We start from the raw sequence: 144179 nt of genomic DNA on the forward strand, positions 1-144179 counted from the left end.
GAGTCTTCCCCAGCCCCGTTCTCTGCACCCAACTCCAGCAAGGCCAAGGTGCTCCCGAGGAGGTCAGAAATGCAGGTGAGGCAGAGAGGGCCCTCCTCCAGCAGGCCTTCATGCTTGTGCTCTCCTAGCTCCAGAAATCACCCAAACAGGGTTTCAGTGCCGAGGTGCCAGGGAACCGCCAGGACTGTCCTCCACCGAAGTCTGGATTGGACCAACTGACCGAGAAGGACATCCAGTTGGGTGTGTGAGGACTGTCTGTCCCTGCTTGGGATCTGGACTCCCTCGTCTGTCAGGATCCAAGCTGCTGGTGGCTAAGCCTCCTTGATCTCGGGGGTCATCCCCATGCAACTGAAGGCCGGGACTAGTCGGGGAGCGCCAGCTGGGCTTCTCCACCACGCCATCTTGCCTGGCCCCACCAAGCAGTACATGCAGCAGAGGCCATGGGCAGAGACACTGTGCACTGTCAGACAATACAGGCTTCATGTGCATTTCTGAGCCCTTCGACAACCCCATGGGAAAATGGACTGAAAGATCACTTGATGTGGGCACAGATATTATGTTTTTAAAGCCACACATACTTCCTTCCATAATACATATTCCATGTACATGTATGAATTTCAGAAGATTTTGCCCTAAACTACAGCTTGTAACCTAATTTTTCTGCAAACTTCACTTTTCTTTTGAGGGTCAGAGAGACAAGGAGACAACTCCCACTCCCTCACTGGCCGACTCCCCAGATGCCCAGAGCAGCTGAGACGGTACCAGGCCAATTCCTGGAGCTGGGACTGCAACCCAGGTCTCCCAGGAGCTCAGTGCTGCCGGTGTCTGTGTCAGCAGCAATGTAGAGGCAGGAGTTGGAGCCTGGGAACTTGAACGTCTCACCCAGGGTCTTTATTGCTTAGGCCATATCCCCCTCCACCCCTTCACTTAACAGCACTTTCTCTACAGCTCCTAACAACACACAGGTGACCGGAATGCCTGAGGCCCAGGAGCCTGTTTTTGCAACTGAGACCTGCAGCAGCCATCTAACCTGCATCTAGGGCTGGAAATGTCCTGTTTTGGGGAGAAAGCAAGCCCAGTGAAGCTTTTCAGTAGAAGGTTCCAACAGGTAGCTCCCCCAGCCAAACCACGCAGCCCCGGGGGAAGTTGGAGGGCACAGAGAAACGCCAGGTAGCAAACACACTGAAAGTGACACAGCAGCGCTGCAGTTGCGAGATGACTAACCCCGGGGCTGGTGGCGAAACCTCTTGCCTGTGGCCTTGGCAGTCGCGTCAAGGGGCTTTCTGCCGTGCTTGCACTGCCACCTAGTGGTTAAAAGTTCCAGGTTCAATTCGGGAAGAGTTCTAGAAGCCCTTAACAGAAACTGCCACCAAGATTGTTCCACCTGAAAACTTTGCAAGGAGTGGCATGTCAATTTCATCATTGAATTTCCTATCCCCTCAAAACACTGAAAAGTCTCTAATAATCAAGATACGGGCTACCAGCCTAGGGAACTAAAGGTGCTTCGGGGACATTAACTCAGAATGGAGTTTGGTGAAACAGTTTCTGTTCTCTCTCCAAAAAGTGTGAGTCAACAACACCCAGCCTCTGCTACTCTGCTGCTCAGGGTGTGACTGTGAAAGCGCTACTCCCCGCTTCTTTGTAAAACCTGCTGCCTGCATGCTCTCCAGCTTCTAAAACATGTTGCTTTTTTCTTGTTCACTCCCATGAAAGACTAATCCTTAAGTAATTTCTGAATTTTTAAAAAATATTTATATATTTGTTTGAAAGGCAGAACTAGAAATAAGGAGACAGAGAGAATCTTCTATCTGCTGAGTAACACCTCCCCCCCCCCCCCAGATGGCTACAACAGCCACGGCTGGGACAGGCTGAAGCTAGGTGCCAGTAGCTCTGTGTGGTTCTCCCAAATGGGTGCCATCTTCTGCTGGTTTTCCCAGGCACACCGGATGTGGAGCAGCCAAAACATGAATTGTCTCCTGTGTGAGATGCACATGGGGACTTAAGCTGCTACACCACAATGCTGGCTCCTACTTTCTGAATTTTGGGAAATACATCTTTATTTGGGAATATTCCTCGGTTCGAGCACATGGGACTGTCCCACTGGATCAGCAGCCCTGGGGTTATCAGACGATGGTTACCTATCCTCTGTGTGTGTGACATCTCTCTGCACATAGCTACTGCTGCACTGAAGCTCTGCCCAGGATTGTGCCTCTCTCTCAATACACAAAACTGGGGAGAGGGGAGTAAGCGTTTAGTGCAATGGTAAGTCGTCCCTCGGTGCATCTGCGATCTCGTATTGCAGTGCGTGGTTCAAGTCCCAGCTATCACGTTTTTGCTTCAGCTTCCCGCTAATGCACAGCCTCAAGTGCCTGGGTCCTTGCCCTGTATATGGGCAACCTGGATGGAATTCCAGGCTCCTGGCTTTGGCCTGGCCTAGCCCTGGCTCTTGCTGGCATTTGGGAAGTAAATCCCATGAATAAAAAAAAAAAATCTGTCTCTCACTTTCTGGCTTTCAAATACAATGAAGAAAAACTGTTAGGTTAAGGGTGGAACTACACATTTTAGTTGAGAAGCTGCGCTGAAGTGATAGATTTAAAGTCCCTCCTAATCCTCAATGGTCTGTAAACCTATTCTCATTGAGGTTTTAAACCTCTGTGGCGCTGTGCCTCCATGCTCACAAGGAAATAATCACATATCCAATCCTGTTTATAAACTTCCCACATAGTTCATGGCTTCTGAGGTGTAACATAGGACCATGGGTGCTTACTCATTCCTTGGATTGGACCCTCTGAAGGTCAGGGTCGGGCCTGGGTCAGTGCTGGACTTATGCTCAGCTAGAGGGATTTCTACTGAAGATCAGTTTGCAACTCCCTATAGGGGTACAGTGCCATGTAGCTCAAAGAGAATTCGCCAGGTGTCCATGTAACTTGCACCCCATGAACCGCACAGGTTAGAAGGTAGCTCCATATCTTACGTTGCTGGCAGCAGGAGGAATGAGCGACACTTCTGGAGGTAAGTGGCTGCTGGCTTGGGGTGTTTCAGCAGATACCCACATCTTACAAGTAGCATGCAGTGGCAATGGCCAGGGATGGCATGAAGCTGTACTTCCACTGAAAACACATCAATATCATCCACCTTCATAGCATGGGTTTATCCTAAATTTGGTCTCCAGGAACCTATCATTTTCCACGCGGCCGGATATGAAGCTCATCATGAGATTCCCAACTCTGCCCTCATGTGTCCCACTAACCTGCTAAAGGATGAACCATTGTCTGTTGCCGTCCATACTGAAATTCTCTCCTCTCTTGTCTACCTTGGAGGAAGCACCAATGAAAACACCCTGGTTGAGAGGTTTCTCAATAGTTTGTTAGTACCTGCATTAGTCAGCTTCTCATTACCCTAACAAAATGCCCAAGACTATTCACTTTATAAAGAGAAAAGGCTTATTGAGCCCACAGGTTGGGAGGTTCAAAGTTCAACATCAAGGAACCCTGCTGGTGAGGGGTGGCAGAGTCCGTGACAGAAAAGGTGCCATGTCAGACCAGGCAGTGGAGCAAGGGGTCTGGCCCAAACTCAGGCACACAGCAATCTTCCAATGCAGACTACCTTTCAGGCAATGCCCCAGTCACCTAGGGCCTTTCCACTAGACCCTGCCTCCTGAAGTTTCTACCACTTACCACTTACCACTTGCCATCTTGGGGACCAAATCTTTACCACATGGGCCTTTGGGAGACATGTAACATTCAAATGGTAACAGTACGTATCGCTACCAGTTATTAGCTAGAATCATCTCAGTTCTCCCAGGAAGAGGCCAGACCAAGCAGGGTAGAGATTGGGCAGGGATCCTCCATGACTCAGAGCACAGGCCAGGCGAACCCAGGGCTGTCGTATGCTTCACCCTCGTCTGTTTTCCCAAGGCCCAGACTGGGGCTGGGCTTCTAGTGGGCTGAAGGAAATGAGAGGAGCCAGCGGGAGTCAGTGTTGTTGGGCACCAAGCACAGGGATTTTTGAAGAGCAGAGAACTCTAAGATTTTTCCTGACCCTCCACATGCATACTCTGCTTATTGGAGCATTTGGCACAGTTCTGGATGTATCAACCTTTGCCCTAGTTCTTACCCTATGAGACTTGGTAATAACTTTCAAATCATTGTGAAGACAACTTCAAGGCATCGGTTAAACGTTATGCTTTGTCCTAGTAGCTGGCAAATTGTAACCAAAGTGTAGGATGAGAGTTCAGAAGGCTTTGATAGCATCTCTGGCCTTGCTTGATCCTGGGCATCTTGCTTTACATAAGTATTCTTACCTGTAAAATGAATCTACCATAAGAACTTGTTGTTAGTGTCTTGGAAGAGATGAAGGGACATAGTATCCAAGACACACATGTGTGAAGCGAGGAGCTCTATGTCCGTGCTAGGAAGAAACTTAGTGACTGATAGTTTGGCACCACTCAAATATCAACCGCGGTACTGGGTTCTGGGTAGTCACCATTGCCTGAGGTTTCTGCTTTCCCATGTCCCCTACCAAGATTGATTGTGTTCGAACAGTCCACGGATTCACCTACTATCTGTATTTGAAGAGATGGCGTAGTCACAACCCACATAGTCTTGTGAGCCAGCAAAGAATAGCTTAATGGTTCAATTAGCTCCTTAAGGAGATACATGGTGCTTGAGATATGCCAAATAAGCAGCATGCAACCTCCGTAGGAGAAAAGAAGTCAGCAGACTTCGCGCAAAGACACAGCTTCCTGCAGAGCCAGATGTAGTTCGCATTTTCCTCTTGCTTGTTCCCGATGGCGGTGCTCAGGGGGGATAAACTTTACTTAACCTAATTAATTTTAATCACAGCTTTCAAATCTCACACTGTGAAAAGAATTACAAATTGGAGTACATTAATAGAAGCCATAGTTTAGGCTGCGAGCTAATCATGAATTGTGCATTTACATTTTCTGCATGAGTTTGCAATTACCATTAAAATAAAATTCTGTTATGTCCTTTTAAATTACCAAAATGTGAACGGCAGATTGAGCCAGGCCCATTTTTGTACTAAATTACAAGAAGAGCATCTAAATTTCCAAGAATTAGACGGCTCCCTCCTCTGGTGTTGCAGTGAGGAATGACTTCCAGTTGTCTGCTCCAGGCAATTTCCATTTTAAAGAATCTCTTTACTGATTGTACAAATTTCTCACCTGCTTTACCAGTCTTCTGAATGTAATACGCAGAAGGAATTATATATGTTTGTAACTCTATTTACTGTTACATGTGCAGACACATCCCTGCATACATAAGATGGCGCAGTGTCAGTTGATGATTTCTTCCTGTTTTAGACACTTTGTCAGATGACAGCTGCTCCCATTTAGTGTCCCCTCTTCTTTTTCTCTCAAAATTCCATTTCCACTTAAGTATCTGTTCATATGGCTTCAAGATGCTCATCAACAGATTGCGAGCTTCTGCACTGCAACACCATGGGGATACCTGGGCCCTGACTGGCCCACCTGGAGGCAGATCCTTTACTGTGTCAGGAGGACAAGGCCACTATGCCCAGGAATCATCAAGTTCTACACATCCAGGTCTCCATTCAATGCTAGCTTCTCTTGGTCAAGCACTATTTATGGCAAGAGATTTATGTGATCTGTCAAGTACTTTTTAGAATAAGATGTGCATATTTGTTTGAAAGGTGGAGTTAGAAAGGGAGAGATGGAGACAGATATTCTACCCACTGGTTTATTTCACAGATGGCCACAAAGACCAGGCCTGGGTCAGTCAGATGCCAACAACTAAGAGCTTCATCCAGCTCTCCCACATGGGTAGCAGGGACCCAAACACATGGACCATATTGGGCTGCTTGTCACACGTCATTAGCAGGGAGCTGGGTCAGAAGGCGAGCAGCCAGGACATGAACTAGTACCCATACAGGAATATGGGTGTCATAGGTGGTGGCTTAACTAGCTGTGCTGCGACTACAAATCCACTGGGCAAGTGCTTTCTTTACTCCTGTTTGATCTCACGTGCCTTGGAGTCCTGTCTGATCTATCTTTATGACAAAGATGGGGGAAGAACAGGCAATCAGGGCACCTCAAATCCCTGGGCTTTCAGGCCATGTACACCTGCGTGTGAGCTGCAGACCCACTATGTGCCAGCATGGAAATTGGATGATTGACTGAACTGCTCTGTGCTTGAAGAGCAATTCAAGCACAATTCATCTGTTAACAAGGATTCAAAGTTTGTTTTGCAAGGACTTGTATGAAAATGAAATGTGGCCTCTATGTAAATCTTGAATGTAATCCTTAGCACACAGTCATTGTTTAATGCCACGACTTGGGCCTTGCCCAAGCTCTTTGTCCTTCTTCTCATATCCAGCCTTGTCGATGGGTCCCAGTCCTTCCTGGGGAGTATCCCAGGGAAGTGTTCCAGCTGGGTTCAAAGGGCGCTGTCCAGCCCAATAACACAGTGCTGATAAAGGATTTCAGGAATTCAATGGCCAGAAAGCCTGCTGCCCAACAGTGTCCCAGAAGTAAAGGGAAAATGGAGGAGAAACTGAGGAAGACTCATGTCTATAGCAATAAAAACTCTAATCCGAATGAGATGGGCAGCTCAGTTGTTTGCTGAGATGCCTTTCTGGCCTGTTAGGTATAGTCTCATCATTAAACATCACTAGCTTGCTCACTGCCAGTTGCTGTCTCATGTCTGAAACGCTTTCCTTGCAGGAAGGTAACCACCACTGTTGCAGCTATTTCTGTTAACATTAATGAGATATTGGGCCCGGCAGCGTGGCCTAGCAGCTAAAGTCCTCGCCTTGAACGTGCCGGGATCCCATATGGGCGCTGGTTCTAATCCCAGCAGCTCCACTTCCCATCCAGCTCCCTCCCTGCTTGTGGCCTGGGAAAGCAGTCGAGGACGGCCCAAAGCTTTGGAACCCTGCACCTGCATAGGATACCCAGAAGAAGTTCCTGGATCCTGGCTTAGGATTAGCATAGCATCGGCCATTGCGCTCACTTGGGGAGTGAATCATTGGACGGAAGATCTTCCTCTCTGTCTCTCCTCCTCTCTGTATATCTGACTTTCCCATAAATAAATAAATCTTTTTTAAAAAATTAATGAGATATTGACACACACAAAAAAAAAAAAAAAGAAAGAAAAGAAAAGAAACAAGATCTCAAGTGATTCCCACAGATGTCAAAGCTTAAGATGCTCTGTATTGGAGTCTGAGGTCAACGGGTTCCCAAATCACTTCCCAGGAGAACTGTATACAATTCTGGCTCTTTTTTCCAGGAGTAAATATGTATGGGAGTGCAGAATCCCCTAGGAGGGTGTGTGTGTGTGTTTGAAGTACACACTGAAGTCCAATGCATTTCTGCAGAACTCATTTTGGATTTCCTCTAGATGATTGCTATAAGCATTTGAACCTTAAGATCTGCATGTAACATGGGACCGCCCCCTTGCTTTAGCGTAGCTGACTTGTCCTCATGTCTTTCAGTCAAAACCCCAACTACATCCACTCAGCTTGCTGCAGATTATTTTTTCTGCTGAAGTTTTAGCAATGTCACAGATTTTTGCACAGATTTTCATAAGACAAAGGCTTTTTGTCTTATGACCGTGAAGATTTAGACACACTGACAAGCAAATGTGAGCAATGCAAAGGAAGTTTGTTAAGAGAAAGTGAAAGAGCTCCTAGCTCCTGGAAAGTGTCCCGAATGGGGCCACCTTCCATATCTAGGAGGCCATGTCTAGGATCTTTTATGCTTTTCAATGCAAAATTTCCCCTGATGGGTGTCTATATATGCTGATAATGTGAAAGTCTATGAACCACCCAGGAGCAGCTGCTAGAATCACCTTTTTTTTACATACATGTGTTAATGAGGTGAAGCTGAAGTGCTCCTGGCAAGCCAACCAGAAGTGACTTGGAGCAACTCATTTTGCACAAAGAAGGGGATAGAGCGCTCTACTTGGTCTGACTCTTGGCTGGGTGATTCTGATGGTTGTGTTATTCCTCCTCGGGGCCTCGCTTCCCTCTCTCCTTGCCTGCATTAAGAATCTGTCTATCCACTGTCTCTATCAATACTGGCACACACACACACACACACACACACACACACCTACCCACGCAAACACACAAAGGCAGTGCCTTTTTCTAACCTCACACCTGAGCTCATACTCCATCTCTCCCGTGTGGGATGCCTTTCTTGACATTTTTGGCAAATTGTAGTCATCCATTTGGTTTCATTGAATGTGTCAGCTCATCCAGAGCCTTCATGAGCTCCCACAATGCCCTATAGAAGATGGCCACATGACAGTCTTTCTCTTACTGTCGTGCTGCATGACAATGCTCTGTTCAGGTCTTGATCACCTCCTCAGCACACTGAACCCAGGAAGACAATAACCTCATTGTATTATCCATCTTTGTTTCTCTAGCACAATGTCAGGCACATTGTAGATGCCCTGAAAATGCGCATTGTACAAATACTGTGCAATAAAACTTAGCTTGTTTGATGGTTTTGAGTTTTTGTCCTTCACTGAAGTTTAATCAGAATGAAATAAAATTACTGCAGACTCAAAGCATTTGGGAAATTTGTATAAAACCTTGCAATGCAAGTGGAAAATAAACCAGATCAAAGGAGAATTAGCTGAAAATTTTTTTAATGTAGTGGCATTTTAATTAGAGAATATGCTTCTCATTGAAATGAGGAGCTCCCAGGGAAATACTTGATACAGTTGAGCATCCCTTCTCACATTTTTTCCCTCCAGCTATTATGGGGACCTGCTGAGCAGTCTTTGTGATGAAAAGCTCCTAGGAAGACTGTAATAAAGCCACTCTGCACTTACACAGCTCTCTGCTCTTCTAACAATTAAGCCTTTCACCCTCCTCACCCTAATGGAGGGTGTAAGCCTCAATGTGGGCTGGATTGGCTGGCTTAGGGAAGAGGCTTTGCAAATAGACCACTTGCTCAATCCTACCCAACCGGAATCACAGGCACAATTCAGTTTTGGGATTTTTCTGTCATGTCAGACTAGTTCTATCTATGAACAGAATGCCTTTTGACAAACATGGGTTACTGGAATGGGTCACTGCTTCCTAGCACGGTGGCACAGTGGTTAAGGTCCTCGCTTTGAACACGCTGGGATCCCATATGGGCGCCGGCTCTAATCCCAGTGGCTCCACTTCCCATCCAGCTCCCTGCTTGTGGCCTGGGAAAGCAGTCGAGGACGGCCCAAAGCCTTGGGACCCTGCATCTGCGTGGGAGACCCGGAAGAAGAATTTCCTGGATCCTGGCTTTGGATCAGCGTAGCACCAGCAGATGTGGTCACTTGGGGAGTGAATCATTGGGCGGAAGATCTTCCTCACTGTGTCTCCTCTCTGTATATCTTATGTTCCAATAAAAATAAATCTTAAAAAGAAGAAAGCTAAATTAAGTGATGGTGGCAGCAAGAACATACGACCCTTAAAAATCCTGTGAATTATTTAAGAGAAGCATCTACTGAGACCTGTCTCTCATCTACCAGCTCACTCCGACTTGGGAGATGTACACATATGGCCAACTTCATCTTTGCCATTTAGAGCAAGCTTGTGCGATCCCTTGCTTTTCATTCTTTCCTTTTTTATTTGTTTTTGCTGATTCCTTGTTTTTTCTTATCTATTCCCAGAAATGAACTTAAAACCAACCAGTAGCCTTCTTTTTAAACAAAGATTTGTTGTTAATATTATTTAAAGATGTATTGTATTTTTATTGGAAAGTCAGATTTTACAGAGTTGAGAGAAAGAAAAATCTTCCATCCACTCCTGAAGTGGTCACAAGGTGAGGATTTAATCATTGGGCCATCTCTTGGGGCCCAACAACCTTCTTTTCAGAGTCAGCACCCTGCCCACGAAGATGTTTGTAACCAATTGTGTTCCAAATAAGTGTAAGCTCCAAGCTATGAAAACTCACTCCTGTTTACCAAAGTCCATGTTTTAGGCTGAGTGTATATTCACTATGTGGTTTTTCTGGCATGAAAAATTCTTTTCACTTCACTGTGAACATTTTTTGTCATGGAATATGTACATTCTTTTTTTTTTTTTTAAGTTTTTTTAAGCTGTATGTGTTTTTTGATCTGAGAGGTAGAGTGACAGACAAGGAGATGCAGAGAGAAATCTTCCAGGTGCTGGTTTCCTTCCCAAGTGGCTGCCATGCCTGGAACCGGGCCATGCTGGAGCCAGGACGCACTGCTTTGTGATAGCTCGTTTTGATTCTTGTTATAAATCTTACGTGACGTTGAGCACCTTTTCTGGTGTTTATTGGGCACTTTTAACCATTTGAGTCTTTTCCTTGGTTTTATCTATCTTTTTAAATTTTTACTTACTTGGAAATAAAAATTACAAAGAGAAAGAGAGAGAGGGAGGAAGGAAGGGAGACTTAAAGAGATCTACTTGTTCATTCCTACAACAGGCTGAATTGCCAGGTCTGGGTCAGGCTGAACCCAGGAGCCAGACGCTCTACCTGGGTCTCCACGTGGTCAGCAGAGGCCCAAGCTCTCAGGCCATCTTCCGTTGCTTTCCCAGGAACATTAGCAGGAAGCTGGAGAGGAAGTGGATCAGCAAGGACTCTCATGCCCAGACGGGAAGGCAGCATTGTAGGTTGTGGCTTACCTTGCTATGCCACCCCTTCCTTGTTTCAACTTAGGTTTTTGTTGGTTTTTTTTTCCCCTCTTGAATATATTCTAAATGTATACATAAACAAGAAAGAGGTACAAGAAAAAAAAAATTGGCCCTTACTTACCTCAGAGGCTGTGCGTAGGGTAAAAGACCAGGAAAATTTATTCCTCTTTGCCCTTGGTATGTTGGTAGCATAGGGCCTCACAGAAGTCACCTGCATGTTACTAACAGAATAAAGACAAAAAAATTAAATGATCACTAAAGTGTCATTCTTCTAGCTATATCTTGAAATGTCTAACTTGCAATTTTTAACAGTCCAACCAAGAGAGTGAAAGCTTCAAGCAGAACCTTCATGCAGATTCACTGGTAAAATCCAAAGAGAGAGAAGAAAAGGTCCCTTCATTGTCTGGTCGTACATCCTTGGCCTGTCCTTCCCACTCCCCACTTCACGGAAAGAGCTAAGAGGAAGAGAGGAACCTGTCTCTCTTGAAAGGGATTATTTGTTTCCATGGTAACTTGTCTTCATGTTCAGAGTTGTAAACTGGGAAATTCTATTAAAGGCCATTGCTTTTGAAATGGTGCCTTGTATTAGCTGCTTCCTTTATTCACCTTTGCCGCCTGCTAAATCTTTTCAACTTGGTCATTTTCTATCTAGCAAATGAAGGAAGTACAATAAAATAGGAAGCTGATTAGAATTGGTTGTAGTGGGCCCCTGGTGGACTCCTTGGCTCTTGTGCTGGGACTGCCATGGTGCAGCCTTGTGGGTGACTGATTCAGGCAGCCTGTCCCACCAATGCACTGACCACTCACAGCCCAGAGGGCCAAGCTGGGCTCTGGAGATGCTGGTCATCTGCAGAAGACAGACACTTGTTCTTTGGTCAAAAGTGGCCTTGACTGTTAATGAATTTCAGTCTTATCTGTGAGATTCTGGTTTAGGTACAGACAGCTGATTTTATTCCTTTTGTGAATGCAATTGTAGCTCTATGTTTGTCATTAGATAGGTGCAAAAAACCCAGTTACTGAGGCTGCTAATGCCAATTTTTCCTGTAGCATCTATGTTCATAAAGCTTCCCTTATTGGCAGTTGAAGCACAAGATTCAAGTTTTCTTTTTTATTGACTGGTATGATCAACTTGCAGGAAGTTTATATTGGTTTTCAATATCTTCAGATCCTCTGATAAGTGGCACTTAATTCAGTTTGTAAATACAGAAAATATCTTGAAGAGATCTTTTCTATTTAGTAAATTCTGTTACTTTTTTCCAGCTGAAGCAACGCTATTTGTTTTATTTATTTATTTATTAAATTTTATTTTATGTTACAGTTCCATAGGCTCTGGGATTTCCCCTCCCCACTGAAGTAACTTTGGTTTCTTCTCTTTCCTCCCCTTCCTCCTTCTTCTTTTTCTCCTCATTCTCCTCCTCCTTCTTCTTCTTTACAATTTATTTATTTTTGTTGGAAAAACAGAGAGAAGGTCTTCTAGTTCCTGGTTCACTCCTCAAGTGACCGCAATGGCTAGAGCTGAGCCAATCTGAAACCAGGAGCCAGGAGATTCTTGCCAGTCTCCCACACAGGTGCAGGGTCCCAAGGCTTTGGACCATCCTCTACTGCTTTCCCAGGCCACAAGCAGGCAGAGGGTTAGATGAGAACCATCACCCATACGGGATCCTGGTGCATGCAAGGTGAGGATTTAGCCACTGGGCCACCTTGCTGGGCCCAGTTTATTTCTTTATTCCTGTTAGGAATCCTATGAGGCAGGAACCATCAATGTCTCCATTTTATTATTGAAGGAACTATGTCTTAAAATGTTGACGACCCTGGGGAAGGCACTGTAGCATGGCAAGTTAAACTTCCATTGCCAGCTCTTCCTCTAAAAGGAAAGCACAGATTACCGTATGATCCAGCAATATCATTCCTGGGTACACATCCAAAGGAACTGAAAGCAGGCACTAAAATACTTGATTACGAACGTTCATAGCACTATTCATAGTAACTAAAAAATAGCAGCCAACCATAGGTCCATCAGTGGTGAATGAATGAACAAAGTGCCGTCTTTAGAAGGCAATGATACTATGTGCTGTCTCAAGGAAAGGAACCGTTGCCACATGCATTAACTCAAAAGTGTTCTGCTAAATGAGAGAGGCTAGACAAAAGGTTTAATATTGTTCTTGATGAAACATCCAAGTTAGGGGGAATCCATAAAGACAGAAAGCGTATCAGTGATTTCTGGGGTGTGGGGTGGGTTCAGAAGGGAGAAATAGGGAATGATTTTAATGGCTATAGGGCTTGCTTGGAAGGTGATGAAAATGCTTTGAATGATAGCGCTGGCAATTGCACATCCCTGAATACATACTAAATACCACACTGAATTGTATCCTTCAAAATGGCTAATTTTCTGTTTTGCAAATTTTACATCAATTCTTTGAAAACATTAGCAAGGCATTCTGATTTACCCTGGAGTGCGAGGAAGGTTTCTCTGAGGCAGCATCATTTATAGAGCAACAGGTGTATAGGGAAGGATGTGCCACTGGCAGGATAAAGCAGGAACTCAAGCAGGGGACAGCGGCTGTGGAAATGAGGCCATGTTCAAGGTCTCTGAGCTTAGCCTAAATACCATGAGAAACCCCAACAGGCTCAGAGCCAAGCACAGTGAGCCAGCAATGGATGGGAGTGTGCTGTGTGTCAAAAAATTCTGTGGAATCTCTACTCTGAAAGAAATCATCACCTATAGAAAGAAAAGAGAAAAAAGAACCTCCTGATACTATGGCTTTAACTTGGTTTTTGTATCAAGTCTGTAACTGATTTGAAACAGCTAAAATCTAGCACAGAGTGAGGGACTCCATGTTGATTGGAAACCACGTAGGGCCTGAAGTCAGCCTAGAAGTTATCTGCTTGCTACATTACTCAGAAAGCAGGACGTGAAGCCAGTTTCTCCCTGACACTGGGCAGGGGCTCTGGAACAAAGGTCAGGAAACACAGCTGGAAGTGAGGAAGACGGCAGGAGGCCCGGCAGAAGGTCAAGGTCTGACCAGTCCTGCAAGCAACCAATCTCAGGAAGATATCGTAGGTGACAGGGTTTCTTGTCCTGCTCCTGCTGGGGCACCTGGAAACAGACTGTATTTGTATGTCTTGACAAGAAGGAATTGGCCAGGTCAAAAACCATGAGTGGGAGGCCCTGCTAAAAATAATGCTGTGAACAGAGTCCCTACCGGAGGGATGAGCTGTACCAGATCCAGGCTCTGTGGTGGGATCTTGTGTCACGATTAAACCAGCGTTGGGCAAGGTCAAGGCAGGCCTCAACCCTCCAGGGCAATGGTCATGCTGTTAGGCTCAGAAAAACATGGCAAACTGATGTGAAGATCCTGACTGGCCCGAATCTCCCATGGGTGGTTATGCTCAGCCAAGGCACATGAGTAATCCCAGCAAGGGCGCGACGGAAGGGAAAAGTTCTCACTGGCTCCTGGCATCCCATAGGTAGGCTTTCAGCTGCAAGTGGCTGAAAATCTGAGTTGCTGTGGTTAATTGCAGAGGGGAAAATCATAGCTTCCTTCACAAAAAGTTAGAAGTGGGGTTCCAGGATTGGTTGTGCCACTCATCAAGGTCCTGCTCACCTTGTCCACTCATACATGGTGGCTTGTGGTATCAGATCCTCACTCCACATTCTGAGCAGGAAGGACAGGTGGAAACACAGCCTGCTCCCCCCCAAGCCTCTCTCTGTCTGGAAAGAAACTTTTGCCAACAGCTTCCCAGCAGCCTGCCCGTAGTACTCAACAGCCGTTGAGGGGCATGCAGCCACTCCGAAGAGCAGTTGGAGTTGCACATCTTGCGCCTCAGTCCTCTGTGGCAGGGGTGGCACAGGGAAAGGGTGGTAGATACAGTAACGGGCATATCTTTATTTTGCTTCTCTGTTTCCCCTTAATTAGCAGCTCTAAATTCTCCTGCTCATTAGAAGTACATTAAATTGACTTAGCTACTTTGGGGGAAAATGTTTGTATTTAAAAGGCAGAGTGACAGAGGGAGGGGAAAGAGAGAGAGAGAGAGAGAGAATGTTTCTTCCATCTACTGGTTTACTTCCCAAGTGGGCTAGGCTAAGCTAGGAGCTTAGAAATTTATCTAGGTCGCCCCACATGGGTAGAAGAGATCCAACCGTTTGGGTCACCCTTCGGTGCTTTCCCAGACACATCAACAGGAGCTGGATCAGTAGAGGGACAGGTGGAATTTGGACCAGTGTTTGTATAGGGTCCTGATGTCTTAAGTGGCAGCTTAGCTCGTGGAGCCACAAAGCTGATGACTCCAGTGTGGGTTCTTTCGTAGGTTCACTGCTCTCGCTCTCAGATGTGAGGTGGAGCACCAGGGACTGGGCCAATGGCACTTATGAGCCCACTCTCCTACACTCTTTGAAAGGCCGCAGCTCTGTAATTTTTTGCTGATCCTTCATAATCCAAGCAGAGCTGCTTTACACTCCAATCCATGTCCTTGGACAGAAAAAGTCTTACAGATGTGACAAAAAAGAAGTGTCACCGTAAGTCAGAAAGAATTACTTTCTATAGTAATAGGGCAGACTCCTCAGTGCTGAAGGTTTATTACCCTCCAGCCTGAAACTGTTCCAAAACAAGAGGGCAGAGCCGGTGCTAGTTTGCTGCATCTGGGGGGAGAGCGAACTAAGGGCCCCTGGGCAGCTGGTGTGATAAAACCCCTCGCAGACATAGAAACGTTCTTCAAATGAGCCATGAAAGGCGCTAAACTCCAAGCATATTTTGGTACAAAACAGCCTTGGAATCATGCCTAGTTTTCTTTATAATACACATTTTCCATAAACATCTCTAAGTGCCCCATCATAGTCAATGAAGAGAACTGCTTCACTATTATCCTTTCTGAAGATGTTACTGAATGAAATCAGTGGGATGAAGGAATTCACTGCGACAAAGAAAGACATGAAGTCAGGAAATAGGACTCCATCCCAGAAAAGTGACAGCAGAGCACCCCAAGACTGCCCGGGGCTGTGCCAAATAGCCTTTCTGCGGGAGCGGGAGAGGACTGGGTCTGAGAGCACCACCCTTGGCGATATAGAAACAAATGGATAGGTGTGCAATATTTAGATCTGTTGGAGCTCTGATTTTAAAAGATGATTATTTCATAAACAAAAGAACGGAAAGCACCAGGTGAAACCAGTGTGATTTTTGCCTTAATCATTTCAAGTTGCTATAATAAAAACCCAGACTATGTGCTGTGTTGCCAGAAGCCATTGGTCCTTAGACTTGTCATAATTGGTCCCTGGTGAGGGTTTGCTTGCCATTTCACAGGCCAAAAGGGGTACAAGGGAATGCTCCAGGGTCTCTTATTACAAAGGTGCTGATCCCATTTGTGAGGATGTAGTCACCTCAATTACCTCCCACAGGCCCACCTTCTAAAACTATCACCTTGCGGGCCCGGCGCGGTGGCGCAAGTGGTTAAAGGTCCTCGCCTTGCACGCCCGGGATCCCATATGGGCGCCGGTTCTAATCCCGGCAGCCCCGCTTCCCTTCCAGCTCCCTGCCTGTGGCCTGGGAAAGCAGTCGAGGACGGCCCAAAAGCTTTGGGAACCTGCACCCGCGTGGGAGACCCAGAAGAGGCTCCTGGCTTCGGATCGGCATAGTATCGGCCCGTTGCGCTCACTTGGGGAGTGAATCATCGGACGGAAGATCTTCCTCTCTGTCTCTCCTCTCTGTATATCCGCCTTTCCAATGAAAAAATAATAATAAAAATAAATCTTTAAAAAAAAAACAAAAACAAAAAAACTATCACCTTGGGGTGAAGATTTCAAAACACAGATATTTCTACTATAGTAATTACAGTAACACGGTGCATCATTCATAATAATGCAACATTGATTTAATACAAAATTGTGTTGAAATAAACTGGAATGAGAAACAGGAGAGGTGTTTTGACCAGAATGGTCAAAATTTTAGCATGCAAATCAAGAAATGGCAGCACAGGGGCTGGCATTGTGGTGCAGCTGGTTAGCCCGACACTTGGCAAATCCGATATCCCAAAGGAGAGTGCCGGTTTGAATCCTGGCTACTTTAATTTTAAAACTGTGTGTATAAATTAAATCAAAACTCCACTTTAAAACATTTGCAAAAAGCTGCAGAAATGGGACCCAGCATGATAGCATAGCGGTTAAGGTCCTCTCCTTGAATGCTCTGGGACTCTGCACCCGCGTGGGAGACCTGGAAACAAGTTCCTGGTTCCTGGCTTCAGATTGGCGCAGCACCAGCCATTGCAGTCACTTGGGGAGTGAATCATTGGATGGAAGATCTTCCTCTCTGTCTCTCCTCTCTGTACATCTGCTTTTCCAATAAAAATAAATAAATCTTTTTTTTTAAAAAAAAAAAGCTGCAGAAATGGTTGATTTACTTACTGAGATGCAGTCAGCTTCTGGGCTTTGCGCCCCCAACGTGTGGCCTGCCCGCAATGCATGTGCTGTAAAGTCGTGACCCTTCATGAGCTAACTCAACAGGCAGGAGTCGGACAGGCCTGCCAGCATTTCAGGAGGGCTGCTTCTGCCCTCCTGCGAAACAGAGTGTCTTTAATGAAGCTCTATTTGGGAATGAAGGAGGGGAGGGGTAGGGGAAGAGATGAAAGTCCCATTCCTTGTTCCAGCCCGCTTTGACATACATTCTTGCTTGCAAGGCTGTGATTAGCCCTACTCAGCTACCATGGGGGAAATTATCCTATGTAAATACAAAATCTGGGATTAGAAAATGTCTTTGCTTGCTCAAAGTGATTAGTGTTCAGTTTAATCTTCAGGGATTAGTATTTATGCCAAGTTAACAGAAAGGGTAGTCTGTAAATGACTCATTTAGTCATAGTGCACATTTCTGGTTTTACATAAATAATCACTACAATTTATGGTGATTAGAGTGTTCAGTTCGATTTCCACTTCAGTTTGGAAGCAGTCATTTCTCCCAGCATTCCTCAGGTTTAGTACACCAAGACTTACAACAGGCCCTACTCGCTCCTGGAGTTGCTACCTCCACTGTCCGCCAGTCCTAGGAGTCTTTCACCAGTAGCTCAACCGTTTTACATTTGTTCACACATTCATTCATGCACAGATTCTAAAGCAAAGCAAGATTTCAAAAAGGTTGTAAAGGACCCATGTTGGCATCATCGTAACAGAGAGAATTTCAATCTTCCTGAAAAGAGAATCAACAAATCCACTTCAATTCCATTCTCTTCCCACCCCCGACATCATGATGCCTTCTTACTGTTCTGAGAATATGAGGTAAGGGTTTAGGGCAGAGCACTAAAGCTGCAAAAATGAGAGCAAGGTTTATTTGAAGACACAGAGAATAGATCCACATGTGAGGCAATCTGACAAGGAAAAATATCCCCCAGGAGAGGACCAGGGAGATGCCCATGAGGCGAGAAGCTGGGAGAAGGGGCCTTAAGGAGACTGAGATGTAGGGGAAGTACGTATTTAAAATGGCAGGGTCTTATCAATCTTTGGTGCCAACGTTTGAGTCACTCTGTACAAGGCTGCCCCTCTGCTCGTCTGATGAGGATAGGGGTTTGACATTGTGTACTGGTCTGTCCTGCAGATCTCTGTTATCCCTCCATACATGTAGCTACACTATTTCTTTCAGGCCCAAAGCAAGCCCCATTTGATGTCTGCAGTTCCTTGCCTACATCTTGCCACTTTACTGAAAATAACACATCTCAAGTCTATAGACAGCTGGAAGAGGACAATCTTGTGAGATGAAATGCCACACTTTAAGGGATAATAAAAATGCTCTCTTTCCAACAGCCAGCAGAGTAAGTATCTAGATGGAAGAAAGGAATGGAAATTAAAAGTTATTACTTATTTTCATGTACTTGAAAGGCAGAGCTAGATTTTTCCATCTACTAGCTTACTCCCTAAATGCCTGCAACAGCTTGGTGCTGGATCAGGTCAAAGCCAGAAGCCCAGAACCCAATGTGCAGAACAGAGCACCAGGTAGTTGAACCACAACTGTTGGTTTCCGGGATGCATCTTCCAGGAAGCTGGAACTGATGGCAGAGCTGGAACTCAAACCTAAACATCCGCATGAGGAGAGGGCATGCCCAGGAGGGTCCTAACCACTGTGCCAAATGCTGCCCAAAGAAGTGTTTTAAGTACCACATCCTTACTTTGAGTTCTGCTTAGCTTTTTTTTTTTTTTAAAGTATAAGACGCTCCCCTCCCACTCTCAGCCAAGCGTCCGGGCACTGTCTCTGAGTGGGAACAAATTTGACTGTTTTTGTTTTTGATGCAGCTACTCCTTAGTTATCCACAGAACCTTCTGCTAAAACATGGCCTGCCTGAATGCTTTGCCTTTTGGACCAACCACCCCTGCATTTGTCATTGTGACAGGCTGCTATTTACAGGGAGTGGCACCTTATTCACATCCTAAATGAAGCTCAGAGGAGCAATTATTGCAACAACACTTAAAAACAAATGCATATTTCCTGGACTTTTTTGATTTATTAACCTTCCCAAAGAGTTTGTTGATTTTAAGATAGGTACTTATGGCTGATCCTGGAAAATGTAGGTTTATTTATCTGATGCATTCTTAGTGTGAGAACAAGCTAAGCTTTAAAACTGCGGTATTTCTCTGTAGGATTTTCTTCTGGTCTTTTGTCATATGTCCAGGTGGTTGGCAGGTGTTATCTCAGGCCTGAACAGGAGGCAGCAGGACACCATCCGAGATGTACTTGACTGAATGAGCAAGCAGTGTTAAGTAAACCTTTCCCCTCCCCGGGCAGGTCTGTGAGCATAATAGTGACATGCAGGTGCCATTGGTCCCGTTTCTATGTCGGATCACTTCAAGGTGTGTTTGTCCATACAGGTACTCATCCGATGAATGCGTGCTCTGTGGATGGGTCTGTTGACAGCATTTGAAATGGAGTGTCTCAGGGGCAGGAAGAGATTGCGGTTTGTTCCTCAGATATGAGTTTGTCTCCATTACTTTCCCTCAGAACAAACTATATAACTTCCTGAAGCTTTTCCTTGTGTGCTCAGGTCAAGAACATTGATGACTTACACACACGTGCAGCTAGTCACCACCACGAAGTTCCGAGTAGCCTTCAGCCCCAGGGAGCTCTCTCCAGGTTGTAACAAATCAATTCATTAGGCCAGGTCGTGTGTCTTAATTCCTTCCCGCAAACTCCTTGTCAAATATGAGATGCTTTGCCACACTGTTCACAGACCGTGGTGGTCAGCGAGGATCAGATGTGAAGAGCACATTTCTGACAATCTAAGAACAATTATCTTCTCAAGGTAAGTTGCACTGTATCAGATGTCGATAATGAAGAAATATCTAAGGGAAAAAGTAATAATCTATCCGCCACTACCCATTTCTCCTGGGATTAACACTGTTAAAAGATATCCTTCTCCACTCTTCCTTATGTTGATATGCATATCATATTACACAAATGCTTTGTTTGCTTCTAAGTTTTTGACCAAAAGTAGTCTACCTGTTCTTCTATATCCCGTTTTCATGAGTAAGATCATAGATATCTGCACAAATCAATATATATGTTGATTATATATAATATCACGTATATAATGATATATATAATGATGCATATATATGATTTTATATAACCAATTTCTAAAAATGTGTAATTTATTACAATTCATTCAGATTCTTTCCTATGGATAAACATTTCTTTGGTTTATACGGTATTGTTTTTTAATTTTTTTTATAAATTTTTATTTTGACATTCTTTACATAGTTAATTAGGGTAAGAAGGTTCAAGAGCTACAGGAAAGTGGATAATACTAGTATGTTTTCCATATTGTTACCTTCATGTTTAAAGGGGGGTATTAAGGGAGAAGGCCCACCCAATTTCCCACCCTCCCCAGGTCCCGGATGTAGGGCATGCTCTGAGGTTCTTGCTCAAGTGGTTTTGATATTGCAACAGTTATGAATTGCTGTCAATCTTGCCACTTCAAGCACGATGAGGGCTTTGAAAAATCCACTGATTGACATAGTCCATCATAGCTTAGATGGTTGGTTGACCTGTTCTGTCTTCTCTCTTTTCTTCATTAGGGTTCTGAGTCCAGCATTTAGATTAGGAAGATCTCCAAAGAAACTTCTTGTATGTGCTAACAAGTACAGGGCCTGGCACCGTCCATCGCTCCAATCAGCTGGTGGTTGCAATTGCTGGGTTGGTTCTGTTTTCACTCCCGACTTCCACTGGAACCAATGGGTGTTGCAGTCCAGCCTGGTTCTGCCCAGCACATACTTGGCCTTCACATAAACCAGCGGGGGCTGCAGCCTAGGTTGGTGCGACCCACAATAACCCCCACCAGGCCCACCCCCTACCCTGGTTTGCCAGTAAGTGTAGCAGTAATCCAGTCTGTCCCACACCCCATTCCACCCTAGCCGCTATCTTAGTTTTATGTCCTCCTGTGGAAGTGGTATCCCAAGAGGGATGAGCCCACTATTTCCCTCCCAGGCCTCTCCCACTCCCAGATTCCAGCTGATGATGTGTCTAAGCCCAAACAACCCTCACCCACTTTAATTTTGTTTGCACCAGTAGGAATAATCCGCCCAGCCCGGCTTTTCCCTGATCTAGTCCACGTGAGGCGCACAGGTGTGGTAGCTCTGCCTAGTCTGGTCTGCCCCCATCCCAGCCCATGCTCTCCTGCGGAAGTAGCTGTCCTGCAAAGGAACCCTCCCTTATTCCCCTGCCAGCTCTGCCCACTTCCTTTCTTGTTCTCAGGCTGGTTGGGTGCTGCGGTTCCTTTTAGTACAGGCAACCTCACTTTGGCATTCCATATTGTGCACTAGTCTTTGTTGCGACCGAAGGTGGCTCGACCCACACTGGTGCCTGTATTTGCCAGTGGATGACGTGAACTGATTCAGCCTGGTCTTGCCCCCATGTCTGCCAATTGTATGCCAGTGTGTAGCTTTCCATGGCCTTTTCTGGACTGTTTCCTGTCATGTTTCTTGCGCTTACATGCCAGGTCTGTGTCCTGCCAGAGGAGTTGCCCAGGCTCCTCCATCAGAACCTCTGCCAATGCCAGGTTTCACGCTTACCAGTGGGTCCATGAGCCAACCCTACTCAGTCCACCTCCTGTCATAGCAGGAACTGTGGCTTTTCCTGACTGGCCTTCCACCCAATCTGGTTCTTGCTGTTGGATGTTCCAGCCCAGCCATGATTTGTCCATACCCATGTATGGCTCACACATGGCTCAGTAGGGGTTTGAGACCTTGCCTAGTCCATCCCACATCTGCCCTGGTCCTCCAGGACACCAGGGGGTTTTGGGGTCTGGCCCGGTTCGGTGCATCCAATCCCAGTCCACACTTGTGCCAAGGGAGACTACAACTGTTTCCAGATCAGAACGCAGCCCCCCTTCCAGGCCACGTGCCTCTTGGTGGGAACCTCAGCCCAGCTAGGGTTATCCCCTTTGCTCCCCAACCGGGTCTGTTCCCAGCCATAGATCACTTGCCTGCCAGTGGATGCTCTGACTCAGCTTGGCACAGCCTCTCCCCTGTCCCGAACTCTGCCTTAGACACTGTGGCTTAGCATCCCTGGCTCCTGCAGACCAGTAGGTACAAGAGCCTAGCTCAGCATGACCTCTGTTTCCTCCTGGTTTCTAGTTTTACTTGTGGGCTAAGGTTTGCTCAGTCGTGCCTGATCTACTCTGTTCCATTACCAGTTGACACATTAGCCAGCTGACACATTAGCCAGCTGTCGGAGCTACTTTTGCAGGACAAGCCCCAAGCCATAGCTTCTGCATGGACTGGTATTTGGTGCTCAGCATTATTAGTGATTACAAGTTTTACAAAGGAAGAGTTACTGCCTGTTTCAGGTCCAAGAAGCACAATGGGTTCAACCTGGAGCTAATTAAGCAGCAACTCAAAGAACCAAATCCCCAGAGCTCCCCGGCCGGGCGGCCAGCAGGGGGAGCCTGGCACCAAATGGCGCACTGGCCACCCGGGGAACAGCTCACCATGTGCACATGGTGGCTGTCTGGGATCCAGGCATGAGACGCCCCGTTTGAGACCCACTAGCTGCCGGGAGAATGCTGGAGGTTTAAATTCCCAGGCCCAAGGTCGCGCCCCTCCCAAATCCCATTCACCGCCCAATGAGGGCGGCGGGTGGGTCCCGGACCTGCCCAGTCCCGGAGACCCCCCCTTGGTGTACTCACCCCGAAGGAAGCGGCCCCTGGGACCCAGCAGGCCCGGGGAACAGCTCACCATGTGCACATGGCGGCTGTCCAGGATCCAGGCATGAGACACCCCGTCCTGAGACCCACCACTGTTTTTTAATTTTAAAAAAATTGGCAATATTACAGTTTCAAGTAGCTTTGCCATCTATGTCTTTTATACACAAGTACTATTAACTGCAGATTCCTCAAAGTGGGAATGTCATGCTCAAGCACATTTAACAGACGTTTTACTGTTTATTACTTTGAAACAAATATTAACAAGTTTTTACACTTAAAACTATAAAACACTACTGAGAAAAGTTATAAAAGAGAAAATTCCTGCACTTAGGAATTGGTAAATTCAACTGCTGTCAGTTCCCTTGAACTTGGCCTGCAAATTTCCGGCAATCCCAATAGGTTTTCTTTTTGGTAGAAACTAAGATGATACTAAAATTTATATGGGAATTACTGAAACAGCTAAAAATAACCTCAGACAATTCGCATTACTGATTTCAAGACTAGCTTATACAATTTTGTATAGATCATTGGAAATGAATGATGAATTCTGCAACAGACTCATAAACGGAGGGTAGACTGATTTCAACAAAAATACTAAGAAAATTCAGTGGAGGAATTAGACATTTCCTCAGTGAGTAACTCTGGAACACAACTGTACAGCCTAATGGAAAAAGATGTAAGTGGTTCTGACGTGAAATCAAATATCATAATTGTTGAAAATGGATCACTGACTTAACTGTAAAGGCAGGAGTAAGACATTTTTAGGAAAAAAAGGGGGGGAACATTACTTTTGCGGCGGCCTTAAAGACTGAACAGAACTCAGAAAACATGAAATAAAAAACAAAATAAGAAAAATGATACATTGAACTTCATTAAAAGTAAATTCTTCTGTCTTTTGAAAGGCAGAATTATGAGAATAAAAAGGCAAGTGACAGACGGGTATATTCATAGTACATATATCACAGAACTGTATGGAGAGCTACTTGGAACAAAGATCTTACGTCACTTCACAGAGGTAACTGTGGGACATTCCAACAGATGCATGACAAAATGCTCAGGCAAATGCACGTTACAATCACAGTAAGATACCCTATGTCTATTAGAACAGTTCAAAAGTCTGACCACTCTGAGTGCTGGCAAGGATGTGGAACAAAAGAGCGGCCATACACTACAGGAGAGAATGGAGCATTTTACAGCCACTGTGGAAGAGTTTGGCAGTTCTTAAAATAGTAAAGTGCATCTATCATAGAACTCAGCCTCTTCTACTCAACCATTTACTTGAAATCTTTGTAATTATATAGCAATTTTATGTATAAGAATAAAAAACAGGAAATGATGCACAATATCCCTCAGTAAGTGAGTGGCTACAAGCAACTGTTAAAATCTTTACAATCTTTACAATTCCTGCTAAAAATAATTTAAGAAACAAATCCCTAAAACACGCAACATCTCAGGTGAATATCAAACCATGCTGAGTGAAACATAGCTGCCTCCAAAATATACATTCTGTAAGATTAAATTACAACTTAATTTGTAAATTAAATGCAAAATAATTAGTTATAGCAAATGGGCCAGTGGTTGCCTGGGGCTGAGCATCGAGAGGAGGGGTAATGCTAACTGGCACAGAAAGTTTATGGGGACTGGGGAACCTTGCTGAACTGTGCCAGAGTCCAGCTCCAGCTGAGTTCCGAGCTCAGGAAGGGTGCGTGGAGTCAGCGATAAAGAAAGACACAGACACTTGGTGCGTTCTTGCTGCCTCTTTGCTGCCTTCTTTTCTCAAGAAGAAGCTGTTCTTTTTATTTACTTAGACACATCACAAGCCTCTGCACAAGCATTTGATTTTTTATCTTTTACTTTAGAACTAAGACAGTATGCACAGATGTTCAATTAATTTTTACTTCATGGTCAACCAGGTGCTCTTAAAGATAATTCTGTAAGTTACTATAATCACTTTCTTTAAAGTAAGCCATTATTCATTCTTTTTTTCTCTTTTTAAAAAAAGATTTATTTTTATTATTTTTTTATTGGAAGGCGGATATACAGAGAGGAGAGACAGAGAGGAAGATCTTCTGTCTGATGATTCACTCCCCAAGTGAGCACAACGGCCTATGCTATGCCGATCCAAAGCCAGGAGCCTCTTCTGGGTTTCCCACGCGGGTGCAGGTTCCCAAAGCTTTGGGCCGTCCTCGACTGCTTTCCCGGGCCACAGGCAGGGAGCTGGAAGGGAAGCGGGGATAGAACCGGCGCCCATATGGGATCCCCAGGCGTGCAAGGCGAGGACCTTAACCACTTGCGCCACCGCGCCGGGCCCCCTTATTCGTTCTTCAGAAGTGGCCACTAGGTGACAGCCAGAACTCCAAGGTCAAGGCACAGATGGTTACCTACTAATTAGTAAAACATTCCTACTACATTTTATTTTCACAACTTTATCTATTACTTAATGGGAGAAATACATCAAAAGAGGAAAAAACATAAGGATCTAAGACAAAAAGTTTCAAACATTAAATCCCCTACGACTGCAGGCTCTACAACCTCATAAGCAATCAAACAATAATCAAAAGTATATCTCTGTGATGTTAATAGAATCATCCTATATTTCCTCTAGTTAAAAGATTATAAAAGCGGCTAAAGCAGCTACATTTTCTATGCTCTAAAGAGTTGCAAGGACAGGCTAACCTTTAAGGTCATAGTAACTATATTTTTGCCATAGCAGTTTCAGCTCATACTCCCATAACTTCCATTAGTTTGTAAAATTCTTGTTAAGCCGTTTCCCAGAAGGCATGCTATATGTCTGGGCCCGATTTCAGGGCAATGGGTAGGCACACAATAAGGTGTCCAGAAATGGCATGGGTTTAATTGTAGGTTTAATTGTACTCCTGTGTGCAGTTAAAGGCCCACTCACCAACACATTAATAACATTAACTCTTAAGCTCACAGTAGTTGCCAAAGCCATCTCACAGGGGCAAACAATGCCTCAATAGATTACAGAATTCTTAGTGGGGTGCTTGAGTGTCCATGCAAACAAGGGGAGAGACTGCGTCAAGGTGGTCAGAGAGAAATTCGCTGGGCCCTGCCAAACAGCTGGAAGCTCCCCAGGCCCTGCCAAGCAGGGAGCTGTTCTCTTCACACCTTTGTGTCATTCACACCTACTGCATGGACCCCAGCAGAACTGTAGTGATTTCATAGGTATGGACAACTTGTTAAAACTTACCAACCTGTACACTTCAGATACAGTCTACATAGCATTTTCTTAAGATTTATTTATTGCTATGGGAAAGTCAGATTTACAGACAGAAGGAGATCTGGAGAGAAAGATCTTCTGTCTGCTGATTCACTTCCCAAGTGGCTGCAATGACCAGAGCTGAGCTGATCAGAAACCAGGAATCAGGAGCGTCTTCCAGGGGTCCCACATGTGTGCAGGGTCCCAAGGCTTTGGGCTATCCTTGACTGCTTTCCCAGGCCACAAGCAGGGAGCTGGATGGGAAGCAGGGCAGCCAGGACACAAACTGGCACCCGTATGGATTCTGATGCATGGAGGGCAAGGACTTTAGCCACTAGTTTATTGTTCTGGGCTTATAAATTCTCTCCTAATTACTGGAACACAAATTCCTTTAAAAATTAACTCCTATTCCTTTGGCTTTCCAATAAAAATTACAAGTAAATAATCTAAGTGCACATCCAATATATATCTACAAAAGTTTGACTTTTTTTCATATTTCAGAATTGTTAAATTCAAGTCTAATTTTATATCGTCATTACATATTTATAGTATTACGACTCCATGATTTTCTTCAATGCTTTCTATTTCTTGTTAAATTGCTATCCTTGGCATTTTATACTTGTAGTATTGCCAGTAATATATATTTTTAAAATTTCCTATGTTTATTGTGAAATAGAGTAACTACTGATCTTAACATTAGACAGCCTTTTTATAAAATTCTCTCATTAGTTCCAACAGTATTTCAGTCTTCTGGACTTTGTATACAACTTTAAATTCTGAAAACAAAGAAAGGTTAGGGCCCAGCGCGGTAGCCTAGTTGCTAAAGTCCTCTCCTTGCACATCCCGGTACCCCATATGGGCGCTGGTTCTAACCCCGGGAGCTCCACTTTCCATCCAGCTCCCTGCTTATGGCCTGGAAAAGCAGTCAAGGATGACCTAAAGCCTTGGGACCCTGCACCCACGTGGGAGACCCCAAAGAGGCTCCTGGCTTGGGATCAGCTCAGCTCCTTGGCTGTTGCGGCTACATGGGGAGTGAATCATTAGATGGAAGATCTTCCTTTCTGTCTTTCCTCCTCTCGTATATCTGACTTTTCTAAATTGCAATACTTGAAATGCAGGGAAAGTTTGAGTGTGTGTGTCTTGTGCCTGCCAGATATTGCTGTTTGTGCAAATGCATCACTCCTCACTCAAGCAGCCGCTCTCCTGCTCTTGGCACTGTGGGCAGGGCGATGGAGGAAGTGCTGGCGGCTTCCTTTCCCTCCCCAGGGAGTGTGGTAGAGTCTACTCCGTGTCACCGTACCTTTTCTTTTACTTGTGATGGAACTCTAACCGTGGGTGTGCAGGAGCTGCCTGTGAACAGAGAACTGCAGCTTCCCTGGGTGGAGGGTGCCCATAAGCATTCCTACGCTGCTCTTACTGCTTTCCGCTTTCTTTTGGCTAAGGTGCAGAAGACTACAATTATGAAATTACCTCCCACTTCTTATAGGAGAGAAAGCGAAAATCAGAAAACAAACAAAAAGTGAAACGCCTGTGTACATCAGCCAAATGTAATTTTGTAAACCTTTGTTTTACATTTCTATCAAACCACTGGCTAAGAATATCAAGTGGCTATTTAAAGATTTACCATATATGGGTCATGGTTGCTTGTAACTATTGTCTATATCTCAACTAGCCTTTTTTGCTTTTTACTTGTTAAATATGGTGATGAATAACATCTTTGATTGTAGTATAAATTAAAAATACGTTGCTCAGGGCCTGGAGCCATGGTACAGTAGGCTAAGAATCCATCTGTGGCATTGGCATCTCAAATGTGCACTGGCTCAAGTCCTGGCTGCCCCACTTCCAGTCCGGGTCCCTGCCAAGGGCCTGGGAGAGCAGTGGAGGATGGCTTCAGCCCGTGGGTCCCTGCACCTACTGGGGAGACCTGTGAGTTCCTGGCTGCTGGTTTTGGACAGGCCCAGTTATGGCCACTGTGGCCAACTAAGGAAGTGAGCCAGTGGCTAAAGATCTCTGGGTCTCTCATTTTCTCAGTAACTCTGCCTTTCAAATAAAAATAAGTAATTAAAAAAACTACTATCTCAAAACTTAAAAAAAAAGAGAGAATATTATATTCTTATTGTGTATATGTTATAGTGAATCTTTTATAAACTAAAAAAAATACAAAAAAGAACTAAAAATGTTTGAGGACTTTAACATATCATTTAAAGGTAACATATCATTTAAAGGTATTCACTGATGTTAATTAGTTTTTCTCCTTAATAAGTATACTACTTCAATATATTCAAAAAGAGAAAGAATGGTTATCTTTTTAAAGCCATTATTCCAGGTAGCAGTCTATGTCTTTTTTTTTAAAATCAAAATGGCTTTTGTATTTTGCATTTATTCACCAAAGACAATTTAACTACATATATTTCTGAGATGAAAATGATTTTCTCTAAGTACTTTTTAAAAATTTTAATTTAACTTCTTTTTCAATTATTACCATCATTCTATGATACAGTTTCATAGGCCCTGAGATTTCCCCTGTCCCCTCCCCAAATCTCCTCCCTGCCAACCGAGTTCCCCTATATTATTACTATAGCATAGCTCTTCACAAACAGTCACATGTCCATCATTGTGGGCATGGACAATGGCATAGAGTCCAGCTTCCCATTGTCAAGATACAGCTCATAGTTTCATTAGTAGTCCATCTTTGATCTGGAAGTAGAGATGCACACTGCACTGCATCCTCACATCTGGACAAGACAGTCTGCATTACACATGCCCTTAAATGAAAAGCCACAATATAAAATCAACAGGAAGAAAAATAGAAATTTACAACACCATGAATTTCTCAAGAGGTTTTGATAGTTCAACACTTCTGCCTGAATTGCTGGTGACCCCACCACTCCATTCACGATGAAATCTATCCTGAATCCACTGGCTGCTATAGTCTACCTTAGTGTCTCCGTCTGCCCAGATCTTCACTGCCAATGATTCCTGGGGTAGTTGATCAATTTGTTCTGTCCTCCATCCTCTGCCAAGGTACCAGATATCCTCTGGAGGCTCAGATGTACTGACCTATCTCCATGTACATTCGGATATACTGTCCTCTGCTCCATTTGAGTCAGAGGAGGCCTGGCTCTTACACATCTACTGCCACAGTCAGCCCATGGAACCTGCAATTCTCTCCATGGTTAGGGTTCTGAGACCAGCAGTTCAGTTGGTAGGGAATCATGCAAGAAACTTCATTGGATGTGTCCCTGCCTGGCCTGGTTTGCCCCCATTCCAGCTCTCATGCTCACCACGGGGAGTAGTGGCTATGCAGGGGGTTCTTCGCAGACCTCTTACTGGGGTTATTCCCGCCATATCCCGTGTTTCACATGTGCTGGATGGGTGCTGCGGCCCTGTCTGGCACAGCCCTGTCACCTCAGCATTTGCCAGTGGGTGGGGCAACCTGGCCATGCCAAGCCCACACCCAATTCCAGCTCACATTGGGGGAGCCTACAGCCTAGCCCAGCCCTGCCAGCCCCCAATCCCGGCCCTCATGTGGACTGGCTGGTATTGCGCCCTGACCCAGCCTAAACCACACTCCATTCTGGCACTTGGATTTGCCAGTTGGTGATATGGACTTACCCAGCCTGGCCTGCCCCCGACCTGCACCAAATGTATGCTGATGGGTACCATATTTCGACCTGGTCTGGGCTGTTCCCTGTCTTGGTTTTTTGCACTCACCTGCAGGGAGAGTGTCCTGAAAGAGGAGTTCCCCAGGCTCCTCCATCTGGATCTCTCCCAATGCCTTATCTCACACACACCAGTGGGTCCATGGGCGAGCCCTACTTAGTCTACCTCCTGTCCTAGCAGGAACAGTGGCCTTTTCTCACAGGCCCTCACCCATTCCGGTTCTTGCTGTTGGGCGCTACAATCCAGCCAAACCTGATCCATACCCAAACACAGCTCACACATGGCTCAGCGGGGGCAGAGATCTGGCTAGCCCATCCTATACCTATCCTGGTTCTCATGAGTACCAGTGGGTGCTGGATTCTAGTCCAGTCTGGCGCATCCCATACCCAGCCCACACACGTCCAGGGACTCTGCAGCTATACCCAGACAAGAATGCAGCCCCTACCTTGACCCTTGCGCTCTCCAATGGGGATCACAACCTGGCCAGGGTGTCCCCTTTTCACCCAAGCAAGGCCTGTTCCAGAGATCTCACATGTGCCAGTGGTTGCTCTGACCCGGCTTAGCATAGCCCCATTCGTCTTAGCCTGTAGCCTGGCCTGATCTAGCCAGCCCCTAGTCCCAACTCTCACTGGTGGGTGCTGCAACCTAGCCCTGCTCAGACTGCTCCCATCACTGGCTCATATGAACCAGTAGGTGTGATACCTTAGCCTGGCATGACCTGGGCTCCAGCCTGGTTTCTGCACTCGAGAGCGGGCTAAGATCTGCTCGGCCCTGCCAGGTCTGTCCCCTTCCAAAACCGACCCACACACTTGCCAACAGGTGGGGCTACCTTGCCCAGCTTGCTTGACCTAGAACACATGCTTACCAGTGGGAGTTATGGCCCAATAAGGGATTCTCCAAGTTTCCCCACTCAGCCCACTCCCAGCAGGTGCTAGGCCCCTGCCTGGCATAGCCCTTGCCCCTCCATCTTGGCCTTTTTATGAGCTGGTGGATGTTGTGGGTTGGCCTGCCCTACACCATTCTAGGATGTACATGAAGGTGTTGCAGCTTGGACCTGCCAAGCCTATTCTCAGCTCCAGTACCCATGAGTGTTGGCGGGTTCCAAGTTCACTCCTAGTTCAGCCAGTCACCACCCCAACTCTTGAGCTAACCACTGGGACTTGTACTTCCACAGGGTTGGGCCCATTGATCCACCACAGAATCTACTCCCAGGCTTGGTTCTCTCACTTGCTGGTTAGTGTCATGGTCCTGCCTAGTGTGACCTGGCCCCTGTTCCAACAGTCAGGTATTTGGATATAGCTCTGCTAGACAGGACCCCAACCATAGCTTTAGTGTGGTATGGAGTGTGGTGGTCGGTGATGCTATGCATTAACAAGCCCATCTCAGGCTTCCCATGTGGGCTGATGAATCAGACCTGGTGATATGGAGGGGAATCAGTCCCCTCACTTAACAGTGGCCCTGTTGTTAGGTGTCCTTCAGGATTCATTCCTCACTTATACATATGGTGTCCATATTCATGGATGTCCCTAGCCAATATTTAATTAGCCCCAAGCCCCCAGAGCCAGCCACCTGCAGAAAAATAATGGTGACGGCCGCTTAAAAAGTAGTCTGACAGGGGTGGGGTGGGGGTGAGAGGGATTGGAGGGGTGGGCTGCTTCCTCCGCTTATCAGCCAAGATTGGCCTATGGAGTGGAGTTTCGCTCGGTGTGTCCAACCTGCAGCAGTCTATGTCTTAAGGAGATAGTATACATGGTCTGAAACGTTTTGTCAAGCATACCATACTGAACACATCTTTCTATGGTCTCCTAAAATCTAAGTTTACCATTAAAGATCAATAATGAGACATTTTCAAGTATTTTTAGAAATAATTTGGGCCTGGTGTGATTGGTCAGTGGCTAAATCTTAGCCTCGTACTTGCCAGGATTCCATATAGGCACCAGTTCATGTCCCAGCTGCCCTGCTTCCCATCCAGCTCCCTTGCTTGTGCCCTGGGAAAGCAGTAGAGGATTGCCCAAAGCTTTGGGATCCTGCACCCACATGGGAGACCCCAAGAAGGAACTCCTGGCTCGTGCTTAGCTCAGCACTGGCCACTGAAGTCACTTCGGGAGCAGAAACAGCAGATGAAAGATCTTGCTGTCTCTCCTCTCTGTAAATTTGCCTTTCCAACAAAAATAGATATTTCTAGAAAATAGCCTAACTAAAGACTTCTCAGGGATTAGATTAACAAAACTACTTTGGGTTTGTATTTCAGGTGCAGGGGGTAGAATGCAGACACCACATCTGCCAGATGAATGACTGTGAAAGCAAAGATGAACCTCAGAACTGGTGAACATTTTCTTACAGGCTGACAAGGTTGCTAAGCACACAGACTTAGCTTTAAAAGACGGCTAGGGGTCTCACTGCTGGCTCTGCTATTCTCTATAGAGGTCCCAGAGTTCTACCCCTGCTGTTTAGAAGTTTCCCCATGTCCCCCTTCCTTAACCATTTAGCTTTTTCCTATGCTCCTTTTCATATCATGGCTGACAATGGCCACAGAATTCTCAGGGATGAGATTCTGCCTAAAGCAGATGACAAAAAGACAGACTCAGGCACACATGCTACTCTTTCAGGAGCTGATGCTCACACCTATAAAATGGTTAATACCATTTAACTCAAACGGACTTCTGACTCACCTTATAATAGAGGCTATTAATAACTATCTGCTGAAGCAATGAGTGAATGAAAGGAAGAGTCCACTATCATGAAGGCAGGGTTCCTAAGAATGTACGCATGCATGTAGGCTGAAGTTGAGAAGTGAGCTGACATAACCATGTAACTTAGCTATACTGTAAGAAATTAATTTCCCAAGAATCACACAGTGATGTCTGCGGTGTTGTGCTTCAAGCAAATTAGGACTCATGAATTGGGAAAACCACCCACTTAGCCCCAAAATGATTTGGAGATGTTCAATTAAGTGATCCATCACCTAGCTTCTCATGTGAAGATTTTGGTACGTGAGTTTTGCGTATTTAAGTATCCTGACTTGGTGCTTTTTTAGTGTCTGCTGAAATAAATCACTCACCATTTTTACACCCCAGTTTAGAAGAACAATCATTTTTTATTAAAAAACAAAAAATTAAAAAGCTTCTTTCAGTTACACAGTAGGCACAAGAATTTCAGCAACACATTCTTTCACATAAAATGGACTGAGTGATAGAAGTTGTAGAATTTACTACCCTCCTTGAAGAGAGCAGCAGAGTGCTAAAACAACACCACCCTCACGGAGGACGCCAAGGGACCACAGGCAAGGCTGTGATCTCTGGCTGCAGCAAGGGCTGAAATTAGGAACATGAAAGAAATCTGAAGAAAAAAAAGGCATTCAGTACTCTAAAATTCTTCAGCAGAGAGAGCCAAACATGGGTACACAACTTGGAAAGAGAATTGTTCAATATGCAGTATTGCTGGAAGATAAATGTTCTTAACTGACTTTTGTCCTATGCAAAAAAAGCCGTTCTTGCTACTGAGGAGTATTTTCTCCTGGGTCAGATAAAAGTTTTGCTTTCTTTTCCTAGAGGCAAAAATGAATTAGGCCTTCTGCAGGGACTGTGAATTTATTTTAGACTAGGGCACTTTAATTCCTTGCTTGTTTGTTTCTCTCTTTTTACCCAATTAATGAGGGTTAGAATATGCCAGAAAAAAAGAACTAATAAAGTTTGGCTCCTTAAAGGTTTAATGGGTGAAAACACTGAAGAAACTGGCTATGGATCCTAATTATCCCTGGGGTCTCCAGTTCCAGGCATAATCAGGACTTAAAAGTGCAATGCAACTACTTAAAACCAGAGTAAGCCTGCATTGCACCCAGGGTCCAGCACATCTACAGCACTGAAAATGTCAAGGTACTGTAAACAAACAAGCAACTCTTCAACAGCTCTTCACATCTGGTGCACAACTACAATCTACTTTTGTCTTCCACTTATCTACTTGGATATTCTTACGAGTGCATGTGCAATACATTTTCCCTTTAAACAAAACATTTTCTCTTTAAATGTGCTCTGATACAACAACACACAGGTGACTGGTACTAAGACCTGACATCTCCAATGCTAACTGCTAGGGAGATGTCAAGTCTTGGCATCATCTCAGGTCTGAGACAGAGGAGCATCAGGGCAAGGAGGACCCTTTTGGTGCAGGTGCCAGATGTACTCATCAGCAGCAATGCTGGATCCCCTTTCTCCACAGGTATTTTCTGTGCCGACTGTATGCAGTTCATTATGACTAATATGCTGACCTCAGTAAGAATTTCAGGAAGGTATTTCAATTATTTGGGAATGACAGTTCCCTCCTATTATGCAAATCAGGCTTCCAGAAGACTTCCAATAATAGTTTTGGAAGAAGCTAAACATGACACAAATTAGTACAAACTGTCCTTTACTTTTATTGCTTGTATACATAAGGAATTCATTATAAAACTCACGGGGAGAAGGAAGAAATAATGCAAGAAAAAGTTACCTGCTTTAGCATTTTTAAGAATAGTTTTGATAACTTCTTAGGTCAACTTGCTTATCTGAAACAGCAAAATCTACAATACAATCATATAGAATTCTAACAGTTGGGGTAATTATGTTTTCATTTTTTTTCTTTTAATATAACATTAATGCTATAAAAATGAAATTTGTGACCCTCTTATTTAAAACACATTTTGTACAGTATCAAAAAGTGACTACCAACTGAAAAAATAGAGCTTGCATGGGTTATTATTTCAATAATGTTTTTTAAAGTTATTTTGAAGGTTGGTAGCAAAGTTCTTATTAAGAATATAAATATTCTGTTCATAAATGCTGAAATTTTCTTAAAAGAATTGATAGACAGCAAAGATAGAATGGACTTGCAAGGAAAATCAATTATCCCAATATTTAGAATAATCAAGATACTTGATAAATTTAAATGTACTTCTGTAACTTGCTCACTGTTCCTCATTTTCTTGGCTTATTTTTCAGCTGATACACAAAGCCACCTGAAGCATAAGGCTTTTAGCTGGAACAGTTATTTCCATTTTCCATCATTTCTTTCTAGCTTTTCCAAATACGTGGTTAAAAACAATCCAATAATCACTGCAGGAAGGAATGGTCATTTAAGATGAATTATGGTTTTTTTGTCCTTTAATTTAAGAGATATTAATATCAGAGTCATAAAAGCTTTACAGTTTCAACACACACATATACACACGGAATTAGAAATCTTTATGCCTTAAAAAAGATCCACTTTGTTCAATTTCTCAGAAACAAAATTTAGTTGAGTGAAATGTGGAAAAAAATGCTTTCATTAAATTCAGCAGCCTCTACTTACCTGTAAGTATTTTATAGATGGAGCTAAGTTCAGTACTGATCCAAGGCTCCTGGCACCAGAGCCTTTCACTCTAAACGACCTGTACTTCTGTAACGTACCATCAATTACTCTAGATTAATAATACCCTGTTCTTCAACTTGGTATATATCACCTTTTGGAAAAAAAATAATTTTTAGTTCTTTGAGATGAGATACAAGAACAAAGTTATTCTTGAGGTTCCACCTCTAATATGAAAAGGTCGATGTTCGCACACAGCAGCGAGTTTGATACCCCCAGTTGTTAGGCTAGCCTTCACACACTGAGCATGCATACACGGCCACTTCACTGCATCGGTTCTGAAGTTGAGAACTGCTGCTTATTCAAGTCACAGATGCCAACACATTATACAACGAGACAGTGGAATTGCATGTCCACCTTGAGAAAAGGAAAATAAACGATGAAACAAAGGCAGCAAATATAGGTAGTGGCATTCAGAACATGCCAAAAAGCTAACACTCATGAGCTGTCATTATATGGGTTTTTCTTTCTTTAAAAGAAAAGTCCTTGCATATTTTAAAATGTTGCAGCCCCAGAGAGTCATGAAGTGCCTTGCCGTTTTTGTTGCTGACTTCTGATGACCTCTAGTTGTTTTTTGCATTGCTGGTAGTAAGTAGAAAGGCTTTTGTTTTCATCTAAAAGCTTTTTATGTTCTTGTACCAGTCGAGATGTATTTTGCTGGTCCTTTTCATCCTGGTCCAATTCTGCAACTAGTTCTTGCCTGAAAACAAATACCACATAACAAAGCATTATGAACGATGGAGAAATCCATACCTTCAAAGTTGATGCCAGAAGTTCAATTAACGAAAACTCTATTCTGAGTATAACATTGTGCATCTTAGGTACACTAGTCAAAAGTAACGGCAGACTAGGATGGAAGCTAACACCCCCTTCCCTTGGATATTGGCACAAACATCATGATCCATTCAGCAAGTCAATGGACCCAGACAATCAGCAAGGAAACAGACAAAATGGTAAAACAGAAGTTTCAGAAAACTTCACTTGGTGCCTTTTTGTATTAAAAGGAAATAAGTATCTGGGAAAAGTTGTTTAAGTTTACAAGAAAAAAATTAATGAGATTTTTCTTATTATTCATATTCTATTTTACTTTTAAAGATTTATTTATTTGAAAGGTAGAGTCACAAAGAGATACACACACGGGTGCTTCTATCCACTAGTTTCTTCCAAAATGGTCAGCCACAAAAGCAGGTGCTGGGCCAGGAAGAAGCCAGAAATATCCTTCTCCTGGCCTCCCACATTAGTGCAGGGGTGAAAGCACTTGGGCTGTCCTACACCGCTTTTCCAGGGACATGAGCAGGGGACTGGATAGTAAATGGTACAACCAAGATCCAAACTGGCACCCGTGTGAGATGCTGGGGCTGTACATAGCAGCTCTCCCTGCAACACCACAACACCATTCTCTCACATTCTATTTTTATACTCACACACTCATATTCTGGTCACAATTTTATTTAACTACAATGCTTTGGGCTAACCAACAGAACTCATTAGAACTTGCAAACTCAACTGACAGTATCTAACTTGAAACTTTCTGATTTTAAAAGTGAACACAACACAAAGTATCAATTTTAAACTAACTTTGCCAATGTTTTCAGGACAAATCCTCAGTGTTTCACAAACTGTTAAACTTAAAAGTAATTTTTATCCAGGGGATAGTATTAAATCCTACAGTGAAGTTATTGGATAAAATGAGTAGCTAATAAAAAAACCTTTCAACATCATACTCTTTCATTTTAAATATTTACTCTGAAAAATTTGTTATTTTAAGAATTGTCATTTTATTTATTCTTGTTTAATTTGAAAGTTAGAGAGAGAGGTAGAGAAACAGAGAGCAATTGTCCATGCGCTAGGACTCAATCAGGCTTTCCCACAGAATTAAAATGTTTCAGTCTTCATCTGCTGGCTTCCAGAGTGCACACTAGCTGGAAGCTGGCACTGGGAGGCATCCTGTCGTGGGCTATATGTGGGCTATACATAGGCATCCTGATACGGGATGCTGGTATCGCCAGGGGCTTCTTGACTATTGTGCCAAACCACAAAAGCAGGGATAGGAGCCATCTAATCGTGGGCTATACACAGGCCATGAAAGCATTTGGTCTCTTGTGCCAAAGCAACTGCAAGCAGGACCTGAAATTTGCTAAATTTACAGCAGGCTAACTTTAAAGTTGATTATCCTGTAGGACTCATTAATAAAGTTATAAATATCCAAATGGTCCATAACAGAAAAAAAAGTTCCCCACTCCTGTCCCAAAGTATTTAACATACATTTATACAGTGGCCATGATTTTTTGCAAGTCATTTTAGCTACCACTCATAAATAAGATTAATAAATATAAAGCTTCATGAGGGACATACTTTAGAAAAACTGAAGTTGCTAACAACTATATGCACAACAGTGTGGAAACTGGACTCGATTTCTTAAAAATAGGAGGAAGGTAGTTTCTCTAGCTCATGTATTAATAGGTATAAAATTTCCTAGACAAAAACTCTTGGGTATAAAATAAGGCCCTTTAACAAGCAGTCCTACTATCCTAAATGTATTCTTTAAAAAAAACAAAATCCACAAAAATGTTTCTAGGACAAAACACAACTGAATGCTAGTAACTCAAATTATTTTACCTATGCCCAAAGGAAACAATAAGTCTTTATAACAGCAAATCTAAATGGTATTTGATTTTAAAACTCTTGAGAACATAAAACACATGAGCATACTACCAGTTTATTTTCCTTAGTACTAACATAATGACACCGCTGGAGGCACGGAATCTTGCAAATGGTGCTTAGAACTTGAAAATATGAACATAAATTTACAACTGTAAAAATTAGAGTTTCATGTAATGAAGTATTATTATACCTTAACACATTTTAAGCTCAAAATATGTTATTTGTATTCATAAAAGACAACTTACTTTCTCTGTAATAACAATGCAATTTCTGTTTGAACTTTCATATATTCTTGTGCCATTTTACAATGCTGTTCAAACACTGCCATAGATTCTTTGGAGTTTGGGCATGGTGCTAGAGGCTAAAAATAAAGCAGAAATGTTAAGACAACAGTAAAACATAGCTCAGTATCTATCTAAGATGAAAGTTAGTGGAGAGAACGTGATATATTTTCATGGCATGAAAACAATGATCTTTTAAAAGTTTAAGTGCTATTAACATACACTCTAGAAAACCTCAGGGTCCTTTGGTCCGAGCTGATTCAGAATCTAAATATATGTGTGCTGCTTTAACACTTTAGCTGTTAAAGAAAAGCAGGTCTAGAATGAGCACACCCAGCCTCACATATGACATTTCAGGTCGTCCACGTGCATCACAACTAGCTCAGAATCATAGGCGGCACTGGAATTCATACTTGCATCTTCAGCCATCTGAGTATTGCGAATGTATCACAAAATGCGTGAGACAGGAATGAACGTCTATGAATTTTATATTTTAATGCACTAAAATTGAAAATGTAAAACCTGGCAGTCTTGACCACAGACGAGTATATTTAGGATGACTGTTACAGCAGGAGCATCTGATCCTGTCATCTTTAAGTCTGACTGAATCAACTAAAATAATTATTTGTTTGAATATGATTTCAGAACATTTTATAGAAGGCCAATTAAAAGTGTAAATAGATGAATATGAAATGATAGGTAAGAACAAAACTGTTAGCTTTCACACAAACTCTAAGAGGATAAAAATGAACTTTCACTGCTAAGTTCTCCTTTACCTGCAGTTGGTGATCCAGTGTAAGATAGGCCATGGGGATGGAGTTATCTGATCCATTGGTATCTGAAATTCAAACATGTAGTCTATTTATTTCTGTTACACAGAATTAAAAACAACCAGCAGAACTCATGCATGAGGTACTGGTTTTTTCTTGGCTAAAGGAAATGACATGGAAGTTATTGCTAGTGAAAATTAAAAAAAAAAAAATCTAATTTTCAATTTTAAAGGCAAAAGGAGGGCACCCAATTACATTATTACAACTCAGTTATATTCTCTTATTTGCAATTTTAAGTTGGCTATAAGTGAAGAGAACACAATATATTAAAGACTGTAAGCTCCGACTTGATTAAGAACAGTGATATAGGTCCTATATATGTATACATTATATACACACATTAAATATATATGCACACATGTAAAAATACACATATTTAAAACTTTTTTTATTCATTTGAAAAGCAGAGTTAGAGACAGGGAACTCTGCCACCTGCTAGTCTACTTTCTAAATGGCTGCAATGAACAGGGCTAGACCAGGCCAAGACGAAGAGCCAGGAACTTCTTCCAGGTCTCCCATGTGGGTTGCAGGGACCCAGAAACTTGGACCTTTTCCCAAGCACATCAGCAGAGAGATGTACTGGGACTTCAATCAGTGCTCACATGGGATGCCGGCATTGCAGAGACTTAACCTGCTACATGTGCAGGCACCTGGAACTTTATATTCTAAATTCAGTTTCATCTGATCTTACCTGATCAGATCCCAATATTTCTGTATCATGCTAAATCTACTAAAAGGTTATGTGAACCCTGAAAACAGATGTTCCTTTTAAAGTTACAGGAGAAAGCAAGATACATATTCTTTTCTAGGTCAACTTTCAATATCAAATGTGAACCACCGTCTTGCCCCTCCCACTAAGAATCACTAAAGAAAATGAGCGATATTATCATATTACACATATGAACAATATGGAAACAGAAAGGTTTGTTTTGTCATATTAAAAATAGTTACCTGGTTAACTCAAACAACCAGTGTACTATCTGAACACACAGCTTTTGTTTATATTTCGAAAGCAATGAAATTGTCTAAAAGTTGACTGAGATTCGTAACATGGCATTTTTCTCAACCTCAGTGTTTATGTAGAGGAGTTCCACTAGTAAACAGAGTAACTGTGTCTCTCAACTTCCCTATTTCAAAAGCAGCTGTTTAGAAGATGGTCCAAGTAATTGGGTCCTTGTACCCCTTTGGGAGACCCAGATGGAATTCTGGAATCCTGGCTTCCACCTGGTCCAGACCCTGCCATTGCAGCCATTTGGGGAGTGAACCTATGGATGAGAGAGCACTTTGTCTCTCATTCCATTACTCCACCTTTCAAACAAATAAATCTAAAACAAATAAAAGTGCCTTTTTTCTCAATGTTAGTAGAGAACACATAAGATACATAGAAAAAAATTAACTAACCAAATGAGCTGTTCAGCCCTTTCCAGTATGCATAAAGGCAAGGTCAGGACACTGTGGTCAATCCAACAAAAAGCTAAGATAGTCTGAAGGCTCATAATATAACTTAGAAAGCACACTAAGGTTTCCTAAAAATATTTTCTGAAGTTGAGGAAGGAATCAACTTAATTTTCCATTTCTCTGACCAGTCCTATCCCTACCCTCAAAAGTGGTTTAAAACTATGTTTCTTGTGCTTTCTGTAACAGTAAAATGGAATAAAAATATACCCCTGATTTAATGGAAAGATTAAGTATCTTAAAAAAAAGAAAATAGATATGAGACAGCTGAATGGTACCCTATAGTCTTTTTAAGGTGTATAGAAGCCGGTTGTATATAAACTAAAATTGAAATGTCAATGAAATAGTCACAGGATGTGGTTAACAACTTGCATTTTTAAACATATTGGTTACTCAATACCATGTCAATTAATTCCATAATGTTGTAAATTGTTGTTGATGTTATGCTGGGGCTTTTAATTGATAGGGATGATATTCTGCCAGCTCTGTTTTCAGACCAGAGATGGTCTTCCCAAGAAACTGTTGAATTTATCTGGACAATAAGATGCTGGACTCTATGCTTAGTATATACTTGCAATGAAAGAATCTTGACTGGATTTGAACTGTAATACAAGGTGGAGGAATCTACCATGGGGAGAGGGTCCAGGGAGGGGTTGGGGGAATCCCAGAGCCTATGAAATTGTGTCACATAATGCAATGCAATTAATAATAAAAAAGTTTCAATTTAGCATTTCTACTCTTGTTTCTGATATGGATTTTATTCATATTTATTTTTACCTACTTGAACAGTACAGTGACCTTCCTTCCAGTGTTTCACTCCTCAAATGTCTGTAATAGTCAGGGCCAGGCCAGGCTGAAACAGAGTCCAGGAGTCTGTCTAGGTCTCCCATGTGGGCGGCTAGAACCTAATTACTAGACCTTCATCAAACTAGCAGGTTAGTGCAGCAGCTTGGACTTGGACGGGAATGTGGTTGCACTGAGTGGTGGCTTGACCTGCCATAATAATGACCCACATCCCTATTTTAGAATGAAGAATAATCCATCAATGTTTCATGGTATATTGGGGCAAGGGGGAGAGTCCAGGAATGGGGAGGCTGCTAGGCACAGTGCTTCAGGATGCTTCTTGAGAAGCATCTCCCGTCTTTGGCACTGGCTACCCTGCTTCTGTTCCAACGTTCTGCTGACACATTTGGTAGGAAGCAGGAGGTGATGGACCAGGTTCAGTTCAAGGATCCTCATAGGGGAGACCAGAGTTCTGGGCTATTAACTGTGAGCTGGTTCAATACAGGCTACTGAAGGCATTGGTAGAGTGAACGAGTGATAGAATTTCAGTCTCTCTTTTTCTCCACTTTGCAAATAAGATGAAAATAAGAAAACAAGACAAACAAAAATCCAATCCCAAAACAATTCCTACCTATGAGGATTTTAAGAAAAAGAATTGTGATAATCAAACAAAATCCTTTCACAGAAGTATTCTATTTCTCACTTGTATCTAAGCTGAAATTGAGCTTACATGCTGCAACAGCTATAATTGGTCACAAGATGGCAAAGTTATTAGATAAAAGTGTTTTTTTAGACATTTCAGTTGCTACTAAAACGTGATCTCTTACTTAAAAAAAAAACCCCAAACAACTCCAACCCAAAATGACTTACTCATTTGAAAGTCAGAATTATAGAGCTGAATCTTCCAATTGTTGGTTCATTCCCCAGATGACCACAACAGCCAGGACTAAGCCAGGTAGAAACCTGAACCCGGCAACTTCATCCAGGTCTCTCATGTAAATGGCAAGGTCCCAAGTACTTGGCCCATGCTCTACTGCTGTCCCAGGTACATTAACAGGGAGTTGGATGAGCAATGGAGCAGCCAGGACATGAACCAGCCCTAAATGGGATGCTGGTGCTGCAAGTAGTAGGTGGCAGCTTCATCTACTACATCACAGCACTGGTCCCAAACTCAATCTCTATGCTTTTCTTTAAAAAAAAAAATTATTATTGCACTGGTCCCAAACCCAATCTCTATGTTTTCTTTTTATTAAAAAAATTATTTTATGATAGTTTCATAGGCTGTTAAGATTCCCCTGACTCCCACCCCAAAAACCCCACCTTCCATCCTCCACTGATTTCCTGTATATTATTACAGTAGTATAATTCTTCATAGTCATATGTCCATCATCACAAGCCTGGACAAAGGCAGAGAGTCTGGCAACCTATTGTCAAGATATATTTAACACTGGTTGGATTGAACTAGGCTTCAACGCCCATTGACATATATGAGAGTTTGTCTAAGGTGATCCCAGACCAGATTATAAACCAGTGGGGTTTATTGTGGGTTGCTCCGACTAGGCTGCAGCTCCCACTGGTTTATGTGAGAACCGAGTGTGTGCTGGGCAGAATCAGGCTGGACTGCAACGCCCATTGATTCCAGTGGAAGACAGCTCTGGAAGCAGAACCAACCCAGCAATTGCAACCACCACCTGATTGGGGAGATGCACTGTGCCAGGCCCTGTACTTGCAAGTACACACAAAAATCTGGTCTGGGATCACCTCAGACAAAGTTTCTTTGAGGATCTCCCCAATCAAACTGCTGGACTCAGAACCCTAACCATGAAAAGACAGAGGACAGAACAAGTCAGTCAACTACCTCAGCAGTATGTTGGCAGTGAAAAACAGGGCAGATGGTGACTCAAAGAAGGACTACGTCAAACAGTGGATTCTTCAGTGACCTCATCGTGCTTGGAGTGGCGAGAATGACAGCAATTCAGAACTGTTGAACTGTAAAACCATTTGAGCAAGACCCTTGGAACATGCCTCGTATCAGGGACCTTGGATTGGTGGGAGGCTGGGTGGGGCTTTTCCCTTTATCTCTTCCTTTACCCCAGATACAGAAAAAAAGATAATAATATGGAAACGATAGTCTTACCCGCTTTTCTATAGCCCTTGACCCTTTGTAAAGATTGTCAAAATAAAGTAATAAAAAAAAGATAGGGTTAACAGTTTCATTGGGAGTCCATCTTTGATCTGGAACTAGAGATGCATACTGCATTGTATCCTCACATTTCGATATGATAGTCTCCATTATACAGTTACTGTACATCCGTTTAAATAAAAGCCACAAAACAAAACAACAGAAAAAAGAAATTAACAACACCATGAAGTTAAAAACCATGCTACTGCAGGATTAATGTATCACTGAAGAAATGCAAAAGAAAATCAAGAACCTTCTTGAAGAAAATCATGCTGCTGTATGACCTGAGTCAATGAAAAATTTAAAATGAAAAAACAAAACCATTTTTTGAAGAAATGAAAATAAAAAAACATCAAAATCTATGAGATACAGGTTCCACTGATCTTTGTTGGTGAGATGTGTCTCCTGTAGGCAACAGATAGATAGGTTTTGTTTTTTGATTCAGTCCACTAATCCATGACATTTGATTGATGGGTTTACAACATCTGCCTCAGAGTTAATAGGAATAGGTAGTAATTTGGTCCTGTCATTTTAGCAATAGGTTGCACATTGCTTGATTAAGTCTTCTGCCGTTATCTTACTGGGATGTTCTTCACATTTGCCTTTGGTTTTCAATTCTGAGATTCTTTCTTCTGCCTCATTCAGTTTTTGAGACTTTCCACAGAATTAATTAGCTCTATTGCATCCTTCATTCCCAATAATTCGGCTTGACTTTGTATCAATGTTGCTATTTCCTGTGTGATATATTCCTTAAATTCTTTGAACTCCTGTATGTGCTTCTCATTGATAAGGAACTTTGTGACGAGTTTTCTGTGTTTCTCAGTGAACTCTGAGGTTGGCAAAGGCTTTTGGTCCTTTGCAGGGGAGTCTTCAGTAGAATTCATTGTGTCCATCTCTTCTTTTGCTCTTGATCATTGTACTTCTGGTTAGCAGGCTCTTCTCCTTAGGGCAGGTTTCTAAGCTGTGTTAGCTACACATCTTCAGTTCTATTATACTGATTGCATTTGGTACCTGGTTCTTTGTTGTGGCAGTCACTTGTGCCACTCTCTCCAATGAGTTTCAGATCTGGCCTCTTGTGTTACGTTTCCATCACAGTCTCTGTAGTCCCAGCTCCTGGCTCACTACTCTCCACCTCCTGTGATCCTGTACAGACCATTGTCTGTACAATGTTTTTCCCACTTCCAGTTCAAGTAGTTCCCAGGATTAGGAAGACACTAGGTGTCCTAATTAATTTGGCTGTTGGTGGTGCTGATCTTGCCGAAACCTGCTGGCCTTTAGGTCTCAGGACCACCTGGACCTATTTTGGCTGGGACCAGCAGGATGCCAAATTTGGTATTATTTTCCATGTGGGTCCGGCATAGTGCACTAAGCTGAAAGTGCATGTGTAGCTCACTGTTGTCCCTCCAGTTTCCCAAGTTTTTGCCAGTGTATAAAAGAATGGCACCTGATGTGCCACTCATGGAATTTTGTATCTGCTAGCCAATAGGTCTGGGGGCTACCTGGACATATTTTGGGTGAAAGCTGTAGGATGCCATGTCAGTGCAGTATACTGAGTCAGAAATGAATCTCCTCCCAGCTGAGAGCATTCACACTCCCATACCACAACCTTTGCCTCCCTACATAAAATGGCGTTTGATGTGGCTCTGACTGGGTCTGGGCTGTGAAGTCTACCCCTATTCCTGCATGACCTGTTTGGAATCTGCTGCTGTCTGCTTCTGGTCAAAGCAAATAAATCAGCAGAACGGGCAGTTCTTTGCCTGGGTTTATCTCTCGAGTTTCTGGTGAACTCCCCTTCCTCCCTTGCTGCTGGTGGAGCTCTGGCCACTGCTGGAGCTCAGATCACTGCTAGTGACTGCCATTGGGGTATCTGGTCATTGTAATACCACTCTGTTGTCTGCTGTTTTCTTGTGTGTCCATCAGTCTCCAAGCACCCCTCTGTCATCGGCCTGTCCTTTCCTATTTCCTGGAAAGTGTCTTCTTTGCTTCACTATGGCTAATGATTCTCCATTTAAACCTGTCCTTACCCTATTCCATCACCCTGATTCTCCTCCCGACGTCTTATCAATCTTGAGACTCACATTGGTTTAGTTAAATCAGGCAAAATCTTTCTGGGTCCCTCCCAATATCAAGCTTGTTTCACCTTCTATTGTTAAGTATGCCTTTTCTTCACATGGGGTATTTCCATCTCTGCTCTACTTGATGACTAAAAAAAAAAAAAAATCACTTTTTTATGAAAAAAAAAAAAAATGGACTATGCCAGGTTTTACTTGATTTTTCTCTATTACTATTAGAACCCTCAGACTGTAAGCATAGTAATTTTTGATGCTTATTTGCTTATTATTTATTTTTATTGGAAAGGCAGATTTCAGAGAGAAGGAGAGATAGAGATAAAGATTTCTTATTTGCTGATTTTGCTCCCCAAGTAGCCTCATGGCCAGAGCTGAACTGACCAGAAGACAGGAGCTCCTTCCAGGTCTCCCATGTGGGTGCAGGGTTCCAAGGCTTTGGGCTGTCGTCTACTGCTTTCCTAGACCACAAGCAGGGAGCTGAATGGGAAGTGGAACAGCTTGGATATCAAATGGTGCCCAACTGGTGCGTACAAGGCAAGGATTTAGCTACTGAGTCATTGTGTTGGGCTCACAGCAAGAACTCTTCTATTGAGTTCCCCCAGGTGGCTCCTGCTCTGGGTCCAGAAATGAAAGTCTGTCTTTATACATCATTAGACCATAATATACCCATCATACTATAATTAAAGACCAAAGAACATTATCTGCTATGATTACCAAATTATTACACTGCTTGTCTGGAAATACACAGAAACTTTTGTTTAAATGAAAAAAAACATGATCCAGTTGTTTTAAATTATATTCTTAATTTTCTCCTGGGTCAGAAGATGGTTCAAGAAAAATGCTTTACCTATCTGTTCCATATAATTTGTTCAGCCTCGTTTCCAATACTTCTTAGAAATCCTGCAAAGGTACCAGCATTGTGGTGCAATGAGTTACGCTGTCACTTATGACACGGGCATGTTCTATGGGAGGACTGATATCAGGGCCAGCTGCTGTGCTTCCCATTACCTCCAGTATGGACCTGGGAAAGCAACAGAAGATGGCTCAAGTGCCTGGGCCTCTTCCTTCCACACGGGAAACCACGATAGAGTTCCTGGCTTCTGCCTGGATCAGACCTGGCTGCCACAGCCATTTGTGGAGTAACACAATGGATAAAGGATTTCTTTGTCCCTCCATCTCTATGTCATTCAACCTTTCAAAGAAATGAATAAAAACTTTATAAACTAGTTAATTTTTAAACTAAAACTAGAGTTTCAATTGAAAAATACATACTTAAAGCTATTTCAAGGCATAGACAAAATTCGTTTAATAAAGCAAGTTAGACCCAGGTAGGATTTCTAGCTAAGTGAAAGACACATAGAAGAATTTGGATTTTATCTCTGTAATTGGCAGCCTCTTATACTTTCAACTGGTGTATTTACATTAGTTTAGGCTGAAGTTAGGAGGCAAGCTCAACGCAGACCTGGGCAAATGCTGCTGTTAATCTGAGGGAGTGTATTCCTACACTGGAAAATTCAAGAACCAAACAGCGGCTGCCCTGTGAGCGCTAGTGATAAAATCTGCCAAGAGCATTTCCCTGTCTGCAGAGGGGAGGGGCTGATTCATGACAGATCCTGTGTACATACGGGGTACTGATGAATGTCTATGACAATTTGAGTCTCAGATATGCCAAGAGCAAAAGTTAGAGGAGTTTTTACCACCATTAAATTTAACATTACTAAAACTAGAAAGTACAGCCCTGGCTAAACATAGTCCTTTCTTACATGACACAGAGAAAAGCCACGCCATTAATGTTTTCAATTAAGCTGTAATTGACTAAACCATGCCAAATATCTATTAATACTTGCCATGTTTTAGTTTGTAAAGGCAGAAAGCTTTTTAATTTCAACTTAATTGCTACTATTAATAACACATTTGATGTAATATAAAAAAAACTCAATTGGTTTAATTTTTTAGAGTATAAGAGATCATCTTTCACTCTCTGACTTAATAAAACAAATAAAAATCTTCATATAAATATATTGCTGAGTTTTTAAAAAAAGATTTATTTATTTTTATTGCAAAGTCAGATATACAGAGAGGAGAGATGGAGAGGAAGATCTTCCATCTGATGATTCACTCCCCCAGTGTCCGCAATGGCCAGTACTACACCAATCCAAAGCCAGGAGTCAGGAACTTCTTCCAGGTATCCCACGTGGGTGCAGAGTATTAAGGCTTTGGGCCATCCTCGACTGCTTTCCCAGGCCACAAGTAGGGAGCTGGATGGGAAGTGGGGCTGCTGGATCAGAACCGGCGCCCATATGGGATCCCAGCGCGTTTAAGGTGAGGACTTTAGCCCTAGGCCACCATGCCGGGCCCTATTGCTGAGCTTTTATCAAGGCCTTTTCTTAGGAAAAAAATTAATTCTACAATAGTACATCATTTCTGCTTGCCTGTAATGAAGCTATTTTATTAATACTTTCAGGGGGTATATTTTAATGCTAATACTTTGACCATGTAGTTGCTCACGTTGGGTAGCCTTAACAACTTTTAATGGGTGTTACAGATCTATTCATAGAATTTATTTTATGATACCAATGAACTATCTGTATCACTAAACATGATTTTAAAGATCACAAATCTCCCCCCCCAACTAGGGTACGAATTGCATAGTCCTTTAAATAACAGACTATGATAAAGACAATGATTATTCATATTACTGATTCTAGTTTTTTAGAAGATGTTAACTTTACTGCTATCACCTAGTAGGATGTACCATAACAGGAATACTACAGCATCAAGAGTACAATATACTACACCGAACAATGCCTAACTTGGTAAAAACTAGGGTAGAGATACACACAAAGAACACACGCGTGAAAAACTGACAAGTCACCTGTGGAATCGTCAGGGGTCCATGGATGACTTCGAGTTGGCTTTTCTGAAGTTGGTCCTGAGGTAGTGATCATTCTGACACTAGGACTGGATGATCTACTGCTCACCTGTAAAAAGCGACAGGAAACAAAACACGATTTGCTTAGAAAAAAAAGGGTAAGAGAATATTTCAATAAAAGATACCGGACAGGCTTCCATTTCTCTTCATTGAGAACTTCAAGCACTCCTGCAAAAAATACACCTTTTGAGAATATTATCAATGTTAGTATTTACAGACACATGATACCTCCTAATAACTGATGAGCTTGCTATATAGTAACTGAAACATTCTTTCGAAATCAGCAACAAAAAAAGCAAGACAGGACATCAGCAAGAACTTACGCTCCATCAATGGGTTTCAACCGAACATTCAACGGTCCAGTGCTTTTGCTGACTGCCTGGCAAAGTCAGTGGAACAGAAGATAAAAACTTTGCAGGATGGGAGTAAGACCAAAGAAACTTTGGATCAGAGCTAAAACTCTGGAAACGTTAAACTCACAGTAAGCAACTTGGAGGAAAAAAAGGAAAACAAAACCAAAAACATCCTGTCCCACAAAAGCAGAGAGCAAATAAGCTTATAGTGGTGATGGGAGGATGGAAGAATTCTATCTACTGTGAATCCTCAAGAAATTTCCAGAAATAGTGGAAGAGACAACAGATACATCCAATTGAAGGCAAGGGATCTAACATACATAGCTAGAAAAAGAACGGTATAAGCTTCCTCAAATGAATAATAGTTTCTAATACATTTTTGGAAATTAAGTAGTAAAGTTTAAGTTAAATGAATTCCAAACAATGTAAATAAATTCCAAACAATACATGACTATCAAACTTTTCACACATGATTTGAAAAAAAAAAAAAAAAAAAGAACACACCAAACCCAGAGGTTTTTATCAGTTAAGTTCCATCACACATGAAGAAGTTTTTCTCTGTCTTGGCTGCGCGGCACTGCGGGTTCAGCGGTCACCTGGCATGCAGGCAGCCCAGCAGCTGTTAGCCAAATGTCTGTTGTTCTGCTCTGGATTCGTTACTGTGCCTGAAAGGAAACGGCAGATAGGCAGGTGCTCTGAACCGTCTGCCAGCTTACACAGCAGATCCAGAAAAGACTCTGGGGTCCCAGCTTTTGAGGCCATTTGGGCAGTAAATCAGCAGATGGAAGATCTCTTACTGTCTCCTTTGTTTGTCATTCTGACTTTCATTCAAGAAAAATAAATCTTAAAAAAAAAAAGGGAAGGAGAAATTATTCCAGAAAATAGAAAAATAATACCTGGCTCATGATACAAAGTCACAAAGACCTGATAAGAATAGTGTGACACAAAAAAGACTAGTTAAGTTCATGAAAAGAGATGAAAAAGTAAAAAAAAAAATCAAGCAGAATTTGATATTATAAAAGCAATAAAAACCACTGGAAAAAATGGACTTTTCTAACAAAAGGTTACAAATCTAACACTAGCAAATCTATTAATATAATTAATCACAATAGTTAAGTAGGAAAAAAAATCTAAATTGATACATAAAACATGAAAATTTAACACACTTTTTTGGAAAATACACATAACACAAATAAATTTCATTTAGATTGGTACTTTGAGCCTGGCACAGTAGCCTAGTGGTTACAGTCCTCTCCTTGCATGCACCGGGATCTCACACAGGAGCTGGTTCTAATCCCAGCTGCCCCACTTCCTATATAGCTCCCTGCTTGTGGCCTGGGAAAGCAGTTGAGGACGGCCCAAAGCTTTGGGACACCATACCCATGTGCGAGACCTGGAGGAGTCTCCGGACTCCTAGCTTTGGACTGGCACAGCACTGGCCATCGTGGCCTCTTGGGGGAGTGAATCATTGGAAGGAAGATCTTCCTCTCTGTATATTTGACTTTCCAATAAAAAATAAATGTGAAAAAAAAAAAGCTGAAGAATAAAGATGATAATTTATCAGCCAGATAAAAGAACATGCAAGGGCACTCACTAGAAATGGTAATGGTCCATTTCTTAAGCTGGGTGGTAGGTTCACATCAATTTACTCTCCCCCCCCCCAATTTCTTTTAACATTGTTCATGCAGTTGAAGAGGGATGCACACCCATGTGGGCCTCTGATTTTTTAACTTTGAAGTTACATACATATTCTTGCCTACATATTGATTTTCCATGTATTAAAAACTCTTGAAGGGTATTAATAATGTAATGTAAAATGGATTACATCAGGTTTTCAAGAAAAGGTTTATTTATTTATTTACTTAGAAGACTGACAGCGAGAGAGGGAGAAACTAGGGAGATCTTCCAGAGTGCTCACAAAGGGCAGAGACTGGGGTCCGGCAGCGTGGCCTAGCAGCTAAAGTCCTCGCCTTGAACGTGCCGGAATCCCATATGGTCTCCAGTTCTAATCCCGGCAGCTCCACTTCCCATCCAGCTCCCTGCTTGTGGCCTGGGAAAGCAGTCGAGGATGGCTCAAAGCTTTGGGACCCTGCACCCATGTGGGAGACCCGGAAGAAGTTCCTGGATCCTGGCTTCGGATCGGCAAGGCATCGGCCATTGCGCTCACTTGGGGAGTGAATCATCGGAGGGATGGAAGAACTTCCTCTTTGTCTCTCCTCCTCTCTGTATATCTGACTTTCCAATAAATAAATAAATTAAAAAAAAAAAAAAAAAGGCAGAGACTGGCTGGTTGGAAGTCAGAAGCTGGGAACTCTTCCATGGACACAAGCGACTCAAGTCCGTGGGTAATCAGCCGCTGCCTCGCAGGCGCATGTTCAAGTAGCTGGACTGGAAGCATGGAATAGTCACACCTGAGTCATGCTCACCAACGTGGGTCAGGGTCTCTAAGTAGCCACTTGTTGCATCAAAATGCCTCTCGCATGCTATATTTTTAAAAAGTACCTTTTTTCTTCAAGTGTTACTGAATATCAAAGAGCCCCACCCCAAGGAAAGCAAAATATATATAAATCACAAAGATCTTAATACACTTTTAGCTTGTAAGCACACAAACTTGGTTCGGAGGGTAATGACTTCTAGCGGCCTAGACAGTAGTAAATTCTGTGATTTTAAACCTTGCAAACCCACGATGGATATTTTAAACAGCCCAAGAGACTTGCATGATAATTTCAGAGATAAAACACAAAAAAATAATTTCAAAGAAAAATGGGTAAAAGACTACTTTCATCTTGTTTACCTATCAAAATGGCTTAGATCTGAGATATTTTCTTATAATAAATAAAATAATTTTTAACTGTGTCAAATTGGTGTTTCCAAAAGTTCTTCCTTCATGCTACTTTCACAAAGGTGTCTGGCTTATCACGTTATTCAATTTTGCTTTTCTCTCTCCTTCTTGCTATTATCTCCCCACTGTGAAAGGCTTGACTTCATGTTTCCTTCAGTATTATTGGTCATTTCTGCCACTTCTCCAGTTCTCTGCACATAAAACCAGGCCCTGTTTGAGGAAGGAGTGTGACTGGCACTGTACCAAAAATAAAAATGTTCATTTGCTAGTTAGGGGGTCAGTTCCGGGATTCTCTGATGTTGAAGTCTTTCCTTCCAGGTTTCCCGCACCCATCCATATTCTCTCCTCTTAAAGTTCCATGTGTCATTTCCCTCCTGATTTTTAGTTTAGATCCCATCTTAATTCAAGTCTAATACGGTGTAGGTCCCAGAGCATGTATCAAACAGATGTACACAAATTGTCAATTTTATAAGGTAAAATATTAGCAATCTCATATTGTCCAGCTAACACTCTGGAGACCTGGGTTTCACAGTTTCAGTGCTGCCACTTACGGCTCTGGGAACTTGTGTAAGTATTTGAGCTTCCATAGTTTTAGGTTTCTCATTTATGAAGTGCGGTTGAGAAGAAATAGTAAAAGGAAAGAAACCAGGCCTTGGAGACAAGTCAGTGCATAGTTTCGAGTTTCCTCTCTGCCTTTCTGAGTTGTGCAGCTTTAGTTATTAAACCTCTGAGACTCAAGAGTAAAGTAAGAACAGTACTGCCTACCTCATTAAGCTGTAAAAATGCAGCAAAATGATGTACATTAAGTGTGTTAGCGCAATAAAAATGCTAACTAAATGCTGAGTAAGTAAAGGCTGCAAATACAAGATGGGAATATATGATTAGGCCGGTAGTACTTAGCAAGTCCCTGTCTAGCTCCAAATGACAGTTCTTTTTAAAGTATGCTAGTATACTAACCCCTCTGCTTTGAATGTCAGCTACATTTATAGTCAGTTTCTACATAAACATTAAACTTGAAAGGGACATGCTTTAAGCTACTTTCAGTTTTTATTCCTCAAAACCACTGTAATTTCTTAAGGACAGAGCCTATATCCTCATGGTTTAGGACAACTGCTGAATACTCAATAACCTTATCATAAACACTCACTGAATAAAGTAATAACACAAGCTGTTGGCTAATGCTATGCTTATTTACCATTGATTGGTACCCAAAACACACACAACCTGTGTGGGAGTAATTCTTACTTTTATAGCACTGTCATAATTGGAAACGTATAGATATTACGAAATTATTCCTGAGCCTTTTAATCTTCTCTGATTGAATGCATGTCTTGATGATTTAAGAATTTTTTTCCTCATAATCATAATCTCTAATGCAAAACAAGAGAAAATTTTCTTCTAAAGTGGTGACAGATTAGAGGGTTTCAGAGTCACTGCAATTTTACATTAATGCTTTAATATTTTAAAGGGAAAAATACATGAGATTGTGACATTTAGAAATCAGTACTGGGCCGGTGTGATGGCGCAGTGGTTAAGGTCCTCGCCTTGCATGCCCGGGATCCCATATGGGCACCGGTTCTAACCCCAGCAGCCCCGCTTTCCATCCAGCTCCCTGCCTGTGGCCTGGGGAAGCAGTCAAGGACAGCCCAAAGCTTTGGGAACCTGCACCCGCGTGAGAGACCCAGAAGAGGCTCCTGGCTTCGGACCGGCACAGCATCAGCCGTTGCGGGAGTGAATCATGGGACGGAAGATCTTCCTCTCTGTCTCTCCTCTCTGTATATCCGCCTTTCCAATAAAAATAAAAAATAAATCTTTAAATTAAAAAAAAAAATCAGTACTAATTATTAGAAATAGAAGATACAAGAATTAGTTTTTTAAACATAATGGATTTGATGTGGCCAAAAAAGAGGCCACTGAACATTTGTAATATTAAAATGAGTAAGCCAATTTGAACTTAATATGCATCACAGTACTCCTTAGGCTTAATTCTTTCCCAAGAAAACTCTTGGCTTTGCATTATTTCTTTTCACTCTACTTCCCAAGAAACTGTTCGTACTCCATGTGCATGCTCCTTTGTCACACCTGTGATCTGCTACAGCTATCAAACTAAGAAATGAGGCAGTTTCAGCTTAAGTTTCAAAACTGCTCTTTCTCTAAATCAGTAAGAAAATCTATAACGTAAATTGGAATTCATAAGGTAGCTAAGTATGTCTATACATGACATGAATCACAATTTAGTTTAATCTGCTTGTATGAAAAAAACTAAAGAAATATTTAAAGCCACGACTTTTTCAATGTATGAAAAATACAGAGGACAAACAAAAGGAAAGCTGACATTTGACAATTTAAAAATTTTAAACCAGTCTGCAGCTAAAATTACATTACTTCTTGTAACTAACTTTAGAAGAAATATTGTTTTATAACAGTTTTTGTTTTTAAATGATTGGTAAAATTCTGACGGCCACAAATACTCTCCAACTATTAACTCCTGTAAGTTGCTCCTTCCTTCAAGGCATTTCCAGTTACTTTATTCAATTTCCAAAGTTCAAAATTTAAGAGATATAAGAAAACTTACCGCAGAATTGGATATGAAAGTGGTTATGGGAGTCTAGAAATGCCACACAGCAAGCTAAGACAGCAAGAGTCCTAAGCCAAATTTAAACCACAGGGGCAAATTACCATCAGTAGACATGAACCAGAATTGGCCTTTGCCCAGAACTTTATCTCTATATTTATAAAAAGGAATTGGGAGTTATTTTACAGACAGAAATAAAGCATAGCTTTTTATGTCTCACCTGCAAGACTGGGAAAATATTTTCTTAAGTCAAGAACTAATGCCTAGTGCTACTATTTAGACTGACATTTAAAAGCTATTTTAAACCCTAAGAAATCTTAGTTGCTACAATTACACATGAATAAAGCAGAGACTAAGTGCTGATTTATATCACACTCTAGCTGAAGTAATATTTCAATAATATCTTCTAAAAATACAAGCTGGTAATGGGTGCTTTTTTCATTTGGTTAGTCACAAATAATTCAACTGAATCTATAACAAGGCAACAAGGCATAGCAAAAACATTCTTTTTAAAAGATATAGGTGCAATCTAATTTAGGTTCAACTATGGTTCTTTATGTGGAAATTTTAGATGTTTATTATTCTTACATGGTTTTTAAATTGCCCAGTAGAAAGGCATACTATGAGACAATAATTATGGGGAACTATTATGTTTGATTTAGAGTTTTAACAGAAAAATTCATACTAAAGGAGGTTCAACCTGAAGAGTATAACAAATCATGAGCCTTACATAAGTAAGAAGGGGTGTGTTTACCCTCATGGTTAAGATGCTGGTTAAGACAACTGTGTCTCACACTGGAGTGTCTGGGTTCAATTCCCAGCTCCCGCACTGGAGTCCAGCTTCCTCCGGTGCAAACGTGGAAGGCAGCAAATCATGGCTCCAGGAGGTGTGTCCCTGCCACCCAAGCAGGAGACCCAGACTGAGTTACTGGTCCTGAACTCCTACCCAGCACAGTCCTAGCTGCTGTGGGTGTCTGGGAAGGGAATCGGCAACTGGAAACTGATTGTCTGTCGGTTTCTGTCTCAAATAAATTTAAAACGACATCAACAAAATAAAAACTTATAGTAAATAAATCTCAGCATGTAAAATAAAACTTTTCAAAAAAATGTTTTTTTGAAAGGCAGAATTACACACACACATCCCCATCTGCTGCCTCACCACTTCATGGCTACATTGGTCAGGGCTGGGCCAGACCAAACCCAGGAGCCAGGAGCTTTATCTGGGTCTCCCATGTGAGTGACCAGGGTGGTCCATCTTCTGCTGCTTTCTCTGATGCATTAGCAGGGAGCTGAATCAGAAATGTGGCAGCTGGGACTCCAACCAGTGCTCATATGGGATGTCAGCATGTCAGCAGCTTATAACTGGCTACGCTACACTGCTGGCCCCAAGATAAAGGACCAAATTTTAAGGCAAAACTTTTCACATCCCAAATCACACTATTTCTTACAAAGCACAGACTGTCACTGAGTTTTACCTTCTTTTCTAAGCGCTATTATTATTTTATGTTTCATTATCATGAGAGCCAAGAAACAGTTCCAAGAACCCTAGGAGGCACATTACAGTGGGGTGGGGGGTGTCACACAATCTAAGTTAGGATCTAGTATCTGTCTGGTACTTTCATATGTGATAACAACCCCAAGGGCCAGGTATTTATCATTTATAAACAAGGTTGCTAAAGCTTAGGGAAAAAAACAACTTGCCCAAAGTCACATATTTGACTAATATAGGTAGATCCTAATGTTTCCTAAAAATGAAATGTGTCCAGCATTCAAAATAAACAGAACTCCATCACCATGCAGTTGTGATTTTTACTCATTGCAGTCCTCCAAGAGAAATCCTGAATGCAAACTTATGTTGGATACAACTCAAAGTATATGCAGGCACACATGAAAGTATAATTGTAGTACAACACAGAAAGGCTCCCCTCATCTATAAAAAATAAATCTGTGTGGTTGTCTGTAGAAATTTGTTAGAATAAATATTTAGTATTGGTTTTGTTGAAAAATGAACTCACACTCACTGACAATATTTACATGAAACACAGAATAACAAGAGAAGGAGAGATAAAGATCTTTCACCACTGGTTCACTCCTCAAATGGTTACAGGAGCCTGGAAGACAACTCTGGACTCCCAAGGAAGTGGCAGGGCGTTCGACTGCTTTCCCACACAGTGTGCTGGATGGGGAGTGGAGCAGTCTAGACTTGAATCAGAGCTTACAGGGATGCCAGCATTGCAGATGGTGGCTTCATTAGCTGCTGCACAAAACTGGACCCCAGTGAAAAATATTTAAAATAGAAATGATTACATATAGAGACAACCAGAAGTCAAAACATTTAAAGTTTGCTAGGATTACATTAGCACAAATTACATTTTCTTTATACTCAAAACCTAATGATAGGAACCAACCTGCAAAAGAAAACATACAAAGCACCCACTAAAAAGAATTAAGACTGAGATAATGGGGGCAGGGTGTTTGGCCTAGCAGTTATGATGCTGGTGAAGTTGCCAGTGTCCTAAATTAAAGTATCTGGGTTAACAGCCAACTCCAGCTCCTGAATCCAGCTTCCTGCTAACACATACCCTGGGAGTCAGTGCTCATGCCTGCAAGTGATGAAGTTTCTGACACACATTTGAGAACCCAGGATGGCCAACCCAGCTGTAGCAAGGTTATGGAGAATGACCTAGAGATAGAAGCTCTGGTGCTTTTCCAACTTTCAAATAAATGAGATTTACAGGATTTATATAAGAGCCTGCTTAGCAAAAAGAGTATACCAAATACTAGCTATTCTGTAATTGCACACCTGCTACAAAAGAAAAAGGTAAATCTGATCTGCTCAAATTAGCCCCTTAGGGAATGGGCTTTATTGGTACTTTCAGTGTCCACTTGCCAAAGACTAAGAGGAACACACTTGTAATGGAGTTGTGCTTATTTGTTGCAGCAAAGAAAGATCCCGTGGGGCCCAGGGCAGTGGCCCAGTAAAAGGGTTTTATAAATAAACTATTATAGAATTTGGGCTTCACCTGAATGATTTTGCAGAAGGCTCTAACAAAGGAAGGGTTCATTCTAGACTGGCTGCTCTCAATGACAGTGGTACTTCAACCGGGGGCATGGCAGATAAGAATGAAGGTAAACCTTGCAATGGGTTAAGAAGGAACAGTTACATATTTGAGCCAAGAGAAGGCAATAGTTGGTATTTTTTACAAGATGCCTGGTAACACTGGTTTTTGTGTTTAGACAACATGATAAAATGGTCTTGTTCAGTTTTATTTTAACATTATCTTCGAATAATCTTGTCTGATATGAGTGTTTTAGAAGACTGTTTATGTCCAATGGGGCAATAACTGAGCTTAGCTTTGACAGTTAGAACAGATTCTGACAGTACTGAGGTCTCAGTGTCGGGTCACTTTGTGGATGCCAGATGCTGCTTTTTTTCACCTCTAGGATATTTGGTTTACTTAAAATAGTCCATACATCCCCTGAATTAATGAAAGAACATGCTTACAATTTGAGCTGTACAATGTGAGAACATACTTGTTCATACTTACATTTCCATTTTGCTTTTAGTTAAGAAGCTTGCTTTATCCACTCTCTCAATGGAAATGGCAATATAAAAACAACTGGTTTAATCTCAGTTCATGGATGGAAAATACAAGAGATTTTATTGATATATGCTTCAATTCATTTTCCCCCGTGAGACATAACGTTAAGCTCTCTTGGCCTTTGATGATTGTTTTAGGTGAGCCATATTTTTTCCCTTCATGCTATCAATTTCCATGGTTGAGAAAAATAAGATAAAACAACACAGAACAAAAATTCTGAGCCATCTGTCTCATCACTGCTTAGCCAGACTTTAGAATACCTTCTAGTTTTAGAAATCTACATTGTGAACACTTTTCTTTATCAAATAATGAATTTATCTTCCTGAGTAATGAAAATGTGTTTATTAGCTCTGTGTGGAATTCAGCCTGCTTCTCTAAATGCATGGTGTGGATTCAGTCTTCTTCCCTGGACAGTTCCTGTGTTCTCTGTTGTAGTTAACAGGGCTGGGAACAGTGACAGTAACCTGGACATGACACATTTTAAGGTTATAATGCTTGAAGTGGATCTATTTTTAAAAATGGCTGGGGTTGGGTTCAGAGCAGTAGCCTAGTGATTAAATCCTCAACTTGCATGCCAAGGATCCCATATGGGCGCAGGTTCGTGTTCCAGCTGCTCCACTTCCCGTCCAGCTTCCTGCTTGTGGCATGGGAAAGCATTAGAGGATGGTCTAAATTCTTGGGACCCTGCACCCACATGAGAGACTCGGAAGAAGCTCCTTGCTCCTGGATTTGGATAGTCTCAGCTGTTGTGGCCACTTGAGAGTGATCACGTGGGTGGAACATCTTTATCTCTGTTTCTCCTTCTCTCTGTAAATCTGATTTGCAATAAAAATAATCTTAAAAAAAGTGGCTGAGGTTGGCCTGTGGCACAATAAGCCACAGAATGCAATGGTGGCATTCTACATGAGTGCCACTTTAAGTCTTGGCTGTTTTACTTCCCATCCAACTCCTTGTTAATGTGCCTGGGAAAGCACCGAAAGCTGGCCATAGTTTCTGCCACCCATCATGGGGGAACTATTGGAAGTTCCATCCTTGCACAGCACTGAGTGTTTTGGCCATTTGGTGAGTGAACTAGAGGATGGAAGCGATTGTTCTATCTCTCCTTGTTTCATAACTTCATTTTTCAAATAAATAAGCTTTAAAAACAAACAAACAAACAAACCTGCTACTCCAATGGCTGCAACTCAATTATTTTGGAACAAGTTTTGGTGCTATGTTAAACTCTCCGCAGTCCCAATCTTTTGCAATAGTCTAATTTGTGCAATCATCCCCTCTCCCTGTGCCTTTAACTATTTGAAAGCATTATCAATAAAAGGGATAAGAAATCTAATTCCGAGTTAAACAGAACTTGTGAGGAAACAAGGTATGCTTGACCTGAGGACCACTCCTGATATACAGCAAGGATTTTAGTACTCTGCAGCACACCTGACATGTCTCAGGGGGCAGCTTCTCATTTCTAGTCAAAGGGAGAACACTTGGCTAGAGGTTCTCATAAGTGGAATATCAATGGTGATAGTAAACAGACAGAGGGCTGAGCTCGTTAAGCCTCTAAAGAATCAAACAGTTACTAGATGGGCTAACTAAAATCTAAATATTTCAGAAAGAGAACATGGGGGACTTGACGAAAATGTTCGGGGACCTCACAAAAAGTGATATTAAACAGGTGAAATCAAGATTATAGTAACTAAAATCACTAATATTACAGTAACAGAAATATATTTAAGTATGTGTACATATAAAAGAGATCTGTCACTTTCATCAAGTGATTTTTGCTATAAAGCACGTTCAAAACTTAGTTAATGACTGCAGAGAATCCTGAAAATTTATTCTACAAAAGTGAAGAATATCTTTCTAGGATTTAAAGTACTAGTAGAGATGATGGCATATTGTACTCATAAAATTTATTTCAGCACAACTGAAAACAAGATGAAAACACAATATCTCATAAGGATTCCTAATTCATTTTACAGAATATGATCTATGTTATGTTTTGTCACGTGTATTAATTTCAGACTAGATTACTTTTAAACATCTGATTGGCTGACACTATATACTAGTCAGTAATGGCTTCCATAACAATACTCTCTGCATCACTTACAAATAAAACAGTAACAGATAGTGACAGTTTTAGAAGAGCATTAAGAACAACAAAGAATAAAAATCTTCACTGGGGCAAGAGCCATGCTAAGTTATTTCCTCAAGAAAAAGTCACAAAAACATAAATCCAGCAGAGATGCCAGATTAAAGGATGCAAGAGATCTTTAGGTATGCCAGCGTCCTGTGTGACAGAGGAGTGGGACCTTACTGGGAACTATTTATGCTCCTCATTAATAAAAAGCAGACAACATCACTGATTCATGTAGAGGACAATCATAATGACAAATGATTACCTTACAGAGTTGAATATTTCCTTATTAGATACATGCAAAACCCACATAACAAATACACAGCACTGCTAAACAACTTTCTTCCCTATACAATTTAAACCTACTTGTAGAAATTACGTTTCAAATTAAATAAACAATTTATGCTATTTTCCTCTAAGTACTTAGGTTTAGTACCAATGAACTTCTGTATCACAATTTTAGGCCAATTAAAACTTTTTTTGAAAAGCACATCAGAGCAAATTCTTGATGTCTGTTTATCATAATTCTTCAAAGACAGGAATTTGAATGCTAAATCTTACCTGACCAGGTTCTGTTCCAGTAATAGTCAAGTCTTGGATCGATCTACGTCTTGGTTGTCCGTTGCCTTTTGAGAAATTAAGAAAAACCAAATGCTGAAATATACTGAAACAGATAATTAAGGTGTAATTGCTACAGAAGGAAGTTGGAATTTGTTGCTTCTTGGACCTACACAAAATGTTTGTGAGAAAAAGAACAAGTAAGCTTGTTGAGAAAGAGAGGACCAAGGAAGGACAGGAAGCGTAACAGCTGCAGTGTTTTAACTCAAAAGTTGCTGCTCTATGATGGAGTATGTCCTAATACAGTCACTCCTACCACATGAATAGCTGCTGAACTCCGTTCCACCATCTTCTGTCATGTGTTTAAATAGACAAATGCTTGGGGGCTGGGGCTGATGACGGCATCTATTTCAGGAGCCTTACGTTAGTTTTCACAGCAAGACAGCTAGCAGGTTGTAAGACACAACTGGACTTCAACTGGCAGCAATACCTTGCTTCAGGACCTAACTGGATGCTCAGGCTTAAATTTATCACATCAAGTCATACTTACTGGATTTCATTCGCTTTTACAGAATCTGGTAATTTTTATTATTTGTGAATAATAATGCTATAAATTTCCTGCTGGAGAGGAATGACTGTCATTATTTTCTCAAATACAGCTTGTTGAAATGGGCTATTGTGTTAGTTCTACTTTAGAAACTTTTATACTAATGATAATTCAATAAAAATTCATTTAGCAAAGAATTCTAAGCATCAATTTTCAATAAAACATAATGAATTAAGTAGCCTCACTCAGCACTTTTTTGGGAATAGGGTTCTTTACACAGTATCTGCTAAGATGAGAAATCAGCTGTGTAAAAGGAAGCACCAAAATACCCTGAGTAACAGCTGACAAAATATTCTAAATTCTCTCAGCTTACAGTTAACTAGATTATGTAAGTTCTCAGCTAGTGGGCAGCATTGAGAATGTGTCATCTGATAGTGTGATCCAAGTAGCAGACACAGTAATTCTTTACAATTTTAGATTTCTATAATCCTGAGTATGTGTGAGTGCACACACAAAAACACATACATTTTATTTTAAACCAATCAATTAATATCATTTAGCATGTTAATCCATGTGATTCTAACATTATTTTGCACACAAACTACAAAGGTATAAATCAAATAAGAATTTTAATACATAAAAGGTATGGTACATAAAAACTCAAACTTATAATCGCCCCTCAAAGTTTAGGTTATCATCATTTTTTTCCATTATAGGCTATGTTTTTTGCATAATCTGAATGCAAATTTACTTAAAATTTCATTTTATTCCACAAAGTTAGAAACTAAAAGAACCACACATTCACTGAATCATACACAAGGTGTTTTTGTGAATATTTTCAAATATCATTGCTTACCAAGTACAAAAAAGACCCCCATCACCATGACTAAGGAGCAATTTTAGGGGACATTTCATTCAACACACTCATTCTAAAATTAGAAGAGATGAGACAGGCTTGTAAAAGTGTCTGGAATTCTCTTTTCAGATTAGAAACATTTGTGAATATGAGGAACCACCCTGCACAAGTGCTCTAAACCATTACATCACCATTCCAACAAAACTAGGTGGAGCGTAGGAGCACAGCCATGTGAAAACTTTTAAGTTGACAGGGTAAAGAAGAGCTGATTGCTAATGCCACAAAATGAGACATATCCAAGCGTGAGTTAAGGCAAGCAATATCGAGCAATGCATTTTAATTGGCACAACCATAGCAGAAACCATCCAAACAGTTCAGACAAAGCAAAAAAAGAAAAAAAAATCAACGAATACTTGTTGCTCCAATATTAATTTAGAATTGATTTAGAAATATGAATGCAAACAAAAAAATCAATTTCTGTTATCACAAATAAAAATTACTGGCTCAGTAAATTTGGATTCTAAATTTTGTATAACTGAATTCTAATTTAAAAATTCACTAACTTGACATTTTTATGGTATTCTGGAATGTGCACATCCATATTACACATAGTAAACAAAGATGTAGAAACGACAGCAACACGACCTACACACGTATCTGACGTGGAATCTGAAACCTGCTTTTGATGGCCTAAGTATTTCATTCTATAAGGAATCCTGTTTCAGAATGACTCTTTTAAGTAAACATAACAAAAGGAATTCATCTCCCACCTCTCCTCTATCAAAAAAAAATTAAGAAGCTAAGAACAGAAGCTAGAAGACAATTTGATGCTTTTTATAGTAAGAACAGAAAAAAGATCACTTATGTTGTTTAAAAAAGCTGCTCTTTTACATCTAACTGATTATCTGAGCTGCCTTTTGAGTTACCACAGAATCCACCCAGAGATTGCTGCTGCAGGAAGCACACATCTTGATCAGTTTAAAGAAGTCGATAGCTTTACTTTCCAAGTTTCTTGGCTCTTCATTTAACAATCAACACTATATTTTCTACAGCCTCATCTTAAGCAAAATGTTGGTAATTTTGAGATTCTTAGGTTTTGAACATTAGAAATTGTGGGACACATTCTCTTAAGTAAAATGTGATTTAAAAACATGTATAACACTATACACTGTGGTATTAAATTATTTTAAAGCTAGTTTGCAATTTCAAAATATGTGTTCTTATTAAAGTCACACAAACCTGATACTCCTTTACTAGCTTAAACAAATTCCAGCTCTTTTCTTACAAAGGCCATACAAGTGGATTTTTTTGTTCCTCCGTAAAACAAACAAATTTTTTACTTTGCCTTTAGTAAATCAGCTTTATTATAGTTTGATTTTTTATTTTGTGAACTTTTTTTTTGCTAACCATATAGTAGACAGATTCCTAAATATTCATTGTACGCTGTATTAACTTTCCTATCTAACTACAAACACAGAATTTTATTGAAAGTGAGGTGTTTATACAGGGCAGAAATGGGCAAAATCTATCATACCTTCCTATGGATCTCGGTATCCCTATTGAAAGGTTTACAATTGTCTGTAACGTTAACTGTGCAAGTAGGAAATTGCCAAAAAATGAAAAGCACTTCAATGCACTGCTTATCTACAGAACATATAAGAACATTTTCAAGTGCTGAAAATGCAATCAAGGGGCAGGTGTTTGGCCTGTTGGTTAACAAGTCAGTTAAGATCCCAATGTCCCATAGCAGAGTGACTAGGCTCTGGCTCCCAATTCTAGTTTCCCACTAATGGATAGCCTGTATTCCTGGCTCCCAGCTGAGGGCTGGGCTGGGCTGCCCTGGCCCGGCTCCTGCCTTGAGTCTTATGGGCATCTGAGGTGAAGCAGAAAATGGGAATTCTCTATTTGTCTATGTCCATTTGGTTTTGTTTCCTGGACCCTCCAACTTTCCAAAAAGCAATTCACCAGTGTAATAACGTCTGAAAAAAGAAATTCAGATAATTACATGAATAAAAATTGTTCAATTACAAATTGTCCCTAATTTCCAACTCAACTAATCTTCAAGATTTATTTATTTATTTATGTAATTTAAGTATTTTCAAAAATGTACTTTCGTAAATCACATTTTAGAAATCCATATCATTTTACAATGGCAAGCATAAGTATAAATGAAGCACAGCATATTTTACATTAGAGTTGGAGATGAATGGCTCAATTAAACCTTTTACAGGTGTTTTATATATATGCACAAGCACTTTTTTCCAGTGGATTCCAAACTGTATTATAATCACAGCTGATTTCTACTAAGTGCTCTATTCACACAAGCAAGGGCTGAGGAGCACGACTGCTTATCTTCCTTGATTGCTGACCGTAAAAAAGATCTGCTTTGTTAACTACTTACTCTGCTTTTAAAGTGGAAAAGCCTGTTCCTCCTTTCTTGTAACTTATGAGCATTTTACTTGTTCATCTTTGACATGTGGATTTTTAAAAGAAACATACAATTTAGATATCTGCTAGCACCAGAAGTGGCATTATCAGAGTGTACTACAGAATCTTACAGTCATAACTTACTATTTCATCTGGGTATTTGAGATGAAGGGACGGGAAGAAACAGAAAGCAAAGTCAAGACCTGTGCTTTTACTGCCCATATTAAATGCTGGAAGAAAAATCACCAGAAAACTTAAAGCAATCCAATAATCTACCATTCAATTCCTTTTCTTTAAATAAAAGTACAACAAACTCTAATTCTTTGGCTGAAAAGATTGGATTGTGTTTGTGTGTTTTATTTGAAGTCAGAGTGAGAGAGAAACACAGAGGGAGAAATCTTGTAGGTAAGCTCACTCCCTGGATGGCCACAGCAGTCAGGGTTGGGCCAAGCCAAAGCCCAGGAGCCAAAAGATTCATCCAAATCTTCCTCTGCAGCTTTTCTAAGCCACCAGCAGTGAGCTGGACCAGAAGAGGAGCAGCTGATTCTGGAACCAGTGCCCATACGGGGTGTTAGAGTCCAGGAGGCAGCTTTACCTACTACGCCACAATATCAGCTCCAGCATTGTGCTTTAACAGAAAAAACTTAAAGCATTTATTTTCTTTTCCCATACTCTGTTCCAATGTATGAGCCTAAAATAGACTTCTAATTTGGAAAATTTGGGACCCAACTGTCCAAATCACAGGAATAAATGTTCATACTGAATAGTGCTGTAAGCCATCCAGGAGCTAGAGCTGCGTACTAAACTCAGATACTCCGATGTAAAATATGGGGTGTCTGAGCAACTGGCATCTTAACTGGTAGGCTGTACACTCTCCCCTCCACAGCATTTCATTAGCACAGCATTAAGCTTTCCTGACTCCACAAGGAATCAATGTAACAGTCTCTCCAAGTGAACATATTAGACAAAAGGAAGAATTGCTCCCTCTGGCAAAATTATTATATTATCTTTCTGACTTAAAAAAAGCAAAAATCAATGTGATCTGGACTCAGAAGATCTGGGCTGGGGTCTTGCATATGTGAGTCTGGGAAAAGCACTCGTAAGTTCATCATTTGTAGTGACTTTGATTTCTTCTGATAAAGCTGTCATTAGGTTCAGTTAAGATGATGGATCTTCAACTGCTTTGCGGGCTATGGAGTGCATCTAACCAGGGTTTCTCAGCTACAGCACCACTGACATTTTGAATTGGATAACTTTTTAATTGTAGGAGACTGTCTGGTACAAAGGTTAGTTAGCAGCACTGCTGGCTGCCCCACTATATTCCAGTAGAACTTGCCAGCTGTAAATTCTTCTTCTTGCCCAGTTATCTTGTAAGGGGGTAACTTTAAAAAGTTTCTAGAAAATTGTACTAAGAAACTACGTTGCTGCAAAAAAAAAAAAAAAAATCTGAAATTACTTGATACTATTGTTGCTAGCTATCTTGCCATATCATATTTATTAATAATGCCTACCCATAAGACCTGGACTGATTGTGGCCATCTGTCTAAATTTTCTTGATCCTTCCAACGGTTTGAGGTAACCTCAGCACATCAGCAAGTTTAAATAGTGCCACTTCTTTAGCCAGAGTACTAGTTCCTTACTACCTTTCTTCATGGAGGAAAAATGATTGCAAGTATTTGCAGACCATACTCCTAAGTAAAAATCAACCTTATTTTTTGGACAGCAATAGACAAAATTCCCAATTTGTATTTCTGTATCCTGGCTCTTAGCCATGAGATGCTCAATAATGGTGTGTTTCTTTAAAATAAACATATTATTAATGTTAGCTATTAATGCTAACTAATGCTAACTACTGTTGATTCAAAAAAAAATAATAAACAAAGACACAGTCTCCACTGACACAGTTTTCAGTTTAGTAGATGAGGCAGAATACCACAAATTATAGACAAAATATGGTATGCTGAATCTACCCAGATTACATGCATAAATGTGTGCAGAAAACACTGGATATTTCCTTATCAAAAAAATTGGGGACAGAAGTGGAAAGGCATCTATTGCAGGAAGACACATAAATGAAACTATTTGGATAATAGATTAATCAATATTGAAGCTCAAACATGCATTTCAATTTCTAATGAAAATGGTGTTTTATATTCCTCTATGAAATAAAAGTTGTTTATTAATGTGAGAGATTGAAGTACCATGTGTGAGCTAGGTACAAAAAGTATTTGGTTTGTGAGATTTTCCTGATGATACACAGAACCAGAATTGATCACATATTTTACAGGAATCTTTGGCAAGATACCCTGCAAAACAGCACACTTCACCTTTAATTTTATTTTCACTTTGTATTCTGCCCTCTAAGGTAAAGATAAAATTTATATAGCAACTCTTTTAACTTTAAATGTGCTAGCTACCAACAGAAAGAGGCAGAAATAGAAAACCTTGTGGAAGCCCCAAACTGACACACTAGGACAGGAAAGAAAGGAACCACCACCAACAAACTTCCATGGTTGCCTCCTCTTTCTGCTGGGTGCAGGGTTCTGGGTTGGTGTTGGCCCTTTTGTGAAAGGTTTACTTTCCTTTCTACTTTATCCTCATTTTTGTAGATCTGAGGATATTTTTTCAAGCTTGTTTTGGTGTAAGTGTATAGTTCACTGTCACACAAGGTATCTGTTTTCATGTCTCACAAAAATTGGAGCAAGAAGCATTTTAAAGGTACCAAGGATCATTATTGCGGTTCCACAGTTATTGGACCGACACAGGTGGTGTATGATACCTGATATGGCGATCTCAGGGACATCCAGAATGGTGCCAAATGAAGCAGTTTTACGGTGGCCCCGTTTAGGCTTGGTATAGGCTGCAAAACACATACATACAGTATACATGCAAACAAACAAATAGTAACACAGAACACGATGAACTACAAAAACACAATACTTTTCCAAGAGTCATGTTAATAACATCTCATGCAGAATGGCATGCAGAACTATCTACCTTACATCCATGCTTAGGAATAGCATGAGTAGAGAGCAAACAACTATCGATGCGAGATGTTTCACAAACTTGTTTTAATCAGCAGAGAGAAAAATAGACAAAGCTGCACAGCAGTGAGAAAGTTAAATTCCAAATGTGCTCCCAGAAACAATCTACCTAAGAAAAACACTACCCAGAAAAATCTACCTAAGTGAAACTGCTGACCTGCAATGGGAGCAGAGGAGGGAGGAAGCAAGAAGAGAGGACTTACACAAGCTGCCATTTGTTTTAATCATGCAAGTACAGAGTATGTAATCAAACAATGTGTTTCTTAAAGTAAGCTATAAAGACAAACTCAGTGATTAAAGGTGATTATTGAATCAAAGTAGACACTGTCTATGCTTTCTTATGTGTAAAAACTCATACATATTTCTAGTCAACTGAATCTGTCTGTGTGTTTCCAGTTTAGGGTATTAGAAGGAAAGGCTGTAGTGTATGAATCATTTAAAATAAGATCATTCACTGAAAAATCTGAGTTACGTAAAATTCATAGGATGTACAACTATACATAAGGAAAAAAGCAGAGAGTAATTTTTTAATGTCTGGTTATCCTTAACTTGGTGAAGTATCACTTCTATAAAAAATACTTACACATTAATACTTGACTAGAAAAAACTCATAGCAAAGATATAAAATTATTATAATACTGCCTGGTGTGAGATGACTACCAGTATTTGTAAGTCTGTCTTGAGTAACATCCCTGAAGAGTGAAGGTTCCCTGGGTATGTGAGCATGACCCTGTGGGGGCCGTGATAGCCTTCCTCCCCTCAGCGGAATGTGTAGATAGCTGACCACATTGCTCTGGCCAACGACACCTATGTGCAAGTTGTCTGGTGAGACTTCTGGGAAGGCTCCTTCAAAGAGCCTGAACATCCCTTCATCTTCCCCTTCCTATTTGATTCTTCTTGAGGCCTGAAAGGTGAAAGTGATGAATGGAAGTTTAGCAATCCATTCGGAGCATGAGGTAAACCTGAGAATGTATGCTGTACAACAGGGACTATAGCATGGAGAGACAGAGGACACCACCATAGAGATGAATCAGATGCCCCACGGTTAACACAACTCAAGTTTAAGTGTGACAGACAAAGCTTGTACCTCAATGACATAAGCCTTAACAAATTTCTATTTGTTTTATCTAACAAATTCCAGAGCTGGCTGATAAAATCAGTAACAAGATTAGTTGAATACCAAGTATATGTTTGATGGTTCATCTGGACTACAGTCTCAAGAGAGATCTACACACAATAATGATTTTTCTATTTAGGGAAAAAAAAAACAAATAAGAAAAAACAAGACCTAAAAACACAAACTTGGTTAGGTAAGTTAAAAAATACATATCCAAATACACATGGAAATACACATTAATACACATACAGTTAAAAGTCTAGAGGCAAATAAACAAAAAGGTTAATTGCTTATCTCTGAGTATGAAAATTATACAAATTTTTTTCTGGTTTATTTACAGTCCCATGTTTCCTAAAGCAGAAATGTATTAACTTTCAGTATCTGTTCCCTTCCAGCACAAGGAAAATCAAAACAACCACATCCAAAGAGATGGCTGCCAGTTTAATAACAAAATCTATAATATTATTTTTGTGCTGACTAGTTCTTCATAAAATCAAATTTATATGTTAGATTTTTCAAGATCTTATAAAATAATCATTATCTTTCAATTTATAATTAAACAAGTTAACCAAACCCTTCTAGTAGCTATTTCCACCACTGAAGATTTCATAAATTTTGTAATTAGGAAGGGCTATTTTATAAATCAGATAGTTTTACAAATCTTAATTTCCTTCTATGGAACTTGAGAAATGAATGCATAAATTGTTCCTAGAAGCTTAGAAAGTACATTATAAACTTATTTCCTTTAAAAAATTATAGAAAGACTGAGATCCTCACTGGAACAGCTAGAGCTAGCACGCCAACACAGCACTGCAGTTTTGCTCCTTTTACCTGTGGTTGCAGCAATCCTAGCTTCTATTTCCGACATGTCAGCACTCATCCTCTTGCCCTCGGACATTGGGGGCAAGCTCTCCACGCTGCTCCCCCGGGAGGCTCCCAAGCTCAAGCGTCCGGATTCACTCTGTTAAAATTATAGGTTAGTTGGGATTACTGAAATTCCTTAGATTTAGAAATCCAGGAGACCCTAGATGGAAGAAGATGGCAGGTGGCATTCCTATATGTAGATCCTGTCCTACTCTGAAAGAAGAGGGAAGTTTGCAGAAGGGAGAACAAGCTACACAGATTGCCTTTTCAAAGTGCAGTCACTGGACTGCATTGGCAGTTAAAATGCCCCAGTTAGTACTTCATCCAAATGCCTCAGGCATGATGAGTAAAATCACTCTTAAACTATTTTTAAACTAACATTGACAACAATATAATAAATTGTTTATTGGCTTAAAATAATAAATCTATAGGATATAACTCCTGTAACTGGACAGTGCTACCAAAATATCACCTCATCCCATATTTTCAACTAAGCAACTACTCATAGGGAGAGGGTTAAAAAAGTTGGCAAAGACAACAATCATAATTAGAAGGAAAACAATTTCTTTAAAAAAGAACAAACAAACAAAACAGCAGGATAATCTCATCACATCTCTGTTCTTAAGTTCATCTATTCCAGGAAGATTTAGGATTTATAAAACAGAAAATGATAAATTGTTAATTTCAGATAATATAATGTTATGCTTCAGATAAGGTTATTACAACAATTTTCCTAAGAGAACAAACCTGCTGCTTGGCTTGATTTTTTAATAATTTTGATTCTAGGCGCTTAATAGTATCATTTGTGGCAGGAAGTTGTTCCATATTAGTATCACTTTTATTACTTGTATTTGTAGAAGCAATATCCATGAATGAACCTAGGAAAGCAGAACATTTATGATTACAGATTGAGAATAATGTAAATACTTCACTCAATAATATTTAAATTAAATCTGTTCTAAACTAGTAAGACATATAGAAAAACAAGACTTTTTAAACTAATGATAGCTCAAATTTGCTGTTTAAAAACAAGATTCATTTATTTATGTGAAAGAGAGAGATCTTCCATCTGCTAGTTAATTTCCCAAATGCCAGCAAAAGCCAGAATTTGGCTTGACCAAAGTTAGGAGCCAGAAACCAATCCAGGTCCTTCACATGGGTGGCAGGGACTCAAAACAGCCATTGTATGCTACCTCCCATGTACCTTAAGCTAGACTGGACGAAGAAGCAGGACTCATCTTAGGCATCCTGATTTGGCAGCTTACCCTGTTGGACCACAACATCTGCTCTCAAATAAACCCATTTTAAACGGAACTCAAAGATAGCCGAAAAAAGGAAACGATATGCCTAAATGATCTTATTAGAATATCACTGAAGGCTCTTAATTGAGGTGGGAAAGATAACAGGAAGAATGAAATGAAGGAAGTAATCAAGAACTCACTAAGGATTGTTAAATGTGAGTTTCTATTAGATATTAAAGAGCTAGTTCCCTGGATGAGTGTGGAGTTTCAAATGGAGGAGAAAAGTAACAGCATATAAATGTTGGAAAAAGCCATGATACTGGGTGAAGTTACCAAGCAAACAGACATTAAGTCCTGGACACTTTGACACTGATAGATTGGAGAGATGAGAAGAATAACCAGCTAAGAAGCTACAAGTGGGCAGAGGAGTAAGATAAAGACCAGGCTGGTATGCTCTTTTGCAAACCAGCAAGAAAAAAGTGTCACAAGGACAAAGTAGTGATGTCAAATGCTACTGAGTCAAGTAAGATGAGAATTGCAAATTCACTTATTAAAAAGTCAGCAATACAGAGATAACTGCTAACCTTGAAAAGAATAAATCCAGAGTTGTGGTAGACTAAATCAAGTAGGTACCGGAAAAAATGGAAAGAGGGAATATTTTCAGATAATGCAAATACAGCCTAGATTTGCTCTGGGAATTGAGTGAGCAGAAAGACTATAGCTGATGATATCAGAGGGGAGAATTTCTGGGAAGGACAGATAGGATATAATATACAACCAGAAAGATTTGTGATTGACTAGGAGCTTGGATGGCTTAGTGAAAGCAAAAAAAAAAAAAAAAAGAAGAATTTAGAGTAGATGAGCACAAGTGTAGTCTGCAGACAGGATAGCAGAGTAGCTTGTGGAAACTGTCTTTTGATTACTCCAATCATCTCATAAAAATAGTAAACCAATGTTATCTGAGAGTGAGGAGATGTCGCAAGCTTGAGGAGAGGATAAGTACAAAATTAAGTCTTTTCGAAGAGAGGTGATGAAGTGAAAATGTGTCTAGCAGCAGTAAGTACATGTCTGAGGAAGAGTTAAGCATGTGCTGTCTCCAGCCATATCTAGCTGTGCCGGCACACGTAATAAGTAAAAGAAGTGCCAGTTTTAATCATGTTTAGGGTTAATGCAGGCAATTCTGAGATATGGGCTACAGGAATGAAATTATTCATAAAAGAAGATAATAGTTGACAGGGGTTAAGTGAAGGGCAGAACAGAGAAAGAAAATCAAGATGACTGACAGTCAAAAAAAAGATGTAAGGCTTGAAGCACACTTTGGAAATGCTTAGAGTTTGCAGGTAGTAGGATAAGCAAATGATGGCAGTCAAAGCCTACTCAAGTGATTTTTCATCAAAACTGAATTCAAGAAGAGCTAAGGAAGATGGGCACTTGGAGACTGACAGACATGGAAAAGCAGCAGAGACAAAAGTGAGGTGTTGCAGTGACCGAATAACCCAGTGGCAGTCAGCCAGCAGCAAACGGAGCTCCACCAGCACCAAGGTAGAAAGAAGAGTTCACCCAGGCAAGGAACTGCCCGTCCCACTGATGTGCTTGATTCGACAAGGGGCAGAGATAGAGCAGAGGATCCCAAATAGGCAGTGCAGGGGCAGGGTGAAGAAATTTTCCTTCCTTCAAAAACAGTTTTGTTTTTTCATATTAAATTCTTCACTAACTCATAGGTCATACAGCAGCATTATTTTCTTCAAGAAGGTTCTTGATTTTCTTTTGCGTTTCTTTAGCAACACATTAATCCTGCAGTAGCATGTTATTTAACTTCATGGTGTTATTAACTTCTTTATTCTTCCTGTTGTTAATTTTGTTTTGTGGCTTTTTTTTTAAGGGAATGCATAGTAACTGTGTAATGGAGACTATCATATCCAGATGTGAAGATACAATGCAGTATGCATCTCTACTTCCAGATCAAAGATGAGCTCCCAATGAAACTATTAACTATATCATGACAATAGGAAGCTGGACCCTTTGCCATTGTCCATGCCCACAATGATGGACATACGAGTGTTTACAAAGAACTATACTATTGTAATAATATAGGGGAAATCAGTGTATGTAGGAGATTTAGGGCAGGGGTCAAGGAAATTCCAGACCCTATGGAACTGTGTCAGAAAAAACTAACATTAATTTTAAAAAATTGAAAAAAAAAAAAAGTACAGCTAAGTAAAAGCTTTAAAATAAATAAAAACTACTTTTGAGGAGAGAAAGACCAGTAAAAATTTCAATAAAAATAATTTTAAATGAAAAGCAAAAATATGAGAAGACTAATAAGATCTTCCAAGAGGTATCTTTTAATTCCATTTTCCATGTGCTTTTTGAAATACTGTTGTATATATATACAAGCACATCTTTTAGTATAATTAATGTCAAAATGGGTAAATACCATATATTCTGAGAAATATAACTCTGAGTACTTTTTCTATATTTTGACACCCACAAGCTACATATCTGAATACTTTTTAATGAAAAAGTTTTTAACGAAGAAAAGTTCTTAACTATAACTCAGTTTCTTAGACAAGAGTCTCATCAAAAGAGAGCCTGAAAGTCATGATGAAAAAATTTATTAAACACTTTTACAATACTTTCTAATACTATTTAGCCTAGGAGCATTGGGCAAAAACGTCATGTTAAGAATATATAGCCATGTAAGAATCTCAAGCTTTGGAAGTAGGTCTGAAATAAAGTCTTTAATGTGGGACCTTAATGAAAAGGATGCACCTGGAAACTCAAATTGCAGTCAATCATATGAAATGAAGGAATTAAAATGCAAATGGGAGCATCATTCACTGCTTCTTGATTATAATTTCATGGAAATAGGACTCCACCCCTCCTCCCCAAAATCAGGTTATCAGTCTTAGTTTCTACTCATTTACCTGTACTAGTAGCAGAGTTGCTCTGTCCTTCATCTGAATATTGACAAGGATACTGTAATGGCTCATCTGCTCCTGGGAAGTACTATATATCAAAAAATAAAGAATAATTTAAAATTTCTTTACTACAAATAAATTCCTGTTAAGGTTAACCCAAAAACTATATCTTAATTACTTTTCTGGTAGGATTTTGACTACAGTAAATGTGCTGATTTTCCCTGAGATAAATACTAAATTTATACTTGCCCAAGTTTCTGATTTAGTAAGATGATGACATACTCTTTCGAATTTCAATTATGACTGCCAGCCACCTACCTAAGTGACTTATTTACATGTAGTCCAAAAAATCTTGAAGCAAACAACAAATACTGCTCTTGAGCAGTGGTGGGGGAAATTTTTCCTCTGTCAAGGCCCATTTGGCTATTTATACTATCATTCACAGGCCATACAACATTATTGGCTCAAAATTAGCCAGCTATAGATTTACTGAACTTTGAGTTCTGCCTATGGTTTCTTGGTAGGGATAGATCAAATGATTTCAGGAGACTTACTAGCCCACAAACAGAGGAACATGTAAAATAGAAAGTTATCACAGCTCAGAAGCATCTGAAATATATTTTTGTTCTGAAGGCAATGATGTAACCTTTTAGACGGCTGCAATGGTTATCAATTTGACAAGAGACAATACGCCATATCATAACTGTTAAAACAAAAAATATTAAACATCCTAAGTGTCAAGAGAATAGGTATCAGATGCTCTAAGAATTGGAGACATAAAACTGAAAGCACTGGCTACACAAAAATATTTAGTTTAGGGCAAAAAGATACTCTTCCAAAATTAGACAAGCACATGTATATACAGTAAAAACTGAACAATTTCTGTATCTGAAATTTCTATTATCTGTTTCCTTATGCATGAAATCCTTAGGACCTTAACGTCTATATTTGCTGGATTCCAAATATGACAGAAATGCTAAACAAATTAGTTGAACCTGTTTTTCTTATACTGTTTTCAATACACTGAAAAACTGATATCTTTGACTACTAGAAAAATCACCAGGTCTATATTTAAGGAGACCTCAAGGTTGTTCTATGGGTCAAAATGCTCTGAAATTCAGGCACTTATTAAACGTACAAATTGATTTTAGCTGAAATTCTACCTGATAGCATTCCAACTTTGCCAGAAACTAGAAGCCTAAGAAGATATTTCAAGCAGTTCTAAACTATTTTGCTTTATAGAGTAGGAAAGTTTTCTGTAAGTCATAGAAGAAAACTAAACCTTACTAAAAAGTTTTTTTAAGCTATAAAACCTATACATATGCAAAAAATCCAATTAAAAAACCCCTCAAATATGGCCTATTTCCCTGTACAATTTAATAATTGATACTAAGTGTCTGATGATATTTATCACAAAATTTTTATGTTCCTGCTACTGGGAATATAAACTGTAACATCACCTAATTCAGCTTCTCTCCCATTACAGATGAGATAACAGGCTCAGAAACACATAGTCACCAATGCAAGCAGTGTGAAAAAGCACACCCAGGAGCCTAGCCTGGCCATCTTTCCGTAACAAGCACCCAGGCTACCTGTGTCCTTCACACCCAAATACTTCTTCTGGTTACTTGAGTAATATGAAAAGGCAAATGGTTATAATGTTTCCTTTACACTAAAATCCCAGTAAAATTCAGTATAAATTAAGTTTCCCTAGATCCAAAGCCCCTCAAAAGAAGGATTATACCCGCATCAAGTGAGTCATTATTTTCACAATTTCCTCCATGGAAGGGCGCTGAGAAGGGTCCTTAGACCAACAGCGAGTCATCAGGCTCTCAATGGGCTTAGGTAAGTTTTTAATCAGTGGTGGTCGAATACCTATAATTAAAAATGAGAGAAAAGAATAAATTTACCTAAAGAGCGGAGCAAACACATCACTTGTATTCCCAAAGCAGTGTATTGTACATTCTATAATTTAAAATCCATTTGGCATAACAAAAGTTCTGTTCTGTAAGTTAATATTTATTCTGTTTATATATATTTTCCTAAAAGGAAAACTACATCTTTTAAAAGCAAGATTAAAGCTTTTACAAAATACTGTAATAGCAAGACTGAGAATTAATAATTTGTCACATTCTTCCATTTACTTAAAACCTTATTTATTTATAAATCAGGGCCACAGAGAGAGAGAGGGAGAAAATCCTCCATCAATTGGTTTTCCCCTGAAATAGGGGTAATAGCTGTGACATGGACAGGCAGAAACCAGCAGCAAGGAGCTTCCTCTAATCCTCTCACGTGGGGTGGGATCCAAGCACTTGGGACATTCTCTGCCTTGTTCCCAGGTACATCAGCAGCGAGCTGGAGAACCGGAGCACCCAGGACTCACACCAGTAACCATATGGCTACCACAATGCTTGGGCTGTTAAATTCTTTTTTTTTTTTTTAAATAATGGTTTCATGTGTTTTATTAAGAAAGGTTAAAAGAGGGGCAGTATTGTGGCAAAGCCAGTGCTTTTGATGCCAGAATTTCTTCTCAGAATTCCAATTCATGTCCCGGCTACTCCATACTCAGTCCAGCTGTCTACGAATGTGTTTGCGAGGGAGGGCATGGGAAGCCTAAAAGCCTAGTCTCTGCCACAGATGTGAAAGGAGTTCCTGCCTCCTTGAATCAGCCTGGCCTAATCCCAGATACAGTGGCTTTGAGTAGAATGAAATAGTGGCAGTCCAGCGCAACAGCCTAGTGATTAAAGTCTTTGCCTTGCCAACATGGGATCCCATATGGTTGCTGGTTCGTATTCTGGCAGCCCTGTTTCCCATCCAGTTCCCTGTTTGTGGCCTAGGAAAGCAGTTGAGGATGGCCCAAAGCCTTGGGACCCTGTGCTTCGGACTGGCTGATTTCCAGCTGTTGCTGCCACTTGGGGAGTGAATCATCGGATGGAAGATCTTTCTCTCTCTCTCTCTCTCTCTCTCTCTCTCTCTCTCTCTCCCCTCCTCTCTCTGTATATTTGCCTAATAAAAATAAAATAAATCTTAAAAAAACAAAATAGAATGACCTAGTAGATAGAAGATCTGTATTCCCTGTTCCCTCTCTGTCACTCTTTTAAATAAATCAATGCATTTTTAGAAGAAAGTCAAAATGGTAGTTTGATGAAAAGTTGTCTAAATTTTAGCAATTTCAAAATGCAATTAAAACTGATCTTTCATATCAAAATGTTTGTCAACTATGGCAGTATACTTGTTGACTTCCAAATGACTCCTTCTTCAGAGAAGTTTTAGTTGCTGTGAACCAATCATTTTACAGCTCAAAATTTTAACTTTCTGAATTATCAAGTGTATAATATTATCAGTAAGGTACATACTTAAAAGAGGCATAAAATATGATATTTTGCTGATTTTTAGCACATAACAAGTTAGTTTTTTTAGTTCTAATTTCTTGGCATTCAGTCATTTTATGACAATCAACAGAAGGAGCAAACTGCCTTGGGTCAACAACCCAGCATTCCTACAATGACTCTGAATGCAAAAAGTACTGTATGTGGTAGAGAAAACCACTAAAAACAGTTATAACCACTGTGACAGCAGTATTGCTTAATTCTTCTACATACAGAACAGTAAATAATAATGCTACTGATCATCACAATGAAATGAAAGAAATGAAATGATGAATGATCCTAAAATTTACTAAGGTTAAATAACTGTTCTTCATGAAAACTTTATTTTCCCAAAGCAAAATGGGATAACTATTAATGAAGAGAATTATTCTACAAGATGGGGTTAGAAACAAACAGCTAAGTGTTAAGAAATAGCCTTACTAGACATATATGAGAACAAGGAGGGCAAGAATATTGGGTCTCTCAGTCAACCTGTCTTAAAAACACAGGTGAGTGTTTCCCATGGGCAAACTGTTTGTATTTCAGCTTCCTCAAAAATGAGGCAACGGCATTCATCTCCTAAGGATGGGTGAAAATCCACAGAGGGGTTATATAGGGACTGCATTCTGCTTTCATGAACTTAACCAACAACTCAGTGCCATTTGTTGCTTTTTTTTTTTCCTTAGTGAGACTCTCCCTTCTTTAGGAGAAAAGGAGTATGAGGCCGTAGCTTGCTAATTATCTTAGCCATATGAGAATTTGTTTCTGTATTTGCTTTTTCTCAGAGTCTGGTATGATGCTTCCCTATACCTGAGAGAATGACAGAGACTGAGCTGGCAGTGGCCCTGCTCTCCTAGCCTTTCCTTAAGCAGTACAGCCAGCACCTATCCATTAGCCCTGTGCTGGGACCAGCAAAGTCCCCGGATATGCACTGCTGTACTCAGAGGGTGGGGAATGACAAAAGGAAGACAGTTTGGTAACAAAGAACTTTACTTTTTAATATTAGGGATAAACTGTTCCCTTTTCGGGGTTGGTGTCCAGGGATGCAGAAGTGGAGATGAGATAGGAACAAACTTTCAAATAGGAAATACGGAGTCTATTAAAGAAAAATTTCTTCTTACGAACCATTATGAACAGCCCACATGATTCGGAAAGCTGGCCCTCCAATTTCATCAAAGGGTTTCCGACGTGTTATCACCTCCCAAAGGATAATACCCCAACTGAAGACGTCACATTTTTCACTGTAATTGCTACCTGGAAGAATAAGAAGGCAGTATAATCTCAGACTCCTTCCCCCCCAGGATGTGCACAAACAAGTGCTTTCATTAATCTTCAGGAATCTTGGATGTAAAGAGGCTGCCGCAGGTAAAGCTAGGAAATGCCTTTCTGAAGTACCTTAAATCTTTCCGACAAACGCTTACTTTACATTTATTTATCTTCTACTTATTGTCACATGGTACAGGCCATTATCCTTCAGATATTCAGAGCGGCACTTTCTCTGGGATAGAGGATGAAAAATTCCTACATTCCTTACTGAAAGCTTTTAATCTTGAATTTTCTTTTTCTATTCTCAGCTATCAAAGCAGAAGATATCTATCATTCTGAATGAAAATGACTACTGCAAACAGATTATTCAGGAAAATTTGTATGACTACTAAATCCCTAGGTGAACCGGAACAATAAAGTCAAAAACAAAAACAAGAACAAACCCCAGATCATAACACAAATCAATAAAACTCGCGAAGACTCAGCAAGCATTACCGTGACAGCTATACATGTTCAACAGCACACTGTAATGCAGCACGACGAGGTTCATCCATTGTGGGCAAAAAAGTGTTTTCAGGTGATATCTCTCAGAAATGAAATTTACACAGTGTAGCAGTCTGAGCCTCCTTGCTCTACTCACTCCCTTGAACTCCAGGAGTTTATATTCCAAAGTCTTATACTACAAAGAGGGTGGAAATTAAATCCAATTATGCTGGTTAGAGGAGAGCCTTTGTGAAGTGATTAGCTTGGGTTAGTTTGGGGCTGAATTCCCACGGATGAATATGGTGGCCTTAGAAACGACAAATAAATGTATCTGTAAACTTGTGTGCTGTCTCTTGCCATCAGATATCTGGGCCACCTCAAAATTCTGCAAGCAAAACTGCCGTCATGACATGGCAAACCAATGCCTTAGGAACTCTGCTATAGTGCCCAAACTGAATTATGCAAAAGCCAATATTACATTTTTGAATAAATAAATCTTTTTGTTCTTGCTACAATAATATTGTACCATTCCCACTTACAGAAAAATATATTAAATAAGTAAATACATTCTTAAAAGGCAAAATAAATGTATTTTATATTCAAAACAAGAGACTTTTATTAGAAAGTCAGATAAAAAGAGGAGGAAAGACAGAGAGGAAGATCTCCCATCCAGTGATTCACTCCCCGAGGGCCACAATGGCCAGAATTGTGCCAATACAAAGCTAGGAGCCAGGAGCTTCTTTCGGGCCTCCCACGTGGGTGCAGGGTCCCAAGGCTTTGGGCTGTTCTATTGCTTTCGTGGCCACAAGCAGGGAATTGGATAGGAAGTGGGGCTGCCGGGATTAGAACCAACATCCATATAGGATCCTGTCGCATGCAAGATAAGGACTTAAGCGGCTAGGCTACCATGCTAGGCCCAAGAGGCATTCTTTAATTTTGTGCAATTTCACACTTGCATGTCCACTAACTGTTTAATTGAATTTTATGGGAAAGTAACTTCACTCCAGTGACATTTTCTCTGAGATGGCTAAAAGTACCTTCAGCTTACCAAACTAAAAGAAATAAGACATAAGGTTATGATTACTGAACAAATCTTCATCTTATATCCATTTATAGTTCTGAACATAAATATTGCACATTTTAAGTCAATTTCTCACAATTAAGAGATAATTTGCTGTTTTTACACAGAAGTATATATAATAGGCCTGGCATAATGGCTCAATTGGCTAATCTTTCCCTTGCAAACACTGGGAACTCATGAGTACTGCTCATGTCCCGGCTGCTCCACTTGCCATCTAGCCTGTGGCCTGGGAAAGCAGCAGAGGATGGCCCAAAGCCTTGTGACCCTGCACCAACGTGGGAGACCTGGAAGAGGTTCTTGGCTCTTGGCTTTGGACTGAGTCAGCACTGGCTATTGTGGCCATTTGGGGAGTGAACCAGTAGATGGAAGATCTGTCTTTCCTTCTCTCTCTAAAGCCTTTCCAAGAAAAATAAGTAAATCTTAAAAAAAAAAAAAAAAAAAAAAGGAAAAAAAGAAAAGTATATTCATGGGGTATACTTTTAAGAAAAGTATATTCATGGGGTATACTTTTAGAACCCAAATTAGATATGGAGGTATAAAAGGAAGCAAACATGATTTTAACATATACTTGTCTGTTATTTAAAACTCTTAGTATAGCATTTCTGCCCAGTTATCTGAATTTTTATTAGAGCCACTTCATTTAAACTTTAGAGTTGTTCATTTTTAATTGCTAGAAAACTAACATGAGCAAAGCTGGTTCTTGTTTTTCCTGGTATTAATGTTCTAGAGTATCCAGAAACACTACATCAAAAAATATTACTCCTAGAGGAAACAAAATGTCAGTTTCCTGGATACTTCTTGTCATAAAAAAATTCGTTTAACTGTTCAATTCGCAAAGCTCGTTCACATGTGTTTTTGTTTAATGATACCTTATTTAATATATATCAATTCATCAGCATTAAACTAGTGGTCAATGATACTATAACTCATGCCTAATGAAGACAATCTGGCACATCCGCTTGCAAACGAATCAAACACATCACAGCCTTCTTGTACTTAGGTAGCACACTTGGGAACTATTTTAACAGAAAAAAAAACCCCACAAAAATAGGGTTTCAGCAGTTTGCCAAAGGTCACTTGTTTACACTGAGAGAATAAAATAAGAAAACACAGCATTGCCTTGTTCAGCTTAAGCTTGAAATGTCAGGAGACTCAAAATTCACACTGCTCTGCCATGCACACTCTGTCACATGGGATAAGAGATTATAATCATATCATGCTTTTGCTATTATACCTTCAAAAACTTCGGGTGCCATCCATGCGGCACTCCCCTTGTTATTGGTCATGTGTGTCTGAATGTCACAGGCTGTACCAAAATCACAGATTTTTAGAACAGTCCCACCTGCGACCAGCAGCAAACTGTTAAAAAAACAAAAAAACAAAAAAAACCAACCATCATTACGATGCCAATATTTGTTTTCACAATAAAGAGATATTTGTGGGACTAGAAATGGTTAAATAACATGGATGTTATCATTCACCTTCTGTGAAATGTTCCCGGGTCATTTAAATGGCCATTAAAATTATGAACCACAGCTTGGAATACTAATAAAGACGAACTGACCATAACCTAGAATTCTTGTAGGGAGACTGGTAGGTCCACGCTTTGATATATTGGTTTCTAGCTCCAGAGCAAAAACGCTGACCACATTTTACTTTGGCTGCAGAGAAATGTGGCATTTTGCTTTTCTATGAAAAAGCAAGCAAAACCACTCTGTGAATTTTGATAGACTGTCCACTATATGTGGAGGCTGTGCAAGGGACAGAGCAGGGAACAGGTCAGGTCTGTCTCTGTTCTCAAGGAACTAGCTGAGACGACACTACAGACCACAGGCACAGAAGGAAATTCATAGACCAATAGCACCTAGAAGCATGCTACTTTAGGGCAGGAGTTCTCAAAAAAAAATAAACGTCTTACTAAAGATGACATTCTCAGATACATGACTAAACGATTAAAGTCCATCAAAAAAAATAAACATTCTCCAATAAGAGAAACTCAAGTGCAATGCAGTAATTAGATTGCAGTATTGAGGTTGTAGAGGTGGCAACAAGGGTGTAAGGGAGGGGAACAAGAAAGGGAGGGAGATGAGAAAGGAGGGAGGAAAAGGAGCTGTCACTTTATCACAACTTACTTTGGCGGTTTCAGGTCCCTGTGAATTAGAGCTTTGGGTTGCATGCTGTGAAGGTAAGCCACGCCTTGAGAACACTGTAAACACCAACTCATCGCGTGGGCAGCAGTGTAATATGGCAAAGGTTCAGCACCATGCAGCACTGCAAGAGAAAGGCACAAACTAAAAAGAACTTTATTGCATATAATGAAGCACACACTATTAACGCAAACACTATCCGAACACACAAACGGATATTTTTCTACATTTGCTCTGTTCAATCCTAATTCTCTTCTAAATAATAATAATAATAATAATAATAATAATAGCATGTGGATAATTGCCAGATAAGCATATTTCATTTAGCAGTACCCTTAGTAAATGTTATTCATGTATTTGAGCCAAAGTAATGATGTTTTCTGTAATTTTTAAAGTGGACAAAGTCTTTTAAATAATGATACAAAATATAAATGGTCTCAGTCATACTACTGTAATGGAGATGCAGAAAAAAGGAATGGAATACATTTGTAACTATATCTGCTATAATAGCCATAAACATAAAGCAGCTGAACTAAATGAAACATTGAAGTACTAGATATGTTTTAAAAATTTTATTTATGTATTTATTTAAAGGCCAGAGTCACAGAGGGAGAGGGGGAGGGACAGAGATACTTTCCATCACTAGTTCATGTCCCATATGGTCATTCAGCAGGAACTGGGTTTTTCAAAACCGAGAGCCAGGAGGTTCCTCCAGGTCTCCTGTGGGGGTGTAGGGGCCCAAGGACTTGGGCCATCCTCTGCTGCTTTCCCAGTCACCTCAGCAGGAAGTTGGATCAGAAGTGGAAGTCGGTCCTGGTGCAGTGGCCTAGCGGCTTAAGTCTTCAACTTGCATGCACCAGGATCCCACATGGGCACCAGTTGTAATCACAGCAGCCCCGCTTCCCATCCAGCTCCCTGCTTGCGGCCTGGGAAAGCAACCGAAGATGGCCCAAAGCCTTGGGACCCTGCACCACTTGGGAGACCTAGAAGAAGCTCCTGGCATCAGATTAGCTCAGCTCCAGCCGTTGTAGTCACTTGGGAAATGAATCATTGGACAGAAGATCTTCCTCTCTGTATATCTGACATTCTAATAAAAATAAATAAATCTTTAAAACACAAATAAAGATACCAGAAAACAAAAATAAATTTGCAGAAGACTTCTATATGCTCCATAAGATTTCAGAGAACAAAGCATCTTCAAGATACTAGAAAATGATAATAGCAAAACCAGAAAATAATAATAAAAAATTACTCAAATTGGTGCCCATTTGGGATGCTGGTATTGCAGGCTGTAGCTTTATCCACCATGCTATTTCACTAGGCACTAAACTAGATACCATTAACAATGAAGAACATGTAAGTACTAAGAATAAAGCAATTATACAAAATGTTACTTTGAAAATGCATAATAATTTATATTACTGGTACTACTAGAGATGCCAAATTTACTATATAGGTGATATTTAGGAGGATGAAACAGCTTTTCCCTACAAAGATAATTAAATGGCACAGTTTTGTTTTATTGCTTCAATTAAAATGCTCTATGAAATCAGTTTCTATCATTTCATTTTTTTAAAACAAAGTAAGGATAAAGATTTCTAAAATGTCTAAAATGAGTGCTTGAAGTGAAGTGAGAGTAGATTAGGAGTCTGCAGATATTTTAAAATCTTTGATTTAAAATTTCATTAACAACAAAATGCTTTATTATAAAAAAATTAACTTATTTTTATTAGAAAGGCAGATGTTGAGGGAGAAGGAGAAAGACAGAAAAGATCATCACTCCCCAGAGGGCCACAATGGCCAGAGCTCCAGGTGTCCCATGCACGCGCACGGTCACAAGGCTTTGAGTTGTCTTCTACTGCTTTTCCAGGCCACAAGCAGGGAGCTGCATGGAAAGTGGAGCAGCCAGGACATGAACCAGCTTCCATATGGGATGCTGGTGCTTGCAGCCAGAGGATGAGCAAGTTGAGCCACTGCGCCAGCACCTTAAATGCTTTTTAACTTAATGAAAAATCCCTCAAATTAAAAAAAAAAAAAAAAAATCAGTGTACCTCTAAGCGTTATACACTAAGGTCATAGTGTACATGACTTCTTAATTTTTAACTTAAAAATGAATTCTAAAATTCTGATGGTAAATTATAAGTACTGAATAATCTACAGTAATATATTAAAAGCTTTCAAACTTGGATCCATCAGAAAAGACCGGCATATTGACACTCACCATTATATAAAGAGCCTCCTTCAGCATATTCCATCACAAGACACACCTAAAGGAAACATACACCAGAAGAATTAACTAGAGCTATAGCATCCTATGGTTCTTGAGAATTTAATTCAATCTCTTGGTTTTGTAAACACATTAGAAATCATTTTCAGTCTGTACTGTGTGAAGAAGACCAGAGGGAAAGAAGATAAATGCGTCTCCCAGGAGTACCCCCTAAAAAGGGAGATAAAAAAAACAAATGAAAAGCCATAAGCACAGATCTTTTGGGGATTTTCTTCAGAGCGGAGAAGCAGATGCTGTCCTAGGTTATCAAAAACCTCCTAAGATGAGGTTGTTGGATAAGAACCTGAAATAACTCCTCCAATACACGGCTTTGCTGAAACTAGAGAAATGCATAAAGTACAACATGCCTCTAAAATATCAGATGCAAGTAATTTCATGAACTACACATTTGTACACATTTTCCACATCATTCTTACAGGCAGATGACAAAAAGTGACAAACTTACTGGGTTCAAGCAGGCTCCATATAGCTTTACAATGTTGGGATGGTTCACACGGGACAACTGTCGAAGCTGTAACAAATTAAAGTTTCTTTCAAAAAGTGGTGATTTTTTTTTTTGACATCCTGATTTTATAGCATCATTATAATCTTGTGCCACTCTAAAACATTTGTATACATCACTGAACTATAACTTTTTAATAGCAGGCATTGTAGGGTTGCAGCACTCAAAATACCAATGCCTGTCCAGAACAGGACAAAACTTTCTGTCCTCCAACAGATTAGTTGGAGGGATAGACATATAAACAGATAATTAAAGCAACACGGGAAGTACTATAATAGGAGTTATAAACACAAAGAAAAGGAAATGAACTCTGGCAAGTAATGTCAGGACAAGATGCTGGAGAAGGCTCGGGACCGACAAGCAGAAGCCATGATTCTGTGGCCCACACCGTTAGCTTCAGTGAGCAGTCCATGTACACTGGTAGATAGCGAGCACAACAATGCTGCAAGGGTGCTACTGTCACTTGCTTCTCAAAGGTCAGACCTTAAAGTTAAAGCTACGAGAGGTGAGTCATTTGCTGAACATGCTCCTGCCAGGAAGTTATCAATGACGGTCTGAACTTTGATCTGATTTAAAAGGTACACTCTGCATATACTGGCCTCTCTTTTCTATCTCTCATCTAATCAATTCCCTCTTCTCCATTTCCACCGCTCCTGCCTTAATAACTCCAACGCTGCAGTAATTATGATGAACCATGCAGCTGGTCTCCCTACTTTTCAGTGAGATCAGTCAGCTGTAATCGTTCTTATTCTACATCTCAAATTCTGTTAATGTATCGTTATCTTCCACCATCATCCCCAAACTACTTCTTGCCTTTTCTTAACTCTTTCTTTCGCCCTTCTCCCTCTCTCCTTCCTCTCCTTATTACCTACACTGTGCTGCTGGCCCATATTAAGTCCACTAAGTTTCTAAAGCTTTTTCAAAATTGTTATTATTTATTGAGAGGTGGCTACAATGACAGAGAAAGCTCCCACTTACTAGTTCACACTGGCAGGGCAGAAGCTGGGAACACAATCCACCCTGAATGGGCAGGCGGAAACACTTAAGCTCTCACTGTTACACCTCCCCCCTCCACCCCTCCAGGGTCTACACTTCAGGAAGGTAGAGTCTGCAGCCAGAGTTGGGAATCCAAACCCAGGTACTCCAGGACGAGATGCTGGCCCCTCAACCCTTAGGCCAAACATCTGCCTTCTACATCTTTTTTTTACTGCAAGCTACCAGAAAGCTTTACCCCTCTACAGCCAACATGTTTAGATTTTCAATTCTAATAGACTTTTTAGTCATTTCATAAAATCTCCAAAAGGTTGGAAGGTAGCATGCAAGTGAGCTGAGGGTCTGGTTCAAAGTCAGACTCAAAGATCTCGTCTCTAATTTCAAAGCTCAGTGATGACCTTATCATCCCAGGTCTGAACTGCTGGATGAGAGTATAAATCACTTTCTCTTTAATTTTACTCAGAATGTTAATGAAACAGGGTACTGATGATACAAAATACTACAAGAAGAAATAACTAAGAAACAGTCTCTTTCATATTATTAAATTTCTGGACTATCCCAGGTGGAGAATTACCTAGTAGAAATGACATTCCAACTTACCTCGACAATAAAAGCTTTCCTCTCAGATTCACTTTCTATTTGTTTAATTGCAACATCTTTTGCTCTCCATTTAGCCTTGCAAACCACTCCAAAGGCTCCTCTTCCAACAACCTGAGTTAAAAAATAAACCCACATGAATCAGAAGCAAACATGTCCAGTCTAACATATAATACTGATGTCAATCTTTATTTAACAATTATGTAACAAAATTTTAGAAACCATGTCTTAGATTGTCCAGTAAGCAGTAAGAATGTTCATTAAAGTGAAGGATGATTAAATGTACACTCCTTTATTTTCAAGTAAAATCAAGAAGAATAAATGTGTTGTGGTACGGGTTAAGCAATGGCTTGGGATGCCCGCATCCCAAACTGAAGTGCTTGGGATCAAAGCCTGCTTCCATTTCTGATGCAGCTTCTTGCTAACGTGCAGTTTGGGAGGCTCCCTGCTCCCCACGTGAGAGGACTGAGCCACATCCTGGTTGTTCTGGGAACCTGGTAATAAACAAATCAGTGCATGGAAGATCTCTAGCTCCGTGTCGCTCTTTCAAATAAATAAAAATACACTGAAAAATTAAAAAAGAATAACACAGTAATTGAGTAGGGGAAGTGGATGCAAGAAGATAAAAACATAGATAACAAAAGAATAACCAAGGCGAAGATAAGACAAAAAATGCCATCAACATGATGGAATATTACTTGGGAAGAAAAAAAAAAACAGGACATACGTTACAATACAGAACCTCAAAAACCCTGTCAAATTAAAGAAGCCAGACACTACAGACCATGTAGTACATGATTCCATTTATATGAAATGTCCAGCCATGACAAATCTATAGGACAGGGAATGTAGAGCAGAGATTGCCTGGTGCTGAGGGTAAAGAACGGAATTAACCATAAGTAGGCAGCAGGTATATTACTGAAATCATGAAAATATTTGAAAACCAATTTATCATGATAGCTGTCAATTTCATTAATTCATGAAAAACATCTTGAATTTTCTATATAAAATCGGTGAATTTTCATATGTACATTATATCTCACTAAGCTAATTTTCAAATCTCATAAAAGTAAATACTGAAGTTAACCAATGAGTATCAGAGGAATCCATGGTCGGTCATGCTGTTTTGTCTACTTTTACAAAACATTTACATTTCCACAGTATAAAACATAATACTCAAAGGAAATGAAAATTAATAGATTTTAGTTAGACATTAGTTAAATGCTATCTACTCCAATCTTACAACTTTCCATGTATTTTAATACTGTGCCAAGGTCTTTTCCTTGGGAAACAAACTCCCCCATCCCATTTATATATACTTCCTACAAAGTAAGCCTTGAGCTAAGTGTTCACATACATTAGTTCATTTCTACAACCCTACAACAGTTACTAATGTTATCCTAGCTTTACATACAAAGAATCCAGCTTTAACAAGGTAAGCTAACTTAGCTGAGCTTACACAGTTTGCAAGTGGCTGAGTTTGCTTTGATGCCAGGCAGTCTCACACAAGAATGCCATCCATTCTACTTTGTAACACATAGGGCTGCGCACGAACTAGAAAGTAGCAATCATGTCTTCCCTTAGAGGGAACTTCACCCTAGACAAAAGGTAGGCAGGCAAAACCCTAGCATAACACTCTTCTATAACAAAAGGGACTATTACAGCTGAGATGAGCAAATGAGTTATTATCTGTATTAGCCCACACTGAACAGTATAAAGGGGGCACTAATAACTGGAGCAAGACAGAAGTTGCCAGGGAACTTCCTAGTAAAAATGTAAGCTCTTTTTTTTTTTTTTTTTTAAGATTTATTTATTTTTACTGGAAAGCCGGATAGAGAGGAGAGGAGGAGGGACAAAGAGGAGAACTGTCCCATGATTCACTCCCCAAGCGGCCACAATGGCTGGAGCTGAGCCAATCCGGAGCCAGGAGCTGGAGCTTCTTCCGGGTCTCCTACACGGGTACAGGGTCCCAAGGCTTTGGGCAGTCCTTGGCTGCTTTCCCAGGCCACAAGCAGGGAGCTGGATGGGAAGCAGGACTGCCAGGATTAGAACCGGCGACCATATGGGATCCCAGTGTGTGCAAGGCAAGGACTTTAACTACTATGCTATCGCGTCAGGCTCTACAAGACGTAAGCTCTTAATGGTGGACAGGCTATCTTTTAAGTTTTTCTCCTCAAGAGTAAAACAGATATGCTGTCATTTTCCCTAGTCAATATCTATAGGTAAAAAGCAGGCATTTCTGATATACTACAAAAGATTTAGTGTTTGGAGTAGAGTGTCAATCAACGTTGGAGGCCATTGCATTTATTTCTCTCACAATAAACTAAGATGAAGAGCAAAACAGCATTAAAAATGGTTAACATTACGGTAATATTAGACTAAGAAGATGTACCTGGAAACAATCCACCTACTGACATTATGCATGCTATTATCAACTAAAATGAATGAAGTAATTTAGTATGCTCAACCACGTACTCTGAAGAATTTTCTAATACACCAAAACAACTGAATTCTCTTTATTCCATTCTTTTTTTTTTTTGTTCTGAGGAATGAATGTTGGATGTTCATGCAGGGTTTACAAACACCCATATTTGTGGATCACACATTTGTTACAAAAACATACTGAATAGGTATGACTATTCATGACCCACAGTGCCACCTAGTGATGAGATGGCGGTTGACTCAGAGCTCTCAAAACCAGGGGAACAATCGAGAGCATAATAACCTTTCTCTTTTTGGCTTGAGAAGAAATTTTCCAGTATATTTTGAAATATTATATAGGTACATTCATGTGAGATGACAGCCCATGGCCTCAAGAAGCACTGATTTTCTTTAAGGCCACAAGATATTTCACATGCAACATGAAACTGGCATTTACATAAGAAAAGTTGATATGTCCAACGTTGCATACAAAAATTTGAAATCTCATAGAAATAATATGAAATCAAAGTTGTGCAATTGTAGGTTTAGAGGTGATGCTTAGAAATTAATTTTTTGCATATTAAAACATGATTTCTCATTTTTCCAAATAGCATAAATACAGCTATCATAAGTAAGAATGCCTTTTTGGGCTGAAAGTAAGGTAGAGACAAAATTAAAGATTAACCCATAGTACTTGCAATTATTGTGAACAGCAGCTGAGAGAGAGCCAAATGTCAGAATTCAGGTGGAAGCTAGGCACCACCACTCCTCCCCCAACTTGCAGCCTATCGATGCTAGAACAGCAAAAGGATTCCAGGGCAGGAGGACCTACTCTACTTTTCACTCAGGGGGCAGCCTCACAGGTGTTCTGAAAACAGAGGCATCTACAAAAGAATCAGGATAGTGGCATGGGAGATAGACAAGAGGAAGGCTGCCTTAGCCCTGGCGGAACCTAGCAGAGATACAGTAAAACCCCTGCCAAGAGAAAAAGCCAGAGGACTTAACATGAAAGTCTTCCGAGTGAGGCAGTGCTGGTACCTCTATCAGAGGCTGTGGGTGGTAGACAGCTCAAATACAGACCACAGCTGAGTGTTTAAAACACAACAACAACAACACAAAGTCAAAAGAAAGACTTAATCAGCCCATGGGCACACAGTACTTGGTTCAGTACTTTGTATAGAAGGATTAGGAAATACTACCCCAGAGGTAGCAAGTGTGATATAGCACTCAATTTTTCAAAGTTATACCAGTTGGGTATCTCTTATAAAGAACATACGGGATTGAAGGTCTTCCTATCCTGGATTCTGGGATACTTACCTGTACGAGTACACAATGAGATACCTGGGACTGAGACCCAAGTCTAAACACAAAATGTATCTATATTTCATTTGCACTTAAATACGCAACCCAAAGTCAATTTTATACAATGTTTTTGGTGCCCTTTTCACTGTGACCTCCTATGTGAGATTAAGGATGGAATTTTCCAACTGCAGCATCAAGTCAACAATCCAGACTGTGGAGTTCTGGGTTAGGAATGCCGAGCCTGTATCAAACTAAAATTTTGATTATTTAGAAGACGGGTGCAAAGAGGGTCTAGTTTATTTTAAGAAATAAGGGTGGATTTGGGTCAGTGGGAGGCTTACTTATCACAGACATATGGTAGAAGTTTCCAGTGCTGGCTCCCATCAATTCTTTCCCTCTGTGCCTGCTATTCCTCACTGAGAAGGGAGTGCAGATCTGGTTTGAGCTAAGGCTGCTCTGGACTGTTTCAATCAGTATTGCAATTGAAGCAATGTTTGGGAACTTCTAAAACTGGGACTTGAGCAGAGCAGCAGCTTTTAATTCACTCCTCTTGGGACTCAGGCACCTCCTATAAGAAGCCCAACTGATAATGGAAAGGCTGTGTGGAGAAGAGGGAGTGTGTCTGACAGATCAACCCAGGTCCCAGCAGATACCTGTACCCCTTAGACATGAGTGAATCATCCTGGATTCCTGGCATTCCAGTTGAGTTCTCAGATAACTGCATCTTCACCAAACCACTACAGAACTGTTCAGCTCACCCCCGAGTCAATACAAATTACAGGGAGAATGATGGATTAGGCAGTAAAATACATTAGAACAACAATTTGAGAAAAACAAAAATAAAAAACTATTTCCTAAGAATCTTGAGTGGAATTCTTTAGTGCAATAATTAAAACTGTAAGAAGTTTAAAAAAAACATGCTAAAGCATACATATAAACAGGGATAGGAAAAAACTTTCTAAGCCTGATACGAAAAAACAATGAATGGCAAAAAAGGTTCAGATGAACTTACAAATGGCCAACAAACACAGTGGTGGCAAAACCCCCTATGATCAAAGATATGGTAATTAAAACAATATTCAGATTTCAATAGGACTTATAAAATTCTAAATTCCAATATTACTTGGTGATATATATGTATCAGGATACATCTTAAATATATTCACTTTCAACCCAGCAATACTATCTATGCTATTTATCCTAAGCAAAAATCAGAAGGTATGGCAAGACTGCTCATGTAGCTCACGGTAACATCACTAAGCATCAAGAGGAATGATTAAGAAACAGTTCCATCTTAGCTTCTTTCACCGACTCTTTCTCCTCTGTCCAAATCTTAGCAGATACTGATGGTTTCTAGAGTTGTCCTTGGTCTACTTTCCTCTATTTTCAGGGCTTCACACTACTGAACCCTTCTGCCACCCAGTTTCAGCAAGATCAGCCATATTTAAAACCATCTTTGGGAACTGGTGGTGCCACAGGCACCTCAAGCCCCGCATAGGAAATACCAACTCCATTATGTCTTTTATTTTCAACATACAGCAGTTTACTTGATCTTGATCAAGTACATTATTTCATTTTAATTAAGTCAATCATCACAATTTTGGAAAGATTTTAAAAATAAAATTGAGTCAAGGACCTGGCACAATGGCTCAATTCGCTAATCTTCTTCCACCTCCAAGTATGGGGATCCCAAATGAGTGCTGGTTCATGTTCTGACTGTTTTACTTCCCATCCAGCTTTCTGCGTGTGGTCTGGGAAAGCAGATAAGGATGGCCCAAAGCCTTGGGACCCTGTACCTATGTGGGAGACTCAGAATAGGCTCTAGGCTCCTAGCTTAAGATTGACTCAGCTCTGGCCATTGCTGCCACTTGGGGAGGGAAACAGTAGATGGAAAATCTTTCCGTCTCTCCTTCTCTCCATAAACCTACTTTTCCAACAAACAACAACAAAACTTAACAAAAAAGAAAGAAACTAAATTTGTGTCATGATACAATGATGGCATGGAATCATAAATCCATTTTTTCTAATTGTTATATCATCTCCCACTGTTCTAAAGCAACTATTTTTGCATGTTTTCAACTGTACACATTACATACATATAAATCCAAATCTGTGAATACACAAAATAAATTTTTTTCTTTTGCTACTAAGAGACAGATGATAACACTAGACATCTGGTCATAAAAACCCACTAGTATCTACACTCTGGCTTTCTCGGGGGAGAGAGGCACACAGCAGCCTGCTGATGGGGCAAAACAGTACAAGCGCATGATTTTTTTTTTTTAAAGCATGCATTCTTTTAGGAAACTGTTTCTAACAAAATCTGTTAACAAAGTTAATTATTAAGGAAAAAATACAAGGTGATGGAGAAGAGTTACAGAGTAGTTAGCACATCTGGTAAACCTGGATGGAGACTCTATAGATTACTAGATAAGGACTAAGTCAATGCCAAACTGTAAAATGCAATCTCATCTGCTTCTTTTTAATATTTGTTTATTTATCTGAGAGGTAGAAAAGACAGAGCTCAACTGCTGCTTCACTCCCCAAACTGCACTAGCTGGCCAGGCAAAAGCCAGGAGCCAGCAACCTGATCCAGGCATCTAACAACCTGAGGCAGCACCTGCTCCTTCTTAGTGTGCATGGGCAGGAAGTGAGGCTCAGCAAGAAGACCCTGGACTTGAACTTAGGTACTCAGACAGGACCCTCCCAACTGGTGTCTTAACTGCTGGCCAAAAGCCTGGGCTCCTGATGTCTCTCTTCTACGTAAGCCAGACCAGAAAAGAACTGCACGGGAGGCCCTGCTCCAGGCACAAGTGGCAACTGAGGTCAATAATTTTAAAAATTCCCAAAATTAAAACTACAAAACACTGAAATCTACAACACATTTTTAGTTCAAACTCACAAATCAAATATGCTTTTCAGATTATATTCACATCTGAATAATATTGTTTCTTTGACACTTCATCATTAATTAATAAGAGTACATAGCTAAGTTACAAGTTGTCATCTGTATCATAGCATTCACTAAAAGGGTAAACGTACAAGCAAATATTCTAGATATTTTTAAAAACCGCTCATTTGAAAAAACAAAAGAACACAGCAGTGCAAAGAAGACTGATTTTTAAAGAGGAAATTAGCTTAGCAGCACTACCCTCTTAGTTTACGAATGTTTTCTAAACTAAATGTTTTAGATGAATACCTTTACGGCATGCACTGCTCCCTCTCTTGACTTTAACTCAACAATTGTAGTCTCCAATAAAGCAGATTTAAATCTAATTTCTTAATAGCAGAAATGATAACAATATAAGACATGACATTAGAATGCTTTTGTGAAATTACTATTGAAAATCACAAAAACCAACATCAGAACTTAATTTTTTTTAAGGAAAGAAATTCTTTTAAAAAGTTAAACACAGAAATTAAACTCAACAGAAAATGATCTGTATTTTAATGTGCTGTGAAATAATGTCATCTTGATTGTCAACAGTTTATGTGAGTTTCAGCTTAGTGACTGTAGCCAAGTTTGGTTTGGCCCTAGGACAGACCACGTGCACGAACCCTCCCTGGCTGTGCAGCCACCTCTGAGCAGGAATCTGGAACATGACAGAACAAGCACAGATACTACATTTATTGGGTAGGACATGCAGCCTCCCAACTATTTCAGAACTTTAATTTCTATTAATAACCTGGCAGGAGAGAACTGCCATCTGCTGACAAGAAAGTTTTGATCATATAAAAGGCTTTCATTATTCAAGCTTTCTTCTGGATTTTTCAGGCAATCTTAAAAGCCCACCATAAAATTTCTGATCTATTTGATAGGGATTTATTTCTTTCAGATCATTTTCTCAGCTTCTCTGGTAAGTGACACGTGTGCTACACAAAAATGACCTCTGTGAGGACACAGCCACAGATCAATGGTCACTGAGTTTCCCTTGGAAAGTGTATTATCTAGACATCCAGATTTAAACTGACAAACTATAGACTTTTTAGTCAGCTATAAATCATGTTCTTCTTTAATATAAACTGCCATACATTTGCAGCTTGTTAGAAGTTCTTTCCCCCTGCTAGTCTAGTCTTTAAAATAGAATATGATGAAATCTGTGTACGTCTTTTAATGATCCTTAACATTGATGCATAGCTGTTGCAGTGATTATGTGTGCAGTACTGTAGCCCTGATCATCTGCTGTGGCCAGCATCATGGGCCTCCACTTAAAAAAACCATGCGGGGGGCCAGCATCATAGAGTTGCAGGTAAAGCGGCTGCCTGTTATGTCATCCCTACTGCCAAAGGTTCATGTCTTTGCTGCTCCAATTCCAACCTAGGCCCCTGCTAATGGCCTGTGAAAAGCAATGAAAGATGACCCAAGGGCTTGAGTCCCTGCCATGCAGGTGGAAGACACAGATGAAGCTCTTAGCTCCTGGATTCAGCTTGGCCTACCCATTGTCATTTATAGTTATCTGGGGAGTCAACCAATGGAGCTCCCTAGCTTTATCTTACAAACAAACAAACCCATCTTAAAAAAAAATAAATAGGTGCAGCTCAAATTTTGGCTGCTGCACTTCAAATCCAGCTCCCTGCTAATGACCAGGACAGCAGCAGAGAATGGCTCAAGTCCTTGGACCTCTGAGCCCCCTTGGGAGACTCAGGAGGATCCTGGCTCTGAGCTTTGAACCAGCCCAGCTCTGGCTGTTGCAATTATTTGGGGGAGTGATTCAGAAGACGGAAGATCTCGTCTCCTTCTCTGTCATTCGGCCTTTCAAAACCAAATAGATAAAAAATAATCATTGTAAACAGGATCTTTTTAGCATGTCAGTAAAAGTTCACTAGTACTTAGCTTATTCACAGCATCTTTGACAGGAGCTTCCATTTTTGATAAGCACAAGCAATTGCTGAGTGTGATGAGATCAACATTGAAATAAGCAGACCTCATTCCTAATGTAAATGCTCTTAGTTAAACAGATAGCTTATTTTGATCCTTGCTTTATCAATGTGATATGAGAGTCAGATGGCCGTTTATTGTCAAGATGATTTCATGTACTCATTCAACAAGCATTTATAGAGACTCTTCCATTTGCTATATATCGCAAATGTGAGTAAGGCACTTCATAATTTGAGTTGCTGGAAAGTATCCTGAAGGGTAGTACTTGTGGAAATGACAAAGATTTAGGTTACTCAGAGAAAGCTTTGTAAGCCTGGGACACTTGAGATGGCACTTCAACGGTAGCAAGGAAGGACTCAGTTATGTGACGTTGTAGGGCAAGAGCTCTCCAGACAAACCAACAAATGTAAAGCCAATTCATGACAGCAGCTTCCCCGCTCAGTGACTTCATTCAAAACCTAGTTTAAAACTGTACTTGATGGAGCCTCTGGGATTAACTCCATTTTCACATTGTAGCTTATGTGCTCAATTTATACTATAGACTATATCCACAGGTCTAAGTCTGTAGTTCTGAAAATACAATTAACTGCTGTGTTTATTCTAGTCTCAGGGCAAGTCAATTTTTTTTTTTTTTTTTTTTTTTTTTGGTGGAGAGGATCCTAGGACTCTTCATCTTCCATAGTGTTTCAGCAGTATGGTACATGGAGAACGCTCATGAAATGTTTAGAACCAACTAGTGCAACGAAAATCAGAATGTGGCTCCTCATCCCCATAATAAGGTTGGCTACAAAGGTCTGCCAAAAGAAGCAAAGCCACAGATCCAGTGGAAAGAGCAAATGAGTCAAAGCAAGAAACCTCACGTTCAGTTTCTCCTCCATCCTTTCCCTGGGCACGGGGTTTCTGGCCAGGCAGCTCCTAGGAGCACTTGGTCATATCTGTGAGACAGGGGTATCACCTGTCCTGCCTACCTGCTCAGCTATCAATTAAATCTCATGAGAGATAAGAATCATTGTGCTTCAGGGAATTCTAAGCGTGCTAGGGAACTAGGGCATAAATACTGGAAACAATGAACAAGCTTTAATTATAGAATTGGGAGACTTTTAAAAATGTATTACAGGTTGAATGATTGAAAATTAAATCATTTTACAAGCCCCCAAACTGAGTGACATGCTCAAAGTTGCAGAATTATGGCTGTCAGTATCTCATCTAAGCTTTCTCTTAGGGTTGATCTTTATTTATTTATTTCTAAATTTGAAAGGCAGAGTTGCAAAGAGAACAAAACAAATAGGATTCTTCCTTCCATTCACTTCCACAACAGGAGCGGCTGAGCAAGGCAGAAGCCAGCGGCCAAGAGCTTCATCTGGATCTCCCAACTGGGTGGCAGGGGTCCCAGTTCTTGGGCCATCTTCCACTGCTTTCCCAGAACATTAGCAGAGTTGGATCAGAAGTGCAGCAGCTGGGACTTAAATCAGTGCCCATGTGGGATGCCAGCATCGCATGTGGCTGCTTAACCTGTGGTGCTCCAACACCAACCATCTGAATTTTCTCAGAACCCAGCACTTTCCTGTATCCCACATAGCAATTACCACTTGCACAGTCTCATATCTAATGTACACATTTCACAACTTTTGTTAACCTTGTCCGTATCATCATCTGGAATGGTAGAAACTAAATGATACCTGGGGGCAGCACTGTGGTGTATTGGGTAAGCTATTGTCTGCAGCACTGGCATTCATATGGGTGTCAGTTTGAATCCCTGCTACTCCACTTGTGATCCAGCTCCCTGCTAACATGCCTGGGAAAAAACCGCAGACAGCCCAAGTCCTTGGGCTCCTGCACCCAGTGAAAGAACCAGAAGAAGCTTCTGGCTCCTGGCTCTGGATTGGCCCAGCTCTGGCCATTGTGACCATTTGAGAATTGAACCAACAGATGGAAGAGCTCTCTGTGTGCTTCTCTCTGTAACTGTGCCTTTTGAGTGAAATAAATCTAAACAAGAAAATTTTTAAAAATTTAAAAAACCTAAATAATTCTTTTAAAGTAGTATATAAATAGATGTCTGAAGTTGAGATCTTGCACATTTGTCATCTGAATTGGATTTAAAATGTGCCAAATGCAGGTGGAGGCTTGGCTCAGTGGCTTCGGCTCCCACCTGAGCTGTGGGGATCTAGCCAGGCTACTTGCTTCAAATAACGACACAGCTCAAGTACATGAGTCCCTCCCCACAAATTGGGAGAGCAGGGTTGAGTTCCAGGCACCTGGCCCAGTTCTGGTTATTAGGTGCAACAGGGAGTAAAGCAACAGATGGAAGCCCTTTCACTGTCTGCCTCCCTACTTTTTTTTTTTAACTGGAAAGACAGAAATACAGAAAGGAGGAGAGACAAAGAGGAATATCTTCCATCTGCTGATTCACTCGCCAAGTAACTGCAACACTTGGAGCTGAGCTCATCTGAAGCCAGGAGCCAAGAGCTTCTTCTGGGTCTGCCACACAGGTACAGTGTCCCAAAGCACTGGGCTTTCCTCAAATGCTTCGCAGGCCACAAGCAGGGAGTTGGATGGGAAGTGGGGCTGCTGGGACTAGAACCAGTGCCCAAATGGGATACCGGCGTGTGCAAGGCAAGGATTTGAGCTGCTAGGCTACCATGTTGGGCCCCTGTCTCTCTACTTTCCAATTAAGATGAAAATAAATTGGAGCCAGCACAGTATCATAGCAAGCTAATCCTTTGCCTGCGGTGCTGACATATTATAGGGGCACTGGAACGTGTCCTAGCTGCTACACTTTCAATTGAGCTTCCTGCCTATGACCTGGGAAAGCGGCCAGAAGATGGCCCAAGTTCTTGAGACCTTGTACTTACACATGAGAGATCTGGAAGAAGCCCTCGGCTCCCAGCTTCAGACTGGCCCAGTCCTAGCCATTGGTAGGGGAGTGAACCAGAGGATGGAAGACCTGTCTTTCCCTAGTACCCTCTGTAACTCAAGTAAATAAATAAATATATCTTTAAAAAAAAACCCATAAAGAATATTACTGGGTCACAACATTAGAAACTCAAAGACTGAAAGCAGCCAATGTTTCCGATATTATTCACCTACTAAATAATCGCTTATTTGGCCTCTGGGTAGGATTCTTTTTAAAATATGGTTTTGGGGGGGCCAGTGTTGTAGTGCAGCATATTAAGCTACCACCAGCCACACCAGCATCCCATGAGCAAGGACCAGCTCAGACCCATAGTGCTTTGATTCCCATTCAGCTCTCTGCTGATGTGGCTGAAAGATGGCCCAAGTGCTGGGGCCTCTGCACTCATCTGAGACCTGGGTGGCCATTTGGGGAGTCATCCAGCAGGAAGATAATTTCTCTTTCCCTCTCTATTTTTCCCTGTAATTCTGCTATCTGAAAAAATAAACAAGTAATGATTCAATTATGTTTATTACTGGAGAGCTGTGAAATACAGTCTTTATTTAAAAGACTACATATTTGTTTCATACAAAATATTGAAAGCAATGTAAAATATCTTGTTTTTGTTCACTTATTCATGATTATTCTAGAGGTGGAATCAAAATTGAGAAATAGTTACGGAGTGCGCTGTATCATATAATACTGTTTTAACATGTGCAATTGAAGACTATGATGGAAACTATGTAACAGTTGTTCAAAACCAGAAAGATGTAAATTCAGGACTGGAAGGGAAAACAAGTTAGATACTTAAAAAACAGAAACACAGAAACAGCTACAATCAAAAATACCCTCAATAACTCCATAACCTAAGGGAGAAATTCTCATCTAAAACCAAAAATCTATTCTCTAGGAATATCCCACATATACCCTTCCCCCAAAGCTGAAATTTATCCTGAAGAAGGGCTTAGAAACTTTAGGAGAAGCTAACCAGAAGTGAAATGGTGTTGTGGGAAAGAGCATGAAAATGGCAAACGTCTCCTTGGAAACTTGCGTTCTTCCACGACCCAGGAATGCAAAGGCCTCAGAAAGCAGTACGTGCGGAGCACGGTCGGCAAAATCAAGTCAGTTTGTGAGGCAGGCCACAAAGCCCAAGTTATTATTATATAACATTCACTTGTCTACCAGCATAGCAGCTCACTAGAGTAGACGTAAACGCTTATTTAAAAACTGCAATTCTTGTATTCTGACTCATTCTGCTTTTATTCTTACAAAAGAATGTTAGCCATGAAAGCTGGATCAACTATCCACTTCTGAAAAAGGAATTTATCATAGCTTCAATAGGAAAAGAAAAAAAAAATCCACCCCAAATTTTCCTCCCTTTTCACAATGCAGGCCTTCATTTAAGCATGCGACCTTAAGGCAGGTCATCACTCCTGTCTGGAACCGAGTTTCCTAATAACAAGATCAGACACTGCCTGGTGTTCTGCATGTCCTGGTCAGTAGGATCTGCTCTATGGATACAATGAAACAAATCTCAGGATCTGTGAAGTTCAAATGGGTTAGGTAATTGTTCCCAAATACATGCTTTACTGGACATATTGAACTGTCTTATAACTGAAAAAAAAAAAAAAAAAAGCAAAAAGCAAAAAGCACTAAATGTTCATTAGCTCAGTAATTTTTTACTTTCCACTACCTAAATGTAATTTTGGATTCTAAAATGCAGACAACTCTCTGACATACTGTGATATTTCACTAGGAGTCAAAGTTCTTTACGGTACAGGTGAAACAAAATGCTTAATAAACTTCAAAATGATTTTTAAAAAAAGGCAACTTGGACATATTGCACCCAGCTAAACTTCTAACAAGCTCCAAACTGTTTCTTTAAGACATATATTTGGTTTTTCCTTATCTAAACTATATGGTTTACAATCTGCCCCTTTATTAGTCAAAGAGGAGCAATATATTAAAAGTAGTTAAATACTTTGATCTAAAATAAACTGCCGCAGAATATAGAACGGCTTCCAGAGACAGAAATTCAGTGATAGCCTGGCTGTCACCAAAAAGGATAAACGTGAAAAACTACCTAGGAAAGCAGCAATACTCTGCTTGTCACCAAGACCATCAATTATTATCTCCTAACACGCTGCTTGAAACATCTTTTCGTCATTGACTAGTCTACATTCGTTCCCAACAGCCCACTTGGAGGCAGGGTTGTTGGATGGTATCAGGCAAGTGCAAAGCCGTCGGGTACTAATGGGGAACATTTTATTAGCACTGATGACCTAGTCGCTTGGCAAGCGTCAAGCATCCCCTACGAGGCGGGCAGGCACTGAGCGAGTGACGGGGGCCAGCACTGAAGGCCACGGCTGACCCTTAGAACACCGCGTCCAGCGAACGCGTGCAGGTGTGGAGCCGAGCGGGCTGTCCTTGCAGGGAGCCCAGTGCAAGCTCCACACGGGCAGCCTCGCCGACAGCAGCAGCCGGGCCTCCGAGGGCTCACCTCTTCCACCTCGATCTCCTTGTAGTCGATCTCCTCGAAGTTCAGGACCTGGGTAGGGGCTTCGATCATCTCACTGGTCGAGGACGAGGAAGAGGAGGAGGCGGCGGAGGCTGTAGACATGATCCCTGGCAGCGCCCGGGGGTCCCGGGGACGGCGCCGCCCGGACGATCCGGGCGGGACTCGCGCCCACCCGCCTCGGCACCGACCCTCAGCCTGGAGCGGCGCTGCGCTGCCACCCGGCGACCCGTGGCGGGGGTGGGGGCAGCAGCCACGGCCGCCGCTCCAGCTCCGGCTCCGCCGCACTGTCCGCGGCCGGGCCCGCCCGCCCGCCGCACTTCCGGTTCCGCTCCGAAATCGGAAACAGGGCAGCCGAGAGTCGGAGGGCGGGGCGAGGAGGGTCGGAGGCTGGCTTGAAGCTGTCGCACAAATGTCGCGAGATCTCTGGGAAAGCACCTCAGCCAGCGAGGGAACCCGCGAGAACTGATGCCCTGGCGTCATGAAAGTGCGCCAGCGGAAGTGGCGCGCTTAGACGGGGGGAAAAACCCACAAAGTTGGCGTGGTTGGTGCTTGGAAAGACCCGCGGGAAAGATGAAGGGTGCGGGTGGGTGTCTGCTCGGTGACCTCGGCCGCACCCGCTCTGCTTGTCCGAGCGGCCCGCGGACGGACGGGGGCTTCGGTGAAGCCGCTCCGGGCTCCGAGCGGCCGGAAGCCCTGCAAAGTGGGCTTTCCCCGGCGCGGTGTGTGGGAGGAAGCCGAGATCCCGAGTTAGGAGCCCGCTGAGCCTTGGCTCCATACAGAACGTGAACAGCCGCGCTGGAGGCCTCTGTGTGCATCTCCGGCCTTGCTGCAGGACCCCACCCGGGGCCATCTCGGTTGTCCACGTGAGAAAGGCGCCCCTGTGGAGTGGTAACCAAGCAGAAGCAGATGGAATCAGTAGGGGGCACCACCCGTCCTTGTCACCTGTCGTTATCACCTGTGGTTTCCAAACCACCAGTAACTGTCTTCTCAGTACCATGGATGCTGCCACGTAAGGACTCGGGAAATATTTGTAACGTATTCTGAGCATAAGAATTGTTTTTGTCAGTCCCCTTTCCCTAGGTAGTAAGTTCAGTTTCCCTCATCTCCTGCTCATGACCGGAATCCTGGTAAAGATGGAGTTCATTTTGCTCCAACTTTTTGTCACTGAGAATATGAAGTAAATAGAAAGTTGCGAGTGATCATTTGTGTCTCACCAAACATTTCACTATAGGGCCCAGCGCAGTGCCCTAGTGGCTAAAGTCCTTTCCTTGAACGTTTTGGAGTCCCACATGGATACCGGTTCTCATCCCGGCCGCCCTGGTTCCCAACCAGCTTCCTGCTTGTGGCCTGGGAAAGCTGTCGAGGACAGCCTAAAGCCTTGGGACCCTGCACCCATTTGGGAGACCTGGAGGAAGTTCCTGGCTCCTGGCTTTGAACTGGAGCCGCTCCAGCCATTGTGGTCACTTGTGGAGTGAATCGTCAGTCAGAAGAACTTCCTCTCTGTATATCTGACTTTGCAATAAAAATCTTTTTTTTTTTTAAGTTCACTATAACTGGAGCCCTTTATTTGTTACCTTATTTATCCATCTGTCTTTTTATTGGGATTCTTTTCAAAATGCTTAAAGAATGTTGAACATTTCCCTTTTTGATATTTCTATTTTTGTGTTTTCACTTACAGATTTGGACTTCTGATTTTAAAAGTTTGTTTGAAAGGCAGAGTGACAGAGAAGCAGAGACAGACCGGGGGGTTCTTAAATGCACTGACACACCCGCAGATGTCAGCGATGGCTAGGATTGGGCTAGTGTTGGTTTTTCATGTGGGTCATGGGGGCTTACATGCTTGAGCTGTCTTCCCTTGCTTTGCCACGTGGATCAGCAGGGAACGGGACTGGAAGTTGACTCAAACCAATGCCCATATGGGATGCCAGCATTGTGGGTGGCTTAACCTACTGCACTTCAGTGCTCATCCCTGACCTCTGTCTGTTATCTGTGCTAGCCTAAAATAAAGCCGTGCTAGCTTACCTACCTGGCGCATTTCCTCTAGTTACTGGGTAGCCCTTGCAGGTTAGTGGCTCCAGTTCCAGACATGCTCAAGGTCCAGTCCACTTCTGTTGTATGATTTGGTGGTGTAAAAGGTACCCCACTTGTCATGTAAGCTGCCTTCTGTATTCTTTGTCATTCAAACAAAGGATTCCAGATAACAAGTCTTACACAGACAAGTGGCAGGGGAGCTGTCTTGACTCGCTTTAAGCCTGTCTTTGACTCACCTCAGTTTGCCATGAAATTCTCTTTACGTTTCTTGAATGAAGTGTGGAAACTAGATCTCAGAATTTGATGTCGATCTCAGTCACCCTCTGCTGTGGCCCTAGAAATTCCCAGATCTAGAACATGCTGTGCAGATGAACTTCTTAAGTTTCTCCCACTTTGAGCACCCTTCACTATCCACCGTCATGTCAGCACCTTTAATAACTACTCTCTAGGCTCCAGCTCTGTCTTCAGTTTTAACCATAGCATTGGAGCCTAGGGGACAGAGGCTTTAGAATCTGTTCCCCACTCAGTTTGTGTATTCTAAATTGGTTTTTCTTTTTCTTGGCTCATTTTGGCTATATGGTTACCTGGCATATATTTTCTTTCCTTTTTTTCCCCTAAATATTTATTTTTATTGGAAAGTCAGATGTACACAGAGGAGCAGAGACAGAGAGGAAAATCTTCCTTCCACGGATTCATTCCCCAAGTGGCTGCAATGGTTGGAGCTGAGTCAATCTGAAGTCAAGAGCCCAGAGCTTCTTCAGGGTCTCCCACGTGGGTACAGGGTCTCCAGGTTGTGGGCTGTCCTCGACTGCTTTCCCAGGCCACAAGCAGGGAGCTGAATGGGAAGCGGGGCTGCTGAGATAAGAACCAGTGCCCGATGGGATTTGGGCACATGGAAGGCAAGTACTTTAACTGCTAAGCTATAGCACTGTGTCCCTGGCATCTATCTTCAGGGAAACATAGCAGAAACAAATGGCTCTGCTATAACATTCTGTTAAATTATTGTCATATCGGATAGCATTCCATGCTTTGTCAGCTGACATGAACTATTGTCAATAACTGGGGCCCCAATATCAAACATCTTAAGTATGTAAGGCTATTTATTGTTCTAGTTAACTGCAAAGAAAAGAGCTAAGCCTAAATTCAGGTTTCATTTACTGCATAGGCTTACAAATAAAACAATTGCATTTCTACTCTCATCTGCCTTTTGTGGTATTTGCCATGTTCTGGAACAGTATTTCTTAATTTTTTAAAAAAACTATTTCCCCTTGAGGACCCTTTTTAGGTGTTTTCCAAAAGACATCTAAAAAAAAGTAGTATTTTTGTTTATTTGTTTTAACTTGAAAGGCAGAGTAATAGGTAGGGAAGCATGCATAGGTAGAAAAGGGAGTCTAATCCACAGGGGAAGTGCGGCAGGTGATGCTGGGCCGGCCGAAGCCAGGAGCAAGGAACTAGGCAGCTGAATTAGAACCAAGTAGGCAGCAGTTGAACTGGCACTCTGTTACGGGGTGTGGCACCAGAGCACCCAGGCCTCCCCAATGTGTATTTGTATGCTGTATGCGTATTTGTGCTTTGTACATGAAGAGGTAGGCTTGTTTTTCTTTCCCCAGTTTTCACCTGCTTTGGAGGTGATATTTTCCTGATTTAGAATGCATATATGAGAGTTTTCATTTTCCATATGACATATCACACTGTCCAATACAACAGACAGCATCTCTTTTGTATTTATCTCAGAAGGGCAAAGAACTTCTTTTTCAAGAGCACTTGACAGCTGTGCCTTTAGGGAGACTGGACTTATGGGAGTATTGACTTTGAGGTAGAGATAGAGATGGTAATCAGAAAAAAAAATGGATCACTCTTAAGAGCAACAGAGCAAGGAATGATTGGGTATATAACCAGCAGATGTTCATAATTACTGTTATGGTTGAGCTCTGTAATGGTGAATTTTGTGTCGACTTGCTTAAAGGATGCCTGGATGTCTGCTGAAACTATAGCTAGGTGTCTCCATGAGGATGTCACAGAGATTGTCTGAATCAATAGACTGAGTAAAGAAGCTCTGCCCTGGTCAGTGTTGATGAGCATCGTCCTTTCTGTTGTGGATCTGAATAAGATAGGTGGAGGAAACGTGAATTCACTCTTGTTTTCTATAAGTTGGATCGTCCATTTTCTTCCTGCAGACACTGGAGCTGCTATCTATTGGACCTTTTCCCTTCACACCTAATAGCAGGGCCCACCTCCCCAGAGCCGAACCTACCTCCCCAGGCCCACATCCCCAGAGCCCACCTCACCAGGCCTACCTCCCCAGGTCCACCTCCTCAGTCCACCTTCCCAGCCCACTTCCTCAGAGCCCACCTCTCCAGACCCAACTCCTAGTATCCCTTGTTCTCAGGTCTCTTTAGTAGGACCTAGAGTTAGACCATTGGCTTTACTGTTTCCCAGGCTTTTGAATATGGACTTAATTACACTACTGGCTTTTCTGGTTCTTCAGCTTACAAACAGCAGATGGTAGAACTGCTTCAGCTTCATAATACACGAGCCAATTGTCACATTAAATCTCTTCGTATATATCCTTTGGTTTTGTTTCTCTGGAGAATCCAAATGCAAGTTCTATACCTATGAAGTCCTAGCTTTCCTCTTTGTCCCAGAACCCAAAATCCCAACTGTTGGATATTTTTACCCCCAGGATATTTAGAAGCAATTTTCTGCTGTTTTATATTTATATTGAAATATAGATGTAGGGGATAATCAACCCCTTGGCATTTCAGGAAAACTGTTAGAAAACGGTTCTCCAAACTGATGCAATTTCTTGACGGCTAGGTCTGTTCTGTAGGGAGCCTGCAGCCCACACCCTAGATGGACTGCGCCCAACTGCTGCTTCCTGCTGTGGTAGAAAAACAAGTTTCAGGAAGTCTGCTGTGATTGGCCCAGGGGTGCGTGGATGGCTTGTGGACAGCACGTGATCTGTGTGAGGATTGGCCTGCCCACTGTGTGGAGAGGTGACCTTTATGTTGATTGGCCATGTTACCCAATATAAGGGAGCCAGAGAAGTGGGAAGGGAGAAGAGCGCCTCGCCATGATGTAGCTGCTGTGAGCCTCGCAATGTGGCGGTGCACGGGGGCTGCATGGCCGCTGCACACAGGTTTTGCCGTGTCATCTCCACAATAAAGGTTCTACAAGGACAACGAGTGTCTGGGTTTGACTTGCTGGCCAAGGGACCCCGACATGTTCCATGTTTTCTACTTCTCCCCTCTTTGTACCAGATCTTTGACACCTAGCAGAAGCTAAGCTGGAATTTCCTGGAACTCCTGGAGGGATTTGGCTCCTAGGTGTCCCAGTGGAGCATGCAAGGATGGAGTAGAGGCTTAGCAGCTCCAGACAGTCTCTGTCATCATATTTAGCTCACATATGTGTTTGCAGTTAATGTTCTTTTTTCTTCCCCCAACCCAAGCAAGCTAGCTGTTAGTGACTGCTGTGATGGCACCCATGTGTTCTGCAGATAAAATCTTTTACACTGTTGTGTAAATACTTGACATGAAAAAGTTCAACTAATCTCAGAATTCTTAGGTAATAGTGTAACAAATTTGAACATTATGCTTGACAATTAAAGGAGAGCCATTAGATCCTCTAAATGTAGTTCCAACTGTTGTACATTTTAGAATGGTTAAGAGAATGAACTCCACTTTTTAATGTGTTATGTGAATAAAATTTCTCTTTGTTGGCAACTATTAAGAATTTGGGGACCCAGCACGGTGGTCTAACAGTGAAAGTCCTTGCCTTGAATGCTCCAGGATCCCATATTGGTGCTGGTTCTAATCCTGGCAGCCTAGTTTCCCATCCAGCTCCTTGCCTATGGACTAGGAAAGCATTTGAGGACAGCCCAAAGCCTTGGGGCCCTGCACTCACATAGGAGACCCGGAAGAGCTCCTGGCTCCTGGCTTCGGATCGGAGCAGCTCTGGCCATTGCGGTCACTTGGTGAGTGAATCATTGAATGGAGGATCTTCTTTTCTGTCTGTGCTCCTCTTTATACATATCTGACTTTGCAATAAAAATAAAATAAATCTTAAAAAAAAAAGATTTTGGAGTGTAACAGGTGTTTGACTTCACAGTTAAGGTGTTAATTGGGGTAGGGGAAGCAGCATTGTGACACAGCTTGTGGGCCCCAGTTTATGTTCTGGCTGTTCCACTTCCAGTCTAGCTTCCTCATCATGGCCTGTGAGAGAAGACGAAGATGACTGAAATTATTGGGCCCATCCTGTCCATTTGAGAGACCAAAAGAAGCTTCTGGCCATTGGCTTCTCTTTCTGCAACTTCAACTTTCAAAATAAATTCATTTCTTTAAAAAATTAATTCTGGTTGCTGCACTCACATCCTTTGTTTGAATACCTGAGTTTGAATCCTGGCTCTGCTACCAATTCTGGCTTCCTGCCAGTATAAACCCTGGGAAGCACAAAGTGCTGCCCATGTTGGAGACCCGGGTGGCTCGGCTCAGCATCATTTGATCTTGGGTGGTGGGCCATGGATTGGAGCTCTTGTCTGCTTTTCTGTCTCTCTGCCTCGTAAGTAAATAAATGCATTTTAAAAATTATTTGAAGAGATCATTCTTTAAAATCCTTACAAACTGCCCCAGCTGTGGGCTATGGCCTAGCCTGCATTGTATCTAGGCAAGTGTTACAATGCTGGGAGAAAAGCAGCTAATAGCTGGGAGGCATCCTGAACCTGGTTAATGCCAAATCTGTGATAACCATACCAGTGTGCCAACATAGTTGCCCAGTCTATTTTATTTTTCTGGGAATGGTGGGGGAGGGCTGCCTGGTCCATGGGCTCCTGGAATGGAGGATGTAGCATGGCCCTGGTTGCCTGGCCTGGATCCTTAGGCCCTCCTGATGGTGGGTGCTGGGTCCGTGATCCCTGGGGTCTGGGTGTCCCACAGGACCCTGATCACCTGGCCTAGGTCCTTAAATCTGCTTGCACGGTGGATCCCCAGGGGCCGGGGGTGAGGGGTATCCAGTAAGGTCTGGCTTGCCTGGCCTGGGTCCTTATCTGCTGGTGCGGGTCCAGTGCATTGTCCATGAGATCTGGGGTGCGGGTCCAGTGCAACCTTGGGTAGGGTAGCCCGGGGCATCACCCTCCTCTGTGGAAAATAAAAAGCAGTGGGTGGCAGGCCCAGACTATGGAGGATCATAGAGGACATCTGGTGCCATGGCAGAGGAAACAGAGCAGAACAAGTCATACTGCTGCCCCAACCAAGCCACAATGGCAAATGTCTGGCCAAATGGAGATTCAAATGTCAGCCAATGTGTGTTGGAGAAATTTCCTCATCCTTGGGTCGGCAATATTGACAACATTTCAAAATTGTCAAAATCATTTAAGCAAAAACTCTTGGTACATGCTCCACATCAAGGACCCTGGGTTGGTGATGGGTGCTGCGGCAGTTGGGAGGCTGGATGTGGATTCTCCCCTTTTTTCCCCACTGCCCCCAGATACAGGGAGAGGGTAAAGAGGATTTGAAGACAAGTGTTCTCACCCATTTTCCCCTCGACATCAAGGGTAGAAATTGAAGAAAAAAAGCCTTACAAACTGATGGTAGTCATCTCAAATATAATGTATTTTGAAGGAAAACTAATGAAATTTTGAAGAAGCACCTTTGATATTTTATTCAAATCAACTATTTGGTGTCTAATAATTGGATTAATTTTCATTTTAAAAACAAATACAGTGTAAAAAAGATTCCTTAAAATGGAGAATCGAATGCTTTCTATTTCCTGCCAGGGTATTCTCCAATATTATAATTGTAGTTTTGACATGAAAAAATTTGGGGAGGCCTTGAATTATGAGGGGGTGGTAGCCAAGGCAAAAAGTAACAGTGGTTTGAACCACATAAAAATAGACAAAGTGTTTATAGATAAATGAATAGACCTCAGAAATACTGAAGAGACAAAATTGATAGGAGTTAGTTATTGTCACTCCATGTGTGAAAGGAGGTGAAAGGAAAGGCTGATGTATAGGATGAGTCCCAGATGCCCCACTTTTGTGTAATTCGGGATCTGAAGGATGGCTTAGCAGAAAACAAAAAGACTTGAATAATAGTGAGGGAGAAGACAATGACTCAGTCTCAGAGATGTTGAGCTAGAGGTACCAGACAAACTTCCCGGTGTGATTATCACATTGACAGTTATTCTTAAAGGAAAATAAGTAGGTACTGATCTGTTGATAATTAAGGCAATAAAGATAAAATTTTTGAGGGTAAATGTGTAAAATGAAAAAGACTAAGACTTAGTTTAGAACGTAAGAAGTAAAATGGTTAAGGGGTGAGTAGATGCAGGAATTGCCCATGAAATTTGTAGAAAATGAAAAAAATTAAGATGTGAAAACCAAGATAAGAAGAGTATTTCAGTATGCATCTTTGTACCTGTAAAACTTAAATGTGAGAAAATGTAATGTATGTTGGGTCTGAGCACTCAGAAGTCATTGTTAACCTGGACTAGAATAATTCCCATCATGAGAATATGAGTAGTTTGAGAAGTGAATAAGAATTCAGAGAAATGATTGCAGTAACGTGAACGATTTAAATTCTTTTTTTTTTCTTAAACCACCAACAAGGGCAGCTAATATGTTGGCCATTGCCATGTTCCCATCAGCCATGAGAGTATCTGGTTTCTTTTTCTAAGTTAAATTTATTTATTTTTAATTGGAAAGGCAGATTCACAGAGAAAAGGAGAGACAGAGAGATGCTGTCTGCTGGTTCGCTCCACCAGTAGCCACAATAGCCAGAGCTGAGCTGATCCAAAGTCAGGAGCATGAGTTTTTTTCTGGGTCTCCCATGTAGGTGTGGGGTCCCAATGTTTTGGGCCATCCTCTACTGATTTCCCATGCCACAAGCAGGGAGATAGGCGGGAAATGGAACACCGAGACATAAACTATTGCCCACATCAGATTCCAGTGGTTACAAGGTGAGGATTTAGCCACTGAGCCATGGCGCTGGACCTGCAATTTGAATTCTTAAGGGGAGGCAAGATACAGAATTGTGTAGATGAAACTCACTTTTCAGAACAAGGAAGTTTTGGCCTCTGGCAATTGTGTAGTTGAGATGATGGGTCATGGGCTCTAACTTGCAAAGACAATGAGAGGATATAGAGAATTAGGAGAAGCCAGAAGGATCAGTGTGGTGGAGATTTGCCAAATGTTTGAAGAAAAGTGTGCGGAAAGTTTCCTGAGCAGACTAGATGGTTCTAGGGTGTTGATTAGAGAGTGGAATATTAGAGCATGGGATTTCAAGGGGGCGCAGTGTTGGCTGAGGGCAAGATATGATCTTTAATTGGTAGGAAGGGAGCAGATAGGTATTTTACATTGGAAAGTCAGGATGTCACTGAGTCATTCTGCTGCTGGACATGGAAATTGTTTCTAACACATCTCCCCCATTACAAACCATTCTCAGATGACAATCCTGGCACTTAAATCCATGCTCTTTAAGGTGTTTCATGCCAAAGTTATTCCGTTTCTCTGGTTCTCCTATTTTTCTTTCCCTGAAAGGAGTTTTAGTTTTCCTATACCTTTGGCATTTGGTGCAACACTTACAGCACCACTTGGAGCACCTCCATCCCGTATGGGAATGTCTGGGTTTGAGGCTCAGCTCTGATCTTGATTTCAACTTCTCACTTCCTGGGAAGCAGCAGGTGGTGGGTGATCCGGGATCTGGATCCCTGCCACCCATGCAGACATGTGGATTGAGTTCTAAGCATGTAAGTACGACCTGGCCTAGCTGCTATTGTTGCAGGTGTTTGAGGAATGAACCATCAAATGAGAGCTGCTTCTGTCTTTCAAATGAAAAAACAAGTGTGGTAAGGGAATTGCAACTAGGAATTATGTCCTTTACCTCAAAGCCAGAATTTTAGAAAAAGAATTCATGTCTAGATCTTGCCACATATCTTGAAGTGCATAAGCATTCAACTTTATCTGCCTAATACAGCAAATGTCTTAGGGGCAAATTGAAAGCGACTGATTCATAGAAATTATGGTGAAATAAGTGAAGTAAGTGTAAATTTCCTTCTTTCTTTTTTTGATGAGTGACATTGAGGAAATCAGTTATCCATCACAGACGTGAGGAAGCTCTGCTGTCCCAGAATCACTTAATTCTTGATAGCTATACACTTGGAAGGAAAATAAAGAATGGCTGGCATGGGCACATTAGTAGGGAAAGAAAAACATGTTCACGACTTTCCAATACAGTGCCACCACTAGCCCCAGGGAGACTGTTCTTTTTCCTGAGTCTCTTTTTGCGTGTTCCTTTCTGATTCTCCATTTGTTCTTCATGGAATGGGAGCACCAGGAAATAATGTTCCCAGTATCCGGTACTCTATGGCCCAGAGCTTTGGGTGCAGTTTCTTCTGCAGGTCTGTCTTTTCGAGGTCTCTTTCTGTGTGTGCATGTGAAGGAGGTTAGGATGATTTTCCCCGGATATCCATAAGTGGTATATACGGCACCATGCAGCATGTAGTGAGCCCTGAGTGGGAGGCCAGGAGGCTAAAGCAAGAGTTGGGGGCTAGCTTTGTTTGTGCCAGTACATTCCAGTGAAAAGAATATTGTTTGCAATGAAGGAATCTCAACTGAACTTGAACTGTGGTTATGTACCATGCACCATGTTGTGAGAGGAGCGGGGGAAATCCAAGCACCTATAAAACTGTATCACATAATACAATGTTATTAACAATAAAAAAATAAAGATATATATATATAAAAGAATATTGTTGAAGGAGGTCAGTAAAAAGTATTTCATTTACCAATTTGTTATCTGGAATTAGAAAGTAGACAAGCAATTTCATTTGTAAGTAAATATCATTTAATTTATTTCAGGTACAAGGATTGAGTTACCAAGTATTTTATATAATGTCATTGGAAGAAGGTTTAGTAAATAGCTAAATTGATTGCTCATTAGCCTATCAATTATTTGAAATGGAGCTATTGTAAGTATTTGAGGTTTTTGAAAATGCTTTTTTCCCCCCTCCTGGTCAATTTAAATTCCTCTGTAATCTTAATATATTACTGATTTTTAGCATTCTTATTCTTCCTAGATTTTTCTAAGAGTAAACTAGTTCTTCGCAAATATTTCCTACTATAGTCTCTTTGAACAGTTTATTTGTTGAAATTTAATAATGAGAAATTATTGTTGTGTTAATGATTATTTTTTTCAAAAATAACTGATATTCTATTTAAAACATGTGAATCAGAAAGAATAGATTTTTATTTTCTGAGCTATTGAGACAAGCTAAAACATTATGATGTACCTCAGCATCAGTTTTTAAAGGCAGAAACTTAATCAGATAAGAACATATTTTAGAAATAAATAATCGGCATGGAAATAATGCTCTTCACTGCAACGTGTATTCATTAAATGTTTTATTTCCCAGACTAATATGTCAAATAATTGTCCTTGGATGATGTTTCTCAGAAAAAAAAGATTCTAGAAGCAATTTAGCTTCATTTACGGGAATAAATAAGGGTGTTTCATTTCATACAGCCTCAGGGAATCACAAATTAAAACTTTCCACTAAAATGGATGCCATCTACTATTCATTATTTCAGCAAGCAAACCACTTCACTCTGCTGAAGTTGCAATCAGGGTAAGGGGTATTGTCGTGCTTGAAACTTGGTGAGATGGAGAGGACCTGTTTTACATTCCTGTTCTCTTCACATCTTCCTCTGAGTTTCCCAGCACCCCACAGAGCTACTCTCGATGGCTAAAAGCTCCATTAAGTAAATAGAGGCTCCATATTTAGAAGCCATCTCTGGGAATTCAGAGTGCTCAGAGAGGAAAATTGGAGCTATCAAGATTAAGGTATTAATGAAAAGTTCTGTTAAATTTCTGTTAGGATTCTAATTAATCGTCTAAAAATTGTTAATCAGCTCAATTATGTAACACACTTATGCCTTAATACCTGGTACAGGAAAACTAACAGTGTCTTGTAATTACACCCAGAAGCATTCATAAAGTGAAGGGACGTCTCCCTAATGGGAAAATCATCCCCAAATGGCATTTGAGTTTCACCTGCAACATTCACTTGTTCTATCACATTTGATAAATTTGAAGCATCGATAATGTTCACATATTCAAAAAAATATTAGCAGAAGAAACTCAGCAAGTGGCATTAACTCTTCCTCAGTGGACACTCCTACCTGAAATGCAGAAGCTGGCCTCAGCAGGGGTAATTAAACCCGTTCTGGTAGCCTTAGTTTAAATTATTACATCAAGAAATGATCTGATAAGAATTTTGATAGTTGAAGTCTGACTGTGCCAACTGTATGTATTGGGCTAAATGAGCCTTTGCCTATGCCTTACCAATATTGAAATATTTTATTTAAGTTGTTAATAGGAATTTGAATTGTATCAGTGTTTTCAAATATTAAAATGTCAATCCATCTCTAAATCTTTTAATGGAAAAGAAATGGCATGTGAAAGTATGTAGTATAATACCTAGAAAATATGTGAGGTTTAAAAATGTTACTGTGAATGAAATATTAGATAGAGAAACAGAGTCTCGTTACAACAAGTTAGCTGACGCTGTGTACCTCAGCGAGTGAGTATTATTCTTGCAGCTATTTTAGTAAGTTTCTCATGTGTCTGGGCCAACATTAGTTTTTATTTCGTTGTCCAAAGTTAAGAATCTTTGATGTGACATACAGGTAGCAGCAGTTGTTTTAATAAACAACTTGAACAATTCATTCTAAAGAATCTCAGGTTGCTGATTGAATTTACATCTTATGATTTGTTTATTTGAAAGGCAATGTGACAGAGAGAAGGGAAGAGACAGAAGGAGAGGTATAAAAACAAAACCTTCCATCGTATGATTCACTCTCTAGTGACTGCTAACCACCAGGGCTTTGATCAGGCTGAAACCAGGAGTCAGGAATTTCATCTGGGTCTCCCACGTCCATGGCGGTGACTCAAGTACTGAAGCCATCGTCAACTGGCTTCCTAGGCATTTAGCAGGGGCCGAGATCAAAAATGAAATAGCTGGGACTGAAATCTGGCACTCTGATGTGAGATCTGTGTGTTGCTCACATGTGGTATTTATTAAACCAACAAAAACATAGTTGTTTTTTGTTTCAATTCCACATAATGGACCCACATGGTAACCAAGCAGCTAAAGTCCTAGCCTTGCAAGCACCAGGATCCCATATGGGCACTGGTTCTAATCCCCGCAGCTCTGCTTCCCATCCAGCTCCCTGCTTGTGGCCTGGAAAAGCAGTGAAGGGTGGCCAGAAGCCTTGGGACCCTGCACCCACATGGGAGACCCAGTAGAGGCTCCTTGCTCTGGCTTCAGATTGGCTCAGCTCTGGCTATTGCAGCCACTTGTGGAGTGAATCATTGGACGGGTGATCTTCCTCTCTCTCTCTTCTCTTCTCTGTATATCTGACTTTCCAGTAAAATAAAATCTATCTTAAAAAAATTTCACATAATGTTTCTTACCTTAACTTGCTCAGAATTGAATTTTACCCTTTTTTTTTTTTAAATAAAGGACTCATTATCAACTTTAATAAGCCTGGGATTGATTCTTTTTGGAAAACAAAGAATACATTATATCCTGGTCTCTCTTTTAATTTACAAAGAAATAGATATTATCAGAATGGCTAATTCACCTCCGATTAAAGCATATTGAGCTGGCATTAAAAACCAATTTCTGAAAGCAACAAAATTTAGCTGCAGGACTGTAATAAGATGTGAAATGTGCATTAAGAATTTAGCATTGAAATGCTGTCAGATCTTGAGATAGAGTGGGAGACATCGAGGATATATAGAGAAAAAGGAGTGAGATGACTGCTCAAACTCAAGATGCTTTTTTATTTTAGATTTTAATTGGCTATATAATTGTGTCTCTGTGGGAAATTATTAGAGTTTAATATATTATTTTTGTTCTTGGTTCCCTATGGCTGAAAAAATTTGTCTATTTCTTACAGAAGAAAAAGTCTTACATCCAAGCCTTTAGATAGGTTGTCAAAGGTGAACTTTAAAAAAAAATGAAGGTCAGAGCTCAGTGTAAATGGGTTGTGTTCTGCTTGTGTTCTGTTGCGTTTATTCCTAGACAGCACAGTCCTAAATCCCATTTTCATCACGTACTGTGTGTAGACGGTAGTAGCCATTATACTGTAGCACCCTTAAAGAGTGCTTACCCTGGAGTTTAGAAGAAGTTCAAGTTACATTTTATTTTAATACACTGTTATTTTATTCTAATGTTTTTTTTTCTCTCTTAAGTAACAATTTCTACTATTTGCTCCATGTGGCACACATTCTGAGTGCCGTACTCCTGTCCCCTCAGATTCTCTTGTTTTTTTTTCTATACAGATCAACCTGAGTGCCCAAGGTCAGCAGCTACAAACTGCTCACATGGAAGGACAGGTTAGAAATACCGTCTCCAGGTGTCTCCATGGGGCCCCAGGCTCTTTACTTGCATTGCTGGAATAATTTCAAAGTTCCTGCATGGCATCTATTGGGGTGGAAAGCTTAATATTGAATGCTGTATCTTTTTTTTTTTAGCACTGTCCTGTTTTTTCTGTAATGTTCCTCATTTCCCATAAACATTGTGCTCTCTGTTCTTAACATTGGTATCTAGAGGAATACCAGGTAAACACTTGGTGTTGTCCAAACAATCCAGGTTATGATAAGGTATAGTAACTACAGAGTAGGTACATGCTTTGTTTCATTTTCAGACCTAGAAACTTATATGTGTCAACATATGACAGAATCTTATTGGGTTTACTTGATTGCAGATTTATTGTCACATATATTCTGGCATTTGAAGTTTTATATTAATGTGCCATTGCAAAAGCTCAATGGCTAATGCTTTGCTTAAAAGCATTGATACACCATTTGGGTACCCATTCTTGTACCTGCTGCTCCACTTCCAATCACGCTCCCTGCTTGTGGCCTGGAAAATCAGCAAAGGATGGCCCAAAGCCTTGGGACCCTACACTGGCATGGGACACCTGAAATAAGCTCCTGGATCCTGGATTTGGATGCATTCAGCTCTGGTCATTGTGCCTATTTGGGGAATGAACCAGTGAATGGGAGATCTCTTTCTGTCCTTCCTCTCTCTAGATCTTTCCATTAAAAATAAATAAATCTCAAAAAAAATTACAATAAAAGTTATCATTATGATGTACTGAGTAAAGCCATTGCCTTCCCATCTGGCTGTGGTTCAAGTCCTGCTGCTCCACATCCAATCCAGCCCCTTGCTGGCATGCTTAGAAAGAAACGCTGAGGATGGCCCTAGTTGTTGGGTCCCTGTGCCCACGTGGGAGACCCAAAAGAAGGTCCTGGCTCCTGGCTTCAATCTGGCCCAATCTTAGCATTTGGGGCCCTTTGGGGAATGAACCAGCAGATGAAAGGTTTCTCTCTCATCTCTATAATGCTGCCTTTTAAATGAATGAAATAAATCTTTTAAAAATTCATATAATTTAAATTTTGCATTGATTTTGATTTGAGATCACTAAATGTCTTACCAAATTATTAGCTTTTGATAACAGAAATAATTGGTTTGAATAATTATGTATTTCATTTTCAAATTGAACAAAATGTATTAAATGTCTATTATGTAGTAAGTATTGGAGACTCAGCAATCACTATGATATTCATGATTGCTTAGGCTTAGTGCTCCACCTTCACTGGGGTTTAAAGAGGAGCTTCTTTATTTGCTGCCGGGTATATCTGCATGCTCTTCTTGTAAATGTGTGTTATTCTTGCACACCTTAATAGTTCCGCAAAAATTAGTAGTTGTTAATAAGAAGTTATTGGTTTTACACAGTGTGTTTGATTCTTAGTATCTGCACTACAGCACGTAGAGTGATGATATAATTTGTCTGTTAAACTGTTTTATACTAATTGTAACTTACTGGTTTTGCACATGTGAGATATTTGTTTATGAAGTTCTTTTCTGCCTTCATCTTCAGTCATTGTTTTCTTTCAAGAATAAATTTTATTACTGTAGAATTTTCTCAATTTCCATATTTATTGCTTCACTAATGTCTTGCTGAGATGATCAATTCTCAAAATATTCATTTTTGATTCATCGGCATTAACACTTAAAATTTTTAAGCTTTTTAATAAATATGAAAATTCTCAAAATTCAGCACTTCTGTTTAAGTAAATAGGTGGTAGAGCACAAATGGTTCTTTTTTCTTAAGGATTTATTTGTTTTTATTGGAAAGTCCAATTTACAGAGAGGAGAGACAGAGAGAAAGATCTTTCATCCAGTGGTTCACTCCTCAAGTGGCTGCAACGTAAGGAGCTGGATGGGAAGTGGAGCAGCTGAGATGTGAACCTGCGACCATGTGGGATCCCGGAAGTTGCAAGGCACTTTAGCCACTAGGCTATTGTGCTGGACCCCACAAATTGTTCTTACTACTCTGCAGAATAGCATGTATAAGCTTGCACCAAGTGCTATACTTAACATATTTTAAAATGAATTTTGAAATATTAAGTTAATACTTTATGAGAAATGCATACAATTCTTAGAAATAGCTCCTGTTTTCCTGTCATTTGTCAACATAAACATTTGTGAATTCAATACTATGGCTTTCTTACGATCTGTGCTTTTGTTGTTATGATTTTCTGAAAATTGCACCTAGTCAAAACTTGAGGAAATCTATCAGAAAATTTAGTAAAAAAGAGTGAATTACTTGAAGGCTTGGGTTCATATAAAATGTGCATTCTTTCAAAAAATAGTTGTTTATTAGCCATTGCTTGCCTTTGATTTTTTTTTTTCATGAAAAAATGATGCATAACCTTTTGTAGCTGACTTGTCTTTTGACATTGACATCTTGGTTTTTCCTTTGGAGAATGACCCCTCAGGACCTGCGTTTCTGGTGAAAACGATTACTCCTTTCCTTCAGCAGTGAAACATCAGAGTGGCCAAGCAGAGTAGTACATCCCTTTGATGACACGCCTTTAGTGATTGGGTCAGGTGTTGGTATGTAAAGCATGGCAGGCCTAAAGAACCAGCAAGGCTTGGCTGTATCTATGGGAGAGAGGTATACTGTTTCTCCTGGGATTGCTGAGTTGATAGTATGTATGCTCGGAGATACTGCTAAGCATCTTAGAGTTCATCTTGGAATGAATTCTCTGGAGAGCAAAGCCTTACACAGGCAATAGAGCAGGGATAGAGACCCGATCCTAATGACAAGGCCTGGCCAGTTGAGACTGGTAGTACCTGGAGATCCACTCTACACTCTTAGGTATTTGAATCCGTACATTCCAAATGCTTCACCAACAGTCCCCGGAACCTTCACTGCTTAAACTTTTTTCACTTCCAACCGTAGGTTTCCTAAAATAGTAGAGATCGTCAAAGAATCATAGAAAAGTTTGCATGGATTACAAATTGTTTCTGAGTCAAAATAAACTCAAACAAGCAGCACAAGCTTATTAATGTATTTCTAAGCAGAATCTACTTTGAGACACTAAGAAAGATATCAGTTTGAACATAGCCTGTGCCGGAGCAACATGAGTTCTGATAAAATCGAAGCAAAGACATCAAATTCATTGCCAAGCTTGGGTGGAAGAGTGATGATAACAATGTCGCTGTATGAAAAGCTTGTGGGAACAATACCCTAAAGAAATCAGCAGTATACAGATGGATAACTCACTTTGAGGATGAAATGATGTTGAAGATGAAGGCTGCAGCAGTAGAACTTCCATATCCATTTCCGAGAAATGAATCTTGTTAGTGTTCTAAGTGAAGAAAATCCATGGTTTTAAAAAATATTTATTTTTATTTGAAAGGCAAAATTACAGGGGTTGGGGGGTGGGAGAGAGATAGATCTTCCATTAGCTGTCTCACTTCCCAAATGGCCACAGTGACGGTGCCAGGACAGAGCAAGGAGCCAGCAGCTTCTTCCTGGTCTGCCATGTGGGCAGCAGAGACCCAAGCACTTGGGCCATCTTCCATTGCTCTGCAGGCACGTTAGGAGGGAGTTGACCAGAAGTGGAGCATCTAGGAACCAAACCAATACCTGTATGGGATGCCAGCATTGCAGGCAGCTGCTTAATCCTTTACAGCACAGCGCTGGCCCCAAAGGAATCCGTGATTAATAGAAGAAATAGTATACAAAACCATGTGCATCTCAGCTGGTCTAGCTTACACAATTTGACTGAAAAATGCAGTGGAGCAAGCTTTATGCCCACATTTTGGCACCTCAGTTTTGATGATAGGAGTAGAACTTTCAATGGGAATTTTTAGCAAGTAGGATCAAACTCTGACAGCATTTCTTTGAAGAACTATGACAGGAAAGCAAACATGTCTTTACTGCTACAGTACTGAAGACAAAGTGCAATTAAAGCAAAGCATAGTCTAGCTAAAGCAAAGAGGATTGGTTAAGAGCAGTGATGGTCTATTTCTTGCGATGCTTAAGACACTTTTCTTTTTACCTTCCTTAAGGACCAAGAATGGTAACAAAAAGTGATTAAGAAAACTCAGTATTAAAGAATTCTGAAAAAGCCACAACTTCAGCAGAAAATGTTGCATAACCGTGTCACCAAAGAGTCCTTCTCTACCAAAATGTTTCTACTCATACTTCTTTTCAAATGTGAAATTTTATGAGACTTGTCATGGGGAAAAATTAGACAGCCACTTTACCACCCTGACTTAACCCCCTATGACTTCTTTTCCAAATCTCAAAAGATGTTTAAAGGACATTCCTTTTTCCCAGTTAATGTAAATAAGACCATGTAAAGATGGTTAAATTCCTAAGACCTTCAGTTTTTTAGAGATGAACTAAATGGAATTATCACTTAATGAAAGGGTATTGAACTTGATGATGCTAATGTTGAGAAATAAAGGTTTTATTTTTTTTTTATCTTAAATTCCATTTTACGTGAAGTTTAAAGTTGCCTCATTCTGACCATATTAATTATTCTATCTCCATGAGACTGCTGTAATTAAACAAGCATACTTGTATTTGGTAAAAGATTTAGTTATTTGGAGGCCAGTGCTCTGGTGAGGTGCCAGTTTGAATCCCAGATGTTCTACTTCCAATCTCGCTTCCTGCTAATGTGCCTGAGAGAGCAGTGGAACACAGTCTGAGTCCTGGGGCCCCTGCAACTCATCTGGGAGACTCTAATGGAATTCTGGGCTCTTGGTTTTAACCTGGCCCAGCCCAGCCCTAGCTATTGCAGCCATTTGGGGACTAAACTAGTGTATAGAGGAGTCCTTTTTCTTTCTCTTTGTCTCCCCTTCTATCCCTGTAACTTTGCCTTTCAAATAACTGAATTAAAAATAGTTAAATCCTTAATGATTTTTTATCTGTTTGAAAGGAAGAGCAACAGAGAAAGACAAGGAGAGATAGAAAGATAGAATACTAGCTTACTTCTGAAGCGTGCATAACAAGGCAGGAGTCTAGACTAAAGCAAGGAGCCAACAATTCTGTCCTGATCTACATGGCAGCAGAGGTCCAAGTGCTTGGATCATCTTCTATTTGTGCTTCTGTTACTTTGCTGGTGCATTAGCAAGCAGCTAGTGTGCAAGTGGAGCATCTGGGGGCATTAACTGGCACTCAGATTGAAGCTGCTGTCATTGCTGGTTTTGGTGGCTTAATACACTGAGTCACAATGTTAACTTCAGTCTTCTGTTTTAAGAGCTTTTTGGCTTTTATTCTTTGTGTGGGAGAGGTAATGTCTTCTTTGCTGTGGAGCAATTAGTAGTGTCGTATTGGGGATGACATTATGGCATAGCATGGTTAGCTGCGGCTTAAGAAGGCAGCATCCCACATGGCCTCAGTTCAGGACCTGGGTGCTCTACTCTTAATCTAACTCCCTGCTAATGGCCTGGGAAAAGCAGCAGAAAATGGCTCAAGTGTTTAGGACCCTGCCACTCATGAGGGAGACCCTATAAGGTCTCCTGGATCCTGGATTTAGCGTGATCCATATCTGCTAGAACAGCCATTTGGACAGTGAACCAATGGATGGAAGAGTCTCTCATTCCCTCTCTCTTTCTCTTCTCTCCCCCTCAGTTAGACACTTTGAACTCTACTACCTAACTCTACAATTTTAGGGAAGACCTACTGTCCTTAGAGATATGCTCTTTACTTGACAAGTATTTACTGAGCTTCTGCTAATAAGAAAGATAATATAGATAATAATCCCTGACCTCTTGGAGCTGACATTCCTCCAGTATTCCAGGAGGCCTGGTCATCAAAAACGGGAGAGACAAAGGAAAGAGAGCTATTAGGAAGACTCCAATTCTTACCCTAAAACGTTTCAATAATTTTCCATTATATTTAAGTAATATCTAAAGATTTAATCCACTTGCTAGGCTGCACAATAAGATCTGCCCCAGGTTTGACCACAATCCTATCTAAAGTCTCACACGCCCCGGTTTATACCAGTCTGTACAAGTCACACTAGTTTTATTCCCGTTATACTATCATCAGGCCATCTCAGCAGCTTTTACATGTTCTTCCCTTCATTATCAAGATCGTCCCTGACAATCTTTAAACAACTGTTCCTCTGCATCACATTTCACGGGGTTGCAACACAGATGGCACCTGCTCAGAGACCTCCCTCCTCAGATACTTCCCTACCCATCCCTTTAAAGCGGGTACCCTTCATATATGCTCCAGGGACCATGTTTTCCTATAGTGTTTGTAATAAATATAACACACAAATAAATAACATAATATTGATTTAAAAAATAGGGCTTATTTTATTTTTATTTGAAAGGCAAAATTACAGAAAGACAGAGAGGTCTTCAATTTGTTTGTATACTCTCCAAATAGCTTCAGTGACTGGAGTTGGGTCAGTCCAAAGCCAGGAGCCAGAAGATTCCTCCAGGTCTCCAACATGGGTGCAGTGACCCAAGGATTTAGACCATCCTGTACTGCTTTCCCAGCCCATAATTAGTGAACTGGTTTGGAAGTGGTGTAGCTGGGACATGTACCAGTGCCCATGTAGGATGCTGCCACTGCATTGGAGGCTTAGCCTCATACCAGAGTGCCAGTCTCAAGTTTGCTTTTTTAGTGTTTATTTGCTCTCTCTCCCACCACTGTAAACCCAGTGAGGTCATAGACTATATCTGTTTTATTCATCACCAAATTAGGCAGTGTCTGGCACAGTGCCCAGTACATTGTCAACTATTAAATGTATTTTTTGAATACCTAAGGGGTTGACTTTCAACTCTTCAGCCGCAATCTCTGCTCTCTCAGTCTTTTTCTGTCTCACGCCTCCCAAGTCAAGGACCCTTTCTGGTGCTTTCTTTAGCCGCCAACCCTAAGGGTCATGCTGGTACAGCCGTCATCATCTATTTATGTGACAGGCTGGGCCTCAAGCACCAAAGTGGGAGAGTGACTACAGAGACCTGATGAGATAACAGGAACCAAAACAGAAACTCCACCCTACAACTAGAACTTCCCAGACCTGGAATCCAAAGGAGGCAGGATCATCTTAGAGCTCTATTGGTTCTCACTGAAGCACTGAATCCCAAACCTGATGGTAGCCAGAAGTCACTCACCCAGTAACATGAAAAACAATGATGGGACTGAGAAGATGGGCAGCAGTCCCGTTGTGAGCTTAGTTGAATTGTGGTATGTGTGTGAGTAGAGGATAGTTGCCCAGTGACAGACAGTGCTTGCATCCTCCCTGTGACATGCAGAATGGCTACAGTGCCAGGGAACTACTGATCTCCGGGGGGGAGAAATATATAACCTGCCCCTGAGGGGCAAGGAGAGGGACAGTGACAAGGAGTCAGAGCCAAAGGAAACAAGCAGAGCTGACATTTCAATCTTGCCTGTTCCTGTCTTGGTTCTCTGTGGTCTGTACAAGGATGGAAATAAAGATACTCCGATATCTTTTGGACATCAAACTTTAGTAGTTTTCAAGGACTGAATTTTTCTTTTCAAAGTTTTATTATGAAAGCTTAAAAAATACATACCATGCTATTTTACTGCAAACAATGAAATATCTCCCTCCTCACCTTCATCTACAACCATTTACTGCTCTTATTCATCACATCTTTATCCAGCTGCTGAGCCCTTTATCTATGCGTTACTGCATTGTGATTTTTAGGTCATTTACCAGTGAAAGCAAATTGCAGATATTAGCACATTTTCACCTGCATCATATCATTAAACATTTTTTTTTTTACAATTTTCCTTCTGAGGTAAAATTTATACATAATAAATGTAAAAATCTCCAGTATTGCATTAAGTTTAAACAAGTGTACGCATTAGTATAGTCCAGACCCTATCAGAATGTATAACATTTTCTAAAAATCCAGCCAATTCCCTCGAACTCTCTCAGAACCAATCCTGTGCCCATCCTAGAGGGCAGGGCTGGTCTTCTTTCTGTCATCATTCTAAGACATTTTGTACCACCCCCAAGTGGTTAAATGTTGCTAAATGTGCTCTCAAATAATCTTTCTTCAGTAGTTCTCTCTGCTTTTCATGATTCAAATAGAAAGGGACTTTGCTTCCAACATCCAAACTGAACCAATACTTAAAAAGAAAGAACAAAGCCAATGTCAACTTCATAATAACAGTCTCCAGTTAAGGCCTGGCATTATGTTATCTTCCTCACATTTCCTCAGGGTGTACCAGATACTGAATAAAAATAGGGCCCTAGGGCCAGAGGATCACACTAACAGAAACAAAATAGTGTTTCTCTGGTTGTCATCTTCTCCACACTCCGTTGACCCCAAGGTCATTTGGCTTCTTGAATTCTTGTCAGCACTTTCAAGCAGTCTTCCACATAAGCTTGCTAATACTGCTACAATCCTCTCTCTGTTGACATCAGCCCGGTGGCCTTTACTGAGTCACATTGATATTCGGAAAGCCTCTGTTAATCTAAAGATGAGTTATTTTCTGGGAGCCTCCTTAGTCTCTTTTACAGATAGAACTTTGATGGCCAAATCTCATGTGTCCCCCAGATAGGTTCTGACATGTCTGAATTTCCTGTGAGTTCACAGCTCTGCTTAGGCTTGGTCTCTTACAGCTATTACAGCTGACATCCTTGAAAACTAAGCCATAGATAAAAGTCACACCATTTATTCTCTAGCCCCTGCTCCTCCAATATGATACAAAAAAAAACCCACTATATATTTCAGTTTTTGTGCAAATTTTTCCTATACTGAAGTGCAGACTTTAACACATTAAGCATGGACATACCTAGAGTCCCCGCTGCAAAGCGAGTTTAGGCTCTTTTTAAACCATCTCATCAACCGTGATTTTCAGAGAGCTGGGTTGGTGTTAACTGCCAGTCAAAAATGTAGTTTCACATATGTTCTTGTTTTTATCTAAGCAGCAGTGTTTATTTATATACTTGAATATCCTACTTGATCGTTATTTGAAAAATGAATTCACAGCAGAAAAGTGAAAAGGCAGTGAGATGCTAACGCCTGTGTGGGCAAAGACTAACAGGAAGTGGAAGCAAATTTGTCGATCTCAATCAAAATCTTGTTAGCTATAAGCCAGTTGTCTCTATGTTGCTGTATGCTTTCTCTTAGAAAAAGAAAGAACACATACCTAATATTTTTGAAGTATGCCACTGAAGATTTGGTCTAAAAGTTGGGAGATAATATAGCATTTTGCAACCCTTTGAGCAACAATCCTGTTGTTAAGTCATTTATTATAATATCCCTTAACTGTTACTATTATAATTTAATGTTGCATTGTGATTATTTATCTAGCATAGATTTCTCTCACCACACTATAATCTTCTTGGGTGTTCACAAACCATTGTATAAGTAGTTCACAAAATGATTAAATTAATTTAAAATATTTGTACTGATTTATTTTCATTTTAATTGAAAGAGAGGTGGAAGATAGAGAGGGAGAAGAGAGAGAAAGAAAGAATGAGCTTTCATGTACTGGGTTACTTGCAACAGCTAGGACTGGGTCTGCCGGAAGCCGGCAGCTGAGTACTCCTGCCAAGTCTCCCACGTGTGTGGCAGGAATCCAAGCACTTCAGCCATCATCTGCTGACTCCTGGGGTGTGCATTAGCAGAGAGCTAGGCTAGAAGCAGCATTGCTTCCTGTGAAACCTGGCACTTCGATACGAGATGCAGGCAGCAAGGCACCATCTGAACCACTGCTGCAAATGCCTGCCTTGTGTCTCGCATTTAGATGGTTCAACAAATGTGTGAGAAAAGCCGCCTTAATGTTGGTTTGAAAAAGAATGCACATTTTAAATACCTTAAAGCTCCAAATAGCTCTGCAAAAAAAATGTAAGTGCTAGTCCTGAAGAATTGGAAATATCTAAAAGAGGTAAAAGCATTTGTTTTCTTGTGAAGAAATGGATTTTCAACTATACTTATGTATTTAAAATGTTTCAATAGAAATGATTGGCTCCCTCCAGAAAAGTATTGATGGGAATTTTTAAGATTTTGAAATTGATGCTTTTTCTAATTGATGATGTGGTTTCTCTGTGTAGATAGATGCTGGCCGGGTAAAAAGTGGGGGAAATACGTTTCAGGCAAGAGAAAGCATAAATGCAATGATAGAAATCAAACATCTAAATATCCAAGAGTACGGAGGAAATGAAATACACAATGTAATCCGTAATTTGAGCTCTGCAGGGTCATCGTAATGGACGAGCTGGTTCAGTAGTTCCTGACCCAGACACGCTCCTGTGCTGCTGACGAGGAAACAGGCCCACACTCTGCATGCGGCCGTGCGTGTGCACCACACATGTGGCACCTGTGGACAGAGCAAGTTTTTTGTTGGTTCTACAACCAATCTGAATACATTTTAAATGAAAGTTTTGTTTTAAAGAAAAAAAAAAGGAAGATGTGATATGTGGAAGAATGGTGGGCTGTTCTTAAAGTGCATTTGTTACTAAACTGACAAGATTGTGTCTTGCAGCAATTCTTTACTAGACTATGCAAGACAGGTTGTGCTAATGATTTTCTAACATTAAGCGGGCAGCCCGTTTACATTCTGTCGCAGGCAGATTTCCTGTACGTGGAAATCATGAAAACAGGGAGGCTTGCTGGAAGCAGGAGTGAGGGGCCTCTTCAATGTTTTCCTCCCCTCATAATCTTTTGACAGCCCCTAGGCTAGGGCTCTGCTGACCACAGTTGGAAATACGCTGGTCTCTTCCAGGGATGCTTTTGACTTAGTCCTTCCTGAAGGTCAGAGGGATATACCAGCTCTGTGATTCTAAAGCACAAAGAGTAAAGAATGCCTACAGGTAACCCCTGAGTTCCCTCTTGCCTTACAGGAGACACATTTTAGAGCAGGAAACTTTTGTGTCATGTAAGATTTTCCAGATGTAAAACTCATGGGGAACAGTTTGTATTTTGCATTTTTTTTTTTTTTTTGGCTTTAGAGTCCTGTAATTTTATTTCGTAATGTGTGTTCTCTAGATCCTGAAAGTGGCAACAATAGTCATGTCAAGGTAAATATTATAAATATCCGGTTGCTCTCCTAGTGTCAGAGCTAATGAGAGAAACAACTCTTAGATTGATTTGTAGGTAAGCGTATGCCTTTCCCAGGGCTAAGCAGGCGAACAAACAGATGAGGCTCCTGGCTCCCACCTTCAGACCAGCTAAGCTCTCGCAGCCGGAGCCATCTGGGGAGTGAACCAGCAAACGATGACCACTCTCTGCCCCCTCTCTCTGTAACTCTGACCTTCAAGTAAAGTAAATAAATCTTTTTCTAAAAAATAAAAGCCTAAGTAGTATTTAATAATGAAGGTTAAGCCAATTTTTAAAAGAATGAGCCTTAAAAAGATGCCCGCATACATCCATAGTTAGTATTTCAAGACTATAATTTTTGTGGGATTATGTGTAGTGTTTTAATCACAATTTAATATAACGTTGCATTTAGCTTGTTAGCATAATCTTAAAAAATTTCGTATAAACATGCAATGTTTAAAATAATACAGAAACCATAGTGTCACAATTATTCACAAAGACCTAAGCTGTGCTTTCAAGTTTATTTTAAATGTGTGTATGAGAGAGAGGGGTGAGAAGGAGAAAAGGAGGGAGAGACAGAAAGAAACTGTAGGAAAGGGAAATAAGACAGCCGTAACACTGAGGAAGAAAAAAATCTTTGTTCCCCACAAGGTGGTGCTGTGGTTCTTTTACTCCTTCAAAAATCTGCGCGTGCGACTGACATTTCTCTACTTGCCTTCCTGCCCCCACCTTCTACAGGTGATCTTCAATTAGATTCTAATAAGAATGAGAAATAATTTCAAAGGAAATCTGATACTTTTAGGCAACTTGCAAGTAACTAAAAATTCTCTATTTAGCTTTCTTTACAAGGTTGTTTCAGCCCCATTCCCCTTAGCTTTTTGCCTCTTTTAAGAAGTTCTTGTACCAGCGTTGCTTAAAGTTGATGACATTTCATTTACACCTCGTGCTGTATATACTACTCTACTGTGCATGGCCGTGGTTTCTCATTGTCGTACAGGAATAACACGTATGGCTAGGTAACTTGTAAACGTTTCAATAAATGAATATAAACGCAGCTTGTCAACTTCGGGCAGTTCAATGTGTAGTGGTTTAATTTCTCTTTCCAATCGATTGCTGTAAATTAAGAACTGGATCCAAAATTTATTTCTGTGGGTTACAATGACAGCAAGGCTTCTTTAAGACGCACTTAGATACTGTACTTTTTCTTTTTACACTATATCCTTCAGCTTATTTGAAGATGAAAAAAAAAAGCATGTGTTCGTATTAAGAGTATGGGGCACTATATAGGAATTTTTTTTTCTCTGCACTGAGAACCAAGGCTAACCGTTGGAAGGTTGGGTTCGAGTCTCAGCTGCCCGTTCAGCATGCCTGGGCGTCTGCCAAGCCCTTGCTATATCCTTGCTATATCCGGGCCGCGTTGGGTTCAGGGTGACCGAGAAGGGCTAGTGGCTCCTGCCCTGGGGGCAGCGGGGGGTACACGTGTGTGTGTGTGTTCGGGGGTGTGCGGGTGGATGGATAGGCGAGGAACAGCACAAAAGTGGGCGAGGGGCCCTGTGTCTGGAGACCTGCACTTGGGGCGGCCTGGGAAGGGGGATGATGCCTGCAGGGAGTCCAAACACATCTTTGATAAATTTGTTGGCTACAAGAACGAACCTGGGAGAAAGGTACGGGAAAGAAGAGAAGTTAGAGGGATACTTCCAGAGTCGGGAGGAAAGCAACCCAGAGGGAAAACACAGACTGAGCATCCTCTCCCGACCACCCGGCTCGGCCCCACCAGGGAGGGTGAGGGCGGCGGTGAGGACAGGACGCGGGTTGGCCCGCCAGGCTGGGCTCCATTCTGGCGCTTCGCCCTCGGAGAGCCCGCACAGGCCGTGTTTGGGGCTAGGGAACTGCTCAGGGTCACCGTACTAAGTGCCGCAGCCAGGTTTCTCGCCGCGGCCACCGCGCCGGCAGCGGAGGAAGGACGCACAGCGCCCGCCGGCTGGGAAGCAGCGGCCGGAGCCGGGCAGCAGCGCGCAGAGGAGGCGGCCGGCGCGCAGCCATTTCCTCTCCAAGCCACGGCGCTTCTCAGGGGCGCGGCCAGGGGCCTCTCTGGGCGTCCCCCTACTGCCAGCCAGAACCTGGGCAAGTCAACGAGGACTTGCACACACGCGAGCTCAGGCGCGGGAGACGCTCTCCATGCCTGTGCTGCCTGCGCTTCATTCGAGTCCCACCACGGCTTCTCCGTGGGGAGGCGCCCTCCTTCCGGGCCCACACCTGCAGCCCTGCCCGTATCCACCAATGTCCGCGGGGGCTGCGCAGTTAGCGCGGGTCCCAGGCTCCTGCACGGCGCAGCGCGGCGTTGTGCCGGGACCAAGTTCTCCCGGCACCTGGGCCCAGCCTTGGCAGGGAACATCTTAAAGTCAGACATCGGGAGGCCGGGGCACGGGGCTGTGTTTTGCACCACTCACGGCCATTGGCACGAGCATACACGAATACCTAAGGGTAGGGACCTGTGTCCCTCCAAGGAGGTGAAACCAGGCCACCGCGGGGGAGGAATCCTGCCCAATGTAGATTGCAAATCGATGGCAGTTTCACGTGATGAGCGCCCTGTGCATAGAATAACTCCTGCCAATCCCCGATGATTATTCGATGATTATTAATCGACGAGACACCTTTCACCCGAAAATGGCTTGTCTGCATTGTCTTTCCCCGCAGAGAACTGCGAATTAAAGTTTCTTTGTTAGAGAGAACAAAGAAGCAGCCAAACTATTTTAAGGAGGCATTTGACTTGGCACCTCGCTCTGCGGAGGCTCAACCTTCGATCTCTGTCAAGCCCTCAGAAGCAGGGGTGTTTCAGGAACAAGGGTAGTACTCCTTGGTGGGTTTGAAGGCCCCCCCCCCCCAAGAAATGAGCGAGTGAAAATTGAGAGGAAGAGAGAAGAAGTCTTGCAATTGTAATCTTTCACATTCACATGGGGGTGGGGGGTGACTGAGACTTGGGGAAGTTTGGGACCAGTGTCAGGTCCGGGTTGGTCCTGCAGCTCTGCTCTGGAATTGCAGCCGCTGCTCCAGCCCCCACTCCGGACGCCTTAGTTCACGTGATCCCGCCCCTACCCCCCACCCCCGGCATCCTCCTTCTTGGGAGCTCAGTGAAAACTCCCTTCTTGAAAGTTTGTCAAGACGGCGAGGTCTTCTTCCTTTTGATTAAAAAAATTATTTTCTCTTGCTGTCAGATTCCTTCTGACATAGATCAGGAGTGGGAACGTGTGTGGTATAGAATAGAGTCATTAGTAAATCCATCTCGTTTTTTGTTTCATTTGACAGCAACACATTAAATTAATCCCTGTCCAAAAGAATCACATGAAGGGAGCTGTCAGTGCTAATCCGCGCTCATTGTTGCTACCTCGCCCCGGGTTGACTTGAATAGGTCGCGCTGACATTGGCTTCTTCAGCCGCTCCTCGGTGACTTCATCCAGACCGCATACAGTCTCATCAAAAGGCCGAGGCGCCCACAGGCTTTTATAGACCAAATCTGATGCGCTTCCTGCTCAGGGCGTTTGCTCCTGTTGGAAAAAGTTGGTTCACACTTAGCACCCTTGGTTGAGTCAGGATGCCTGTAACAATAAGAAAGAAGGCAAGGCAGAATCCTCCCTCAGAGGAGTAGAAAATTGACTTTGTTTTTCTTCCAAAAAATAATAAAAATAAAGTTAGAGTGATATTGCTGCTATTGTCTGTACTTTTCCTGGTGTACAAACCAGGTTGGAGAAACGGAAAAGCTAGAAAAAAAAATGATAAAATGGTTGAGGAGAGAGTAGATTGCATCGACTAATGAAAGAGAGGGGAGGAGTAACAATCAGGACTGAGGAAACCGGGAGATCTTGAGAAAGTTCTAGAGGAAAAAAGGGGACTGTATCAACAAACCAGGCAGTCGTTTGGACAGAAAGAAGAATTTAGGCAGTACGGAAATGAAGAAAAAAATATACGTAAAAATAAAAACATCCCTTACCTAACAACTGTGATTTTATGCACTGTTTTCTTGAAATGTAATCTCTCCTTGCCTCTTCCTTCTCTCCTCCAGTGCCAGCTCCTGCACCCTGATATGGATTATCCAGCTTTGGGCTTGTGACATTTATGGATTCCAGATCTGACAGTCATATATTAGCCTTTCTTCTGGGTGGCTACGAGAAATCAGAAGGCTGTTGCAGCCTGAAACCCTTTAACCTGTTCTTAAAAATGAGTGAATCATCGGACGGAGGATCTTCCTCTCTGTCTCTCCTCTCTGTATATCCGCCTTTCCAAAAAAAAAAAAAAAATCTTTAAAAAAATATGCTTCCCACCTGGTTATTGTTATTTTCATAGGTGCTTGGCAAGTTTTAGAAGACAGGATGAGAGCTACAAATTGAAAAATGATCATCTATTATTAAATAAGCTGATATTGGCTGATTAGTGTATAAATATTACAGAACTGCTGGATCCACAAAAAGGCACATATGTTCTACTTTTACAGATTGAAACTTAACGTACTCATATTGCAAAGTGGTACGGGAAATCTTTGTGTCAATTGAAACTCATCTTTGCCTTAATTTTTTTTTTTATCTTGAAACTCTATATTTTCAAAGTCAACATAGCATAGCTGTGCTTCATATTCTCCAAGTAGTAGCCATTATAATTGTACTTTTATGTTTACTTTTATTAGCATTTTCATCTCTTTTGCTTCCTCTGTGTCAGGAGAGGCAGCTTTGGACTATAAGCAAGGAAAAGTATCTTTCCTTTTGCAAGATCTGATTTCATGGCTGAGACCGCCCATGACAAAAGACAGATTAGCAGAAGAAATCTTGTATATCTATTTAATGCAAGTTTTATATGACATGGGAAACTGCACAAAAAAGTAAAAACCTCAAGAAACAGTTAAGCCAGCATATTTTTCACAGTGGCTTTTTTCCCCCTCTCATTTCATGGAGAAAAATGAAAGGACAAGAAGGGGTGTGAGGTAATGTAATAATAAATTGGAGGAAACTGCCTGGCCTGTTTGCTTAGATTCCTGTATTCCTTTGTCTCTGTAATACAGTGATAAGACTAGTCCTTTTTTTTTTTTCTGGGTATGAAGAGGGCACCTCTCATGTGAGGGTCTTATGGCCTGCTTGTGGGAAAGGTCAGAAAATCCTGCTTGATTTTATGAGCTGCTTCGGGGAGCAAGGTGGGAGAAGGTCAGGTCAGGGACAGCCTCCCGCATCTGCTCTCCTCTCAAGTCCTTTTAGCTTAAAATATTCCTTCAGCTTAAAATATGCCAAGGTTCCGGTTTTGGGTTAGCTTGTTCTAAGCCCCATCTGGACAAAACCACTTTTGAAGTTACTTCTCTAAGACCCAAAATAATTTCACCGAGCTGTTTGGTGAAGGCTAGTTTGTTTATTTTAATGATCGAACAACTGAGGTTTATTCAAAGAAAATGAGCTAGGATTTTTCACAGCTCAAATGATAAGATTATATAAAAAAGAAATCCTTAAGAAAGGAACTTTGTGTGCGTGTGGGAATCGTTAGACGCATGCCAGGAATCTAGGGCATAAGAACTTACATTCATATTACATCAATGGACTAAGACCTAGAAGACATTTCAGAAATGTAAGCATTGCAGCAGACATGACTAGAATGCTGAATATTTAGAGTCTGAACTTAATGATGCCAAATATTTAGCCAATGTATTGTACACAATAAGCATTCAGGAAATAACCTTTAATTCAGTGGTGAATGTGTGTAACAGATACATGAAGGAGGAAGTACAAGATGGAATACACACAGACAGGAAACAATAAATGACATCCAGGGAGGGAAGAGTGAAATTGAACATTGTTAATTGCAGATGTGGGTATAGCTAGTGGTGTGTTGCTAGATTGAAATGACGGAGGTGCTGGCTGTGTGTGAATTAGTGAGAGGGTGAAGCTTAGGCAACAATGTGGCAGACATGTAAATATTCTTCCCAGAAATGTATTTAGCATTGTCCAATGTATTCTTGGTCAGATAAGAGCTTTGCTTTGGGATGTCTGTGTTCAAATTTAGGTAATTTAACCACCCTCTCATAGGGAGTGTTTGTGTGTGTGTGTGTGTGTGTGTGTGTGTGTGTGTGTGTGTGTGTTCTTTGTTCAGCCTTGGAAAGGCAGAGCTCACCTCAGCAGGTGTAATCACATTGTGCTAGGAAGGGGCTTTCAGGGACTAAGCTGTGTGTGTGCTGCTTGGTTCCTGTCAGAAAACTGAAAAGGACTCCTCCTCTTCTACTTTCTGGGCAGAGGAAACATGGAATGCCCTAATGACAAGTCTCTGGTCACTGTGGCACCACTGTTAGAAAAGCTACTGCCAGAGTCTGGGGTGTAATTGGTTTGGTGGTTGCCCTAAATAATGGTGGGACTGTGGACTTGGGAAGAAATTCCCAGTAGAGAAAACTCAGTTACTTTCTGAACCTGCTGCCATTTATTTACAGCCCATCCCCATGTTGTCCCTATCCCCACCACTGGCCCTTTCTTACATCTGTTTCCTGTGGTTTTTGTCTCGGATGCTCTCAATGCTGTGAAATAGAGATATTGAAATAGAGATATGTGAATATTACTTTTATACTACTCTGCATTTAACCCAGAAATATTACAGTACATGTTAATTTTTAAAAACGGAGTTTTCTTATTAGCAATACTGGAAGCCAAGGGAAGAAATAGTGGTAAAAATACACCTCCCAGTGTTCCTTTTTTTTTTTTGTATACTTAAGGATGCCGTGGAGATACACCTAGGTATAGACAAGCTGCATTTCTTACATTTTTGGAAATGAATAAAGTGTCAGGCCTTGCTTCTCCAGAAACCTATCCCAGGCTTTGGTGGAGATGTCTAGAGTGAGCAAAGGCCCTGGGGTGCAGGGGTGCTGATAACATGGAAAAACAGGTTTCGTGAGAAGGAAGGTTGCACTAGGGCTCCCCCGACTCTCCTCTCTCCTCGCTTCTGGGACATAGGCCCTGACCTGGGCACAGCAGAAAGCACTCGCTCAGGATTTCTCCTAAGTGTTGGTCGTTTTCTCTGAGCTGTGATGTTCTCTCTCTACTGTCCTGTGACATCCTCTGGTGACCTTGTTGTCTGTGCCAGTTCACCAGGCTGCAGAATAGAGAAGACCCAAAGAAATAAAAGAGATGTGGATGAATCTGTATACTTGGAATTTTGTCCCACTGCCTCTAAACCCCTTTGAAAAGGCTGTAACTGACAATGACAACCCATTTTCAGGCTTAAATTATATCTGTGTAATGTGGTAGAAAGCCCCTGGGCGGGTATAGTACCTTTATTCCGTGCTTGCTAGGGTACCAAGCATACAGAAGGCATTTAGCAAATAATGATAATAATTTAAAGTTATGGGGACATAGGGTGTATAGGGAGATAAGAAACTGGAAGACTGGGGCCAACTAATAATTAATAATGTCTCAGGAGGTGGTCCCACTGTTTTTGGATTTCAAATCCCCTTGTTCAATTTCTTGCTGGAGTGAATTCCACAGAAAAAAGAATAATCTTTAATTTGATACTTAGTCACTTCAATGTCCTGTGCTGAGCTGGCTAAGACTGCATTTTCTTATGAAAATATATACTTTCATAATCAGTCAGATACTTTCATTCCCCAGGGTTTCTAAATGCAAAAGCAAGTGATCATATATTCAGATATATTGGCTTCAAAGTCATGGGATCATCTAAGTTCACATTCCTTTTTTACTTTTTATTCTCAGAATTGAAAGGGAAACAACACTATGGAAACTTATCATAAAATACACAATGACAAAAAATAATGAAATGTGTAATGAAATAAGGCCCAGACCCACAAGTTAAGGTTTGCTAGAAAAGAGATCTTGTCCTTTCGTACAATGGGCTGGATTGACAGACATTTTAATAAAAAGACAGGATAACTGGGGTATGCCTTTGATTAAAGTTTAATTACCAATTATTTTGTTGCCCCTTGTGCTTATACCCTAAAGATTTGGGGTATGCCGTTATTTATTTGGATTAAAACATTGAGAGATCGTAGGATTTGCTAACTTGTGGAAAGGCTGGAAAAAGGAAAAATGTGTACTTGTCACTTTTTCTGCTGTGCTCTTTTCCCTATGTCTGATGCATCCCCTACCAACTGCCCTGCATTGGGTGGAAACTTTACTTCGCCCTATATTAAAGCTTAAGATTCAGGGGCAGATATTTGGTCCTGCAGTTAAGATGCTGGTTAAGATGCCCACATTCCACCCACACTGAAGTGCCTGCATTTATCCAATGCTTGGCTCTCCTCAACACAGCTTTTACTGATGCAGACCCTGGAAGGCAGCTGTGATCACTCAAGTAATTGGGTTCTTGCCTCCAATGTAGGAAGTCCCAGCACCTGCAGACATTTGGGGAGTGAACGAACGGATGAGAGCTCTCTCTGAAATAAAAAAATAAGTTTCTGTTCCCCCCTTTTCAATGATTAAGGTTAATCTATTACATGTAATAAAATTATTTGTGGCAAATGGACTTAAATAATGAGTTTATTTTGATTCCAAAAAAGATTGAGATCCATGTTTAGACTTTTTTCATAATGAAGATTTCTGTCAACTTCTTGAAGAACCCTCCCCACCATATGGTAAATCACCTGATGGTGAATAATTTTAAAACTTGCTTTGAGAATACATAGCAATTAGCTTGGCTGTGGTTGGTCGACAATGTGTGTCTGAATGAATGAAAATTAATGATATTTTCAATGCCTTTTCTATCAAAAGTTTTAGGAAATTACAAAGTTGATGTCAGAGAGTAAAGTATTAGGTCTTCTGATAACATACTGTATTTTAATAATGGCTTTCAAGGATCAATCTTTCAATGTTCAGGAAAAGTCAGAAAACTGGGAATTTGTCAATCTGGGATTGTATGTGGGTGTTTTGGGAACCTTTTGCCATTTCTTTAGTTCTAACACCACTTTTCAGGAGCAGCAAGGTGTAAAGGGTGCCAGAAAGAGCTGTCTGAGAACCTGGAGACTCCTTTGCGGGAATGAGGGCGTGGAAACTGTATTGCCTAGAACTGCAATGAGTTCCTTATGAATGGTTTCAGATATGCATAGATGGTCCTGGAAAACCTGCTATCTTCCTGATGAACCCAATCAAAGCACCAAGGTCTTATGGTAATATTACAGTAGAAAACTGGGTTCTGTGAAACAATATGTTGTTTTTTAAACAAAGTGTCTGATAACTCACTTTCCTTGGCACTCTCTGTTGTGATGTTACTAATTGAAAGACACTTAACATTAAAAAAAAAATCCTCTTCTATATGGCATAAATTATAGAGAATGCTGACTTATTACGGCTGAGTTACCACTGTAGGGAGATTAAATGGGGTAAATCAATGAAATTTTCTGAAAATGAGTGTCTACTTCCCCTACAATTTACCTCCCAAGATATTAATGACATCAGAATTTTTGATCTCCATTTTCAATCACCAAGAACATATTTTCACTCTTTTCTCCTCTTCACAATATTAAGTTTGTAAGTCTCTGCTTTCTGACGTCCACAAACTCAGGCAGCGAAACTACCATTTCTCAAGCTGTCATCCTCACTGGCTCCCATTTCTTTGGGGGTACCTGCTGTTGGTAATAGTAGTCTAGTCTTCACCTGCTACAGTTTTTAAAGGCAAAACTTCAAGGTGCATTTTTAAACAGGGAAAGAAAACGTTATACTATTTCTGGTAAATAGGCCAGACATTAATAAAGGCTAGCTTTGTTTGAGGACGTAATAAATTCTTCCTGTGGTTTGAAGTGATGATCCTGTAAATGCTAAGTGTAATTGTACTAGGCTAGGGGTGCCACGTAGGCATGTTGTTGGATAAACACATAAACCTACGGATGCTTAGCAGAGTCTCAGCTTACTGCAAGCTTTATTCCTCCCTTGTGAAAATGTTGCAGCTCTAGTAAAACGTATATGCATGTTCCTCCAGAGGATCTGTGAATGTAAATGGAGGTCAAACAGCTGGACAGAAGGCCAATGTTTTAAAATACAGCTGGATTCAAAGCCGGAAAGCCAAAATATCGCCTTAGCTTCAAAGGTAGCCAATTAAGTTGCACACACTATTGATAAAACTTGCTTTATGCAGAGGCTTATTATCCCAAACATCATGCTGTCTTGAAACCGAAAAGGTTGCAGTGCAGTTGTCTTCATAATCCATAATTGAAAGAATCATAAATGTAACAATTATTTCCCTCTATGATTGCTTTCACAATTTCTTATTCTCTTCAGGATCCTTGCTTTTTGTTTTCCTTCCCCTGTCAGCTCATTGCAACAATCAAGTAATTACAGTATGATTCATATTTAAGATTAAATTTTGCATAGCTACCGAGGTACATAAAAATCTTTATTTTTTTCATAATCATGAACGATGTTTCTATAATCAATCAACTTTTAAAGTAAGCAGTATTGATCGCAGCACCTGTTTTGTAAGTCTTATGTATTTGATTTAAATTTTACAAGTTTTACTGATCAGTGATTTATAATAAAGTAATGTGATTAAGGGTGGACATAAATAGTAGTAACACAATATTCAAATTGGAGAAACAATCTGATGGAAAAGAAATGACAAAGTTTTCATGCACCACAGTTAATTTAAACTTTAAAAAATTCTGCCAACCTCCAGAATCTATTTCTAGCTCTACGTATTTTAAAATGTTTAGTAATGGACTAAGTGGGAATGCTGCTATTTCTCAGGTCCGAGATTACAATTTTGTAGATTTCATGCAGTGACAGAAGACTCTTGTAAATCTGCAAGTATATTTTTTTGTTCCCTGTAGTTCGAAAAAATTCTGTTAATGTTTGTTTAAGAGTGATGATTCACTAGGCTTGGACTGGAGACTGGCCAACGTTTTCTGGAAGCCTCGATTTTTTCAGGGTATGGGTTAGGCATAAGGGAAGGGAGGAGATCTTTCTCTCTTCTTGCCTACTCCTTTCCCCACCCTAAGCCTTGACGAGAGAAGGGGGAGTGAGAGTAAACAGGGAAGAAAAGACAATGAACTGGAGAAAGTGAAGAACAGTCCCAAAGAGATTCCCAGGCATACATGTAAATTCTTTCTCAATTTGGATGAAAAGTTTAAAAACTCACCAAATTATGTAATTTTAACCTAAACTATACCTTACAAAATCTTAGACATTATTATTTTTTCTTAGACTTCTTTAAAAACACAAATTACTTCCCGCGTATATCTTATATATTTTCATAAAAATCCTGATGTTTTACCCAATCTGTAAAAAATATGTATTTATATATATTGGAAGGACAGATTTACAAAGACAATGAGAGACAGAGAGAAATATATACCCTCTGCTGTTTCACCCACCCAGATGACTGCAATTGCCAGAGCTGAGGTCATCTAAAGCCAGGAGCCTCTTTTGGGTCTCCCACATGGGTGTGTGGGTCCCAAGAATTTGGACCATCCTCCACTGCTTTCCCAGGCTGTAAGCAGGGGGCTTTTACCCAATCTTAAAGGCCATTTAATTCATTCTCTTAGTTGTGCAGAAAAGCAACTGAGTACTGTACTTGACAGAGTGAGAACGTATTTTATTTTCGAGTCCTAGGCACTTTCGTGGATCACTACTAATAATTACCCCAGGACAACAGATATAAACCGGGAAACTAGGATTTATGAGCACCTTGTTATATAAAATAGAAACTATGATTGCCAGATGGTTGAGTCGTTAAAATTAATTTAAATGCTCTTTTAGTGTTCTGCCATTATGACTGCAGGGAATAAAAATGAAATGGCTATTCTAATAACAGCTACCATTTTTTTGATCACTTGCTTTGTGCCAGACATTATTTGTAGAAACATGGTCAATCTTCAGATGCTGTGCAGAGAAGTCACTGAAATTCCTTTGGGCTGATTAGTCCTTGATCTCCAGCTCTTCATTGTGGGGAATTATGGAATGCCAGTTCCTGTTCTACATAATGTGAGCTGTGTGAATTTTTTAGACAGTTACGTTCAGCCGTATCACAAGGACATCTCCATTTTTAACCACCATTATTATACAATCTAGTGTAAAAATACGTACATGTACTTTGTAACTCTGGCATGGTGTGTCTAAGTTTTCCTGTAAGGTTAGAGGACCTATTTGCTCACTCTCTCTCCAGATCTCAGCTGTGTTCTATTCATTAAGATGAGAAAGTTCAATGTTGATTGATTTTATTGAGGACCCTTTTACTGGCTAGTGTTGCCGTGGGGAGCTGGTATGGAGGAAATAATATCTGTCTTCAAAGCACAGAACTAAGAAGATGTATTCAAAAGCAAACCATGAGTAACTCAATGAAAAGCAATGTAAGCAATGACAAATGATAGTGGTAAGTTGCTTACCTTAATTTTCAGGGTCTATAGTTTAAAATGCTTTTGTCAGCTAGCCTGTCCAAAAACCATTGGAATATTATTATGCATTTTTTTTTTTTGCAAAATGATCAAGTACAATGATGAAATCTAAAATAAGTGTATTATCCCAAAAGTAACCTTTGTGTAAGTTCCAATCAAATAATGTGCACACATTTCCCCCATTTATATTATTATAAAAAGAGCACCTCCGATTTTAAATTAGAAAAATGCGCAGCAATTCCCTGATTCACTTCTTCCCTTTAAATGGTGAACTGCTAAGAATCAGATTCTTTTATATCATGCTTCAGGTCGCTTGGTGGCAGAGACAGAACTAGAATCTGACTTCCCACCCAGCAGCCTGCAGCCCTTTCATTATTTTTGTTTTCACTTAAAAAAAAACTAATATCCTATATAACACAGACTGTACATCTGTAGAACTAGTGCTGAAAGATAAAGGCAGAAACTCAATTCAGGAAAATGCGATGTTTTTTCCTTCTAATAAAACAACACAGTCTTGTGACGCACCCTAAGTACAAGTCCGTGTCAGCAAACTGCATAAATAATTTCATATCCTAACCTTGCTTCTGTCAGTGCCTTTGTGCAGTGTTTGACAGATCATTTCACCTTAATGAGAGTCACCCAGACTATATAAGAGGAATAAATAATGTCTTTACTTTCTGAGGCTGTGTGTGTATGTGTGTGTGGTGTTGTAAAGCATCAATAATTGGAAGAGATTTAAAAATCTCATGCTATGGATTTACTATCGTATCTTGATAAGAAACAAATTATTGGAGGTACAACATAATGGTTAAACAAGGCAGAAAGTCCTTAAGTGTGATACTTTACATATTTGATTTTAATTCTCTCCTAGGTAGACAGAATTTCTCTATACTTGTTTTTCTATCTTAGACCAATTCTTGTTAGAAATAAATTGTGTTGTGAAATTACAATAACTTTCCTGAACTTTGTTAGTGAAGCTCAACCATCAAAACATTTCTCCCTGTATTCTGTCTTGTCTTGATAGACAATGGCTTTCAGTGACATTAGCTAGGTAATTACCTCATCTCTACTATTTTCTGATATTACCGAGAAATCAAAATAGGAAATGTTGAACGCTGGGGAAAAACTGAACGTAAATGCTATTCAACTTTTTTGTGTGTACATGTATTTTTTAAGAAGTGGAAAGGACAGATGTGCATGTAAAATCAAAGACATGACAATAAAGAATCAAAATAATCTGTTTTAGGAGTAATGTCTTTCTTACATTAGAATTTTAAATTATAATTTTAGAACAGGTATATCATCAATTTGTATTTCAATATCAGCACATGCAAAACTTGTAATTGTAGATATTTTTACAAATATTTGACGCTTTTCTGTAGGGATTAACACTTACAACCTACTTGAAGTTCCGGTTGTTGCACCTCATTTACATTGTCTATTTTTCAGACAAAATGACTCTTCCATTTCTTGCAAATTTATTTGAACACTCTTTTTAATCCTTGAAGGCATTGTGTTGATCAAAGTAGTATCTTTTTAATGAAATATGCCTCATAATCAGGGTGTTCACACTTACTTTATTTCTGCTAGTATTTGTGCTTTAACCATTAGAGGGCACATTAGTTCAGGAGGAATTAAGAAGGACAGCAATAAAGTGGAAATAACCTTAGGAATGTTAGGCTGAAGAAACTTAGGTATACATGCATGTCTATTTTCACTTACTTCATTGCCATTTGCCAGGTAATTTATAGCATTTTTTAACCTGAAAAAATACCAAATATATGTGGCTTCATGTAAGAAATAATTTCAAATTCTATCCCTGGCCTCTACTCCTAGGAGAATGAAGTTGGCCTGGTTGAATCTGATGAGGTTGACCAACAAGGAGATGATAAATCAAGAAGGAGATATTGGAACAAAATCCTTGAGTTCAAAGGTAATGCATGCTTAGGTTATTATGAACAAAGTGAATGTCAGTCCTGGTCTTGTTACTAATTTGTAAAGTTTTTAAAAAAAGAACCAAGTGAATGACTCCTATTCAGCAAGAAATGGTGTCACTGCAAGTATTTATGACCTTTACGATTTGGTGCAAATTACACAGAACAATAGATGGCCCCAGAGTGAACACAGGCTTTATTTCCCTAGGAAGATTTGACAGAAGTCATAAATGCCAAGAGGGCAGCAACCGAGTGGTTTATGAATGACTGCTGAGTCTCGGAATGAGCTCATTTGTTTTTAAATCTGCTGCAAACTGTTATTATTTCTAATGTTCAGCCCTTTGCTCTACAATCTGCAGGTTTATTAATCTGTGAAGGCTGAACTAGATACTAAAAACAACTAGTAGTACTTTTGTGGTGTCATCTTAAAGGAATATTTTAATTAATTCATTACTTTATTTAATGAACTTTGTTGAGCACCTGCTAAGTTTCAAGTTTTGAGCCAGGTGCTAGAAAATATACCATCCCCAGCTTGAGAATACAGCAATTTTTCTTTTGTTACCTTATGATTTGTAGAAGAATAAATCAGCAAATAAGTGTAGTACACTATCACTTTATGTATTAGCAAAAGAGCAGGAAAGAGATTTATATCAAACCTATTACAAACAATATTTCACATTCTGCTTTTAAGGGAACTGAGTGATCATTCTTATATGCTGCTTTTGGTTTAAAACTTCAGAACTGCTCTGGTAATGTTTTTCTCTAAGAGTCAATTATACAATAAATTGTAGTAATTAGTGGCATAAAACAAGGTAATAATGTAATTAAAACCAAAATATTTACTTGCTATAGAAGATACTTTTATGCATGTTAATTCTACTCCTTGCAAGCTAATAATTCTCTATAGGAATTTCTGTGTGGCTCTTACATCTGTTGGCTGTGGAATTAGCATGTACAAAGACAGCTCAGAATTATGCTGTAATTATGATTGGAATGATGATTTGAGTCTGAGCATGAGTTGTCAACAGAATTGTGAGCTAGGGGAAAAAGAGATAAGGGCCGTTAGCGGGATAAAAAGTATATTTGTAGTTACTTACTTTAAAGTGCCTTTTGTTTTAGAAGAAGTAATTAATGTTAGGAATTAATTGGTTCAGATTCTTGATTTTAAAGTTCTCACTCTGTTGCTAAGATGAAGCCTTTTCAAAATTACTACACGATATGCAATGACAGGAACATTTCAGTTGAAGGTAGAAAACCTAATTGAAAACCTAGCTTTTGAGTGCCTGCTTATCACCCTAATTGATAGCAGATGAGCTGCAGGAATTAAATGCTGTCGCTCAATAAAAATGTATCTGCTGGATTTCACATTTGGATGCACAGCTTCTCTAAAAGCTAAGCATGCTCGCTGATGTCTTGATACAACAGTGGGCTTTACATGGAGCCTGGCCAGTGTGCAGTTATGAAACAATCATAAGTCAAAATTATATGCAAAAAAGTGCATCTAGGCATAGTACCTAAAAACCTCCTATGGTTTAGTTAACCAAATTGGAACATTCTTGATATTTATAAAATATGGTCTACATAAAGAATGAGGTTTTAGAAGTGTGTTTGTTAACATAAAAAATATGTAATAAAACAGATGCATAAAGTATGAATCCCACTACTGTAAGTTAAAAACCTACATACCTAGGAGAAAAACTGGATTACATACTATACGTTTAACAATGGCCATTTTCAGCAGTGAAATGAGAGCAATTTCCATTTTCTTTAGGTTTACTTGCACTTTCTAATTTTTCTACAGTAACTATATTTAATTAGATAATCAAAAGGATATGTGAGTATTCAGTCAGCCCAACATTAAGCAGAAACGGTCTGCTGCAACTTTAGAATTCACAGTGTACTCCTGCTTTCCTTTGCTCTGTCCGTCTCTTTACAAATTCTTGTTTTTTCTTATGTCCTTTGTTTCTATATTGGCATGTTTGCTGGTAGCAAACTCAGCAAGGTACGATACAGGTAATCCCTAGTTTGCTTGCACAAGCAAGAAGATATGGTGGATTCTGAAGTACAACAAAAGGACAATGGAACAACGAATCTGAATTTTAGCTTTGTAATATGATATGAGGCAATGATGTGTAGGATATACATATAGGAAGGATGCTCTATATAGGGCAGATAGGAAAGGTGAAGCAAAAGGAAAGAAATCTGAATTAGACTACATCTTGCGTTCCCACAGGGGACAAGGACAGAGCTGCTGGTAACTGCCCAGAACAGTCAGGGCCAGATGTTTCTTGGAAGATGGTGAGTCAGCTAACTATTGTTACAAGACTGAATTCTTTCTGGGGAGAAGGAACCTGGACTCAATGAGCCTGGTCCAGAACAACTTGTTTTCTTATTTCTATTGTAATGAGTACCTTTTAATGGCTGTAACTCTCATGGCACTGGAATGCCCGCACGTCTCAGCAGTGAGAACACTTTGAACCACAAACGAAAGTGAAAAACGAAACGGGTGGACTTGAGTGAGGGAGAAGTACGATTTCCCACTAATAGGAAGAGCCAAAATGGCTGTAAAACAACTTACTTGAAGCCACCCATAAACATGTAAATATACATATTATAGTTCTTTGTGGCATCTCTATTCTTAGTGAAGCAGTATCAAACAATAAAAGAGATTATCTTGCTAATCAGGATTAATAGCTGAAAGAAGAGGTAGTAAGCACTTATTAAGTTGTTGCAAATAAATATTGTAAAGCTAAAGTTTAACAGTTGCTGGGGACACACTGCTAAGTTCCTGTCTCTTTGGATTAAGCGAGATACTCTCCTGGGTGTTTCATTGTTCTACTTCCTAAGCTGCCTGGCATGTGGAAAACAGCTTTCAACCACCAGTGAATAATCAATTTTCCATTACAATTTTATTAACAGTAAGTAATTAATCAGTCTCACAATTTTATTTAGGATGTAGGTTCAAATATCTGGCTGTGACTTTTTTTCAGTCCAAATAAAAATTTGTAAACCAATCATGCTTCCAATGGGTTTTTGAATCAATGGGCTGATTTACTTGTGAGAGAAGTCTCAGAAAATTTTCTAATTAGTGCTAAGACCTGATTTTCTGTGGCTCACTGCTTCATGTATTTGACTTCTTCAAATTATGCTGTAGGAAATGTCTTTAGAGCCTCGTGTTTTCTATTGATCTTTACAATTGTTCTCAGTAATTTAGAAGTTAACTGTGCAGTGATTTTTCAAGAGTGCTGTGGAGCCTTGAGTCAGCACCAACTCCAAGCAGCTAGGGGCAGAGAGCCTTACAGCCCACATCTGATACCTGCCTGCTGGAGAGTAGGTACAGATACTCCGACTGCTGGTTCATTTCCTCTGTATACCCTTCCTATTCTTTCAGCCTGAAGTTCACACCTTGAATGCCTCTTTGCTCATAAAGAGCAGAGAAGGGATTTGAATAGCATGAGCTTACCTGACAAACTTGAAATCATTAATTGGAAAGGTGCTTCTGGGCAACAGGAAATTTTTCATTGGAAAGGTTTCAAATCCAAGAAAGTAATTAATTTCTCTGTGGAAGAGGATCACATTTTTCTCTTCTGGGGTTCTTCATGATTGCAGTTGAATGGTTTAAGGCACAATGTGGGAATTGGACTATTCTCTCATCATCATCTCTCACAGGCTGCCTCTTTTCTTTCTTCTTTTTGATTTGGCATTGGTGGTGTCTTCTAGAGGTTTTTGGGAAAATGTTTAATCTTTTTGAGGAAAATTAAAGAACATGTTTAAAAGAATATTAAGTACAGTTAAGTAGCTGTTTTTCTTGGTGTGTTTCCACCATAAGGTTGAATTAGCAAAGATAAAAGTTGAGGGGATGGATGGATGGGGAATAGAGGTAGTAGTTAAGATGCTCATTTGGACACCTGCATCGCAGCATTTGGGGTACAATCTTGGCTCCATCTCCCATCCTGGTTTCCTGCTGATTTACACCCTAGAAGGCAACAGGTGTAGCTTGGGTAGCTACTCCTGTGCCGTTCACATGGGAGACAGGAAGGACTTCCTTGTTTCTGCCGTTGGCCTTGTCCAGCCCCGACAGCTATTGTGGGAATTTAAGGAGTGAATTAGCATATGGAAGATATCTGTCTGTTGGCCATTTCTGTCTCTTCCTGTCAAATAAATAAAAGACAATCAATAAAGAATTTTTATATGTTAAAGGGAAGATGGCAAATTGGGAAAAACTGCTTCAATAAACGTAGTAGCTCACTGGGTTTACCATCATGTAACACTCTGTACATAGGATGAGAAAAACTCATCATTTTACAAAGGTGTTAAAACTCCAAAATAAGGGATGAAGACTTGGGCAGATAAAGAAGAAATAGAATTATTAATAATAACTTATTATTAATAATCAAGAAG

General features: G+C 40.7%; 1 protein-coding gene across 4 annotated transcripts; it reads right to left on the reverse strand.

The window, feature by feature from the left end:
- Window positions 1–34073: 34073 nt before the first annotated feature.
- Window positions 34074–100361, reverse strand: MAP3K7 (mitogen-activated protein kinase kinase kinase 7). Of its 4 annotated transcripts, XM_040983785.1 has the most exons (17): window positions 100050–100355; window positions 86061–86171; window positions 84411–84476; window positions 83900–83945; window positions 81664–81802; window positions 80766–80890; window positions 77827–77955; window positions 75078–75208; window positions 73340–73421; window positions 69919–70049; window positions 69139–69268; window positions 66926–67006; window positions 60320–60384; window positions 48205–48310; window positions 38787–38848; window positions 37975–38090; window positions 34074–35765 (listed from the first exon to the last, which is right to left on the reverse strand). In XM_040983785.1, exons 1-17 carry the CDS (start codon window positions 100167–100169, stop codon window positions 35585–35587), a joined length of 1821 nt encoding a protein of 606 aa, XP_040839719.1. In that variant the 5' UTR covers window positions 100170–100355; the 3' UTR covers window positions 34074–35584. The 4 variants fall into 4 exon arrangements, with proteins under 4 accessions (XP_040839719.1, XP_040839721.1, XP_040839720.1 ...); XM_040983787.1 differs by lacking the exon at window positions 37975–38090 and having other exon boundaries at window positions 100050–100361; XM_040983786.1 differs by lacking the exon at window positions 66926–67006 and having other exon boundaries at window positions 100050–100353.
- Window positions 100362–144179: the final 43818 nt, after the last annotated feature.

The sequence above is a fragment of the Ochotona curzoniae genome, unplaced genomic scaffold, assembly GCF_017591425.1.
Source record: "Ochotona curzoniae isolate NIBS_2020 unplaced genomic scaffold, NIBS_Ocur_1.0 contig_3819, whole genome shotgun sequence".
Lineage (NCBI taxonomy): Eukaryota > Metazoa > Chordata > Mammalia > Lagomorpha > Ochotonidae > Ochotona > Ochotona curzoniae.

Excerpts from the sequence above, each read along its gene's own strand:
- MAP3K7 (XM_040983785.1), bottom strand. The coding sequence starts at position 100,169 with ATGTCTACAGCCTCCGCCGCCTCCTCCTCTTCCTCGTCCTCGACCAGT. Across the intron at positions 73,422-75,077 it reads TAATGACTCACTTGATGCGG|TACTTCCCAGGAGCAGATGA; the intron begins GTATAATCCTTC and ends TTTGATATATAG. Across the intron at positions 70,050-73,339 it reads CAACTCTGCTACTAGTACAG|GTTCATTCATGGATATTGCT; the intron begins GTAAATGAGTAG and ends CTGCTTTCCTAG.